General features: G+C 44.7%; 1 protein-coding gene across 1 annotated transcript; it reads right to left on the reverse strand.

Moving 5' to 3' along the window:
• Positions 1 to 28,878: 28,878 nt before the first annotated feature.
• Positions 28,879 to 98,570, reverse strand: LIPI (lipase I). Its single transcript, XM_068270523.1, has 10 exons — positions 98,291 to 98,570; positions 72,909 to 73,285; positions 67,408 to 67,516; positions 59,970 to 60,071; positions 49,585 to 49,674; positions 47,166 to 47,333; positions 44,432 to 44,527; positions 40,975 to 41,086; positions 32,077 to 32,250; positions 28,879 to 29,729 (listed from the first exon to the last, which is right to left on the reverse strand). The coding sequence occupies exons 1-10, from the start codon at positions 98,352 to 98,354 to the stop codon at positions 29,576 to 29,578; spliced, it is 1,446 nt and encodes a 481-aa protein (XP_068126624.1). The 5' UTR covers positions 98,355 to 98,570; the 3' UTR covers positions 28,879 to 29,575.
• Between the last annotated feature and the right edge of the window lie 14,691 nt (positions 98,571 to 113,261).

Raw genomic sequence — 113,261 nt, forward strand, 5'->3', positions numbered from 1 at the left:
ATATTTACCTCGCCGTGGATCGGGGGCTGCAGTGCTGGATTTCAAAGACCCCGGAGGACAGAGGAAGCCTGGGTAGGATCCAGAGGCTTCCTCCTCCCGAGGTAAGTATCCCCCAGAGGTTTTTTTTAATTACAGATCCTCTTTAAGGATCACCATAGCAGTCATAGCGGCTATGGGGCCATAGCCATGGGAGGGCCTGGCGGCAGCGATTTTGGGGTCAGTGGCAGGCCTTGATCTATCCTGTCCAGGCATCCCCATCTCCATGACTACAGCTCCTTCCAGAGGACACTCCATCATAGAGAAAGGGACACTGGACAGGATAGATTGTCTGTGGAGCCGAGAGGTGAGTTACTTATCTACTGTATGCATGCCCACTACTCTACACTTCCGTGGGAGGGGGTCCTTCTTCCCACCTGCACTGGAGGCCCTCTGGCTACCTATACTGAGGGGCTACCTATGGGGGATCTTTTTTGCTACATATCTTGGAGGTCCTCTGTCTACCTGTAGAATATACAAGTATAAAAGCGCTTTACAAAAAATAAATATTAATAGGACCAAACAGTACACCAAATGATTAAGGTGGAGCGCTATCAGTAAATAATTGAAACAGGAAAAAAACACAGATAAGCGCTCAAACAGTCCAGTCCTATGGTGTACAATGGAAACACCCCTAGTGTAGTCTCAGCTGATCAGGCAGATGTATTTTGAAAGACATCCAGGGTTAGGCACAACATATCTCCCCCCACCGTGTAACGACTCACCAAATGGTGCGGCCTACAGGGCCCGTCTGCGCAGCAGGGGTATTGGCCACCCCTCAGCCTCTCTGGCAAATCTCCGCAGCTGATTCCGTAGTTGGATGGACCTCCAAGGAAAAATATGAGAGACGCTTCACATAGCGTAAAAGGGATTAATCCCGTATTTATTAAAAAATAAAATTGTAGTTAAAAATGAGCAATACTCATAGTACACTGGTACAGCTGCGGTGTGGGGCTTGGGCTAAACATGCAGCCAATGCTCAGAGGCAACCGCCGGAAAAACTCTGCAGAGCAAAAACCCAGATGGCGCCCGTCAGCCAATCACCGCGCGTGTTTTTGACCTGGCGGCGGGGGTTTTTGCTCTGCGGAGTTTTTCCGGCGGTTGCCTCTGAGCATTGGCTGCATGTTTAGCCCAAGCCCCACACCGCAGCTGTACCAGTGTACTATGAGTATTGCTCATTTTTAACTACAATTTTATTTTTTAATAAATACGGGATTAATCCCTTTTACGCTATGTGAAGCGTCTCTCATATTTTTCCTTGGAGGTCCATCCAACTACGGAATCAGCTGCAGAGATTTGCCAGAGAGGCTGAGGGGTGGCCAATACCCCTGCTGCGCAGACGGGCCCTGTAGGCCGCACCATCTGGTGAGTCGTTACACGGTGGGGGGAGATATGTTGTGCCTAACCCTGGATGTCTTTCAAAATACATCTGCCTGATCAGCTGAGACTACACTAGGGGTGTCTCCATTGTACACCATAGGACTGGACTGTTTGAGCGCTTATCTGTGTTTTTTTCTGTCTACCTGTACTGAGAGGGCTACCTATATGGGGTTCCTTCAGCACGACTGCACTGTGTGCCCTCTAGGTACCTATACTGAGAGGGCTACTGTTAGCTGCCTATACGGGCGACCCAGTGGTTACCTTAACTGAAGGGGCAACTTCTGGCAGGGAGCACAAATTGGGGAAATCTGGGGGAGCACAAATGTGTCTCATAACATTTTTTTTTGGGGGGACAGGGGGTAACCAAAACTTTGCTATGGAACCCCAAAATTTCTACCTATGCCCTTACACTGTTTATTTTACAACTATACACAAAAAGTCGAATTTGTCCCAGAAAAAAAACCAGATCTACTATAAATCAGAGCTCACCAACCATGTCCTTAAGGCCCACCAACAGTACATGTTAGATAATTAGTGTGTCAGCAGAGCTGAATAACTACCTCCCTGGACTTCCACAAAACATTCACTGTTGGTGGACCTTGAGGACAGGGTTGGGGAACCCTGTGGTATAGCTCATTTAGGTGTAATAAGTAGATAAAGTTATTGGCAAATTAATAGGGGGAGCGCTGAAAGGTGAAAACAAGCCGCAAGCTGAAGTGGTTAAATTGGCAAAGCTAAGGAGCCAAGAGCCCCAGTGTGGGTTTTACATTGGGGCCCCCTCAAGCAATCTATACATAACACTTGATGTCGAGCATCAAAACCTGCCAAGTGTCATAAGGGTGTAAATGTGTTGATAATTACCACTATTCAAAACACATATAGAGATCATCATTACCAGCATAGCATTAATGGAGCACTCATACAGTGGTTGAAGAAGAGACCCTCTGATTCATGGGAGCCGATGTGCTGCAACCTCAGTATCCCATTGATCCCACATCCCAAAAACATACAGATAAGTTCTTTGGCTCCCCCTTAAATTGGCCTTAGACTACACAATACATACATAGACATACAGTACCTCTGGGTAAGATTGGAAATGTAGGTTGGGCAGGTTTTGTGGACAGATTTGTAGGCCAGATGCAGTATCTTGAATTGGATTCTGGACTGGATAGGGAGCCAGTGAAGGGATTCACAGAGGGGAGCCGCTGTTGTGGAGTGATAGGAGAACTGGATAATTCTGGCTGACGCATTCATGACAGACTGCAGCAGGGCATTTCGGGTCATAGGGAGACCAGACAGTAGGGCGTTACAGTGGGCGGGAAATGATGAGGGCATGGATGAAGGGTTTGGTAGTGACAGAGGTCAGGAAAGGGTGGATCTTGCAGATGTCACGGAGGTGGAAGGTGCAGGACTTTGTGAGGTTTTGGATGTTGGGGTGAAGGAGAGTGTGAAGTAGAGATGGCCCGAACGGTTCGCCCGGCGGGTAGTCCACGCAGATATCAGCTATCCGTGCTCGGGGAGGGTAGTGAATACATAGTGCGTTCGACCTGCCTCCTATACCTCGTCATTGGGCTACACTTTGATCCTCTACATCACAGTCAACAGACACATGGCAGCCAATCAGACTGCACTCACCCATGGACCCCTGCCCCCCCTATAAAAACGCTGCAGCGTCGGCCATGTTCTCAGTCTGCTGATGCTGTAGTGAGAGGAAGGGAGAGACATTTGGAGCTAGGGAAAGAGTTAGTTAGGCTGTTGTTAGCTTGCTCCTCGCTGAATTCTGTTGCTGAAAGCCCCCCACAAAAGCTGTTTTAAGAGCTAATATTCTTCTGATGTGCTTTTTTTCATGTGTGTTATACAGACAGGCATAGATACAGCCCGGTCTGTCGCAGCTGGGTCTAGTTGCTGTACTGTGCCAGGCCCCGCACACTCTGTATTACCATTGCATATCTTTCCACTGTATTTGTGATTTAACTTACTAAAGCATAGCTGTCTTTGTGGGTGACACTGCATATAGATACAGCCCACAGTTGCCAACCAGGCCAGCTGGGATTTGTAGTCACACAACTGGCAGCACACTGTATTACCATACCATTGCATATCTTTCCACTGTATTTGTGATTCTGTCATTGTGTATTCTGTCATTGAGCTACCTCAGCCCGACCATATGGGCTGGAAAAACCGCCATCGCCTGCACTCTCGCCATCGTGTGCACCAGCACGGCCGTTACTACCCAAACAGCTGTTTGCGGTGCATTGCACAGTGAGTTTGGTCTGTCAGTGTGAAGCAATACACTACTTACACTACCTGATCCATGTATACACACGCAAGATGTTTTCAAGCACTTTATGCCTCCAATTTAGGAATGCAATGTGATTTCTGCCTTTTAGGGATTATAACCCTGCTCTGCGTCAAATCCGTAATTTTCTAAGGTACTTTTGGCGTGTCCCACTCTGCCATGCCCCCCTCCAGGTCTTAGACCCCTTGAAACATCTTTCCCATCACTTTTGAGGCCAGAAACAGTGTTTGTAGTTTTTTAAAGTTCGCTTGCCCATTGAAGTCTATTGCGGTTCACCGAGTTCACCGGTTCGCGGACTTTTGCGGAAGTTCACATCCGTGGTCTGAGAACCCAAAATCTGAGGTTCGAGCCATCTCTAGTGTGGAGTCCAGGGTGACACCCAGACAGCGGGCTTGAGAGGTAGGGAGAATGGTAGTGTGGCTGACAAATTCACATCTGGGAGGATCAGGGATGGCCGGGGTGGGAAGATCATAAATTCCGTTTTGTCCAGGTTTAGTTTCAGGAACCTAGCGGACATCCAGGAGGAGATGGCTGATAGGCAGGAGGAGACCTTGTCCATGGTAGAGGTGAATAGGTCAGGGGTGTGGAGGTAGATCTGGGTGTCATCTGCATACAGATGATAGTTAAAACCCATGGAGGAGATAACCTTGCCAATGGAGGAAGTGTATAGGGAGAACAGTAGGGGGACAAGGACCGAGCCTTGAAACACATGATGTTAACCCTATGTCTGCTTCCATTTTTGTTGCATGATTTCTATCTGTTTCTTCCCTTTTCGAGCAGAGAGGAAATTCTGAGTTCAGGTTCCCTTCAAGTAGGAAAGTGGCTCGTTTTGAAAGTTTTGGATCAATTTTTCATCAGCGGTTTTCTCTGAATGTATATTTAATGATGTGAGCAGAGGGCCTTACCGAATATATGTTGTTATTTTATACCTTTTTTTAAAATAAATGTGTTTAATTTTTTATTTTTTTTTATTTCTTTAGAAATTCACACTTCTGTAGATTCCAGCGCTGCAATTTATGTGCCACTTAGCTTAGATGTGAATCCACCGATATGAAAGATTAAGATTATCGTATGACTTATTCATGTTGCAGCGAGGAGAGATGGTTCATTAGAAGTCAGGTTATTTTATTCCGAGTTTCCTGTATATCTCATCCATTTCCAGTGACAGCCCCACGTAAGCCTGGATAGCCCGCCGCATGTGATATATCTTGTGTACAGTTTCTCTGAGGTTCGGTAATCTATTGTCTTGAAAGCCACATAAAACACGGGTCAGCGCTGGGACGTTTTGCTTTAGATCACAGGGAAACATGTCACTGAAAATACCAGCTTCTGCTCGTCGCTGACAGGCAATGGAGATATTGTACCAGGGTGACAATAAAATTACTTTCATCAACAAAAAGTGCTGAGCTGAAAAAAAACTTGCACAAGATACAGTACCTTCTGGGTCTAAAACACCGTACACAGGTAGTTTGTTTGTTAATTTGTTAGAGTTTAGGGTCCCTTCCAAAACAATAGTCTCATCGCCGTGGAAGGGTGTAGTACGGAATATTTTGCATGCAAATAGTTTTGGAAGCTAAGATGCGCAATTAATGTTACTTTGGTGCATCTGTTTTGAATGTTTGGTAATTAGTTAGAGGTTAGGGTCCCTTCCAAAACAATAGCTTCATCACGGTGGAAGGGTCCAGTATGGAATATTTTGCATGCAAACTGTTTTGGAAGCTAACATGCTCAATTAAAGTGAATTTGGTGCATTTATTTTGAATGTTTGTTAATTAGTTAGAGACTTAGGTCCCTTCCAAAAGGATGGCCTCATCACGGTGGAAGAGTCCAGCATGGAATACTTTGCATGCAAACTGTTTTGAAAGCTAACATCCTCCATTAATGTTAATTTTTGGTGCATCTGTTTTAAATGCAAGATGTGTATCCTTCATATAATTATATACAGCCTGCTTTGGGAAGCGCTGCCACCTCTCCCTGCTGTCTAAAAAGTTTTACCTTATGGCTAGCTGCTCCCATTTGATATTTGTTGGCATTCCGTTTCTATCAGAGGTTATGGCTTTAGTGCATAATTGTAGCATCTATTTTGAATACAAGGTGTGTTGCCTCTAGGGGGCTCTGCACGCTTCTGTTGGTAGTCATTCAGATATGGCCTGGCCTTAGGATGCGCTGCCGTTTCTCCCTTACCATACACACGTTAGACTGCAATCCCCCACAGATAGCAACGAGAAAACGATGTCGGCACACACTTGAATTCAGCAATGGCACAACGATGGCCTCCCGATTAAATCATTATCCGGAGCACAAAACGAAGAAGCCGCTAGTGCAAGATCAATCGTGTGCCATGTTGTGGTAAAATGAACACTGATTATTAGCAGCACAGTGTCATAGTGCATAGTGCACGTTGGTGTCAGGTACCTGGGGTGCGTGAATCCCCTGTGTGGCCAGATGGCCGCAGCCCTGAAGTCCAGGTGGGTGCTCCTGAAGGTGACTGCTGAGTGCAACTGGATAATCCAATGCAAGGTACAGATACAACAGACAGTAGATGCAGTCAGGGATAAGGCTGGAGTCCGTTAACAGGAAATCAGTCTGACACAGGTACAGGAAAGTAAGTCAAACGGGTAGTCAAAGGATTGCCAAGGATCAAAGCCAGGATATCAGTTCATGAGGGAAAGTCTCTTAGGACACAGGAACACCGGGAACAGGGACTCAGGAAACCTGATGCTCAGGCAACCCGGCCTGAGACCATGAAGTGGTTATAAAACATAATGCAGGAAGTGAGCTCACATGCAAACAGGGATGCATAGCAGATTCCAGCCACTAGATGTCGCAGGAACGTCTAAAGGTCCTGGAAGGGAAACATTTCTGTAGTCAAAGTCCTGAGCTGATGGTTTGCCCTGGGCAACCACTTGCTAAGGCGTGACAGTTGGGTCCCCAATTCAAATCCCAGCCAGGGCACTATCTGAGTTTGTATGTTCTCTAAGGCCAAGATTCATCATTGTCTTTGCGATAACTTTTTCGAGTTCGTTTAAATTACCGAATTCGAAGTTTATCGATTTCTAGTTGTATTCATCAAGGTTTTTCCGCATTCGGTGGGACTTCGAAAATATCGATATCAATTCGGTAACGTGTCGATATTAACATTTTACAGCGGTAATTTAACACAAGGCCATAAGATTCCCGTGGAATTGTGGGTAAAAAGGCAGTCCTTTGAACACCACGTAGCAACTTTCTGAATAGGGCTTAAAGAGAAACTCCGACCAAGAATTGAACTTTATCCTAATCAGTAGCTGATACCCCTTTTTACATGAGAAATCTATTCCTTTTCACAAACAGACCATCAGGGGGCGCTGTATGGCTGATATTGTGGTGAAACCCCTCCCACAAAGAAATTCTGAGTACATTCTCTTGGCAGTTTCCTGTCTGTGAACTTTGCTGCATTGTGGGAAATAGCTGTTTAACCACTTGAGGACCAGAGCAATTTTCTCTGCCCATTCATTTCTCATTTACGTGGTCAAAGCTGTTTCCAACTGCCAAAAAAGCATGCAGCAGCTACATCACCTGCCAACAGTAAAAATGTCACCATGTAATAAACGTCAGAATGTAAATCAGGGATTTAAAACATTTTATAATAGGCAAACACTGACTAAATCATTTATACATAACTAGCTGATTGCCCGGCGTTGCCCGGGTATGTATTTGGCTGGTGTTGGCTCTGCCTACGTTTTCTAACCCTAACACACAAACACTCAATGACCAAGTTTGTGAGCTTTGCGGTCTTTGGTATCAATAATCAGCATTGAAATGAAACAAATCTGATTGGCTGTGTGTGGCTCCACCCCCTTTTCTGAATTTGAACCCCAGTCACCCAATAACCAACTGTACCAGGTTTGAGGCCTGTGCCATTAACAGTTCAAGAATGGTAGCAATTAAATATTCCCCTTGAAAAGCAACAGGTGAAGTTTGATTCACTTTTGTAGGCTCCACCCACTTTTCTGAATATTAATCCCAGTCACCCAATGACCAACTGTGCAAAGTTTAAAAACCCTGCGCTTAACAGTGTAAGAATGGCTGCAGTTTACATTTTCCCAGTGAAATTTGTATTTGTCTCCACCCACTGATGACCCGGCGTTGCCCGGGTATGTATTTGACTGGTGTTTGCTCCGCCCACTTTCTAACCCTAACACACAAACACTCAATGACCAAGTTTGTGAGCTTTGGTGTCCTTGGCATCAATAATTTGTATATTCCCATAGAAATTAAACAAATCAGATAGGCTGTTTGTGGCTCCGCCCCTCTCCAGCATTTGAACCCCAGTCACCCAATGACCAACTGTAGCAGGTTCGAGGCATCTGCTATTAACAGTGTAAAAATGGCAGCAATTTAAATATTACACTTGAAAATCAACAGGTGAATTTTGATTGGCTATTATAGGCTCCACCCACTTCCCTGAATATTAATCTCAGTCACTCAGTGACCATCTGGGCAAAGTTTGGGAACCCTGAAATAAACAGTGTAAGAAAGGCTGCAGTTTACACTTTCCCAGTGAAAATTGTTTTTGGCTCCGCCCACTTTTTGTAACCTGGACACAAAGTCACTACTCAATGCCCAAGTTTGTGAGTTTTGGGGTCCTTGGCATCAATAATTGGTATTTTCCCATGAAATGAAACAAATCTGATTCACTGTTTGTGGCTCTGTCCCCTTTTCTGAATTTGAACCCCAGTGACCCAATGACCAACTGTACCAGGTTTGAGGCTTGTGCCATTAACAGTGCAAGAATGGCAGCAATTTTAATATTCTCCTTGAAAAGTGACATGTGATTTTTGATTGGCATGTTTAGGCTCCACCCACTTTTCTGAATATTAATCCCAGTCACCCAGTAACCAGCTATGGTAAGTTTAAGAACCCTGCCATTAACAGTGAAGAAGGGCTGCAGTTTACAATTTCCCAGAAAAATCTGTTTTTAACTCCACCCACTTTTTGTAACCTTGACACACAGTCACTACTCAATGACCAAGTTTGTGAGCTTTTGGGTTCCTGGCATCAAAATTGTGCTAATGGAAGCAGTTTATCCAGCAAAGAAATCTGGCTGTTTTTGGCTCCGCCCCTTTACTGAATTTGAACCCCAAACACTTAACGACCGACTGTAGCAGGTTTGAGGCCTCTGCTATTAACAGTGTGAGAATGGCCGCAGTTTCAATATTCCCCTTGAAAATCGATAGGTGAATTTTGATTGGCTGTTGTAGGCTCCACCTACATTTCCAAATATTAATCCTAGTCACCCAGTGACCAACTGTGTGAAGTTTGAGAACCCTGCCATTAACAGTGTAAGAAAAGCTGCAGTTTACATTTCCCCATGTAAAAAGTTAGTTGTTTTTGGCTCCGCCCACTATTTCTAACCTTGACATACAGTCACTTAATGACCAAGTTTATGAGCTTTGGGGTCTTTGGCATCAATAAGTTGCATTTTACCATTGAAATTAAACAAATCTGATTGGCTGTTTTTGGCCAGCTCCCTTCAGAATTTAAACCCCAGTCTCCCAGTGACTGACTGTAGCAGATGTTAGGCCTCTGCCATTAAGAGTGCATGAATGGCAGCAATGTAAATATTTCCCTTGAAAATCAAAAGGTGAATTTTGATTGGCTGCTGTAGGCTCCACCCACTTTTCTGAATATTAGTCCCAGTCACCCAGTGGCCAACTGTGTCACGTTTGAGAACCCTGCCAATAGCAGAATGGCTGAAATCAATCTAACAAATCTGATTGGCTGTTTGTGGCTCCACCCCTTTAATGAATTTGGACCCCAGTCACCCAATGACTGACTGTATCAGGTTTGAGGCCTCTGCCACTAACAGTGTAAGAATGGTAGCAATGTGAATATTCCCCTTTAAAATCAATAGGTACATTTTGATTAGCTGTTGTAGGCTCCACCCACATTTCTGAATATTCATCCCAGTCACCCAGTGGCCAATTGTGTAAAGTTTGGGAACCCTGCAATGTAAAAAATAAAGTTGTTGGCACTGCCCACTTTTTCTAACCTTGACATACAGTCACTCAATTATCAAGTTTATCAGCTTTGGGGTCCTTGGTATCAATACTTTCTATATACCCATTGAAAAATAAACAAATCTGGCTGTTTGTGGCTCTGCCCCCTTCCTGAATTTGGACCCTAGTCACCCAGTGACCAACTGTACCAGGTTTGAGGCATCTGCTATTACCAGTATAAAAGAATGGTAGCAGATGAAATATTCCCTTTGAAAATCAAAAGGTGAATTTTTATTGGCTGTTGTAGGCTCCACCCACCTTCCAAAATCTTAATCTGTCACCCAATGACCAACTGTGCAAAGTTTGAGAACCCTGCCATTAACGGTGTAAGAATGGCTGCAGTTTATATTTTCCCTGTAAAAGCTGTTTTGGCTCCGCCCACTTTTTTGTAACCTTGACACACAGTCACTCAATGACCATGTTTGTGAGCTGTCAGGTTCCTGACATCAAATTTGTGTAAATGGAAGCAATTTATCCACCAAGGAAATCTGATTGGCTGTATGTGGCCCCGCCCCTTTAGTGAATTTGGACCCCAGTCACCCAATGACCGACTGTAGCAAGTTTGAAGTCTCTGCCATTAAAAAGTGTAAGAATAGCAGCAGTTTAAATATTCCCCTTGAAAATCAATAGGTGAATTTTGATTGGCTGTTGTAGGCTCCACCCACTTTCCTGAATATTAATCCCAGTCACCCAGTGACCAAGTGTGCCAAGTTTGAAAACCCTGCGAGTGTAAGAATGGCTGCAGTTGAGATTTTCCCATTTAAAATGAATGGCTGAAATTTGATTGGCTGTTTTATGCTCCGCCCACTTTTCCTGGAATTGTAACCTCGGTCACCAAGTGACCAACTGTGCCAAGTGTGGGGACTCTGGCTTGATTACTGTGAGAATGGCAGCCTTTTACATTTTTTCCATTGACATGAATGGGTGGAATCTGATTTGCTGTTTGTAGCTCCGCCCAGGTGTGCAGGGGGGACGCGAGACCCCCAGAACGTATCATCCCAGGTAGTAAGGGATCTGCATACCAAGTTTCGTTCAAATCGGTCAAGCCGTTTTTGCGTGATCGCGGCACATACACACACACACACACACACACACACACACACATACACACACACACACACACACACATACATCCGATTTTATATATATAGATTATTGTAAAAATGAAGCACTTTTTTATTACATTATTTTCACTGGAGTTCCTCTTTTTACACCTAGACCAGGATTCTGGAAGTGGCTTGGGACAATCTCACAATTTCGCCAGCTACGGCTTGATAGGAGCCTTTTCTGAAAAAATGTAGTGCAGCTACCAATTTAGTTAACCCTGGCACTGCCTGTGCTCTCTTACAAGATGATTCAAGAGATGTCCTGGTATAGCAAATAAATCCATTCTCTTGCAAATTGATATAGTTCTAGACCTTATTCTTGCCCTTCTGTGCCTTTGAATCACTTTCAGCTGATACATAACCAATTAAAATGGCTCCATCTTCTCTGTCAGCAATGATCTGACAGGAATACCGACAGAGCAGTGAAGGAGATAACTAATCCTAAATATATCGCTAAACCACGCCCACTTTCATTTTCATGAATTGCACTTTCTTCCATTTTATCGCATCATTACCGAATGATTACCGAATGCTCGCTAAAAGCTGTATGAATCCTGAAATCAACTTATCGAGTTTGGTATTTTACCGAGCTGTCGGTAATTGATTCGATAAGTCTTGATGAATCGAGGCCTAAGTGTCTGCATGTAGGTTTTTTCCGGGCACTCCAGTTTCTTCTCGAATCCCAAAAATATGCAGATAAGCAGATATACAATACATACTCTACATGATAAATACATAGATATATGACTATGGTAGGGATTTAGATTGTGAGCCCCTCTGAGGGACAGTTAGGTCACAAGACAATAAACTCTGTACAGCGCTGCGGAAGATGTCAGCGGCTATATAAATGCTAAATAATAATAATGATTATCAACCGATCCGCCAGGATGGGTCGGTCAGTCTACATGGACGATAATCACTGTCTTTTTTTCCTTCATTTGGAGACTTTTTAGATGGTTCTCTGCGGACCCATCCTTTATCGTATGTTCCCGGCGATTGCGGTCTAACGTGTTATGGAGCTTAATGCAGGCTTCACACTTCTTGAAATTTAATAGCAATTAGAAATTTTCCAAAAAAACCTGATGGCCGCACATGCAGTGTACTTCAATGTCGATGCACTTTATTTGCGTTTGTATGCAAATCTGCTTTGGTGCTTTTTCTGAGTTTAAAGTTTGGAAAGGCCTGCTTTTTTTTTCTCATGCGATTTGTGTTGCAATGTAAGTTAATCAGAACGCAGAAAAATTGTGTTGCACAAAAAATAAAAGTTGCATGGAGTGTCTGTGGAATACACATGGATAGTCAAAAAAGAATACTGTACAAATCGCGCAAATCATTAAAGAGAATCTGTATTGTTAAAATCGCACAAAAGTAAACATACCAGTGCGTTAGGGGACATCTCCTATTACCCTCTGTCACAATTTCGCCGCTCCCCGCCGCATTAAAAGTGGTTAAAAACAGTTTTAAAAAGTTTGTTTATAAACAAACAAAATGGCCACCAAAACAGGAAGTAGGTTGATGTACAGTATGTCCACACATAGAAAATACATTCATACACAAGCAGGCTGTATACACCCTTCCTTTTGAATCTCAAGAGATCATCTGTGTGTTTCTTTCCCCCTGCAGTTCTCATGCACTGAAGTTTAAGGCTGCTCTTTTCTTCCTGCAAACAGCTTTGCCCTTGTCTGAATTTCCTCAGTATATGAAAGCCCAGCCAGCTCAGAGGACGATTTATCCAGCTTGTAAAAGATAAGAAAGAAGAGAGAAGCTTCTCTAATCTAAATAATACACAGGCAGTGTGCACAGAGGGGCCTGGAAGGGGGAGTTTATAGCAGAACCACAACACTGAAGAACTTGGCAGCCTTCCAGACACAGGCTGACAAGTCTGACAGGGGAAAGATACATTGATTTATTACAGAGACTGTGATAGCAGAAAGTGCTGCAGTAAGCAAGAACACATTAGAATAGCTTTTGGAACTTGTAGGATGATAAAAAACAGGATGTAATTTTGGTTACGGAGTCTCTTTAAGCGCAATGATAAGCGTGAACAGCCCCTTACTGTTGAACTTTCCCGTTTTTGTGGAATGTAATGGAACTCACTTTTGAAAAAGTCTTGTAGAATTAGGGCTGTGTCACATGCACAGAGATTTGCAGCAGCAACATATCTCTCGTAAAATCTCTACCGCTGTTTAGCTCAGCTATAAATGTTACCGGTATAAGAAGCCAGAGGATTTACTGGCCACAAACGTCAATTTAGGCATATGGGACCACTCTGAGATCAAGCCTTCACCTATTGAAGCACTAGCTTTGAAGATATTGGCTATACGGTGCTTGGATTTCGTGCCAGGAGGTCAGTTAAGCTATGTACCCTTAGCCAGATGGATCTGGGATCTCCGTCGACGACAATCGTACTGCGATCCATCTAGCCAAATCTGCAAACGTGGTTGGCAACCCCAAAAATAAACAATCATATAAACGATAATTTACACAATCGTGGCAATTTACAGCAAAAGTTAATGGCGATCGGAATGATCCTACACACTATGAACCAACATGGGGGTCGTAAAAAACAAATGATCGCCGTGGGTGGCCTGCGTCGTGAAACATTGTTTAATGAATTTTGTTACGTGATGACGCAAAAAATATCGTTTTCAGTGGAAAAAAATGTAAGAAAAATCACAGCATGGGTATGGACCACAGGGTTAGATGTTGTATAGGAGGATTAATGTTAGAGGATAGGCTCAGAACGCTCCTGGGCATGTGAGTGCAAGAGGTGTGCATGCGCTGAAGATCACGACTGGTGGCGACTGGACCGATTTACCAGGAGGAATTCTGCCAGTACGGAGCGGCCAGGGAGGACATCGAGGGACTCCACCTCATGGGGTTGGAGGAAGCCCCGGATAAGTATAGATTGGAGCATGCTAGAATCCCAATGTTCTTGTTGTTGTAGTCAGGGCAACCTCTGGGCCTTCACTTTGTAAAGATAAGAGATGTGGAACAGACCACCTCAGATTCTCTTGCCCCGTGACCAATCACAATCAGATTGGGGCCTCGCTGCTCTAACCACGAGTCCTAAGCTTGTCACAGAAGAGATTAATAGAGGTGTGACATTGCTTTTTCTGACCTTGACATACCAGGAAATCTATTGAAATACATATTCACCTTCAGCCAGCCTCAGGCAAACCTGACTAAACTTGTCTGTGCCACCACTCTGTGAATGAGTCCAGTCAGTAACCTGTACTACTATTATTTAAAGGGAACTTGAAGCGAGAGGTATATGGAGGATATTTTTACACAATACCATCCCAGTTGCTTGGCAGTCCTGTTGATCATTCTGGTATTCATAGAGTCTGAATCACACACCTGAAACAATAATGCAGCTAATCCAGTCAGATTACAGTCCGATGTTCCAGGAACATCTGATGTGCATGCATGTTCAGGGTCTATGACTAAAAGTATTACAGGCTGAGGATCAGCAGGGAAGCCAGGTAACTGGAATTGTTTAAAATAAAATAAAAATACCAGCCTCCATATCCCTCTGACTTGAGGTTCCCTTTAAGATAGATGACTTCCATCTTCATACAAACATGCATGTATGCATGAGGTCAAAGTTCAAAGTATACCATGGCTGTCCAAATTTTTTGCATTAGGGTCTTTAAATCAATACACAGTGAGCAGTTAAGAAAATAGAAGAGAGGTTAAGAAATGATTGATATTGGCCAAGGTATTTTTATAATATTGTTTGATCCACAATCAGCCTGCACACTATCATCTTTACTACTGGCAGACATGAAAAAAGTAGACAGCACCAACTGCCATTATCAATAAACACACCCCCTAACAATGCGATAGGTTAAGATTGTTGTTTTTTTTTATAGATATACATATGCACACAGGGAGATACTGGTAGATTGGTGTAATGATCGCTGCTGCAGCAGCTATTACTGGAAGTAGTAGTGCTGCAGCTCAGGCAGTTCTGATCTATTTCCATGCAAGTTGCATAGCTTTGTCTGTCTTTCCCTGCTGTCAGCTTGTGACTGATTATCATTCACCTGTGTGGGAATCTGCATGTCTGCTCCCATTGGATGACCTCAGTATAAAGATCTGCTTCCTGCAGGGTTTCCTTGGGTTTTCATAGCTTCAGTGTAAGCCAGTCTTGCTGTCGCTTTAGCCCCCGATCGTGTTTCTTGTTATAAAGATACTTTGCTGGTCTTTGCATCATATATTGGTTCATTGCCAATATATATGCATACCAGCACGTTTATTATTTTCCTTGTATTTGTGTTACGTTAATACATCAGTGTCGCTGATGTATACGTACACGAACTGTTTATATCCTGTGTGCAGTTAGTCAGCTTCCAGCACGTTTTGGTAGGTTGCGCGTACCGTGACCACCCGTGCTGAGGTAGTTACCCTGCTCCTGGTTCTGCTTGTGGATTGCGTTCATCTCTGCGAAGAGATAACGAATCCTTCTGAATCCTGTTCTGTTACTGTTTGTGGATTGCGTTCATCTCTGCGAAGAGATAACGAATCCTTCTGAATCCTGTTCTGTTACCGTTTGTGGATTGCGTTCATCTCTGCGAAGAGATAGCGAATCCTTCTGAGTCCTGTTCCCTGTATTGCTCCAGTCTAAGTTAGTGTTCCAGCTTATGTCATATATCGGTTCATTGCCGATATATACATATGTTAGTCAGACGTTACAAATAGTTTCATTGATAGCTGTAATTGTAATGCGCTAGGAAAACATACTTATTGTATATTTATCTGTGTTACGTTCATCTATCTTAATCCTGCTATTTTCTGACTATCCTGTCCTGTCTTTGTGAGGCACGCCATCGCCGCATCGCATTGGCTGCCTCATTCCAGTCTGTCTGGTTTTGGACGCTTGCTGTCGCTAAGTAGCCGCTAGCTAGCAAGCGTTCATTCTGTCTACCTGTCCTGATCTCCTCAGTTCTGATTTGTGCGCTCAGCGCTACTTTGCGCTGAGACGTTATATCGAAAGCATTGTTTGTGGCTGTCAGATCTGCACCAGCTCTGTGCGCCACAATCTCCTATTGGAGTCAGTCCTCCCCTCCACTATACTAGGGATAGCCTGTTTCCTGGTGCTAGTGTGTGTACCTCCTCCACGCCAGCTCATGCGTTGCATGCTGACTGTGGAGAATACACCACCAAGCCTTACATTATGAAAACCCCATTACCAATCCCCATTGTGGGGGGGATTCCCAGAAAGTATGAGACTGTTAATTATGGTTCCTGTTCCTTTAAGAAATTTGAAGAACTTAGCTCTGAAACAGAAAATGAGTTTTTCTCTGAATGTGCCAGGTTCCTGACCAATCCTGATCTCCAAGCGACTCCTGTTTCAACCTGGGCACTCCAACTAAGTTATATTTTGTTTAAAGGGGAATTATTCCAGTGGGCATTTGATGTTCTCAATCATTCCGATTTGAAAGAGAGACCACTGGAATTTCTAGCGTTTGTGATCCATAACTGGTTGCGCATAGATCCATTGCCTTTTCCTCTTAATGAACTCCTGGCAGCAGGCCAATCAGCTGCTCCTTCAATTGCTTGCAAGAATGAGCAGCAAGCAGAAAGTGTTACTGATAATTTTCCTGCAGCTTTGAATAAATCACCAAAAACCGCAAGGTCAAAGGCAAAACGCAAACGTTCTAAGAAACGTGTCCAATCTGCAGAATCGTTATCCTTAGCGACTGAGACCTATAATGAGATTCTGCCATTAACAGATAATGAAATGCAATTGTCTTTCAGGGGAGTTAAATGGACTTATGAAACTACTAATGAACTTTCCTCCCTGGCTAGGGAAAATAAAGATTTTTGTTTAAAAGAATTATCTGAGTATGATTATGATGAGATATTACAGAGTATTGAACAAATCAACTTATTTGTGAACCAAGGGAAGTTTGCATACACTACAGTTCAACACTTGCTACAGGTATTGGAGATTCTTAAGAATAAGGAATCTGCCAATCACCTGCTAATTAACCCTATACATGTGCCTGCCACAATCATATCTGCAAACCATGATCTGCCTGTTAAGTATGCTTGGAATCCTCCATTTGAGAAAGGAGAGATGGAAGCTCTGGTCAATGAATGGAAGAATGATTCAAGTTCATTTTGTCAATTTTACAGTGCAAAAAGTGAATTGGTATTGAATGCATGCATTAAGTCTGCCTATAACCTAATTAAAACTGGTGTGTGTGAGTATGACTTTGTGGCTCCATTGATTGATGTGTGGGAACTGATTTTGGATGATTTTTTTGTGACTCCGAATTCGCAAATTTGGCGTTCTGACCCGCCTGCTTCAGCACCTTTGGCTGATTCAGCAGGTGATTCGGAGCTCTTTTTGTGTGAAATTGAAGTTCCTGCAATTCCACCCTGTACCATGGATAACTCAGTGTTACTTCCCAGTAAAACAGAAGCCACTGATACATTCTTAACCTTGCCCTGCGCAAATTTCTCAGCAGAGAATCCAGAGGTCCTGCTGACTTCCGAGTCCAGCCTAGCCAGTACTCATGACTCTTTGTTTAGTGAAACAGACACCAGAAAAATCTTGCCTGTCTCTGCAAACACTTCTGCAGAAATTACCTGTGTTAATAAAGTTCAACTCCTGTCTGATCCAGCAGATGCGCAAACATTGTGTCTTGATCTTCCTGTTTCTACACCTCGCTCTAGTTTCGTGAATAGCTCAGAGCATCTGCTATGTGAACCTGAAATCGCAGAAGTATTACCTTGTTCAGAAAATGTTCCAATAAATTTGCCCTGTACCATGAATTGTGCAGTAGATCTCTCCAATGAAACTCAGGTCACAGAATCATTATGCTGTCCAGCAGGTGCTTCCATGGTTTTGCCCTGCAATATGGACTGTTCAGTGATCCTGTCCAGTGAAGCTGTGGTCGCAGAGTCTTATGCTTCACCCAGTACTTTGGATATTTCAAACCCTCTAGCAGAAGGGTCTGAGGCACTGCTTACCTCAGTTGGTGTTGCAGTAATATTCACTTGTCTAGCAGCTGTTTTGGAATTACAGTCTGCTCTAATAAAACTTGGTGAATTTCTGCCCAGCAAAGCAGAAGCCATTGAAATATTGTCCTCGTCAGCAATTGTGTTAGATACCTTGCCCTGTACACAGTCTGATTTAACCAATGTTGAGTTCCTCTCCAGTGTTGTAACAGCCGAGGAACTCCAGCCCTGTCCTCTGAATGTTTCAGAAGTCTTGCCCTGTAACATGGATAATTCTGATTCTCTGGTCAAAATAATAGAAATCTCAGAATTTCAGTCCGGTCTGATGAGTGTTCCTGAAACCCAGCCCTGTATCCTGAAAGATTCTAGTTCTCTGGCCGCTGTGGCAGAGGTTCCAGAGTCCCCTTCCTGTCCAGGGAATTCCTCAGTTTTGCCTAGTCCAGTGGGGGCTGCTGCAATACTGACTTGTTCTGCAGCGCCTCATGAGCTCCAATCCAGTGTATTAAATGAGTCTCTGTCCAGTCCAGAGGTAGTTGTGGAGTCCCTATCTGGTTCAGTGCATACATCAGAAGATTTGTCCTGTTTTGTTGGTGCCCCTGAATCTGATTTGTTACTGACTTTGCTGGAATCAGCGACATCTAAGTCTGATCCAGCATTCTCGTGTAAGTCCAGTGGTTGCGAAGTTTAGTCATGATGATTTTTTTTTGGCCAGTCCTGGTTTTGGTCCTGTCTTGGCTGACCCTGAGGCTCACAGTTCCTTGACATGCCCAGAGGTTTCTCTTGTGCCGGTGTGCCCAGATGTTCTTTGTGTGCCAGAATGCCCAAGTGTGTCTAAGGTGTTAGCGTGCTCTGATGCTTCCTTAGTGGGAACACGTTCTGATGTTGCCAGTCTGCCTGCATGCCCAGAGATGGTTCTGGTCCCTGAAAGCCCTGATATTGAGGTTTGTCCTTGTGGCCCTGACTCGGGAATTGCCCTAGGTTCCATAGGGGTTCTTGATAGTTCTCCATGTGAGCCTAAGGGGCGTTCTGACCTATGGGGATCTCTTTGGAGCTTCAAGGTGTTCTGGGAGGTCTCTGAGAAAACCTGTCCTGGTACCTTGGACTGGTTCAACAGTGGGTTTTGTGTTGGTAAAGACAGTACCGGTGGGCATTGCAAAGGCTTTGGCGTTTCTGAACGGTTCCTGGAAGGCGGTGGGTATCGCTCAGGGAATTTCGGAGGGCTTTCTTCTGGAAATCATGGTTCTGATGGGTGTCACACTGGGGCTTGTGGTACTGATGGGCGTGGTTCTGTAGGTTCTGGTTCTGATGGGTCCAGTCTTGTGGGGACTGATTCTGGAATTCGGTCTTGCCGGGCTGTCCCGGTCATCATGAATTATCAGTCAGACTGTTTTGTTGGGAATTTCGGTTTTGAAAAGCGTCTGGAATCCGCTTTTAAAGGCGGGGGTACTGTAATGATCGCTGCTGCAGCAGCTATTACTGGAAGTAGTAGTGCTGCAGCTCAGGCAGTTCTAATCTATTTCCATGCAAGTTGCATAGCTTCGTCTGTCTTTCCCTGCTGTCAGCTTGTGACTGATTATCATTCACCTGTGTGGGAATCTGCATGTCTGCTCCCATTGGATGACCTCAGTATAAAGATCTGCTTCCTGCAGGGTTTCCTTGGGTTTTCATAGCTTCAGCTTAAGCCTGCCTTGCTGTCGCTTTAGCCCCCGATCGTGTTTCTTGTTATAAAGATAATTTGCTGGTCTTTGCATCATATATTGGTTCATTGCCAATATATATGCATACCAGCACGTTTATTATTTTCCTTGTATTTGTGTTACGTTAATACATCAGTGTCGCTGATGTATACGTACACAAACTGTTTATATCCTGTGTGCAGTTAGTCAGCTTCCAGCACGTTTTGGTAGGTTGCGCGTACCGTGACCACCCGTGCTGAGGTAGTTACCCTGCTCCTGGTTCTGCTTGTGGATTGCGTTCATCTCTGCGAAGAGATAACGAATCCTTCTGAATCCTGTTCTGTTACCGTTTGTGGATTGCGTTCATCTCTGCGAAGAGATAGCGAATCCTTCTGAGTCCTGTTCCCTGTATTGCTCCAGTCTAAGTCAGTGTTCCAGCTTATGTCATATATCGGTTCATTGCCGATATATACATATGTTAGTCAGACGTTACAAATAGTTTCATTGATAGCTGTAATTGTAATGCGCTAGGAAAACATACTTATTGTATATTTATCTGTGTTACGTTCATCTATCTTAATCCTGCTATTTTCTGACTATCCTGTCCTGTCTTTGTGAGGCACGCCATCGCCGCATCGCATTGGCTGCCTCATTCCAGTCTGTCTGGTTTTGGACGCTTGCTGTCGCTAAGTAGCCGCTAGCTAGCAAGCGTTCATTCTGTCTACCTGTCCTGATCTCCTCAGTTCTGATTTGTGCGCTCAGCGCTACTTTGCGCTGAGACGTTATATCGAAAGCATTGTTTGTGGCTGTCAGATCTGCACCAGCTCTGTGCGCCACAATCTCCTATTGGAGTCAGTCCTCCCCTCCACTATACTAGGGATAGCCTGTTTCCTGGTGCTAGTGTGTGTACCTCCTCCACGCCAGCTCATGCGTTGCATGCTGACTGTGGAGAATACACCACCAAGCCTTACAATTGGCAGTTGGAAACAGCTGTTATTTCTCACAATGCAACAACGCTCACAGACAGGAAACTGTCAGGACCAAGGTCATGACATCACACTGTGGGAGGAGTTTCACCATAATATCAACCATACAGAGCCCCCTGATGGTCTATTCGAGAAAAGGTGAAGATTTTGTCATGGGAAAAGGGGTATCAGGTACTGATTGGGATGGAGTTCAATCCTTGGTTACAGTTCCTCTTTAACTTATTCCATGCATACCTTACCTTAATTATTTTTCACCTCAGCTGTAAAGAGAGGTATTTCATTAGACAGACAAGATCCAGACGAAGCAGGCACCACCTTCAGTAAATAATTAGCTCTTTATTGAAAAAGTCATAAAAAATGACAAGTCATCGATAAAAAATGGCTTTAGCGGCTGACAGCCTGCTGTTTCAAGCTCAGTAGCTCTTTTTCAAAGCCAGAAGCCATGCTTCTGGCTTTGAAAAAGAGCTACTGAGCTTGAAACAGCGGGCTGTCAGCCGCTAAAGCCATTTTTTATCGATGACTTGTCATTTTTTATGACTTTTTCAATAAAGAGCTAATTATTTACTGAAGGTGGTGCCTGCTTCGTCTGGATCTGCATCTTTGGATCATTGGTACAGTGGTCTTAAAGCTACGGCACACCCCATATCCTTTTGCATGGGTGCTCCTCCACTTCTGTCGTTTTTGATTAGACAGACAAGGAGAGGTAAATTATGAGCTTAGACAGATAGGCCCATATTCATATCAGATCCACAACCCTTTTCTATACCCACCTGAGCAGACAGACCAGGTGACATGGAGCTGTTGCCTGAACTGTCATCCTACCTAATAAAACCTAAGTGTCTCTGCGTCCCATGTCCCCGTGTGTGTGTTTTCTCTCTGCGCATGTGCAGGGATGCAGAGACACTGAGGGGGAGTGACGCACGGCTTGCAGGGGAGGACAGGGCCAAGGGCGCGCGCGCTGACATGCGGCAGTGACAGACCTAGAGCTCATTTTTAAAGGGGCTTAGGTCACCTAGTACTGTTATGATGTAACAGCTGCCATATTGGTTGCCTGCAAGCCTCTGATTTCTACTGCCAGCTAAGAGAAGCAGGTCAGAGTGAAACACACCCCAGGAAGTCCAGAAACTTCCTGGATCCTTCCACTGTTCCAGAGCTGGGTCCTTCTAAACTTATCCAACAAGAGCTGGTTTAATACGTTTTTCTAGGCCGAGCTGCTTCCATGTTTGAGTGCATGCATACTGGGCATACACAGGCAAGGTTCATGCATGCACCATAGAAAGAAGTCATGCATGCACAGCTTTCTTGCTCTGTGCAGGGTGCTTTGCTTTACTGGCTATGCGTGGTTCTTACTTGCACATGCACAGTACAAATGTGCTCTCATACATGTACAGAAGGACAGGAGAAGAGGGACCTGTGAAGGAACTGTGGGCCTGAAGAGGATCTAAGAAGACTGTGGACCATCCAGAGGCTTCCCACTATTGAGGTAACTATCCTTATCACCCCCCCCCCCCCATGTTTGCATGTGCTTAAAGCAAACCTGAAGCGTAAACTTAGAATATAATTATTTGTATGTGTAGTACAGCTGAGAAATAGAACATTAGTAGCAAAGAACAGTCTCATATTGTTTTCCAGCACAGGAAGAGTTAAAAAAAACTCCAGGTGCTATCTATACAAAAGAGCTAGGAATACAGTCCTGTTTTCTAAAGCACTTACACAGCCGAGAAACAGCTAGAGACAGCTTGATATAAGGTTTTACTGCAAGAAAATTCAAAGGGTCCTTAGCTCTGCTCTGTTTATAGCTTAAAATACAGAGTGTGCTTTTAAAACTGCAACTGTGAAAAATTGATGCAATGTTATTTAACAACAAAAAAAAGCTATATAACTGAAAATGAAAATATGAGACTATTTTCTTTGCTACTAATATAAAATATTTTACATTTATTGGAGGAACCCCTCCCTTCCTTTCAACTTGCTGGGACAGAATCCGGCAGACTGGTGGAGTAGGTGGTGTCCGGCAAAGGAGGAATTGCTAATGGCTGCCACCTGTATAACCCTAGTTATGAAAAGAGAAGGGTGAAAAGCATGCACTGAAATGCTCATAGGCTTGAAAGAGTGTTTATTTATCTTTGTATGTGTCAGAGTGGTGCAACTAAATATTTTGAATAAAAAAAAAAAAATATGTTTGGTTTGGGTCCGCTTTAAGGCACTGGGGGCCTGATTCACAAAGCTTTTCTGTTAAATTATCTCACCTTATTTATTAACTCACAATTTAATCTCTCCTTAACCACTTCAGCCTTCAGTGTTTCACCTCATGCATCCGAGCAACTTTCACCTCCCATTCATTCCCCAATAACTTTATCACTACTTATCACACTGAAATGATCTATATCTTGTTTTTCCGCCACCAATTAGGCTTTGTTTGGGTGGTACATTTTAAGAATTATTTTTTTCTAAATGCATTTTAACAGGAATATTAAGAAAAAAAAAAAGGAAAAAAAATTATTATTTCTCCGTTTTCAGCCATTATAGCATTAAAATAATACAGGCTACCATAATTAAAACCCATGTACCATTTAAATTATGTCCCTATAATAATGTATGGCATCAATATTTTATTTGGAAATAAAGGTGTATTTTTTCAATTTGCGTCCATCACTATTTAGAAGCTTATAATTTAAGAAATTATAGTAATATACTCTCTTGACATGCATATTAAAAAAAAAGTTCAGACCCTTAGGTAACTATTTATGTTTTTGTTTTTTTTATTGTAATTTTTTTTTCTTATTAAAAAATGTATTTGGGTTTTTTTTGGAGTGGGGAGGTAAACAGATAATTTTAAATGTAATTGATTGTGTATATTTAAAAAAATAATGTATGCAGATGTAGTTTTACTATTTGGCCACAAGATGGCCACAGTCATTTTTTTTTCATCCTGTAAGCGAGAGCTCTCGCTTACAGTAAATGAAGGGATGACGTGAAACTTAGGAAAATTGCGGCTTTTCAGAGAAGCCGCTGGGTTTTCATACGGAGACATAAATCAATGAATGGGAACTGTGTTCCCATTCATTGATCTCCGGGGCAGCGGAAGGCATCGGGAGCGCACAGGGCCAGCAGCAGTTAGTGCAGCCTATCTGGACGAATATATCTGTCCAGATAGGCTGAAGTGGTTAAATGACTTAACTCATCATTTACCTCTCCTTCTCTAACTTAACTCATGGTTTAGCTCTTCTTATCTATTTATCTCATTAATTATCTCTCCTTATTTGTGTATCTCATGCATTAGCACTCCTTACAGTTAAGGTGAAAAATAAGTAACCTTTGTGAATCAACCCCTATATTAGATAATAACAAAATAAGAAAATCTCAAATTTATATAATAATTTACTCTTGTGTACAACAAAAATATAATACAGAACCTAAAAAAATAGGTACAGTCAGATACATTATAAAAATACATATAAATATTTTTGGGAAGTAGTATAATTTTCATTTGGTCATTTACAAATCACAAGTTATAAACATATAAACAGTTATTTACAAGCTACAGGAACTATATTTTTTCGTTTGCATTATCCTTTAGCTGTTTTCAGCTGGCCCAACAAAAATACAGCGTAATACAGCAGAACTAAAGCCTTGTAAAGAAATTAGCCCAGCATACGGCACAGTTTCTGTAACACAGTTTCTGTTCATACAGCTCCAGGTTGAAACTACAATTGGAGCAGCGTATTGAGAGAAAACTATAGCGAAAAGACTCTTATAAACATGTAAGTAGGCATATTCCCAAATGTAAAATTCAGACAGAAATATGAAATCATTTTGCAGTTTCTATTTTTAAGCCCTTCCGTTGGAAGCAGAGACATGCATCAAATTGTTACCAATTATTAGAATATCCCTTAGGAAATCTCCTCCCATGATGCATTGCACACACTGATAGATTCAAATGTTTTCTGAGGAGTGGAGCTCCTCTGTCTCTTTGTCTCCTTCCACTCACTTTCCTCTGGCAATCAGTCAGAGAAGAAGGGAATGGGCGTGGTGCAGGAGAAGCTGGTGGGTGGTGTTTAGCTCACCATGGATTGCATCATCATTTCTGATAATGCAGTATGCTGGTTTGGAACAGGGGCAGTACAGATGCAGCTAAAATTCAAAAGTGTGTTACTATTATTATTTTTGAAACCCAGGATACAGCAGTTACTGCTCAAATGTGCTGACAGAACCCACTGATTACCTGAAGACAGGTACAGTTTCCAGGCATGACAAATCGGTATGTGATTATACTTCAAGAGTACCAAAGTTAAAGAGGAACTCCAGTGAAAATAAATGTAATAAAAAAGTGCTTCATTTTTACAATAATTATATATAAATGATTTAGATAGTGTTTGTCCATTGTAAAATCTTTCATCTCCCTGATTTACATTCTGGCATTTATCACATGGTGATATTTTTACTGCTGGCAGGTGATGTCAGTGGAAGGAGATGCTGCTTGCTTTTTTTTGGCAGTTGGAAAAAGCTGTTATTTCCCACAATGCAACAAGGCTCCCACAGTGTGATGTCAGAACTATGGTCCTGACATAACACTGTGAGAGGGTGTTTATACCACAATATCATCCATACAGACCCCCTTGATGATCCGTTTGAGAAAAGGAAAAGATTTCTCATGGGAAAGGGGGTATCAGCCATTGACTGGGATGAAGTTCAATTCTTGGTCAAGGTTTCTCTTTTTTTAAAATGACACAGCCTGTAATGACAGACTGGGGGGGGGGGTCGTGGGGTAAATCCTCACCTGTCCTAACATCTTTGGGTCACAGGTTACACTCGCTCCCCCCCGGCCTTCCCACAACGTTGCAGTTGCGGCCATGTTCCTAAATTCTGCCAAAGCACTTTGGTAACCTCCTCCTGCATTGTTGCGGATCGCCGCCAGCTTGGCAGTCACCAATTGAGCGGTGACTGAAAAAAAAAATAGCTAGGGCCCATTCTCAGGGGGATGTGAAGCAATCACCTGCCTGGAGGGAAGATGTCAGGACAGGTAGGTATTTAACCCTGCGGCCCCTCTCAATCCTTGTTCATTAAAGGACAATCGAGGTGACATGTGACATGATGAGAGAGACATGTGTATATACAATGCCAAGCACACAAATAACTAGGCTGTGTTCCTTTTTTTCTTTCTCTACCTGAAAGAGTTAAATATCAGGTATGTCAGTGGCTATAGCATAACCCTCACTGATAAGTAATTACAGCCATAAATACTTTCCTGGCAGTAAATGTCTTCCTGGAGCAGGTGAATAATTCATAGATTTTAGCTCAGGCATACTTCAATAAAGGTGCCATTGAGCAGAGACAATGAAACAGTAAAAACTTAGAAACTAGATTTAAATATAATATAAAACTGTGGGATGTCTAAAAAATGAGAAGAAGGAGGATAGATACTATTGTTTTTCTCATCAGTTTATTTTCACCTCGGATGTCCTTTAAGACAGGTCCTGCCATTACAGACGCTGTAATTTTTAGCTTAGGCATTATTTTACAGTCTAATATTAACTACTGTAATAAACAAACAGTCTAATATTAACTATTGTAATAAAATGTTTTCCCTGAGGATATCTATAAAAAGGAATTTTTAAAATGCAATATTATATTGTTACTGGAGCTGCACTTTAAACATTCTTATTACTGAAACTTTGCTTTATGCGGAGTTACTTTCTGACTTCAGTTCTGATTTACTGTAAACAGTTTCTGCTAAAACAGCAATCATACATTCTCATGGGGCTTAAAGCATGCTTCACAGACTTACAGCAGGCTCAAGCACCATCACAGTTATTTAAAAAAAAAAAAATAGAAAAACAAAAAAGATGAGTACATTTACTCCCTAACTCCACCCCCCACCAATCATCCCTCCCCCACCCCGCCCCTTTACGCATACTGCCTGAAAACCATTGGCTGTTGGCCAACAACCAATGTTTCCCATTAAGTGCCTAAGTGCCAAAGGACCACATAACACATGCAACTGTCATGGCAACCAGTTGCTAACAATAGACATGTATTACAGGTAACTGTCACCAGCAGTTTTGCTACTGAAGACACTGACACCCTTCAGTCAGTAGATGAATATATCCCTCCTTATTCAAGTCTGTTGCCATCAACTAAACTAAAAACAGAAACTAAAGCCTGGTACACACCATGCAATTTCCCGTCAGATAGATGGGTGGAATAGATGATTTCCGACAGGTCCGATCTGATTTCCGATCGTTTTTCTGATCGATTTGCATAGAAGTAATCAGAAAAATAATCGGAAATCTGATCGGATCTGTCGGTAATTATCTATCGACCCATCTATCTGATGGGTTAGACTAACTGTAATAAAAATAATGTAATGAATAACACTGCCTATTTTTTATAATATTAATTTGTAAATTATTAAAGAGAACCTGAGGCAGTTCCTTGGGAGGCAGATGGCACACAGAGCCATGTTCTCTGCCTCATGACATGCCACTGTGTCCCCACACCGCTGCTCTCTGCCCCCCACAATTAGCGACAATCTTTGTCACTATCTCAGAGGGTAAATAGAGGAGAGGGATTCCCTGTTCAAAACGCCCGCTAATGGCATTCCTACAGGCTTTCCAGAGCTGCCATTGGGCAGCTCGCTCTCCCTGGCCGCGCCCCCTGCCGCTCCCCCGCCTTCCTGCTCGCTGGGAGAGATCTCTCTCCTTCCAGTGTTGTGAAAGTGGGCCAGTGCGGCCCATAGGAGTGGCGGTTATGGCAGCTACCTGATCCGCTCAGCTCCCCCAGATCAGGCAGCTTTTTTTTAAATTTATTTATTTATTTATTTTATGAGCCCCCCTCAGGCTCTCTTTAAAGAGACTCTGTAACAAATTTTTCAGCCTTAGTTCTTCTATCCTATAAGTTCCTATGCCTGTTCTAATCTGCTCTGGCTTACTGCAGTCTTTCCTAACTGCACTGTCTCTGTAATAAATCAATGTATCTTTCCTCTGTCCTGTTTGTCGGGCTAAAGCTTGATTGTGTGGAATGTGCAGGGCTGCTTGTGATTGGTAGAAGCGATACACACCCTCTGCAGGCCCCCTGCATACTCTGAATGACTCATACACTATGCTTAGCTGAGCCTATTAGAAGCTGGTTAGTTTGTTTGTAAACACTGCCTAAAACTGTTAATTACAAGCCAGGATTGCAGCAGAGAGTGGCAGAAACAGCACAGAGGGGCACAGGAGAAAATAAGGAATAGAATGGTATGCTTTTTAGTGTAAGAATATTAGAGTACAGATTCTCTTTAAGTCAGTGTTTATCGCAGGTGGCAACATCTTTAGTCCTGTCAGGTGATCTCTGAGGAATATTTGTTTAGGGCTCAGACACACTATAAGTGCTTTTCTGAGCGTTTTCGATTGCTGGGCGCTGTTAAAAAGAAAATCGCTCCCATTCACTTCCATTAAAATTGCAGGAAAATCACGTAAAAAAAAAATCGCCTTGTTCATGTAAAATTGCAGACACGTAAAAATGTATGTGATTGCAGCGATTTTTACGCAATTTTACAGTGATTTTAATGCAAGTGAATAGAAGCGATTTTTGATGTGCGCTCAGAAAGCGCTCAGCAATCGAAACCGCTCAGAAAAGCGCTTAGTGTGTCTGAGCCCTCACTGAGTGTCCAGAAGCAAATGCAAATAGTACCTGGTCTCCCAGAATGCTTTGGGTAGAGAATTCTGCATTTCTAAACAGCCTGGGCTAAACATCACTGGGAAGGCAGGGCTACATCCAATATACAGCAATATATAGATATAGGAATTGTTTCTGATGTTGAAACCAGGAAAATCACTGAAGATGTGGATATCCTGAATACTTTACTGCATTTTGCTATATGTCACTACAGTGCCTCTTTACGGTAAGCATCCTGCAGCAACTAGTTGCTGTGACAGTCACCCATGTGACACGGCTGGACACCACTGGGTGGCACACTGCTGAAATGTCAAAATTCTAGTGTTTTTTCCAGACCTTGCTGTGCATTAGCAGCATGTGTCAGTTGGTCATTTAAACAATGAGAATGTTTGTAATAAGTGTATCGCAATGAGAACAGTGAGTACATACTGAGAACGGATTTCTATACAGACATAAAATTCCTATATTACAGAAAAACACAGTCTGTTCCCATTTTGTACAGTGATAAAGAGCGCAACAGAAGGTAGATCTCCTGTCACCTCCATTACTATTTACATGTATGCGACTTGATCAGGTGACTGACGTGAGTCTCTGAATGGCTGCATGCAATCATGTGACTGTGTCTCATGCATTTTTAAGTGAAGCATATGTGAGACATTATAACATGAGCGTTACTAGCCCACTGTACCTCTACTCTAAACCCCCCCCCCCCCCCCCCCTTGGCAATGTCTCTGTATGAATAAAGCTATCTTTGCTTTGATTTTGAAAAAAAAAGTCACCTGATCAAACCAATCACATGCTTCTCCATAACAACCAAACTAACGCTGCACTACTCCTCTCCTGGTGGTTGCTTGGTAATGTAAGTCAGTTGTAAAGTTGGTATTTTACCCTGATGCAAAAGTGCTGCTCACAGACTCCATCAATAAATCTAGGGATGGGCAATCAGATGCTAATCATTCAGATTGATGCAAGTTTATGCAACTTAGACATGGACCAGCAGCATAGATGGTGTAAGATGTGATGGAACTCTAGGCACGGTAGTAGATTTGGGCCCCCTTGAGGGCTTTTTGATAAGCTTTTTGATAAGTGGAGAGAGGTCTGAGTAGGTGGCTGGTGGGCCCCTTTGACACCCACTAGGCCCCAAGCAACTGCCTAGGTTGCCTGGTGAACGATCCTGCTCTGACCAGCACCAGCTACTGCATTTGGCTGGTTGTATTCCAGACTGCTAAATCTGCATCATCCTAAAATAATTAGAATTTCATTGATCATCTCTAGAGAAGACAGAGTGCCCAAAACTACCAACCAATCAAAATTCAGCTTCTAGTGACAAGCCAAATATGACTGGTTATTTTTCTTCTTCGACTACCCTTTGCACTTCAGCTGAATTATTTGCCTTGGTTTATAAAAATTGGGCAGATATCTAACCACCCAGAACGCTGTATGCCCCTGCTGGGCACTGTGGTGCATCCTCGGTGCAGCACGCAGAAAAGAAGTTTGCGTTTTGACACGGGACTGGCAGGAATTCTACTTCAACGTTTTCTTCCAAGACAAAGTCGTAGCGGCAGAGCGCTGCCCTGAAAACATAAAAACACAACAATTTATTCATTTTTACATAGAAATTCAACAAAACGGTTTTGTTTTAACTTTTTTTTTTTACAGCTGAAAGTGAACTTGAGGCTGCCTGGCCTGTGTGTTTGCAGTGCGATGCCCCGCCCCCGTCGTATCGCACTGCAACAAATGGTAATCATATAATCCTACGGCAGAATGCGCCGGCAGAATCATATGCGTAACTCCGCCCCCAGGATGCCCCTTACCACTCCCTGATAAACTGGAGGTACGTCACTGGCCAAGTGTGAAAGGGCCTCAACGAGCCTTCCATCATAAAATCGATATCTGACAAAATTAACAAATCAGCTATGATTTTTTTTATTGTTAACTGTATTGAACGGTATTGTCAATGGGGAAAAAATAACAATCCAGATACTTACCTAAAGAGAGGGAAGGCTCTGGGTCCTATAGAGACTTCCCTCTACTCTCCTCTCCTGGTCCCCTCCGTTTAGCACTAGCTCCCCCCTTTGAATTCCCTGCTGCGGGGGACTTTAGAAGCCTTTGGGAGATGAGTCCTCTCGAGGACAGGCGGTCCAATACTGCGCACATGCGAGTACAAGAGAGAGGGCGCTCGTGAGTAGGCAGTATGGAGCGGCCGTCTTCGGGAGCACTCTGAAGTGACAGGTAGAGCAGCATTTGACCAAACTGGTCGAATGCTGCTACCGGCGGTGACAGCGCTGGAACGCAGGGACCTTGAGAAGAGCGAGAAAGCTCTATAGGACCCAGAGCCTTCCCTCTCCTTAGAGAAGTATCTGGCTGATGTTTTTGCATAATCGATTCCCATTGAATTTAGCCAGATGTGTCTAATACTAAACTGTTAGTATACCGGTACTTATATTTAAGTAAGTGACATGAAATTGTCCTAAAATGAGGCTCTCATCATCAGTAATGCAACTTAAGCTAGGTACCCGGGCTAGGTCTGTTCCGAAATTCTCTAAGCCAAGAATCTTGGGTGTGCACAGAACCCAAAATACCAGATATTTACCGGCAGTAATATTCGACCAACCCCCAAGCCCATTGTCCCCCCTCATCATCTCAACCGCCTGAAGCCACTCCATTGTCCGCCGTGCTGTAATACCTCCTCCCCACTCTGTAGCAAAACAATGCATCCCTAGCCTGTAGATTAGCAATTCATCTTTACAGCAATCAGCCCAAAATTGAGGCCAGACAAAAAAAAGTCTTGCTCCCCAAGGCTGTGGAGTCGGTAGGGAAATCATCTGACTCCAACTCAGACTCCTCAGTTTATGAAACCACGGATTCCAACTCTAGGTACCCAAAATTGCCCAGACTCCTCAACTCCCAATACACAGCCCTTGCAAGGCTATGGAGTGGGGACAAAAATCATCCAACTCCGACTCTACAGTTTATGAAACCACAGACTCCAACTCCAGGTACCCAAATATTGTCCCGACTACTCGACTCCAACTCCACAGCCCTGCTGCTCCCTGCAACTAACAGTTAGAGCTGGTCCACACTAGGTCCGGAAACGTATCCGTGGCTGCGTTTTTCAAACCTGATGAAAAACGGAGTCCCGGATACTAATGTTGAAAATAGCACCCAGCCTCACCCAAGTAAAAAATGGATCCGTCTGCGTTTGCGGGGATCCGTTTTCAAAACCTGAACAGAAGGTCCGGATCTGCTGCATTTTCACGCAACGGATCAGGACCACGGATACACGCAGGGGGTAGTGAAAGCAATGAGAAAACGCATCTCCAGCTCCACAGGCAAAAAACGGATGTTAAAACGGATAGCCTGAGCTTTATGATTGGCCCAAAAAAATCCTCCCACTCCTTCCTAATGATGGAGACGTTTTCTGTCAGGGAAAAACCTGAACGGAAACTGATGCAAAACTGATGCACTTTCATCAGTTTGCAGTACGGTGGGTACTTCCCCTGATCCGGACTGCAGTGTCCGTCCTGCAACTGTCTAGTGTGGACCAGCTCTAACTGCGCGTGTGTACGCATCTTTACTTGCATTACTAATACTGGCATGTCACTCCCACTGTTTACATTATGAAGTGAGCCATTACTAGCCTGTACTCTATATGCAATGGCCCATATGCAATTAACTTTTTCTCTTGAGTTTTCTCCTAGGTGATATTCTAACACCTTGTCATAACTACCAGCAAGCAAGAAAATACTCAAAATAATTTTGATAGTACTTTTTCAATTGTAAAATTCTTAAAAGTAATTTGAAAGAGAATATTAAAATTATCTCCTAGGAGATAACTCAGGAGAAAAAGTGAATTGCATATGGGCAAATGTGTGCTGAAGAGCTGATAAAATCTTCACATGAAAGATAAGGAGTCTTTACCTGTCTGGATTGGTCATGGATCTGAGCCTCATTCTCTGAACTCGCAGTTTGTATTTTGGCCCAATCACAGATCCAGTTGTAAATTTCACAAACATTCTGGAAACCTGGTCAATATCTTGGTCGAATCTGGCCAGAAGGCTGACTTCTTGGTTTTGTTCAAAAGTTGCAGCATCCCTGAAAACAGCAATAAAAGTAGATATCAGATCCAAGTGCATAAGGAATATGCGGTTTGAAGAGGGATTATCAGCCACAAAATCAAATTCTATTTACCCACTGCTTTGCGTTCATTGTGCAGGCTGGAACCTCACCCTGCAGTGCAAGCACTCGAATTTATTCAGAAATGTTTCTGCTGTAATAAATCTTATCTCGGTCAGCCTGGCTCTATGTTTGCCATTGCCAACTAGAAGGAAGCTTGTCATCACCATTCCCACATTCCTGCTCCTCACTGATTGGCTGAGGGCAGTTCCGTGATGTGTTTACAAAGCAAGCTAGCTATGACAGTGCAGTTTCTAGGAGAAAAAAAGTAAGGGAGGGAATTACATCAGCATTGGCTTCAGTCAGGGGGAAGCAAGATGGAAAATGCCAGGAACAGAATTCTCTTTATTTACTTTGGGTTTTTTTTCCTGGGATAGTATGGCTGTCTTTGCTGCTTTAAAGAAAAAAACGCCAGTAAAAAGCTTACAAACAATGGAGGCTGTCATATAATGACTCCTGGGCAGTATCCCGTTTTCAAAGCATGGAAAAATTACCAAATTTGGCATCTTTCCCCTAAAACTGCAGAACAATGCCATACATCAGACATGTCCAATGTTCGGCCCATGGGTTAAATGGAGCCTGTGGAGCCATTTCTGGTGGCCTCCAAAGCTCTCTACAGTTGTTAATTTCATGTGATTTTGAAAAGCTCTAGCTAATGCAATGCTATAGGGATTTTTACAAAATCACATTGTTCCAGTGAGAACACACACATAGGATAACATTGGCAAGAGCTTTTAAAATCACAAAGCGCTTAGAAAAGCTCTTGTAGTGTGAACAAGACCCAACAGCTAATTATTAGCAGCCACCATTGTGCCAGCAGCAGTAACAGCCACTGATTAGCAGCTGCCATTATGCCAGAAGCAGTAAAAACCACTGATTAGCAGCCGCCACTGTGCCAGTAGCAGTAAAAGCCACTGATTAGTAGCCACCACTGTGCCAGCCGCAGTAACAATCACGGATTAGGAGCTGCCACTGATTAGCAGCTGCCACTGTGCCAGAAGCAGTAACAGCCACTGATTAGCTGCCACCACTGGGCCAGCAGGAGTAACAGCCACTGATTAGCAGCTGCCACTATGCAGCAGCAGTAACAGCCACTGATTAGCAGCTGCCGCTGCTGCTGTTGATGCTCAGTATAAATGATCAGAATCACTATCTCATGCGCAATCACTGCAGATCGGAATGACCTTCCTTGATCTGCAGATTCCAAAGAAAAGTTATCAGCTGACACGCTAAAGGATGGTGATGCATTGTGGTAGTTTTTAGTATTGAGGTGGTCACTTTGGATTCACATTTTTCACCAACAATGATGTCCTGATGGGGAGTATCATGAAGGCAGCGGGGACACCAATAAATGAATTTTACAGAGCTGGCAAATGGAAATACACCACAGTGACTGCAAAAATATTTGGTCTCTCTGACTGCAGTTGGTTGTTTATAGATCCCCCAACTCTGATGTTAGATGTTTGGGGTTTTTTTGTATTGGTCCTTTTCTGGAAGTGCTTTTGTAAAGAATAAAGGAGATACTGAGAATCCCCCATGAGGAGATGGAGTAGTTTAAAATCGAACAGATCTTTTAGCTTTTTAACTACTTACTGGAAGTGACAGCAACATAGAACAAAGTTAATGTATTGTGCATTTTACTCTGGGAGAAGTGTACATTTTGTATGTGTGTATTTTAGGGTTACAATTTTTCAGGATACAGGTCCTTTACGTTACCATATTTTTCAGAATATAAGACGCACTGTTTCTCCCCCCAAAAAAGGGGGTGAAAAAGTCACTGCGCCTTATATTACAAGTACAGGGAGTCTCCGACTTACAATCGCCTACTGATACGAATCGCTGACAGCTCCTCTTTAAGCCTAGGTGCGTCTTATAGTCCGGAGAGTCTTATATTCCCAAAAATACGGTATTTAAACCTACATTCTTGCACTGTCTCCACTGACTTGATAAGAGATGAATTTTATTTCCACTTTCAGCAATGCTATTCCAGAGCTGTCACCGCTGTGTTGGTGTAATGGTGCCTGTTAAGATACATGACTTGTGTAAAGATAGTTTGGTGAAATGATTCCTTTCTTAGGGCTCGTTTCCACTGTTGCGGTGCGGAATCGCCTGGATTCCACCGCAGAAGAAATCGCATGCGGCTGCGTTTCCACATGCGGATTTAGCCGCGATTTCGCATGCGATTTCGCATGGCAAGGAGCCAGGCGAATTTAACCATGTCACTGCCTGAGTACAGCTCCATAGCAAACAATGCGAAATCGCATGCGAAATCGCGGGGAAATCCGCATGACAAAGCCGCATGCGATTTCCCTATTAAATACATTGCATGCGAATCGCATGCATTCCATTCCCAGGCGAAATCGTTGGCTCTTTTGTGCGTTTTTTCACCGCTGAAAAAACCGCACATCACCAACGCAACAGTGGAAACAGGCCCATCCACTTACATACCATGTGCGAATCCGCATGCATTGGACGCATGCGGATTCGCGATAGTGGAAACGAGCCCTTAGGAAAAGTGGCGCGGAACTTTAATACCTCCTGAAATCTTCCTGAGAGATTGCTGGTAGGTTGTAAAAGGGCACACACAACACCCAGCCAGAGATACTGAGGTAAATGCACAGCACTGTCTACTCTCCTGCATTGTAGGTGGAGGAATTTATCAAAATGACAGTTATTAGATTTTGTCCAACAGGATTATTGCTCAGGAAGCCAACTTTATGTTTTTGCAGTTATTGTTCTCCACTATACTCCTTTCAGATACTATTGTTGTGTTTTGAGGTTATTATTTAACTGGTTCCTTTTTTTATTTTTATTGTATTTTTTTTTTTCATTTTTCACATTTATCAATAAAACATACATTACAGACTTTGCTGAAGGACACTTGAAACATATTTCTGGAAAGCAGAGAACCTATCCAATTAAAACACAGAGGTCCATGTGCAATTAACCTTTTCTCCTGAGTTTTGTCCTTGGAGATAATTTTTCAACTTCTTTTTAAAATAACTTTTCAGCACTTTGCAATTGAAAAAGTACTACTACAGCAAAGTCCCCCGTTATCCGGAACACAGGCAACTGGAAGTCTCAACTAACCAGCATACCTGAGGGCAGGTCTGGATTTACATCACAGGAAACTATAGGCACAGATGTCCTGGCATCTTTGACTTCGCCATCCATGAACCTACAAATCCCACCGAACTGCACCGCAAGCGTGCTGGCTGTCCCAGCTGTCACTTCTCCCTTACTCCCCTTGCCTGACAAAGGTAGCTACAGGTGCCCCTTAGTATTAGGTAGCCAAAAGTACCATCAGTATTAAGTCACTACAGGTGCCCCCAAGTATTAGCTAGCCAGAGTTACCCTCGATATTAAAGGGAACCTTAACTGAACGGGGGGTAAAGAGTTTCACTTACCTGGGGCTATTACCAGCCCCCTGCAGCAGTCCTGTGCCCTCGGTGCCGCTCTGGAATCCTCTGGTCCCCCGCTGTCACTTAGTTTCATTTTTGACGACTCACCAGTCGCCGGCCGCCATTACGTATTATTGGACACATTCACCAATGCAATTAGCGCTATTGCGGACCGCAACGCGCACAAAAATACGCATTGCCACATATCTACGCGTGCGGAATGCGGCAACGCGTATTTTTGCACGCGTTGCGGTCCGCAATAGCGCTAATGGTGTTGTGTGGCGCGCTAAGCGCACCAAAAAATGGAGCTACGTCATCAAATGGGTGTGGTCATGAACCAGAATGTGGGTGTGGTCGTGGGTGGAGACAAGTTTACATGAACTAAGCAATGGTGGGACATTAGATTAGGACAGTGGTGGCGAACCTTTTGGAGGTCGAGTGTCCAAACTGCAAACAGCAACTTAAACTAAATTCAAACGTTTTAACTCATACATGAACATTATGGAAAATTAAGTTGAAAATAAACTGTGAAGATAAACAATTTCATCCATCGTACTCCTGAAAAAATTATTCATTTTTTTTAGAACCTCCCAGTTTCATTTTCTGTTTTAAAAAGCGGAAAAAGTAGGTTTAATGCTATTGTCTCATATGATGATGATTCAGCTCTTTCCATAGTCTCGCAGTTAGCAATCATGTGACCCCCAACAAGACAAATTCAGCAATCATGAGACCCCCCCCCCCCCCCCCCCATCAAGACAAATTCAGCAATCATGAGGCCCCCAACAAGACAAATTCAGCAATCTTGAGGCCCCCAACAAATCATGAGGCCCCCAACAAGACAAAGTCAGTAACCATGAGGCCCGCAACAAGACAAATTCAGTAGTCATGAGGCACATAAATAGACAGCTTTTCACATAAATAGGCAGAATGCCCCCTTAATATGTAGACACCTCTCACCTGGCAGCAGTTCCCCAAAATACACTCAGACAGCAGTGGTTCCCCAAAAATAGGTAGCCCCAGGTCTATAGGTGTCCCCAGAATAGGTGGCCAGTGGTATAGATGTCCCCAGAACTGGTAGCCAGGGGTAGAGATGTCCCCAGAACAGGTAGCCAGGGGTATATGTGCCCAGTATATGTAGTCAGGGGTATATGTGCCCAGTATATGTAGGCAGGGGTATATGTGCCCAGTATATGTAGGCAGGGGTATATGTGCCCAGTATATGTAGGCAGGGGTATATGTCCCCAGTATATGTAGGCAGGGGGATATGTCCCAGTATATGTAGGCAGGGGGATATGTCCCAGTATATGTAGGCAGGGGGTATATGTCCCAGTATATGTAGGCAGGGGGTATATGTCCCAGTATATGTAGGCAGGGGTATATGTCCCAGTATATGTAGGCAGGGGTATATGTCCCAGTATATGTAGCCAGGGGGATATGTCCCAGTATATGTAGGCAGGTGGTATATGTCCCAGTATATGTAGGCAGGGGGATATGTCCCAGTATATGTAGCCAGGGGGATATGTCCCAGTATATGTAGGCAGGGGTATATGTGCCCAGTATATGTAGGCAGGGGTATATGTCCCCAGTATATGTAGGCAGGGGTATATGTCCCCAGTATATGTAGGCAGGGGGTATATGTCCCCAGTATATGTAGGCAGGGGGTATATGTCCCAGTATATGTAGTCAGGGGGATATGTCCCAGTATATGTAGCCAGGGGGATATGTCCCAGTATATGTAGCCAGGGGGATATGTCCCAGTATATGTAGGCAGGGGTATATGTCCCAGTATATGTAGGCAGGGGGTATATGTCCCAGTATATGTAGCCAGGGGGATATGTCCCAGTATATGTAGCCAGGGGGATATGTCCCAGTATATGTAGCCAGGGGGATATGTCCCAGTATATGTAGCCAGGGGGATATGTCCCAGTATATGTAGGCAGGGGGTATATGTCCCAGTATATGTAGGCAGGGGGTATATGTCCCAGTATATGTAGGCAGGGGGTATATGTCCCCAGTATATGTAGGCAGGGGGTATATGTCCCAGTATATGTAGGCAGGGGGTATATGTCAGGGATCGGTTGAAAAGGGCGCCCGAGGTGCCTGTATGAAAAGGGCGCCGCCATAGACATCAATGTTATTTCTGGAAATATGGGCTACAAGGTGTAGAAAAGGGCGCCCGAGTTTTGATATAGGCTACAAGCGGGCTCCCCTTTGTAGCCCATATTTTTTCGGCTACAAGGTTTTCGGCTACAAGCGGGCTCCCCTTTGTAGCCCATATTTTTTTCGGCTAGAGTAAGGTGCCCCTCTGTAGCCCATATTATTGACTTTTTTTGTAGCCGAAGTTTTTATATGGGCTACAAGCACTGTAAGCCGAATTATTTCATTCCCCCACTATCCATGGCGCCCTGGAGGGGGAATAGTAATTAACACATCCCGGAGTTTTTTTCTAGCCGAAGTTTTTATATGGGCTACACCAGGCGCCTTGTTTTTTTTGTAGCCTAAGTTTTTATATGGGCTACACCAAGCGTCTTTTTTGTAGCTGAAGTTTTTATATGGGCTACACCAAGCGTCTTTTTTGTAGCCGAAGTTTATATGGGCTACACCAGGCGCCTTTTTTGTAGCCGAAGTTGGTATATATATGGGCTCCACCAGGCGCCCTTTTTTACCGGCGCCCTTTTCATGTGTCCCAGTATATGTAGGCAGGGGGATATGTCCCAGTATATGTAGGCAGGGGTATATGTCCCAGTATATGTAGGCAGGGGTATATGTCCCAGTATATGTAGGCAGGGGGTATATGTCCCAGTATATGTAGGTAGGGGGTATATGTCCCCAGAAAAAGTTGCCATGTGTGCCCCAGCAGGAGGGGAGCAGTGCAGAGAAGAGGGAGAGCTATGGGCACTCACCTTAGGGGGCTCTCCCTCCCTCTCTCGCTCTCCCCTCCGGAGTCCGGAATGAAGTGTGCAGCGGCTGGCAGCGGGCGGAACTTACCTCCTCTCGTCGCACGCGCCAGATGGATTAGCCGCTACTCTGGTCTGATCCAGACCAGAGTGCGGCACCAGAACTTCCGGCGCAGGAGCGAGACGAGGTAAGTTTCGCCCGCTGCCCAGCCACTGCACACTTCATTCCGGAGGGGACAGCGAGGAAGAGAGAGCCCCCTAAGGTGAGGGAAGGGGGGGGGGAAGACGTCCGCCCTTCCCCACTGTGCCCATAGCTCTCTCTCTTCTCTGCGCTGGACCCCTCCTTCTGGCTGCACGTGCACGCGGCCAGGGGGGGGCAGCGGGCGGCCAGGCTCGGGCAGATGCCCGGTTTGCCGTATGTGCGGACGCCCATGGTGCGCATATTGATCAAAGTGATGTTTGTTGAATAGGCTTCATAAATCCCACTATAAAGAAGGGAAAAATAGGAATAAAGTGAGTTAATAAATATAAAATATGCCTAGATGCAAGATTTAGTTTAGTGACAAAAAGAAAAAAAACATTACAAATGCCTAAAACCGTGATTAAGGTGTGTAAACTCAGACTTTCACTCTTTCCACCCCTTGGTGTTAAAACCAAAATAAACCCAAATTGAAAAATCTAAACAAAAACAAGACAACAGTAGTGCGGGTAATTTAGCACCACCCTGCTTTAAAGGAATCATCAGGCAAATTGGAAGAAATCTGCTTTACTCACCTATGGCTTTCTCCAGCCCCTTGCAGCCGACTGTCCCACACTGACAGCTCCGCTCTCTGCCGCCGTCCCGATGTCAATGCACGGTGCAGAGGACGACCTCAAGGTCACCCTTACTGCGTTTGCATCAAGCTCCGCTGTTAAACACGGGCCACGTTGTCCGCAGCTCACTGCGCAGGCGCAGAACTAATGTGCCAACGCAGTAAGCCGCGGACACGTGGCCATGATTGACAGCGGCTCTTGATGCAGGCGCAGTAAGGGCCCTTTTCCACTAGCAATCGCAATCACAAATCAGAAACGCCAGCGAATGCGATTTTTCATTAATTCTGTTATGCGATTGCGATTTTCATTTGCATTGCATTATCATTGTAAACATCGCTCCAGGAAGCGATTGCGATTTGCGATTTCCAAATCGAATCACTGTAGTGGAAAATACTTCTCGTGATTTCTATGATAAAGTAACAACCCTAGTGATTTAAAAATCACTAGCGATTTGCGATTTAGCAATCGCAATCGCTCTAGTGGAAAAGGGCCCAAGGGCGACCTCGAGGTCGTCCTCTGCACCATGCGTTGACAGCGGGACAGCGGTGGAGAGCGAAGGTGACAGCCTGGGACAGTCGGCTACAAGGGGCTGGAGAAAGCCCCAGGGGAATAAAGCAGATTTTGTCCAATTTGCCTGATGATTCCTTTAAGTAAGTGTTGGGCATCTGAGGGGGAGGTTAGCGTTAGGCATGGAGGAGGGAGGCTAATGTTGAGCATCGGAGTGGGGAGGTTAGTGTTAGGTAGAGGACATGTTAGTAGTGTTAGGCATACGAGACAAGAGGTTAGTGTTGGGCACGGGAGAGGGGAGATTAGTGTTAGGCAGAGGAGAAAAGAGGTTAGTGTTGGGCACGGGAGAGGGGAGGTTAGTGTTAGGCAGAGGAGAAAAGAGGTTAGTGTTGGGCACGAGAGAGGGGAGATTAGTGTTAGGCAGAGGAGAAAAGAGGTTAGCGTTGGGCACGGGAGAGGGGAGGTTAGTGTTAGGCAGAGGAGAAAAGAGGTTGGTGTTGGGCACGAGAGAGGGGAGATTAGTGTTAGGCAGAGGAGAAAAGAGGTTAGTGTTGGGCACGGGAGAGGGGAGATTAGTGTTAGGCAGAGGAGAAAAGAGGTTAGTGTTGGGCACGGGAGAGGGGAGATTAGTGTTAGGCAGAGGAGAAAAGAGGTTAGTGTTGGGCATGGGAGAGGGGAGGTTAGTGTTAGGCAGAGGAGAAAAGAGGTTAGTGTTGGGCATGGGAGAGGGGAGGTTAGTGTTAGGCAGAGGAGAAAAGAGGTTAGTGTTGGGCATGGGAGAGGGGAGGTTAGTGTTAGGCAGAGGAGAAAAGAGGTTAGTGTTGGGCATGGGAGAGGGGAGGTTAGTGTTAGGCAGAGGAGAAAAGAGGTTAGTGTTGGGCATGGGAGAGGGGAGGTTAGTGTTAGGCAGAGGAGAAAAGAGGTTAGTGTTGTCGTCTGTGTTAGGCAGATGTCTTTAGCAAGTAAAGCAAGCACCTGTTATCATTTATACTATACACAGTCACAAAATCATCTGAAATACTTACTGATCCATCTTTGATTCTGTTACATTTCCAGCTGGAGTCTCGAGTCTGATGGTGACGTAACCCCTCCTCGTCTTACTATTTAATGTCAGAAAATCCAGATGGTAATGGAACACTAACACAGGAATTAAACAAAAATAAAACCGTTGAAACCAAACCAAAATCATAATATACAAACACTTGGGGGCCAGGAGTATAACTACACATAATGGAGCCCCCCAGAAAAACTATGATGGGATCTCCTAATGATTCCCCCTGGTGACCCTCTCTGTCTGGGGGCCCATCTTACAAGGGTCAAAACACAATCACAGTCATCATGATCTTCACAACCCATAACAAATCACAAAAACCCCTGTATCAGAGGAAGGAAGGCAAGTACGGTAGTTGTGCCCCCCCTCCCTCCCCATCCCCCAGATCTGGGCTTCCCTGTAGTGGCAGGAGCTGCTACCCTATTGTTATGCCCCTACTCTGGGCAATCTCTGCCAAAAATCTAGCACAGTGTAGGGTGGCCCCAGTGTATCACTGAGAGGTCCAGAGCGCTGGGTTGTCTCGGGCCAAGCACAGACTGAGCTCATTGTTTCTCTACTCCCCCGCCTGCTTAAAACCACTTAACAACTCCGATCGCGGCTCACAGGCTAAATGTAAACACATGGGGAGGAAATTTCAGCTGTTTACATCATACAGCGCTGCTGCGCAGCAGCACCGTAAAGGAGATCGGCGATCCCCGGCCTCTGATTGGCCGGGGATTGCCGCAGTCTGATAGGCTGAAGCCTATTGATCTCCGTCCTGCGCCGCCCAGGGAAAGGAGGGGAGAGAGGGAAGGACAGGGAGGCTGAGAATCGCTGCGGAGGGGGGCTTTGAGGAGCCCCCTCGCAAGGCGAAAATAGCCCGCGGCGATCAGCCCCCCTAGCAGGACATCCCCCTAGTGGGGAAAAAAAGGGGGGAAATACGGCACAGATCTGGGAGAAATGGCCTGGTCCTTAAGTGGTTAAAATATACTTGAGATGGGCTTAATACCTGTATTTATACTTACCTGGGGCTTCATCCAGCCACATGAGGTCTGTGGGCACCCTCGCCGCCCTCTCCAGCTGCTCCGTTCAGTAGATATAACTCCCGGTATTCTGGCCAGTCGTGGGCTTCTGCGCATGCGCGGCCACGCTCCCATGCTCGAGCATTCTGCATCTGCACAGAACCACTGTGCAGACAGCTCCCGGATACAGAAGCGTGACAGGTGTGCGCGTGCGCAGAAGAGCGCGGCCGGACAGTATGCCGGGAGGGATATCTACTGAATGGAGCGGACAGAGAGGACGGTGAGGGAGTCTATGGAACTCAAGGGGATGGAGGAAGCACCAGGTAAATATAAATAAATATAAATACAGGTATTAAGCACGTCTCTGGTTCCCTTTAAAGCGATTTCTTTGTGCACCAGGTTGTTGGAAAGGAAGCGAGCTGGAGTGGAGTGGCAAACATATCTGGCCAATGACAGGTAATCTGTCTGTCACTGTCCTTCTATACAAAATTTCTATTTACTTGTCAATCTAATTGCTATTAGATTTGCCTTGTTTAATTTGGGGTTTGGTTGACTTTAAAAAATAGACATGCGGAGCATATGAGCATGCTAGATTAGAGGCTGACTAGTTAGTTTGACAGAATCTGCCTACTCATAATATATTCTTTATAAAGCATATTTATGCAAATATATCAACCTACTCCTTTGCACACTAGTTTGGCAGTTGGATTAAGCAACTACCATTCAGTAAGTAAGTGCTTTTGTAAGTAAATAAATGAGAGTCCTCCATGAGGCAGTGGACTAGTCCAAAACCTGACAGATCTGTCAGATTTTCACTACCTACCATAAGTGACAGCAAGACAGGAAAAATATAAATTTATAATTTATAGTGCATTTTACTCAGTGTGAAAATTAAATTTATATGTATGTATTTTAAAGCAAACCTGATGCAGAAAAAAACCCCTGTATGATATAATGAATTGTATATGTAGTACGGAGAACATAAGTAGCAAATCAAAAGAGTCTCATATTTTTTATTTTCTGTTATATAGCTTTTTTTTTTTATAACATTGCATCATTCTGTCATATTTGCAGTTTAGGAACCACACTAGTGGATTCACTAAGACAAATAGCATGCCTTATTTGAGTTAACACGCCTTATCAAAGTTAACATGCCTTATCAGAGTAGCATAGCGAGCGCTACGAACCCGCAGGGCCTCAGGACAGGACGAGTGGAGCTCCAATTAGCAGGCATAAGGTTTGTAGCACTCGCTATGCTACTCTGATAAGGCGTCTTAACTTTGATAAGGCGGTGTTAACTTGGATAAGGCATGCTATTTGTCGTAGTGAATCAGGCCCGTCTTTTAAACTATAAAGCAAAGCAGAAATAATGTCCCTTTGAACTTTACTGCAGTAAGGCCGGATCCACATTATAAGCACTTTTGTGAGCGCTTGTGTTTGATTAGCGCTTGTTAAAAAAAATTGCTCCCATTCATTTTCATTAAAATCACGGTAAAACACGCATAAAAATCACCGCAATCGTGCGTGTTTTTCGTGTACGCGATCACGGCAATCGCATCGATTTTTCTGTGATTTTTTTCCTGCGATTTTAATGAAAGTGAACGGGAAAGATTTTTTAACAAGTGCTCAGCAAGCGCTAATCAAACGCAAGCGCTCACAAAAGTACTTATAGTGTGGATCCAGCCTTAAACCTTATCTCAAGCTGTCCCTCACGGTTTCTTGGCTGTTTAATTGCTTCGGAATACAGGACTGTATTGGTTCCAGTGGGTCGGAGACGCTTTTCTTTGCTACTTATGTTATATTTCTTAGCTGTAGTACACATACAATTCATTATCTCAAAAGTTTATTTTCGCTTCAGATTTGCTTTAAATGTTACAATTTTTGGCGATCGTTATCCTTTAAATCCCTTACCAGGAGGCCGTCTTCCTGCTCCTGTGCTGCTGTAATTATATTTGTATGTTTACCACATATTTACTGCGGTTCCACAAAATCAAGGTCAAGTTGTTCGCTTGTTCTCTTTGTTTGTAAGAAAGACGAAGGTTTAGATGGTCCCTGGAGTGGCCGGGATAATTCTGTTTTGTACACCCCTGCAGCACAGAAAAGATTAAAGATCGCTGCGCAGTCGGGAGAACAAAGCAGCTCTGGGTCCGCGACCACACAACAATATTTAAATAGGTCCCTGTGCGCAAAAGGAATCCGCGTCTGAAGTGCCCAGATCGGCCCTAACTCCGCCACAACAAAGAGCCAGGCCAGAAAGGGAGACAAACCCCCCTCAGCCTGTTCAGCCCTCTCTTCATCATTGCGCTTCACAGTTCACATTATTCCATCTGAAGCAATTAGCGTTCCAAGCAAGTGTCGCCCAGCCTCCCCGAACCGCCATTATCTCCCCGCGGCAGCTTTGTACGTTATGCAAATTTCAATTTCACTCACTGCAAAACGGTTTCGCCGACGCCGTATCAAAATAAGCCTTCGTCACCGGAGGATTCTTCGCCACCAGATAATCTTTCCACTCATCAGCGTAAAAACCTGTAAGAGACACATGCGCCACGCGGCGCTGTTAGCGGGCGGACGGGGCACAGAGGATCATGGTTTAATAATAAGCGCATTTTGGGTCAAGCAATTATAGAAGGTAATTAGGAGGGACCTGGAGTCAGTTACAGAACGACGCTGCGTTTTAGTGATCACCTGCACTAAATATGAAAGGCAGTCTAGCGTGAAATTATATTTATTGCGTTGTAGATCTTTAATGGCATGGGTGCGTTCATTCATTCGGTGGGGTAGGCGCAGGTGGTTGTGGCGATGAGGATGTTTCATACTTTCACTGTAAGCAGAGACATCTATAGAGTTCAAAGTACAGCAAATGTGAGGCAAATCATTGATCTTCGATTCTTCGTAACCAATGAAGTGGAATGTTTTCTTGGTCGCACTGCAGAGTTCTCTGAATTGCCACTGAAAACGCAATGCTAGGCAACCTGTGCGAATCAATCAGGGGAGTTGCTGTGTCTTTGGGAAATGCTGCAGCGGTACGAAGGGTCAAAAGTTTCACTCAGGGCTGGAACCCACAGGAGCGCTTTTGGCAGCGTTTTGGCAGCACTGCGATACGCTAGCAGTTTGCCAAAACGCTGGGCTAATGTTAATGGATGGGGCAACTTCCACAGGAGCGTTTGCGTTTCTCAGAAACGCAAACGCAGGACATGCAGCATTTTGGGAGCGTTAGCAGTTCAATGTAAAGTATTGAAATGCTAGCAGAAACGCTCAGCAAAACCTAAACTGAGCGGTTTTGCTAGCGTTTTGCGGTTCAGCACACTGTAACAAAATGAAAAATAATTCACAGGACCAATCAGGATAAAAACGCAAAACGCTAGGCACCCGCTGGGGAAAAAAATACAATGTTGCAAAACACGACCAAAAACGCACATGAATCCGCTTGCAAACCGCTCAGACAAAACGCTAGCGGTTGCGTTTTGCGTTTGCGGTTTTCAGTGGGTTCCAGGCCTCACATCTGATTTCATCAAATGTATGACAATCATTGCAGCCTTGCCGCTACTGGATTTTCACGTGTTTTTCTGGGTGGGTCTGCTACCTGAGGTCATATGATTCTACCTGTTTCTCTAACATATCCGATCAATTTCAGTCTCAAATCAATCAAAATATCAATCGGTCTGAAATGTTGGGGCCAGACTTCGAGCAGATTTGACCAGAATGATCGAATCTGCCAGGAATCGATGAGAAAAAAAAATGTATGGACACCTTAAAGGAAACTCAATGTGAGAGTGATATGGAGGCTGCCATATTTATTTCCTTTTAAACAATACCAGTTGCCTGGCAGTCCTGCTGATCCTGTGTCTCTAATACTTTTAGCCATAGACCTTGAACAAGCATATGCAGATCAGGTGCTCTGACTCAGCTGACTTAGGTTTTACTGGATTAGCCATATGCTTGTTCCAAGGAAAAAAATATGGCAGCCTCCACATACCAAAGGAAAAAAACATAGTTACCTAATGCTGCATACACACTTGAGATAAAAGTCTCTGGAAAAGGCAAGATCACAGACCAATTATACCCCATTCCATGTAGTATGAGAGCCATACTCTACACAGTCTATTCTATGGAGCTGCACTCCCCATCAGATAGAAATCTTTGCAAGATGCTGAACACACAGATGCTGTACACATTCAAAAGATCATTATCTGCAAAAGATCTCTTCCTGCAATAGATCCATTCCTTCAAAATGCATTCATAGTCTATGAGATCTGCAGATCATCATACACACCTTGTTTAGCAGGCAATCATCTGCAGATCAGATCCACCAGGATGGATTTTCAGATCTGCAGATGATTGCCAGATATGCAGATGAAGTCTGTTAAACAAGGTGTGTATGAGGATCTGCAGATCTCATAGACTATGAATGCATTTTGAAGGAATGGATCTATTGCAGGAAGAGATCTTTTACAGATAATGATCTTTTGAATGTGTACAGGCATCTGTGTGTGCAGCATCCTGCAAAGATTTTATCTGATGTGGAGTTCAGCTCCATAGAATAGACTGTGTAGAGTATGGCTCTCATACTACATGGAATGGGGTAAAATTGATCTGTGATCTTGCCTTTTCCAGAGACTTTTATCTCAAGTGTGTATGCAGCATAAGGGTCTGAACTTTTTTAATATGCATGTAAAGAGGATATATTACTATTATTTTTTAAATTATAAACTTGTAAATAGTGATGGACGCAAAACTGAAAAAATGCACCTTTATTTCCACATAAAATATTGGCGCCATACATTGTGCTAGGGACATAATTTAAATGGTGTAACAACCGGGACTAATGGGCAAATAAAATGCATGAGTTTTAATTATGGTAGCGTGTATTATTTTAAAGTTATACTGGCCAAAATCTGAGAAATAATGATTTTTTTTCCATTTTTTTCTCAATAGTCCCGTTAAAATGCATTTAGAAAAAAATAATTCTTAGCAAAATGTATCACCCAAAGAAAACCTAATTGGTGGCAGAAAAAACAAGATATAGATCAATTCTTTGTAATAAGTAGTGATAAAGTTATTGGCGAATGAATGGGAGGTGAAAATTGCTCAGATGCATAAGGTGAAAAACGACTGAAGGCTGAAGTGAATGCCTATTTTCAAACTTACAACAGCATTACCCTACCTAATATGGGACAGCCAAGCGACCCAAACTGCGAGCAGTCCACGCATTTCCCTGCGCGATAGTCTTTGTAGCTCTCACAGGGAAAGGTGGTAACGCTGCACGTCTCATTCAAGGATGCGATGTACAAAAACACTGAGCGCTGATGGTCGCACTTAAAATATTCAGAGCCTGTGGAAAAGAGAAAATAAAAGACACAATGCATTACTGCAGGTAACGTAGCTCCCAAGTCACATATCAAAAGCGTTCCCGGAGAGAGTGATTAGAAGGGGGCAACAAGACAGCCTGCATGTGGCGCCCCCTCTGTAGGATAAAGGGATAGCTTAGTCGGTTTTAGCTCCTGCTATATCTGGTACTGCAGAGAATTGCATGGTATGTGGCTTCAAATTTGCAAGGGAGGCTCTTGCTGTAGCCTTTAAAGGGAATGTAAAGTGAGAGGAATATAATAGCAGCCATGTTTATTTCCTATTAAACCATACCAGTTTCCTGGCAGCCCTACAGATTCATTTGGCTACAGTGGTGTCTGAATCGCACACCTGAAACAAGCATCCAGCTAATCCAGGCAGACTTCAGTCAGGGCACCTAATCTGCATGCTTGTTCAGGGTCTATGGATAAAAGTATTAGAGGCAGTGGATCAGCAGGACAGCCAGGCAATGCGCATTGTTAAAGGAAATAAATGTCAGCCTCTGTAGGTCTCTAACCTCAGGTTTCCTTTAAGGGCTCGTTTCCACTATCGCGAATCTGCATGCGTCCAACGCATGCAGATCCGCACATGTAATACAAGTGGATGGGCCTGTTTCCACTGTAGCGTTGTTGAGGTGCGTTTTTTTCAGCGTGAAAAAAACGCACAAAAGAGCCAAAGATTTCGCCTGCGTCGGGAATCCGTGCGAATCGGCGCTAATGTATTTAATAGTAAAAACGCATGCGTTTGTTACATGCGTTTTTACCCGCGATTTCGCGTGCGATTTCGCACCTTTTTCAATTTTATTTAGCCCTGGCAGTGTCATGGTTAATTTCGCATGGCACCCTGCCATGCGAAATCGCAGGCGAAATCGCGGGTAAAAACGCATGTGGAAACGCATCCGCATGCGTTTTTACAAGCGTCGGAATGCGGCCGAAATCGCGTCGCAACAGTGGGAACGAGCCCTAAGAAGCTAGAGTTATTACTTATGCAAATAAGCTTGTCAAACAGCTTGTACAATGTATCCAGATATCCAGCAACACAAGCCCTCTGTATCTAGCATGAAGGGTCACCATGTGTGTGCGCACAGGGTGATGCCCTGGACATCGAGGGGACACAGATATGGCGAATCGATATTCAGAATCAGATGGGATCTCAGTAAAGCCATGTCTGACGAGTTTAGTCCAGCATGTGTACAAGGCTTAAACTCTAGCGTCACGCCGATGGGTGTGGCCGCTGCGGCAGCCACAGGACCGCCTAACGCCGATCGGCATAAGGTCCTGTGGGCCTGTTTTGCAGGAGATCGCACTCGCTGATGCACGCACATCCCTGCTGGGCGATTGCCGGTAGGAGACTGTTAGATGGCGAAACTACCGTCTAATTACTCTGTACAGCGCTGCAAACCATGGCAGCACTGTACTGGAGACAGCCGTGTGACACAGAAGAGGGAGACAGAAGTGATCCCCTGTCATAGCCGATCGCACTGATTGGCTGGCTGTGGGAGGGAGGAGGGGGGATTAGGAAAATAATAAACAAAATAGGCTATTTATTATAAAAAAAACAATAAATATTTATAAAAAAACAAACAAACATCCCAGGAGGGATCAGAGCCCACCAACAGAGCAGAAAAAGGGGGGGGGGGGGGGGAGGTTTCACTTGTGTGCCGAGTTGTGTGGCTCTGCAGCGAGGCCTTAAAGCTGCAATGACCTATTTTGCAAAAAATAGCCTGGTCTTTAGGGGGGTTTAAGCCCGTGGTCCTCAAGTGGTTAAAGATGCACAGTAGTGACACATAGCAGAATGCAGATGCCCACTTTTATAGTCATTTTACTGGTTTCAGCCTCAGAAACACTTCCTGTTTCTTTATATTGCTGTACCTGTATATTGGCATTTAGCCCCGCCCTCCCAGTGATGCTTAGCCTAGGCTGTTTAGCTATGCTGAATTCTCCTCCTCTGCAGATTATCCCATTTGAAAGCACAGGATGTTAACAATATGTCTGCTTCCATGAAAGCAGGAAGTAGAAACAGTGCAGATTTATTTCAGGATGTGTATCAGCTGTAACAAAAATATTATTCTTTAAAGGTTATTATGCTGTTGCTTATCTTTTAGAGCAGGGAGGAGTTCTGTGTTCAGGTCCGTTTTATCTGAAGGAAAATCTCAGCCACTGAGACAGACAGAGGCTCTAGCCTGCCCTTACTCTGCACAATAAAGAAATGAATAAGCTTGCAGTACATTGGCTTACCTGATAATATCGTTTTTGGGCAGCCTGGCTGGTCAGTTCCGCCATTTGGGTAGAAATCGATGTTTCCTAAAGTCTCCCTGTAGCCAAGAGCTTAAAGTGACATTTACAAAATAAATGAGTTAGACAGTAACTGGGGACAATAGAAAGACATTCAGCATGCTTTTATACAGGTCACATTTTCATAGGCAATAACCTTTATAATGAAACAGTGGACTGGCTATAGAGCATGGGGGACACATAACCATATACTAAGGCTGGATTCACAGCAGCGTGTTCTATGTTCTATAACGTATGCGTTATAATGAGTGTGAACTACAATGGAGACCCGGGCTGTGGAGTCGTAGTCGAGGAGTCAGAGCAATTTTGGGTACCTGGAGTCGGAGTCAGAGGTTTCAATAAACTAAGGAGTCGGAGTTGGATGATTTTTGAACCAAATCCATAGCCTTTGTAAAAATTAGACTAAGGAGTCGGAATCGAGGAGTCAGAGCAATTTTGGGTACCTGGAGTTGGAGTTGGTGGAATCAAAGTGAAGAGTTGGAGTCGGCTGATTTTTGTACCAACTCCACAATCCTGGTGGAGACTGGACATAGACAGTAATGCAAAGCCTGCATGCAGCGAGTTAGAATAACAGGATCCGTCACAACACAGTGATGTGAACAGGTTGAATTGTATGGGCAGTGAGCTGGCATGTAGACCTTTTCTGCAACGCAAGTCTGCACAGTGAACATGCAGGATGGGCAGGGCTGGTTCAAGCCAAAATGGGGCCCGGAGAAAAACTAACCTGGGGGCCACACCTGATCCCCCCACCTCCCCTACCCACAGTATCCCCCCCCATAACCAGCTGCTTCCCAACCACCCCCTCCACTCCACTGGCTGCCTCTTCTCAGTGACCCGATGCATGTTATTGCGTAATGACATGTGATGGGTTATGGAGAAGAAGCAGCCAGTGAGGATGAAGATGGACGGGGAGCACGGATTGTTAGAGCAGTGCACCAGGACACATGAGTTGCTATCAGGGCTGTGGAGTTGGAGCAATTTTTGGTACCTAGAGTCGGAGGATTCAATAAACTGAGGAGTCGGAGTCAGATTAAGGAGTAGGAGACAGGGAGCAATTTTGTGTATCTGTAGACGGATTTTTCGTATACTGTGGAGTCGGAGTCAAGGAGTCGGAGCAACTTTGGGTACCTGGAGTCGGAGGTTTCATAAACTGAGAAGTTGGAGTCGGTTTTTAATTTTTGTATGGACCCCTCAGCTCTAGTTGTAGTATGCTGAAAGGACTTTGCAGGAGCTCCAGAGAGCAGGAGCTGGGGGAGACTTGGAGGGAGGGGGGGGGGGGGCCTGGGGAAACTGCCCCTTTTTCCTCTATGGTAGCGCCGACCCTGAGGATGGGACTTTTTTGTCCTGTAAATGGACATCATACAGAACGAACATGTGTGAACGGATCCTATCTGTGCACATATCCGTTCATTGATTGTGGTTGGTTCTGTAAATCCGACCATTTGGAGTTTAGTGTGAACTCAGCCTAAGAACTAAGAATAAAAAAAGTGACAATTGTGGTGGAACTATTGATACTCCAGAATATTTACTAATGACCCTAGATTCTACCAAGGGTCCCACCTACTCTCCTTAAAAGATGATGAATGCCTTATATATTGGATTTAAGGGTGTAAGATAAAGAATATACTATTTGGCCAGGTGCACACCAGAGGAGTTTTTCTGAGCGTTTTTAGTTTTTGAAACCTCCTGCTAATGTTATCCTATGTGTCTGTGCACACTGGAGCGATGAGGTTTTGTAAAAAAAAAAAAAACCCATAGCATTACATTGGGAAGAGCTTTTGAAACTTCTAGCGTTTGGGGAGCTTTTCTGGTGTGTCTCAGCCCTTTAAAGGTGCGTACACACATGCGACTATAGTCGTTTGTAACGATCGTTCCCCGATCTTTACCAACGACGATCGTTACAAAAAACGAACCACCGACTATTAAGGCAAACGACGAACGAGCCAAATCGCTACAAAAGAAAGTTCTGTCTCGGCGGATTTTAACCAACGACGATCGTTTGCAAAAGTAGTACATCGTTGGAAACGATCGTTCGTACTAGGCTTGACATGCGCATTTCACTATTTCTCCATGGAACTTCTCATTTTTATGCGCAGGCGCAATAGTTGCTTTCTGTGATGTAACGTTCGTTCTAACGATCAGATCGTTACACACATTTTAAAACTATCTTTACTTAGGTCGTTCTTTCATCAATTAAAAGTTCGTTCGTCGTTCTTAACGAACGATCGTTGTCGCATGTGTGTACGTAGCATCAGAAAGGCATTGGATACACATAAAGCTCTTTATCTGCCTTTAGGAACCAATAATTCCTTTCATGGTTTTAAACATTTAAAAAAGTCTAAAATAAACCTGGAAGCAATGTACACTATAAAATATTTAAAGCACATGATCAAGGACACGGACGTGCAAGGCGAGAGCTGATACCACACAAGACAACATTTCATATGAACATCATCAATAAATTAAATTACAGCTGTCTCGCCAACTTCCATTCTCTGAAATTGTTAAAAGACTTCTCCTTCTTATCTTTCCTTTAGGAAATCACGGCTAATATATCTCTGCCTTCAGATAATCGCGGCGGAGAACAGAAAATAAAATGCTGATATACTGCCTGCAAAGCCATAACTAATTTTTCAATTACGGAGTTTGAAGCGTTAGAAACAGTCCAAAGATGCAAACTGACTTCCAAGCGCCATTCAATATGGCCGCCCTGTCGTCTCCCTTCTGCGCTAACGAACAGGGGACATAAATTGTTCTGTTCTGGAACATAATTCACCCAGCAGAACAATTATAGCTAAAATACATATTGCCTGTGCCAGATTTCTCCAGGAAAAAAATGAGATGACAAAACAAAACAAGTCTTTTGTCTACCCGAAGGGCTAGTAAATTACAAGATGGTTTATTGAAAATAGGCTTTTAAACTGCATTCACAGATGAATATGTAAAAGTTTTAGGGGAAAAAAAAAAAACTTCAAAAGCACAAAATAGATTACAATATACAAACAGGGAAATTTACATTTCAAAAGACTTTTAGTGGTAGATGCGCAAAACTTCAGCAAAATTGCTATGCGCAGAAAGGGCACGGCAATGTTACCTTTATATGGCTGACAAGATAACATGTGTTATGCAATTTGCACAGCCCGCTGCGCAATCCTAGTAACGTAAGCGAGTAACACGGCTATGCTTCTAGCAGAACGCCTGTTATCCCAGCATTGCTCCGGATAACTAAATAATGGGGGTCACGCTAATTGCGCAACATCCAACACCTTGTCAGCCAATGTACTGGTGAAATTGCCATGCACTCCGTGCCCATGACAACGTTTTGGCTATAAAGGTATGAATGAAGCCCACGATGGGTTAGATTACCTTTTCAGAAGTGTCCGGGCACTGCTCGTTGCCTTCTGAGTCCCACCCTCCCCTGCCCCCAGTCCTCTTCATATTCAATGGGATCCTCCAGATGATTACTAAAACCAGGCAGGTGTCTCTAGTGGAACTGGGCAGGTGCAAATTCCAAACTATAAGGTCAGAGGGCTGAAGGAGGTAGGACCCGCCCAAGCTGCTGGAGACCCGGAAGTCCAGGACCCTGCCGCTGCTGTAATTGTGTCTTTTTGTATTATCAATAAATTCTCTACTATTTGAATTACAGATCCTGAACCCTAGCCAAAAATTTCTTATAGTACTGTATACCTTAAGGGTGATGTGTAGGCATATTTTGCTTTATCAAGAGTAACATGGTAGGCTTTCTACGTATATCTGGTAGCCACCATCTATTGGAGATAGCTTTTCTTTCTTAACTTATTTATATTTGGGATTCAGTATCCACTGGCGTTCATTCTTGCTATTCTCCACTCCTAAAGCACTTTTATATAGATGCATCAAAGATTGTACCTTCATTTTTAATATTTTATAGTGCTCTTTCCTTCCATGTACCATCACAATCCCTGTTTCTCAAATGCCCCCTAGCTGTCCTCACGGCATTTCAGTACATTTTCATTGCTAATTTTTTCTCCCCCCCCCCCCCCCCCCCACGACAGTCCAGTTCGGTGTTTGGCGTGATATCTGTGATTCGAAGCACCATGGCATATATGATCTCTAGGGAAGTGGATGAGGAGATCGAGGCAACTTTTGCCCGTAGTCCTCAGAACACTGTAAATGGTGATCTATCTGATCTTAAAAATCTCTTTAAAAAACATGGTGCTCTGCTCCACAGACAGCTGAAACGAAAGTGGAATGTGTCGTTATTAGAATCTTATCACAAGGCTGGCGTGATTCCAGATGGTCTGTTAGACCGGATCATGCCAGCAGAAAACGTATTAACAGACCGTTTTGTGACTAAGTGGAAGGAGAGATCATTGGCCAGAGGCTTGGAAGTACTGAAAATGATAGCCGAGGAGGAGAAATTGCAACTGGAAGAAGTAATGGAGGAGATAGAGGAAAGTGCGGCCACACTTGATGAGTTTAGTAATCATGAAGTCTTTAATAGCCTTAATGACTCTTTAAAAGTATCAATTGAGAAAAAACAAATAATGATAAAACGACAAAAGAGTAATAAATTTCAGAAAGATCTTCAGGCTTGGGATTCAGATGAAGCACTAGATCCAAGACATCGTATTAAGATTAAGCAGAGAAATAAGAGGAGAAGGAGGCACACTGGGGAAAGTGGACATGACCTCTCAGAAGGTGAAACTGACACCTCAGTTGAATCAGCATCCAGTAAAAGATCAGTTACTTTTTCAGGGCGGGATGTCATCATTGAAGATAAAAATCGGGGGACAAATCAGAATAGGAATAGAAAGACAAAAAAACAACAGCACAAGAAACCAGGTAAACCTAAGCACTCAAAAAACGAGGAAAGAATAGACAGTACAGATGGGGAGGAGGAGGATGTGGAGGAGGAGGAAGCGGGGGTAAAGACTCGGAGGAGTCAAGCACAGAAACAAAAACAAAAGCACCGATAGGTGGGACAGGTGTAGTGATTAACTTGTCCAGCTTCACCCTGAGTGACACTCATGTGCAATTATTGGAAAAGGGCCTTTCTTTCTCCCCAGTGTCCAGAGGCGATATGTTTGAAGTATATAAAGATATCTACATGTTTGTGAGGAAGATCATGTTGAGACTCACATATGGAGATAGGGGAAACAGCACTCAAGCTGCCTCGGTCTATACTGGTCTCACACTGGGCGAGAGAGAGGCCCTAGCAGCACTGGAGTCCCTATGGGATGGAGCTGGCAATAATCCTGACGACCTACTGCCCTTCACCCCCGACGGTATTGAAGAAAATCCACCCCCAAATACTAACTTAAAAGTAAAATCCACCTTCCTACCGCCAATACATAATAATAAATATCTGTCAATTTTCCTGGAATCCGTAGAAAGGGACCTGCGTGATGAAAACTGGTCCTCCTTAAAGTTGGAAGGTAATCTAACTCCCAATGAATTCAGAGCCCTTGAGGAACTAAAGAATGCCCATGGGATTATCATTAAGCCTAGTGACAAGGGAGGGAATATAGTACTACTTGACGAGAGGGACTATGTTAAAGAAGCCCACAGACAGTTGGACGACACTGAGACATACCAGAGAATTGAAGGGGACCCTTTCCCACAAATAAAACAAAAAGTCAATGACTTACTTGATGAAGCTTTGAATACTGGGGTCATTGATCATAAAGAATGGGAATATTCAAGGGTGGTGGAATATAATGAGCCGACGATTTATTTTATACCTAAGGTGCACAAACAAAGCCAAAATCCCCCAGGCCGCCCAATAGTATCTGGGAACGGTGGACCAACTGAAAGGTTAGGACAATACATAGATCTCCGTTTGAAACCTATTGTCATGACACTACCCTCCTTTGTCTTGGACACTGGAGATGTCCTTCGGACACTGTCGGGGTTTAGGATGCCAGTTGGGTCCCTCCTGGTGAGCATCGATGTTGAGTCATTGTACACGTCGATTCCTCACCAGGAGGGACTCAGGGCACTAGAATTTTACACATACCAGCATTACCCCCAGGCATATGCCCATAATGCTTTCTTGGTTGAGGCAATGCATCTCATTTTAGGTAATAATTGTTTCTCCTTCTCGGGACGATACTATCGACAGATGCGGGGGACCTCGATGGGGGCGGCATGCGCTCCAATGTATGCTTGCCTCCATCTGGGCCTCTGGGAACGGCAGGTGGTCTATTCTGACCCAGCATTCCTGGAGGGAGTGGCCCTGTGGATCAGGTATATTGATGATGTGCTGGTGGTGTGGAGGGCGGGGACTGAAGAACTTGATCAATTTGTGAGACGTATCAGTAGTGTTGAGCGGAACATAAAGCTTACCTACAGTTTTAGTCAGGAAAAACTATCTTTCTTGGACCTGCTGTTAACCATAGAGGGTGATCGGATATGTACATCATCATACCGTAAACCAACAGCAGGCAATAGTCTCCTCCACGCCACCAGCCACCATCCAAACCATTTAATTAGAGGAATCCCGTATGGTCAGTTCTTGCGTTTACGCAGGAACTGTTCCACTGATATCCACTTCAGGAAAGAATCCAGAGAAATGTACCAGAGGTTCCGGGAGCGAGGTTACCCCCATAAGATCCTTAAGAGGGCACTGAAAAAGGCCTGGGATAAAAATCGAGAAGATCTTTTAGAGGGACGAGCCGAGCGAGATGCGTCAGGCCATGATATATCGGGTGGGAAGGATAGTGGCCCGCCAGAGGATAAGATCAAAGTTATCACCACATTTGGGGCGCACTGGGACAAACTATACCAATTGATGGAACGACACTGGTATCTGCTGACAGGCTCAGCAGAGATTGCAAAAATAATTGACCCTACCCCTAAGATAGTGGCCAGAAGGGCTAACAATTTGAAGGATATGCTGGTTAGCAGTGAATACAGGAGTAGCCCACCCCCGAAAACCTGGCTTAATAGGACCCCAATCTTGGGGATGCATAGGTGTGGAAAATGCAAGGCATGTCCCTATGTACATAAGGCCAAAACATTTTGGGACAGTGGAGGCACTAATGAATTCCAAATAAGATCTTTCATAAATTGTGATACTGAAAATGTTGTCTATATGATATCCTGCCCATGTGGCCTTATGTACATAGGGATGACTGAAAGGCCCTTAAAAGCCCGCATCCTTGAACATATGTGCAATATTGTGAATGGGGATATGGATACGACCCTGGGCAGACATTATGCCATTAAACATGGGAGTAGACTACAGGGCACACTATTCAAGGGTATTTACAAACTAAACATGTCGAGGCGGAGAGGTGATACCACCAATGAATTATTGTGCAAAGAGGGGATGTGGATCTTTCGACTCCAGACACTTAGTCCCTACGGTTTGAACAATGACTTTAATTTAAGGTCATATTTGAAAAAGCAGATATATACTGGAAGGAGACAAAAATGCAACTGAAATCTCCCACCTGTAGTTAGTAGTAGGTGAGTGATTGTTCAAACCTATGAGTGAATGGAGGTATGACAGATGAGAGTGACATGCCATTGTGTACATGTATACATGCTGAGAATTCAACCCACCGTGATGATTTTTTCTCTCCCTGTCCCTCCCTGCCTTCCCCCTTGCTGTGTTTAAATGAAATGCCACTATAGATACTGTAAGTGAACTATTGGACAATTCGATTAAGAAGAATCATGATACTATATAGTCACTATCACAGGGTAGAGTGGAATACTCTGTGTCTGTAAAGGATAAAGTGTGAGAGTGTAGCGATCACTTAGAATTCTCACTACTTCCATGGAGCTACGGAGCTGCCTGTTGACTAGCAACAGTTGCTGGATGGGAGGCGGAGCAAAGGACTGTGTATGACATAAAGGAAGGAAAGAGTACGCCTACCAGTACATCCTGACGAATCGCCTGTAAGGGGCGGGAAACGCGTCGATGGGCGGAGCCTAGTGCATCACATGTACGTCATATCCACACCAGCGGATGCTATTCACTCTGGAGCCGTCACTTACTCCTCCATGCGTGCCGCCATTGCTGATTGCGGCTTGTAGCAGCGGTATAGCCGACAGTTAACAGCTGATGCTGACGCTGAGCACAGTATCAGGACGCTGCTTTGACGGAGCAGATTCCATCACGGCCAACCGCTCCAAGAAGCACTGCTCAAGCGCACACTTTATACAGATGGAAGGGCTGACTTGTCCGTTACCATATGGGACTTTGTGAAGCACCACCAAGTGGGTACCCACACAGCCAGTTATCACGGAGGTGGTAAGAGTGACTCTCAAGTTGCCAATTATCTTATATCCCTGTGGAGAATATTGTTTATCTCATTGAATATCGCTGCTGTGCAGGTGGACTCTTATAGCCCCTATGGGAGCAGCCCTCCAAGCAGTACGCACAGTAATGGAGTTTAGCAACGCTTAGGAGTGAGTGGGCGCCATTTGCTTGGTTGTATGAATGGACGTATGATGCCGGCTTAGATTAGTCTAGTTGCTGTCAAGGCAGAGCATCTCTCAGTGGTTGCCTAGTTGCTCCGCAAGTTTTTATTGGGTATTTTTATGAAGCTGATTTTTGCATGCAATCAAGCTATGTAATTGTGTCTTTTTGTATTATCAATAAATTCTCTACTATTTGAATTACATATCCTGAACCCTAGCCAAAAATTTCTTATAGCCCTGCCGCTGCTGGCCACAGGGCAGTCTGAGAGGGATCACCGCACCGCTGGCATATGAGAGTCCGACCCCATAGAACCTGTCACATTCGAGTTTTAATAATCTTTTCTTTAAGTGCATTACTTTTATACCCTAATAAACGTTGGATTTCATGCACCATAGAGCGCTCCTATTCCCTAGTAGATCTTCCATAGCACCCTTCCCAAGGAGCTGCTGAAGGAGCATTTGAAGCAAATCCCCAGCACCCCGTGTGAGCGCTCATCGTTTCTGCAAATACCAAACTGCACAAACACTGCGAAAGCAAGTGCTCGTCCACAAGTGCTTTCTTTTACTGCAAAGGCATAGTTCGAAACCAGCGCCTGCGCAGTCCAGATTAGTTCTCGGCCACTTGGTGGAACGTTCATAAGGCTGATGATGACCGGGGACAAGGAAGAGGGGGCACCCCAAGGACAATGAGCAGCGACAGGACACTTCAGAAAAGATAATCTAGCTATCCGTGGTCTTCTTTTAATAGGTTTTCCCCCAGCTCAGGGGTACTTTAAATACCTTCCTCAAATGCGCACCTAAAGTCACACCCCTCAAAAGTCTTGTACAAATACATCAATAGCACTCGTCTTGGTCCCAGCCGGGAGAGGGAAGGCTAATGAGGAGAAAAAATCTCAATTCTCTAGAGATAATTCCGACCGCTCAGTGATGCATTTGGGCCACAGTATACAAGTTTGATTGTCCTTAGAGATGTCCTTTCCTGGCCATTTTGGCCTGGAGCCACGTAGTGTGTGCACGGGGCTTCAGTGATATGATCATATACTTTGTGGGGAAGCAGGGAAGTTAAATACTATTCCCCTTCAGAACCGTGAGATGTAAATCGGGGCACTGCTGCTATGATGGCGGCCAGCTTCAGCGTGCGGCACTGAGTGACCTGCTTCAAAAATGTGGACGCCACCATAGGATAGCATTAAATTTATTCTCAAGGAAGGGAAATTTGAGCGTCCAAAATTCCCTTCTGATAACTTTAATGCAACCCTATGGTGGCTCCTAAAATTCTTTGCTAGCGGGGCATGGGGTTTAGGCACCAGGATGAGATTTTGTGCTGTGGAGCTGTTAGGCACCAGGAAGGGTCTGTGTGCAAGGGGGAGGGGGACACAGTGGGTTAGGCGTCAGGATGGGTGGTTGTGCGGGGGGGCAGTTAGGGTTAGGTGTCAGGAAGGGTGTTTGTGCGGGGGGGGGGGGGGGGGGAGCACAGTTAGGGTTAGGCGTCAGGAATGGTGTTTGTGCGCAGGGGTGGGGGGACAGTTAGGGTTAAACGTCTGGAAGGGTGTTTGTGGGGACGGTTAGTGTATTTTATATTATTCACTACTGTACAGCTTTTCTGTAGGCTCTGCATCTAAGTCTCAAATCTTCACATTTCCCTTCCTGAGCTCCACCAATGAATTGAAGTACAACGTGATAACAAAATGGAGGATGAACAAAAATGTATAGGAGGGTCGGGATGATTGATCAAGGCAAAGACAAACTGTCTCCACTTGCTCTTGTACCCTACCACCGTAACTATGACTACTGTGACAAACCTAATAACAATGACTAATGGTTTGTTTTTTTTAAGGTGTGTGGACTTGTGTGGTCTGTGAGATATGACAATACTATAGAAAGAGCCACATGGCAGAGAAATGACTAATACTTACCATCAATATCTGAGTGGACAACGTCTACAAACTGTGCATCTGTATGATGCAATCTGTCCTCCGGAGGCTTTCCATTGAACAATGGGCCGGCAGGATCCAGACCTAGGAAATGACATATAAAACATATTGAAATGATTAATATTTTCCACTTCCAAACCCACATGAATCCTCATGAAGATCAACTCTTAGCCAATATTAACTTCACTTAAAGAGAACCCGAGGCGGTGCGGCGAAGGGGGCAGATGGGACAGAGGCATGTTCCCTGCCTCATGACATGCCTCTGTCTACCCCACACGCAACTCTCTGCCTCCCCACTGCCACGCTATAATTCCCCGAAATTGGCTAAACTTGAGGGGAAAGGGGGAGAGGGATTCCCTACTCAAAACGCTCACTGGGGGTGTTCTTGCAGGCTTTCCACAGCTGCCATCAGGCAGCTGTCTCTCCCTGGCCACGCCCTCTGCTTCTCCCTCACCTCCCTGCAGGCTGAGAGAGCATCTCGCTCTCCTTCCAGCATCGTGAACCCAGAGGTAAAAAAAAAAGAAAGTACGGCGATGCGGGCCACAGGAGCGGCGGAGATGGCGGCTACATGATCCGCCCAGCCCCCTGGATCAGGTCGCATCATTGTTTGGGTTTTTTTATGTCCCCACCTCGGGCTCTCCTTAAAGAGGAACTGCAGTGACAATAACTTAAAGTGACCCTCCGGACTAAAAATCTACTCAGCAGAACTGAAAAGGCTTGGTGTTTCTTTAACAGTTTCACAGCATCAGAACTTTGTTTTTCTTACCAAAGCATCATTTTTAGCTGCATTTTTAGCTAAGCTCCACCCATCAAAGAAAAAAAGCCCGGGTTTTTTTTCCCTAATGCTGTGCAGAGCATGATGGGATTTCCTATGTTGTTATTCACGTTGCCTAGCAACTGGGAGAGGTGCTCAGGACACAGGACAGTTGGAACCGTGTCTCATGCTCCCTGTCACCTCCTTTCAAACAGAAAGATGGCTGCCCTCATGAAATCAAACATTTGCCTGTTCTTTTAAAACAGTGTGGGTAAGAGATTATATTACCTATCTATTTTAATTAACATAACTAATGTAACTTAATGACAGTATGTTAGTTTAGGCTGGAGTTCCTCTTTAATGAATACATTTCCTTTTTTTTACTCTAATCATTTATAAATTATTTAGTGTTTGCCCTTTGCAAAATCTTGTCTCACGGTTTCTTCACCCGGACTTACATTCTGAAATTTAGCACATGTGGCAACATCATTAAGGTAGCCATACACTGGTCGATTTGCCATCAGATTCGACCAACAGACAGATCCCTATCTTATCGAATCTGATCAGGTATGGCTACCTTTACTGCAAACAGATTGTGAACCGATTTTAGCCTGAAACCGATCACAATCTGTTGTGGTGGTGCTGCCGCCGCTCCCCCCGCCCGCATACATTACCTGCTCCACTGGTGCGACTGCCCCCGGTCACCACTCTTCTTCTCCGTCTCCGCTCTGGTCTGCTCTGGTCTCCGGCATGCTTCCCTTCTTCCTGTCTGGGGGAAGTTTAAACAGTAGAGCGCCCTCTACTGTTTAAACTTCCTGCCGGGACAGGAAGAAGGGAAGCATGCCGGAGACCAGACCAGAGCGGAGACTGAGAAGAGCGGAGACCCGGGAGTCGCGCCGGCGGAGCAGGTAATGTATGCGGCTCTATTGCGTCGGTCGTCGGGCACTCGAACGCCGCTAGCGATGCGCTCTTTACCCGCGGGCGATCGACGGTTATTTTCCGCACGGCGCGATCGGACGTAATGGATCAAAATTCGGCGTGTAGCGTGAACGATTGGCAGCAGATTCGATCCCAGTGATCGAATCTGCTGTCGAAACGGGCGCAAATCGGGCCAGTGTATGGCCACCTTAAGTCCTGTCAGGCGCAGCTCAGCAGAACGTTTGTATACTCAGTGTTCCGAAGCCAGTACAAATAATACCTGGTCTCGGGAGGGCAGGGGTGATTCTGCATAGCTAAAAAGCTTAGACTAAGCATTCCTGGGAGGGCGGGGCTGCATACCAGTATACAGCAATATATAGATAGAGGGAGTGTCTCAGATGGAAATAACCTAAAAAGAGGGTTCCTGAATAAGCCACCACATTCTACTAAAAGTCACTACAGTGGCTCTTCTACAATATCTACAGTATTATTAGGGTTCACAACAATGGCCTTAAAGTTCTAAAGAAACTTCAAAGAAAAATATATATTGTGGCTGCTGAGCAGGACAGGTGCCAAAAGAATTGGAGCAGCTAGTCAGAACAAACCAGGACTGTTTTTTGGTAAAGGCAGCTGCTTAGCACACCATGCTAAGGAGGAGGAGGTGCCTAAGAACCCTGTCAATGTTATCTGTGGATTTTTGTACACAACAGTTACATCATACCTCCCAACTTTTTTAAATAAGGGGGACTCTTAGGACACGCCCCTGCCACACCTCTAACCACATCCCCAGTCACGTTTACCATAAAGATTTCATAAGAAAAATATGTTGTTTTATCATTCAAACCACACTGGTTCGTTCTATCCTGGTTCATTTCCCTTTATATTAACATATGCAAATAAGAAATATATCAATTTAAAGGATGGGAAGAATGATTAGAGTCAAGCAAACATGTTTTTAAGTAGAAAAATACTTATATTTACATAGATCTGTAAATCAGTCCTGAAAGAGGGACAAATGAGGAAGAAAGAGGGACAGAGATTTAGTTCCCAAAGAGGGACAGTTGGGAGCTAAGGTTACATGACTGAATTAAGGCTCCGTCCTTTCCCACCTGGACGTTGCGTTTTAGGGGACGTTATGGTCACATAACGTGCCCCTAACGCAACGCCTGGTGGTGTTGGATGTGGACGCCAGAGTGAGCCACGTTTGCAGCTCACTCTGGCGTCCGTGATGCCGTGATGCGTACTTTGTGACGCATGCGGCATCATGTGGTCCCGCCAGCCAATCGCCGCACAGAGCGGCTGCTCCAGTAAGTAAACACTGCACGTCACAAAATGTAGTGAATATTAATTAGCCATGTGCCTGGCCGCTCACCCCTCCTCCCCAACATTACTGAGCATGTGCAAGCAGCCTAACGCGGCAGCTTAGCCGCCTATAACCAGGGGCGTAGCAATAGGGGTTGCAGCGGTAGCGACCGCATCGGGGCCCTTGGGCCAGAGGGGCCCCAAAGGGCCCTCCCTCAAATGCAGTATTAGCTCTCTATTGGTCCTGTGCTGTAATAATCACTTCTATAGACACTTTGAATAGTGGTAATCATTAACAAGCTGTTCTCCATCCCCTTCTTGCACCTCTGACACTGTAGTTGTCCTTGGCAGGTTTTGGTGCGCCGTATCAATTGTTATGTATAGAGTGCTTGGGGGGCCCCAATGTAAACTTGCATCAGGGCCCACAGCTCCAAAGCTACGCCACTGCCTATAACGTACAGCATGCAGTACTTTCTCTTGACGTCTAGCGTTACAATGTAATGCAATGTGGGCACTGTGAACAGCCCATTGATTTTTCATTACTGTGAGTTGGGCTGCGTTACAGGCTGCTCTAACGTGCGCCTGTAACGTCCCACTGAGAAAGCAGCCTAAAGGGATGAAAACAGAGTGTAAATAGGGTGCAAGCGATTCAGAAGTAATGCTAATACCCGCTACACACCATGCAATTACCTGAAACGATTAATTCCGATAGGTCTGATCTGATTTCCAATTATTTTTCTGATCGATTCTGTATAGAAGTGATCGGAAAATCGATCAGAAAAACAATCGGAAATCAGATTTGGACCTGTTGGAAATAATCAGTTCGACCTGTCTACCTGCATGGTGTGTACCAGGCATAACATGTTATAGCCTTAATTGGCACCCAGAATGAGCAGAATGCTGGTGGCCTGATTAGCATAGTGAAGCAAGTGCTGTTGATGTGCTAATTAACTTTTGGAATGTCGATTCGAATACTATTCAGCAAAGAAAAAGCAGGTGATGAACTTTCAGATACTGTAATTCTGTGTTCTACATGCAACAGTAACATCTAATGGACTCGTGCCAATAACCGCACTACGACAACAAAAGCAGGAAAAACGAGTTCCCTCCTGAGAAAACAGGCCTTTAAATTGGGTATCCCAACACATTAGTGAAACGTGAAATCACACAGACTGTAAATTCCTCAATATAAATAACATTTACAATTATAAAACATAACCTTTAATTATAATAAAACACAACTCTGAGGACAACACCACAAAAAAAAAAAATAAAGAATGCGGTCTAATTATACATTAGAATTGAACAAAATACTCAGCACACACGGCAGCATCTCCAGAAGACTATTAAGAATACATTATTAGTGACATGGGCGACTTGAGTTCAAATCTCGGCTCTTCGAATTCAGTAAGTTAGCACCTATTCAGTAAGGAGTTCTTGTGCGAGACTCCCTGAGTCCACTCCACTGAGTAAGCGCTAGTGGCTATATGTGAATGAATGAAATCAGGAGGACACAAGCAGGAAGAAGCATGCCAGTCGGATAGGTGAGTGGGTTCTGCTTCTGCTATTCTGCAGGGGCCATGGAGGCTCACTGTAAGCTTAAGGGGGCAGCTTGGGGGGAGAGACCTGGTGTCAGCCCTACTGTAGCGGACTATTCAACCGATAGTACAATTACCTAGTTTGTGAGCTTTGCGGTCAATAATTTGCACTGAAATGAAACAAATCTGATTGGTTGTTTGAGGCTCCACCCCCTTTTCTGAATTTGAACCCCAGTGACCCAATGACCAACTGTATCAGGTTGAGGCATGTGCCATAAACAGTGCAAGAGTGGCAGCAATTAAATATTCCCCTTGAAAATCAAAAGGTGAATTTTGATTGGCTTTTCTAGGCTCCACCCACTTTTCTGAATATTAATCCCAGTCACCAAGTGACGAACTGTGCAAAGTTTAATTGTATTTGTCTCCGCCCACTTTTTGGTTATTGGGAGATATATATATATATATATATATACACACACACATACATATACATACATATACACACACACACATACATGCATATACAATACACATACACTGTGAAATATATGACAGATACAGAATATAATGTGTTATGATTATGCCAAATACAATTGTACCCTCATAAAAAATTTTTATATTTAGATGCATGTGGACAAAAAGCTGCTCCCGTCATAAGTCAAGCGAATATGCATATCTCTAGCCTTTTAAATTTACAGAGCCCTATAATTCAATGTATATAACATCGTGACTGCAATCATGAATTTACAGCTACAAGCTTACATACCGCATTTCACTCCAGAATAACATGTAACTGTATTTTACCCAATTTAAAGCGCCATTTTCTCAAGAAGGCAATAAGTGCATGCAGAACATTACATGGTTCTACAAAAAGGAAGAAACTTTTTGTAGAATCATGAAATGTTCTGCATGCCCTCTCAATGCATCAAGTATAAAGAGGAACTCCAGCCTAAACAAACATACTGTCATTAAGTTACATTAGTTATGTTAATTAAAATAGATAGGTAATATAATCTCTTACCCACCCTGTTTTAAAAGAACAGGCAAATGTTTGATTTCATGAGGGCAGCCATCTTTTTGGTTGAAAGGAGGTGACAAGGAGCATGAGACACAGTTCCCAACTGTCCTGTGTGCTGATCACCCCTCCCAGTTGCTAGGCAACGTGAATAACAACATAGGAAATCTCATCATGCTTTGCACAGCATCAGGGAAAAACCGCCCGGCAAGTTTTCTTTGATTGGTGGAACTTAGCTAAAGATGCAGCTAAAAATGATGCTTTGGTAAGAAAAACAAAGTTCTGATGCTGTGAAACTGTTAAAGAAACACCAAGCCTTTTCAGTTCTGCTGAGTAGATTTTTAGTCCGGAGGTTCACTTTAAGATAAGAGTCTGGAAAAATAGCTTATAAACTTCTTTATAACCATCTATATTATTTAGGAGGATGAAACAGAGTAGTGGATAAAGTACGGTACCCCTGAAGCATTGTGAAAAAAAAGAGGAAAACCTCTGGATGGTCCCAAGGATTCCCGGATCCTCCTACAGCCCCCCATTCCAGGCATGGCCTTGGGCGCTGAGAAATCAGAAGGGCGGCAGGACTTGGGAGAGATAAGAGGCTGCATGTCAGAATAAATCATCTCTCCTGCTCCGAAGAACTTTTGTTTGTTTCAAAATCAGCACCCTAAACAACTCCTAAAGCTTGGTACACACCATGCAATGTTCTGTTCATATTTCAGTGAGTGATCAGATCGATATTCAGATCCGGCATTGTTTGAAAATGGGAGAAAGCCAGCATACACGAGTCTGCGATCCTCCCGAATTCCAAACAGATTTCAGATCATTTTTTTTTATTGGATTTCAGTCAAAAATGAATCAAAAGGAGATACAGATGAAATAAATGATAGCCAGTAGGCTGTATATTGTTTGTCCAACCCAGTCATTTTGTCAATCGGAAGTAAGATGTGTAGTGAAAATTGCATGGTGTGCCTCAGGTTTAAGACAAGACACAGAACATTTATATTTCACCAGAATTGCAGCCACTACTGGTGCACGCTCTATAGGGAGCAGCAGGGAGTCTTGTCCAAGGACTCCTTACTGAATAGGTGCTGGCTTACTGAACAGGAGGAGCCAAGATTCAAACCCTGGTTTCCTGTACCAGAGGCAGAGCCCTTAAAGGGACGAGTAAATACAAAAATGTTATACATACCTGGGACTTCCTCCAGCCTGATCGCTCCCTCGCCGCCGTCCTCACACTTCTACATCTTCGGTAATGGGTCCTGTCATTTCGGCCAGTTTCGGCTAGTCGGTACATACGCAGTGCGCTCCTCCGTCTCGCTCCAATAGCTGGGTGCGTTCTACGCCTAAACAGAACTACTGCAAAGGGGCAGAACGCTCACAGCCATGGAAACGAGACGGAGGAGGACACTATACATGCGACGACTGGCCACAGCTGGACTGAATGACAGGACCCATTACCGAAGATGCAGAAGGCTGAGGACGGCGGCGAGAGAGCGATAAGGCCGGAGGGGGCTGGAGGAAGCCCCAGGTATGAATAAAAAATGTTTAGATTTACTCATTTCTTGTACACTTTAAGTACACTATCCAGCCACTGTAGGGGCCCATCCAAAAACCGCACAGGTGATTTTACAGCGATTATTGCAGTAAAATCACTGTACACTCTCGCAATTTTTGAGCACTTTTTAAGCACTATTGCTCTACAATTGCGGCAAAATGCTACAGGCACCGCTTTTTGCAATTGCTGCTAATAGCGAATCGCCCGTGATTGGCGGCAATCGCGGCAGTGAGATCACTGCCATTAAATTAGTATTGCGCTAGCGCTAATCGCCCACTAATTGCCGTAGTGTGAATGAGCCCTAAGAAACACTAAATAAAACATAAACAAATAATAATTACCCGTTATACGGCCGATGGTTCCATTGTACATTTTTCCCACAAAGCCAGAAATGTGTGCGCCGAGGCTGACACCTATCATATAAATCGACTGTAGCGATCCTCCTTGTTCCTGCAATACATAAATATTCAGTGTCAGTTCTGGCGACATTTTATAGAGACTTCCCTGTTATTATTATTATGGATTTATAAAGCACCAGCATATTCCACGGCGCTGTACAAAGAAACAAACATGGTGTACAAAGTAATACAGACAATGGTATACAGTACACCAATATACAAGATACAGACTTAGTACAAAATACAGAATTGGTACAAAATGCTGAACTGGAAATTACAGTGACAAAAGTAACACGATGAATGAAATGTATAACAAATTTCAAGACACAAAGGGTGAGAGAGCCCTGCCCTTGCGAGCTTATCTAAATCTAAAGTAACAAGTGCTGCCACAAAACCTCTCCGTGACTATGGCCACCATTGTCCACCCCCCATGGTGACTGTGACCACCTATTCCTTTTCTCTCTGTAATCCTGCCACTTGCCACAATGCACACGTTGAGAACCCAATGTAATGAGGGGGATGCGATTGAAACAACAAGTCAAACCATTCAAAAGGGGTGAGGGGTGTAGCAATAGCCATAGCAGCTGTTATGGGGCCCCGGAGCATAGGGGGCCCAGGTGGTACTTAAAGCGGATCTGAGATGAAAAATTAACTATAACAAGTAACTTGTCTATATATCTTATCTAAAGTTTAGATAGTTTACACAGCAAATCTAGCTGCAAGCAGCTTCAACAGTTTATTATTAATTATTCCTGTGATACAATGAGAGCAGCCATGTTATGTTTGTCACATTACACACAGGCAAGCTGATTTGCATCTCCAGCCTTCAGCCTGTGAAAACTTCACTCCCCTCTCCTCCTCCCCTCTGCCTCCGAAACCTCTAGCTAGTAACCGCCTCCATCTCCTACCCAGAATGAGCTTCCATAAGCCTTTGCTACTAAGGCTGAGAGTGCCAAGGCACTCTGGAGAAGCTGTGGGGGTGGCTTGTTTAGTTTAAAGGAAATTAGAGTATTAAAAAAAAAAAAAATAGTATTGGGCTTGAGGAATGCCCTATAAACTATATGAAAGGAACACAATTATGCAATGAGTAAAAGTTTATCTCGGATCCACTTTAACCACTTGACGACCGCAGTTAACCCCCCCCCCCCCCAACGACCAGGCTCTTTTTGTTAAGCTGGGCTGTACAGGCCTTGTTAAGCTGGCCTGCACAGGCTTCTCAGCCTACTGCACAGCCCAGCTATGGAGCCCAGCGATCGGACTCACCACCTTTTTTTGGCCCTAAGGGGACAAGCTGCTAAAGGTGTCCGATCGCTGTGGCCGCTCAAGAGCTGCAGCCACTGGGACGCGCTCAAGGGACCGCTCTGCAGTGTTAGGGAGTCATGCCCAAGGACTTCTTACTGAACAGGAACCCTAGCCAGGATTCAAACCTTGGTTGCCTATATTGGTGGTAGAGCCCTTAACCAGTACACTTTGCAGCCACTGCTATGAAGAGCTCCTACAGCAGTTGAAGTAGGGTCCTTGATGGGCTCCTCTGGCCGAAGGACACCGGTGCAGTCACTACCCCTGTATCCCCTACGTGTATGCGTTAATAAGGGGCGGCATTATAGCTGTTTTATGTCTATGGCTGAAGGCTTATATAGAGGAAGTGGGATAAGTCAGAGCTCCCCAACCCTGTCCTCAAGGCCCACCAACAGTGCATGTTTTGCAGAAAACCACAATCATGCACAGGTGAGGTAATTAGTGTCTTGGCAGAGCTGATTACCTACCCGTGTGGATTTCCACTGTTGGTGGGGCTTGAGGACAGGGTTTGGGAACACTGGGATAAGTGATCTGGACATTTTTATTTCGATTTGACAGATCACATTGAAAACTTAATTCCATTGTTCTCTGGCTGTTGCGAAAGTAAATTTAGCCCCGAGGATCAGTAAGCTGCAGATGTTGCCTTTTGAAGTATAAGGGCTCATTCACACTATGCGATGCTCTGTCAGTTTTGATAAAACGCACATTGTGCAGGATGCATATGGCAACATGAAAGTCCATAGACTATCTCGTTACCATTCACTCTACAGGTGTGCGTTCCCATGCGTTACGATGTAACGCATCTGGGGACATTTTATCGCACGTCGCACACGTTACCAGATGAGTACAGCTGCCGACGTCTGTGCTTAGCGCACACCGACGTGCATTCCGTGCGTTGATCGCGCAATGGCAATGCATGAAATCGTGTTTGTGCATGCGTTGTGTAGTGTGAATGAGTCCTTAGCTGACACATGCCATTTCTATACGCTGTGCTATACGTTGTGATGTATTGCTGAAAGAACATGTAGGTGACTCACAATACATGGTTTCCCAACCGGTACTAAGAGAATGACTCATGCATATCATATCGAAAGCACAGACCTTTCCAAGGTTATAAAATAAACTACTGATACTCACATAAATATGTATATATTGACCTAACCACACCTGTTCTATTTGCAGACAGGGCCTGGTGACAAAAGACTCAACTGACTAAGTTTGGAATACACTAGAGAGCAGAGGAAAAACCCCAACCCAGGCCTTTGCTTTTATGGGGGGGGCAAAAGGTTTCATCCCTCACTTAGGTCAAGTTAGATCATAGTGATGACTGATAAACTAATTAAACAGCAGTCAAGTGAAAGCGTGGCATGTGCACAGCTGCAATGCCAAAATACTGTGGCTGGATGGTGTACTGGTTAAGGGCTCTGCCTCTGACACGGGAGACCAGGGTTCGAATCTCGGCTCTGCCTGTTCAGTAAGCCAGTAATTCAGTAAGGAGTTCATTGGGCAAGACTCCCTAACACTGCTACTGCCTACTGAGTGCGCTCTAGTGGCTGCCTCGCAAGCGCTTTGAGTCCGACAGGAGAAAGGCGCTATACAAATACTGCCATTATTATTATTATTATTAAATGCAGATAGTCTTGGACTTCTTACAAAAATGTCTTACTCCAAGCACATGCAAATGCACAAGTGCAGTTTCACCTATCTTTTAGCAGTCTTTAGTAAGATTTTACAGTATATGCCAACAGAAACATACAATTGATTAAATAAAGCTTATGTTTGCTGAATCACAAGTGTTCTCCAGGGACAAGGATCTGAAGAACTGTTCTGGATGCCCACAGCAATGCAAGTGTCTGAAGAACTGTTCTGGATGCCCACAGCAATGCAAGTGTCTGAAGAACTGTTCTGGATGCCCACAGCAATGCAAGTGTCTGAAGAACTGTTCTGGATGCCCACAGCAGTGCAAGTGTCTGAAGAACTGTTCTGGATGCCCACAGCAATGCAAGTGTCTGAAGAACTGTTCTGGATGCCCACAGCAATGCAAGTGTCTGAAGAACTGTTCTAGTTGCCCATAGCAATGCAAGGGTTTGAAGAACTGTCCTAATTGCCCACAGAAATGCAAGTGTATGAATAACTGTCCTGGTTGACCATAGTAATGCAAGGGTCTGAAGAATTGTCCTGGTTGCCCATAGCAATGCAAGGATATGAAGATCTGCCCTGGTTGACCATAGCAACCCAAGGGTTTGAAAAAATATTTAGGGTTGACCAGATCAATGCAAGTATCTGAAGAACTGTTCTGGTTGCCCATAGCAATGCAAGGGTCTGAAGAACTGTTCTGGTTGCCCATAGCAATGCAAGGGTCTGAAGGTCTGTCCTAGTTGCCCATAGCAATGCAAGGGTTTGAAGGTCTGTCCTAGTTGCCCATAGCAATGCAAGGGTCTGAATGACTGCTCTGCTTGGCCATAGCAATGCAAGGGACTGAAAATCTGTCCTGGTTGACCATAACATCCGAGGGTTTGAAAAACTATTTAGGTTAACCATAGCAATGCAAGTGTCTAAAGAACTTTCCTGGTTGCCCATAGCAATGCAAGTGTCTGAAGAATGTTTGGTTGCCAATAGCAGTGCAAAAGCCTGAAGATCTGCCATGGTTGCCCATAGCAATGCAAGGGTCTGAACAACAGTTCTGGTTGCTGATAGCAATGCAATTGTCTGAAAAACTTTTCTGGTTGCTGATAGCAATGCAACTGTCTGTAGAACTGTTCTGGCTGCCCATAGCAATGTAAGGGTCTGAAAATCTGTCCTGGCTGCCCACAGCAACCCATGAGTATCTGACTGTTTACAGTGTGATCTTAACATAGCATAGTATACCTTTTCTTAGGGCAAGTCTTTCAGGTGCAGTTTTTCCTCTGTACAATTCTGTGTATTTCCCATTATTTATATTCAACTGTTTCGGTAGCTGAATAGACTTTAGCCGAATATGGCTTCTGTCTATGTGATCCCCTCCCATTCCCCTGCCAATTTTGTTCCATGCACAAGCTCATTTGCACTAGCACATGCCAAAGCAGTCGTCCGAACACAGAGCCATTTTCAAAGGGCTTTTTCGGCATATAATCAACCAAGCAAGTGCCTGGAGGACCACCAAGTGGTAAGGGAGCATACTGCACTACCACTATGCAGTCTGTCTTGCCTATGGCTGAAAACTGCCCTGTATGTTAATGTGCACAAGCACAGGAATGTATGTACATAGGATGTGGACTTGAAAGCTATTTTTAAAATTGAGGCCAGAAGAATTAAAATAAAAACTCCAGGCAATAGGACAGAAAGTGTAGAAAAAAAACCTAAACATAGTCAAAAAAAGGTTTTAAAAATAAAGGAATTCTCATTATTATTACTACTATTATTATAACAATAATACAAAGTAAACTGCAATCCCGCTTTAGACTACAAATGAAATAAAATTTTGATTTCCAGATGAAAATTTCTCAGTAAAGCTTTTGTAAGATGCAGCCGTGAAACACTTCCTTCCTAGGCTAGATACAAAGGGAGGTACTTCCCGTCAAACACATTTTGAAGCAAAATTAAAGGACCACTATTTTAAAATGTTTTACAATGTTAAATACATGTTAACACATAAAAATAAAAAGTAGGTTTCTTACAGAGTAAAATAAGCTATAAAGTACATTCCTCCTAAGTTGCTGTCACTTACAGTAGTTAGTAGAAATGCGACGATACTTACAGGTTTCGGACTAGTCCATCTGTTCATAGGGGTATTCCATATATACAAAAGCACTTTACATAGATCCCTGGAAAGGATCTATGTAAAGATGCAGGCCGCCCCCAACCTGTTTTCACACAATTCTGGCAGTTGGACTGAGCAACTGCCATTCACTAAGTGCTTTTTAACATGAAAGTTCCTCATGAGGAGATGGGTAGGGCTAGTCCAAAACCTGTCAGTTCTGTCAGATTTCTACTTCCTACTGTGACAGCAACATAGGAGAAAAGTAATTTTTGGCTCATTTGGGTGACAAGTTCTTTTTATCTATGTGTTTTCATGTATTTTAAATATTACAATTTTTTGCAATAGTGGTCCTTTCAAGAAATGAAAAGCGAAGGTGAACTTAGGTCTTAGAAGCCCTCATTCTTACCAGCATTTGGTCGATTAGTTCCTTCAGTATATCGGCTACTTTCCTCGTTCTTGCCGCAGCGTGGTGATAGAGCAGAGTGGTGGCACCGCGGTTCCAGTCCACCAAGATGATGTTGAAGTCATCGATAGCCAGCAGTTTCTGGACAATTGCATCCAGCCACACTGGGGGAGATCCTGTGGGCCGGTACCCATGGGTGATGAAAATAGTTTTCCTGGTTACGTTCAGGCGGTTGAAAGCCGTTGTGTTCTCCTTATTCAGATCCCCGGCACAGTTGGCATTCTCTCTTGTATACAGCAGCAGCTGGACCTTCAGCTCTGTGCCAACAATGGAGTGGTGGAGATCGAGGTCTGTAAATTCATGGCATGTTTCTTCATCACCTGAAAGACAAGGCAATTTGAGGAACTTTATGACCGTCAAAATATCTATTTTACTGATGTGAACTAAAAATGTATTTCAGCTCTGGACAAAATGGGGGGTGTTCTGAACCTCTTCTAGATATGAAATTCTATCAGTGTTTCAACTAGTGAGATTTAAGCCTTATACATACATCCAATTTTGAGTGGCCAATCACTGACCAATTTTAAGTCCCCGCCCACTGCCAGCCGTCCGCAAATTTTAGTTCTGGAGGGGAGAGTGAGGAAGGGGGAGCCCCAAGGTTAGGGAAGGTGGGGGGGGGGGGGACACGTCCCCCCTTCTCCACCGCTGTGCCCAACGCTCCCCCCTTTCCCCTCCCCGCACTGCCTCCCCTCCACCTGGGGGACACAAACTCCTGGATACCTATTCTGAGGACACCAACAGATCTGCCTACCTATTCTGGGGACATCTATAGACCTGGCTACCTATTCTGGGGACATCTATACACCTGGCCACCTATTCTGGGGACATCTATACACCTGGCCACCTATTCTGGGGACATCTATACACCTGGCCACCTATTCTGGGGACATCTATACACTTGGCCACCTATTCTGGGGACATCTATACACTTGGCCACCTATTCTGGGGACATCTATACACCTGGCCATCTATTCTGGGGACATCTACACACCCGGCTACCAATTCTGGGGACATTATACACCTGGCTACCTATTCTGGGGACAACTATACTCATGCCTACTTATACTGGAGACGCCTATAGACCTGGCTACCTATACTGGGAAAACGTATTTTGGGGGAACTGCTGTCAGATTATCTGTATTTTTGGGGAACCGCTGTTGAAAAATTAAGTGTATTTTGGGGAACAGCTGCCAGATTATGTGTATGTTAGGGGAACGGCTGCTGCCAGATTACGTGTATTTTGGGGAACGGCTGCTGCCAGATTACGTGTATTTTGGGGAACTGCTGCCAGATTGTGTATGTTTGGGGGACCACTACTGCCAGATTACATGTATTTTGTGATACATGTATTTTGGGTGATCCGCTGCCAGGTTTCGCATATTTTGGGGAACTGCTTCCAGATTATGTGTATGTTGGGGGAACTGCTGCTGCCAGATATCTGGGGGATACACTACAGCAGAGCTCAAACTTCCCCAGCACACCTTTTACACCACTGCTGTGTATATTTGCCCCCCCCCGGTCAACTCACCTCTTTTCTCAGGACTAGATCCCTGGTGAAAGAGAATATATGTTCCCTGAGCCAATAAGATTGATTTTTACCATTAAAAATACTTTTAGCCTAACAAAATGTATGTGTTTTATCTACAGTAGAGATTTTTATTTTTAAACTTGAATAGGTAAAACAGAGATAATGTGTTTTCCTATTTTTTCCTCTTTATCCCTTTAAAATACAGAGAAAACAAAATTGTTCAAGGGAAAAAAATGCCATGCAATAAAAGCCTAGTTTGTTTTGAAAAAAAAAATTAAGATACATATATATTTCATTTAGGTGTCACAAGTAGGGATAAAGTTATTGCTGACTAAATAGGGACTAAAATGTTAAAATGGCTCTGGTCCAAAAGGGGGAAACAAGGTCTGGATGCGAAGTGGTTAAATAAAACTTTTTTTTTTTTTTTTTTTTTTTTACGAGCACAAAAATGTTTAATAAGTGACGTCACTGTGTCCACTGTCTTTGTGTTCTATTTCAGCAGATTCTGTGGTCATCAGGGCTTGAAATAACACCCAGCTTGGTGTTCATTGGAATTAATTAAATTCTGTAATACAATGAAGGGTTTTTCCGTCCGGTGTAATCTTCATGCCTTTCCCACACACTGGGGAGGGTGTGATCAGAGACAATGTTTGCTCAGCATTTCACCCCGCAGGGCGGCATACCACAGATATCGCACTGCACTTCTGAAAGAGCACTGCTACAGTCTAGCCACAGAACAGGTTTGGCCAAGTGACTTCGTAGGCTAAAAGGTATGCAAGGATGAGGTAACTTCAGTAAAAACTGTTTCTCTTCTACGAAAGCGGACTTCCACATTACAGGAAACCAAACGTGAAAGAAGCCACTCCAGACAATTAGGCCTCTTTCACATTGCGTTCCGCTCGTGTAGCCGTTCACGTTGACCATTTTTTGATGTGTTTTTTTATGATTTCTGTGCGTTGGACGTTTTTGTTAAGCGCTTTTCTAAGCGCTTTTGCAGAGCGATTGCGTTTTTTCACTTCCTGACGTCAGTCAAGAAGTGAACTGTTTGATCTGGAAAAGAAGAAATACAATGTATTTATTCATAAGCACTCACGCAATCGCTGCACAAAGCGACTTTGTGAGCGTTTTGCGTTTTCCTATACCTTCTATTGGGGCAAAAATCACCTCAAAAATAGCCCATGCACCGCTTTTCTGAGCGGATAGGAAACAAACCGCTCAGATGTGAACTTTCTCACAGAGAATCATGGCACAAGTGCTTCTAGGAGCGATTTTGAAAATCGCCAGCGCTTAATTATAAAAATGCCCCTAGTGTGAACAAGCCCTCAAAGAGTGCTACGTTACAACACCAGCGTTTTGGGTATAAGAAAAGATACCCAAGGTACAGCACTTTCACCCCAATTGGGTGTAGACAAACAAAACACAATATAAAAAGTCCCACAATGGATAATAAAATGTGCTGAACAAAAGTCCAGAAAAACTTCAGACCTCAAGGGTGGCGGCGAAGGTACCAGAAGAAAACTGTAAAACAAAACACAAACAATATGTACCTCCTCTACTGTGAAAAAAAAAAAACGGGAGTGCTCTTATCACAAGGCGGTTTGGGGCCTTCCCCTTCATCAAGTGACTCCCTTACACCTGGTGTGTAGATTGATATCAAGTTGACACCTTCGTAAGCCCGGCTAAGAGTTAATGCCATCTAGTGGCTAAATTATAAACTCTAAGGCTTTGTACACATCTAAAATCAGTGGTTTTGTACTATGTCAAGAACCGGCCCGCGGCACGCCTGCGTATACGGTTCCTGACCAGATCGAGTGGGGAGCAGCCTTATTCAAGCTAAAAACAAGGCTGGGACCCCTCAAAACACTTCTCACTGCCACCACTAGCTGTTGCTAGACATGTCCACTCTGCTGTCGAGTGCTCAGCACGCAATCCGCGTTTTCGTACTCGGGTCAGCTTTGCGCTTTAGACTGAATACGAGAACGCCGCGCACACACACACAGTTGCAATCTTACACTGTAGTGAAGCAAAACCACTAACAGTCGTTCCGAACGATACTTTTAGCCACTCCGAGACTTCCCACTCTGCTGTCGAGCGCAGAAGTGCCCCATACACACAATGTAATCTTATACGGTAGTGTTGCTCAATCAGGCATGGACTTATACACCGTTACACTTCAGTCTCCTCTACTAGGCTATGAGTGTTTGTTTAGTACAGCAGAAGTCAAACTTATTAAATAACGATTTAATATTCCAGGAAAAAAGTGGAACAATGCAGAAAATAATATATACAAAAGATTTAAAAAAAACAAAGTAACAGTTACAAAATAAAAAAGTTACAAGGATACACACAAAACAAGTTGCAAAAATAAAAGGGAAATAAACATAATGTGAACTTTTACCAGCGCAAATGTCCAACCGTGGAGGGACACGGATTTACCAATTCGATCGGGATCATCTCTGACGATGTACTACCCTCAAGAGAAGATAATCTGTGACTGTCCCAGTCTGGTTCTTATAGTCCCAAGTGTTGCCCCGGGCCACCCCAATGTCCCAGGTCCAGGAATAATCCAATTTCCTGTTTAACGCGTGCAACTTCAAAGCGTTCCTGTGTTAGTGTTTGATCTTTTCAGAGATTTCGGAACACTTCCATAAACCCAATTTCCACAGGTAAAAATTGTATCAAAAGGACTTCAACCCTTCACCCACTTCCAGTAGGCTGCCATGTAAATTTCAAACATTCCTGTCCACTTTGAACTTGGCAGACCCAATTAGTCTGATAGTGTTTCGACCAACAGGCAGCTGTTTACATTAATACAAAGATCAAAGCAATGCACCACCTTTGCAGGATGCCAGACAAAAGGGAATTGTTACCTAATTACCTGTTCCTGGCTGTCCAGAGGAACTGTATGCTAATGTCCAAGCTCCCTGCTTCCAGAGGAATTCAATGCAAATGAAGGTCTATTGACACACACACAATCACATTAACAGTTTCCTCTGGCCAGGTGACCAATTACCCTGAAGCCCGCTGGCTTCGATCGGACGTACACAGGACATAATTTTTGGTAAGAAGGAAAAACGGATTCCAGAACTCCAGTTGCATAGATATTTTATTTAAGCACGATCAGGCTTACAACAGATTACAAACGTGCCAGTGCCGACAGCTGTTTCGTGTGATCTCACGCCTCCTCAGGACACCAAGGCTCTGTACACATGACATAGGCAGAAAAATGAAAGAATATGTTACTGTATTATCCTTAACATCATCAGCACCCCAATATATCACCACAGACTAGTCCATCTCTTCATAGGGGATTCTCAGCAAGGCTTTTATTCTTTACTAGCAAACCTAAGCCAATTTAAAAACGTGTTATAGTTCTGTGTTTCTCTCCGCCACCAAGCGTGCCCGCCGCGCGCACACCCGCCGCACGCCCGGCCGCCCACTCAACCCCCGCAAACCCAGCCGCCCTCTCACACGCCGCCCGCTCAGCTCTCTGTCTCCGTCCCCCTGTCTCTGTGTAGCTGGGTCCGTGCTTTTTGCTACTGCGCATGTGCGCAGCACGGACCCAGCTACACAGAGACAGCACATGCAGGGACACAGGGGTTTTATTATACAGGATAAAGATATTCCCTAAAAAGGATGATACTGGCCAGCTTCCCTGCTCGTTATATAGTTTTTTGGCAGTTGGACAGAGCAACTGCCATTCACTTAGGCCTAGTGCACACCGGAGCGTTTCCGCTGCGGTTTGCGATCTGCTTGCCGGTGCGGATCCGCTAGGGTAATGTATTTCAATGGGCTGGTGCACACCAGAGCGGGAGGCGTTTTGCAGAAACGCATACTCCCGGGCTGCTGCAGATTTTGGATTGCGGATGCGTTTCTGCCTCAATGTTAAGTATAGGAAAAACGCAAACCGCTCTGAAAAACGGCACTTCAGAGCGGTTTGCCAGGCGTTTTTTGTTACAGTAGCTGTTCAGTAACAGCTTTACTGTAACAATACATGAAATCTACTATACCAAAACCGCTACACAAAACCGCAAAACGCTAGCTAAAACGCTGCAGAAAAATAAGAAAAAGCGTTTCAAAATCTGCTAGCATTTTGCGGATCTGCTAGCGGTTTTTGGTGTGCACTAGGCCTAAGTGCTTTTAAATATAAATAAATTCCTGAGAATCCCCTATAAAGAGATGAATTTATCCAAAACCTGTTGCTTGTGTCAGACTTCTACTTCCTACTGTAAGTGACAGCAACATAGGAAAAAAAGTAATTTATGGCTCATTTTACTGTGGAAAAAAAAAATGTATTTCGTATTTGAATGTGTTTGCACATATTTCCAATTTTACAATTTTTCGCCACAGTACCCCTTCAAGGACCACAGCTGAACCCCACCCACCCAGTGACCAGGCTATTTTTCTTTTTTTTTTCTTACAAATTAGGTCATTGCACCTACAACCCCCTACCCCCCCCCCCCCCCACAACTCCCCCAGGCCAGTGCCAGGAAGTAATGTTACTTAGCTCTCCACATTCCATAGACAGCTCTTCCCATCACACATGTCACTGAGCTGTACAGTAACTAGCATGAATGAAAGAGCTTGTTGTATCTGCACCCAGGTGCAAGCCATCTGTACAAATATACTACTGCTGGTGTGTCGTCCAGCATGGCGTCACAGACAGAGGTCAGCTCCACTGTTACACATCTCTAATCATAACAGGACTTGTTCAGTGATTGGCCAATCAAGGTTTAAGGTGTCTACAGTACCAGGCTTTAGGGTGCATACACATATGAGATTGGGAATATTATCAACAGATTGTGTAGGTAACCTCGCATACTCCATGGAAGGAGTAAAACTGGCCAATCAAATTCACTTCTCTGTTTTGTCTTATTTCCCAAAAAATTCTTGTTATTTTATACCATAATAAAAAAAATCCATAAAGACAATACTACGTAATAAAACCCTACCTGTCCCTGTGTCATCCTCCTGTCCCTGTGTCCCGTGTGTTTTGGCTACTGTGCATAAGTAGTCATTGGGACAGGAGGAGGACGGGACCAGGGGTGCGGGAGGAGGGCAGCGGGCGGGAGCGCGTGTGCTGACATGTGGTGGCAGTGAGAGAGACCTAGAGCCCGTTTTTAAACGGGCTTAGGTCTACTAGTCCTATATAATAAAACCCCTGTGTCTCTGCATCCTCCCTGTGTCCCTGCTTTCAGACCTGACAGTTTGCTGTCTGTAAACCCCATTGCATTGTGGCAAACAGCTTTTTTCAACTGCCAAGCAAGCAACATCTCCCTGTGTGCATATTCTTTGGACAGCGGTGGGAGACGGGCGAGCGGGACGTGTCTGTAGGGAGGATAGAGGCGGTGGCCTAGCACCCGTTTCTTAATGGGCGGGCCTTTATACTAGTACATCAATAAGGCCCCGTTCACATCACAAACGCGGATGGCCATGCGTGCGAAACGCAACGCGTACGAACGCACGCCATCCGCGTTTGTGTGTGTTGCGTGGCTGATCCCATCACTGAAAAGTGAATGGGACAGCCACGCGTTTTTACAAAAAATGCATGCAGCATGTGTTCCCGGACCGCACAGGTCCGGAACGCATGCAGTGTGAACATCAGACAGTGCACTCTATGCAATGTCTGATGTCGTGCGTGTCGGCCACCTGCACGCGTTTCCAAAACACGGCTGGAAACGCGGGCCTAATTCATTCAATTCAGGAGATTAACAATTTGCTTGCTTTTATGAAGCCGGCATCTAGGCCTTTTCTTCTGCCTATAGTTCCCATCATATGGTAATTACTTACTAGATTCATTATACATCTATCGATTGTGCAGTCTAATCGACAATCCAATTTGAAAATTTTACCAAATCTGGTGAAAATCAGTGCTGCAGAATGCATGTCTGATTGACAAATCGACCAATTTGATGCCCAAGTTGGTCTCATGTATCGATTGAGCATGCTGGAAACTATCAGGCCAATGTGGTCTATCGAGTGCAAGGCGGTAATGGCGTGTGATATCATGACCAACGAACACGATAGACCCCCGGCGGCTGTCCCTCCAAAATGTAAATATGCCCCCGATTCCCCTTATGGTGTGTAGTACCTATGCATTACAATCTTGCCTGCTCCAGCTGCTGAGACTGTCCAGTTGCTCCTGGTCTTGTTTGCTGCTTCTCCACCACCAGGGCAGAGCCTGTGTGATGTCACACACGTGCCACGTGCGATAAGCACCCGCCACGTGGTGGCTGCGTATGACAGCGGCGCTCATGGGTCTGTCTCCAGGTCGATCTAGCGATGTATGGGCAGCTTTACAATGTATCCTCCCCCCACCCCCCTTCCTCTCTGTGCAGATTCATCCCACCATTTCCTTCTATTTTTTGTTATTTGCTTGCGCTAACAAAAACACATAACACACAGTATAAATCTTTGACCTCGATATTATAAGGCCCCGTTCACACTACACAGGTTATGGTCCGGTTTTTAACAACGCATCACTGATTTTCTATGAACCTCGTTCACACAGAAACACATGCCAATGCAATTCAACTCAATCATTCAAACGCATGTGAAAAACACATAAAAACGCATGTGTTTTTCCCTGCACGTTTTTTAATACATTACTGTGCATTTTTCAAACAAAGACAATGTGAACGAGGCCTAAATGTGTAGGGCTAATTGTGTATTAGTTAAAGAGGAACTCTGACCAAGAATTGAACTTCATCCCAATCAGTAGCCGATACCCCCTTTTACATGATAAATCTTTTCCTTTTCACAAACAGACCATCAGGGGGCGCTGTATGGCTGATATTGTGGTGAAACCCCTCCCACAAGAAAAGTACGTACTCTTGGCAGTTTCCTGTCTGTGAACCTTGCTGCATTGTGGGAAATAGCTGTTTACAGCTGTTTCCAACTGCCAAAAACCATGCAGCAGCTACATCACCGGCCAACAGTAAAATGTTCACTGGAGTTCCTCTTTAAAGTCCTAAAAAAAACTCAGATCCTTTGTCATATTTTAACTGTCATCTGTGTCACAGTTGGGTAGGATTCACCTTCATTTCTGTTGACAGCCTGAGCTGTGGAGTCAATCCTGAGTCTCGCCAGGACAGGAGTGAGGGCCATTCACACTTAGAAACGCAAAACGCCGGCGATTTTTGCCGGCGTTTTTCAGGAGGGATTTTTCTGCAATTTCATGCGGAAAAAACACTGAATACTGCGGCTATTTTTCCATGATCGTGTTTAGTGCTTCTATAGCACTGAAACGCGATCGCCAGGAAATCGCCTGAAAATGGTGCAGGCTACGTGTTTGTGCTTAGCGTTTTTGGGCGATTTGCGGCGATTAGCGCAAATCGCCCAAGTAAGAACGGGTCATAGGGTTTCATTACACTAGCGCTTTTAAGAAGCGCTAGCGTTTGAGCGTTTTGCCAAAATCGTGGCAAAACGCTCTAGTGTGAATGGGCCCTCACAGAAAATAGCTAGAGTTAAAGTGGACCTGAACTCTTGCACAGGACAGAAGAAAAACACAGAGAAATGCACCCTGTATGTATTTAGAGAGTTTATCTTATTCCTCATCCCCATCAATTCCCCTCATCTGTGACAAATTACAAGTGTAATGCGATTCCTCAGCTGTGTCAGCTGGCTGCCTCGGCAGACCAGCTAAATTGTAAACACAGTATGTTAACCCTATGTCTGCTTCCATGAAAGTAGGAAGTAGACACACTGCAGATCTATTGCAGGATTTCTGTAAGCTGTAACAAAGAAATGTTTTTTCTTTAAAGCTTAATATGCTGTTGCTTATCTTTTAGAGCAAAGAGGAAGTTCTTAGTTCAGGTCCGCATTAACGTCAAAAAAGGCCAATGGAAAGTTTCTAAAATAAGACTGGCCTTTATCAGTATTTGTGCTTTGACCTGACACGCCTCTGTGTAAGGAAAATAGAAATCCACCGTGGCTTATATATATTACTGTATCTATACAGCTCTGTACAGCTCTATACAGCTCTGACACAAGGATCAAGCCATTCCAGAGGGTTCCTAATCTAACGTCCCTATCATGCTCTATGGCCAGTTTGAAGTTGACCTGAACTCTTGCACAGGACAGAAGGAAACATAGAGAAATCCACCCTGTATGTATTTAGAGAATTTAGCCTGTCTAATTCCCCCTCATCTGTGACTAATCACAAGTTGTAATTTGATCTCACAGCTGTGTCAGCTGGCTGCCTCGGCAGAGCAGTTAATTGGTAAAGATGGGATGTTAACAATATGACTGCTTCCATGAAAGCAGGAAGTAGACACACTGCAGATGTATTGCAGGACTTGTATGAGCTGTTACAAAGAAACATTTTTCTTTAAAGGTTATTATGCTGTTGCGTAATTTTAAGAGCAGAAAGGAAGTTCTGAGTTGAGGTCCGCTTTATCTTCCTATATGATTTTGTTTTTGTGGGACAAAACTAGATCACTGGAAGCAAACATAGGCAGAACATACAGACTCACACCAGAGCGAGTAATGCTGCAAAGCAAGGCTTCTAACCACTTGGCTGATATTACCTTGAAGCTGTGGAGAGGATAAGGTTGTTATATAGCTTTACATGGGGGACAAAGGTCTGTTTTCTACAAGTGCAGAACTGCTGGCCATACAATACTGCTGTATTCCTGGCCATATACTGCATAGTGTACTAGATCAACTAAACAACTAATGTCTTCCACATATTAGGCTGCATTTCCACTTGTGCGGTGCGAATCGCTGCGGTAAAAATTCGCATGCGGATGCGTCTATAGACGCCGTGCCAGTTCATTGCCCGCAGCCCCGCTCCAGCCTCCTTATTGCCTTCCGGTGTTCCGACAACGGCAGGCGAGCATGGCTACGGCAAGATGGCTGCCGAAGCCCTGTACTGGAGACTATTTGTGTCTCCAGTACAGGGCTTCGGGCGCCATCTTGCCTTAGCCCTGTCAGCGCAGGAGAGAAGATCAGCAGCAAGATGGTCCTGGGAGCAGCGCGCCAGAGGCTGGAGACTTCTGCCAGTGGAGTAAATGCTTTCTTTTCCAGGTGAAATGTTTGCACGCATTGCGTTTCTTTTCTGGTGAAATGTTTGCCCGCATTGCATTTCTTTTCTGGTGAAATGTTTGCCCGCATTGCGTTTCTTTTCTGGTGAAATGTTTGCCCGCATTGCATTTCTTTTCCAGGTGAAATGTTTGTCTGCATTGCGTTTCTTTTCCAGGTGAAATGTTTGCCCGCATTGCATTTCTTTTCCAGGTGAAATGTTTGCCCGCATTGCGTTTCTTTTCCAGGTGAAATGTTTGCCCGCATTGCGTTTCTTTTCTGGTGAAATGTTTGCCCGCATTGCGTTAATTTTCTGCTGAAATGTTTGCCCGCATTGCGTTTATCTTGTACTGACATGTTGCCCGCATTGCATTTATTTTATACTGACATGTTGCCCGCATTGCATTTATTTTGTGCTGACATGTTGCCCATTGCGTTTATTTTCTGGTGTCCGGGGTAACTGTTACTGCATTTATTATTTAATGGTCATAGATGGCTATGTTTGCTGCTTTGTGGTTACGGTATACTATTAGCATCACACAGTTTCTGCACACCCATGATGCAAAGTCTCGTTTGTCTTAAGCCCCGCTGTTACATCATTACGTTAGCTCCGCCCATACAATGTCATGGCCACGCCCATTTTTCGCCGCGGCGCAGCCCCCCCAATCTTCGTTGCTGTGCGCTCCTCAGTCCTCCCCACTTTTCGGCGCGGTACCCCCCCCCCTCCCCGTCCCAGGTTGGACCCACAAAAATCTGGTCACTCTACTTTCACAGTATGTGAACGTTACTTTTGCTTTCCTTTTATGTGTATTTTTGTATTGCGATCGTAGAATTTAAACCACACGATTAGTACATCACAGGTTAACATTTGAAACAATTTGCTCATCAATTATTAACCTGCATAATAAAAAAACAGTTAATAATGAACATGGTATCCGTTCAACCACTGCTCACTTAATCATTTATCCAACACACAAATAATCTCCAGACATTGTACGGCAAGCATTGTGCCGAACTTGGTTATGTGTGCAGACGTCTATAGAAGCCATATTAGTAAACGTGGGATATTATAAGCAGGCAGTGGAGGCGCCAGCCTAAAATTTTGGAGGACACAAAGGGGGCACGATAGCTGGCTGGTGGGGCCCATTTGGGTGATCAAAATCAATGTTTGTATGGTGATCTTTAGATATTTTTTTGTCTAACTCAGCTGATAAAATTAAGGCTAACTAGTTCAGCAAGGATAGGAACCAAATGTAAACATCACAAACAGAAAATGTTACCTACAGATGTACTTGGCTAGTTGGCTGGCATGCTTTAATCTTTACAAGCTGCTCCTGTGTGGACAGATTTCAGAATAATCATTCCAGCCCCAGCCTGTGTCTAAGGACAAGCAAAGGAATGGGGAAGAGGCAGGGGGGAGAGAAACACTGTGTGTGTGATTCCTTATCTTAGTAGCTAAGCATTGCTGGAGACTATAGCTTGTATTTTACAGACAGGAAGTTTTGAATCAGGAATATTATCCTGTCTGTAAAATACAAGCTTTGGTTTATTGTCTAATTTAAGGCTTCTTGCACACAGGGATGTTACAGGTGCACGTTAGTGCAGCCTGTAACGCTCCCCCAACGCACAGCAATGTAACACAAGTGGGCTGTTCACACTGCCCACATTGCATTACATTGTAACGCAGCAAAGTGCTGCATGCTGTGCGTTCTCCGCGGCTAAGCCGCGTTAGACTGTTTGCACATGCGCAGTAATGTTGGGGAGAGCGGCCGGGCACATGGCTAATTAATATTCACTGCACTCAGTGACGTGCAGTGTTTACTTCCTGGAGCAGCCGCTCTGTGCGGCGATTGGCCAGGCGGGACCACGTGATGCCGCATGCGTCACGGCATCACGGACGCCAGAGTGAGCTGCACAACGCGGCTCACTCTGACGTCCACATCAGAGAGCACCAGGCGTTGTGTTATGGGCACGTTATGTGCCCTATAATGTCCCCTAAACGCAACGTCCTGGTGTATAACTAGCCTTAAAGAAAAACAGTAAGCTTTCAGCTAGCAAGCCTTCTTCAGACTCTGTATATTTTAACAGTGTCAGTGATCAGACATAATCAGAAGGAGATAAGAGGGTTTTTTTTTTTTTCAAATTATATAAGTGTTATCCAGATACATTAATTACAAGGGACCTTGCAGGGATTGCGCGGTATCCATGGCAAAGAAATAAGACCCTTGACACCTATATACACTCAGGCTGACATGGAGAGCTTTTTACAGACTCCATCCTGCTCACTGTATGCTGCTCAAGCCTGGAAACTGTTTGTTACTGAGCAGGGGAAGCACAGTGATTCCTGGGAGGGGGGGGGGGGGCAGTGCTCCAGCGTGCCCTGGTGTAGCACCGTCCATGTAAGCAGAGCAGTTTCTAGACTAATTAGCTCTCAGGGCGAGTGTATGAAAATCCCCTCTCTCACCTACAGCCCACAGACACCAGACGAGCACATTAATGCAGTGCAGTAGCCATAGTTGCCCCCCAGAACAGGTAGCAAGAGGTACCCACCCAGTATTAGCAACTCCCAAGTATTAAGTAGCTTAAGATAACCCCCCCCCCCCACCCCCCCTGTAGTTGGTAGCCAGAGGGGTCCATGGTATGGGTAGCCAGAGCTACTGCCCAGTATTAGGTAGCCAGATGTGGCCCCCAGCATAGGTAGCCAGAGGTACCCCCTAGTGTTAGGTAGCCACCAGCAAAGCTGGATTTACAAGGCAATTGTAGGAAGTTGCCTAGGGCCTAAAGAGAGTCTAGGGGCCTGGTGGATGCTAGTCCCAACCATACCTTACTAAAAAAAAAAAAAAAAAAAAAAAAAAAGCCAGGTGATCATCAGCGGGGGGTAAAAAGTACTATCTTGCCTAGGACGGTAGGACCCCATTTCATCTTAATCCATTTCTGGCCACCAGTATAGGTAGCCAGGGGTAGCCCCCTGCATCTGCATAGTATATTAATCAATTGGTTTACTATACCTATCCATTATCAACACATGTATGTCTAGATCGTTCCTCTACAGTCAATTCTCAATCATATTTCACCAGAGATCAAGTGAAACAAGTTTATACATTCATTACCATTGTCTGATCAATTTCTGTCTGATCAATTTCTGTCTGATTGGGGAGCGTTTGGTTGCTTCCCGACTTGAGCTATAATCTGCCCACACTTGCTTAGCTGTACCTAGTTTTGTTTACTGGCCTTCCAATCCCAGGAGAATAATCTTTCAGAGGTAAGTCAAAATATAGAGGAATTTACCATTCTTTCCCTTTACACCATTATCCCAGTTCAATGAACTTGTCGGAGGAGATTAGATGCAATCTGTAAAATGAATAACTTGTGGTATGCGGTTACCTTGGTGACGGATTATAAAAACAGGCAGTGAAAGTGTCCTAGTAGTCAGTCACCAGAACTGGTAACTGCAGCTTTCATGAGTAGGCAAAGCAAAATGCACTCAGACTGCCGGATACCCTTTTTCCTTCATGTTATAGACCATTTGTGCAAAGAAATGCAAGTCCCTATGCCTGCGCCGTTAAACATTCTTCTGTTCCCCCGCCGCAGCTCACTTTCGGTTATGGCAGTCACTATCCACTGCGCCTGCGCGGCCCTGACCGCACGCATCCTTGTTCGCACTCCCGTTGCCAAGAGCGTACTGCGCAGGCACAGTAGAGATTTTCTTGCACTTCGCCTGCACAGGACGCTCCTGGCTGTGGGATCTTTAGGTTTGCTTAAAGCGAATCCAGGATGAAAAACTAACTATAACAAGTAACTTGTCTATATATATATCTTATCTAAAGTTTAGATGGTTTACACAGCAAATCTAGCTGCAAACAGCTTTAATAGAATATGATTATGTCTTCCTGTGATACAATGACAGCAGCCATGTTTGTAAACATTACACAGAGGCAGGCTTACCTGTATCTTGAGCACTCAGCCTGTGAAAAAAACCTAATCCCCCTCCTCCTCCCTCCTCCCCTCTGCCTCTGAAAATCAATGGCTAGTAATACCTCCCCCTCCTCTTGCCCAGACTGAGCTCCCATGAGCCCTTGCTACTGCCAAAGCTCTCTGAAAACCTGTGGGCGTGGCTTATTTAGTTTATTGCGAATTAGAGTATTAAAACAAAAACAGTATTTTACTTGAGGAATGCCCTATAAACAATAGGAAAGGACACAATTAGGCAATGAGTAAAAGTTCACCTCGGATCCACTTTAAAGGGACACTTAAGACAAAAACAAAATGAGTTTTACTCACCTGGGGCTTCTACCAGTACCCTGCAGCTGCCCCGTGCCCACGCAGTCTCGCTTGGATCCTCCTGTCCCCACCGGCAGCTAGTTCTGGATTCGGCGACAGCCCGACAGGCCTGGGAGCGCAAATGATTCTTTGCGTTCCTGGCCGCAATAGCAGTATAGAGGGTGCCATTGCGGCCAGGAACGTGAAGAATCACTCGCGTTCCCAGGCCTGTCACCGGAAACGGAAGTAGCTGCCGGCGGGGGACAGGAGCATCGGAGAGAGTCTGCGTGGGCACCGGAAGCCCCAGGTGAGTAAAACTCATATTTTTTTTTAGCCTTAAAAAGAGGAACTCCAGTGAAAATAATGTAATAAAAAAAAATTGCTTCATTTTTACAATAATTATGTATAAATGATTTAGTCAGTGTTTGCCCATTGTAAAAGCTTTCCTCACCCTGATTTACATTCTGACATTTATCACATGGCGACATTTTTACTGCTGTCAGGTGATGTCACTGGAAGTAGCTGCTGCTTGCTTTTTTGGCAGTTGGAAACAGCTGTAAATAGCTATTTCCCACAATGCAACGAGGTTCACAGACCGGAAACTGCCAGGACTATGGTCCTCAAAGTTTCCTGTGGGAGGGGTTTCACCACAATATCAGCCACACAGAGCCCCCTGATGATCCGTTTGTGAAAAGGAATAGATTTCTCATGGGAAAGGGGGTATCGGCTACTGACAGGGATGAAGTTCAATTCTTGGTCACTGTTTCTCTTTAAGTGACCATTTAAAGACGAGAAAAGCACCAGTTGGTTTCAAAATTTTGCTTATGAATTCTCACTGACTAAAGGTGTGGTGGGCGTGACTGGAGGTGTGGCAGAGGCGTGTCTTAAAGGTGTCCCTCTTTCTTACTTCAGAGAGTTGGGAGGTATGAATAAAATTTAGTGCTCATTCCTGGCATTGGAAGACAGCAAACACATAAAAAGCTCAAAAGTACTAAAGCGAAGTACCCACTGCAAGACTGAATCACTGGAAGCTGCCAACGAACAAAATTTCCACAAACTTTCTATTGAAGATCTTTAGCGATGGGATGTGGACAACAGCAATAGACTGCAAGAAGATTACCAACGACAGAAGGATGCGGGGGGAGATCCCATAGACTTTAGTGGAAAGATTGTTTAAAGATCTGTGCGCTCAGGGGACGCTGGACACAGTGATCCAATTTGACCCGTCACGGCAGTCTTTCAAAATGCATGAGCATCGTCGTACATCGGCCCTCTGTAACTGTTTGCCGCTTTTTCTATAAAGATTTTTGAAGCCAATGTAAACTGAAAAAACAAACAGATACTTACCTAAGGAGAGGAAAGGCTCTGGTCCTATAAAGCCTCCCTGCTCCTCTCACGGTCTCTGCGTTCCAGCGCTGTCACTGCCGTTCCAATCTTCAGGAGGTTTGGAAGTCTTCAGGAGCCTGAGAACTCCCGAAGACGGGCGGCTCCATACTGCACATGTGTGAGTGCACGAGAGAGCCCGCTCGCGCAGGCGCAGTATGGAGCTGCTCGTCATCAGGAGCACTCAGTCTCCCAAAGACTTCTGAAGCCTCCTGTGGTGGCACAGAGCAGTATTCGACCAAACAACCGAAGACTGTTGATGGCTGCTAGCGGGGATGACAGCGCTTGAAAGAGGGGACCAGCAGAGGAACTGGAAGGCTCTATAGGACCCAAAGCCACCCCCTTCCATAGGTAAGTATCTGGTTTTGGTTTTTTTTTTTTTTTTTGTTTGTTTTATTCGGTTTACATTTACTTTAAAAGATAGTTACACAATGCTGGTTGGACTGATCGTTCATCTGTTATTTTGACAGATGAAATCTTGCCTTGGGTATGGATATAAACACTTTTCATTGCTATATGTCATCAATCACAGCTGCCACCACAGTCACAGGTCATTTACTCTCAGTCACCTGCATATCTCTGGACTGGAATGCTGAAACCTACGTGACTCGATGGTTGTGTGACAACCATCATTGTTTTATTGTTATTATTATACAGTACATTCAGGAAACACTGTACTTATTTATAAATAATAAACTTCTCACTGTAGGTGCCGCATGAGACTGCATACTGTGTATGGCTCATGGTTCCCTATCAAGTTCACCCCCATAGAGTCTGGTCGGTCCCTGATTGGTCGGCGCAGCACTGCTCTTGTAAAATGATTGGTTTGTTTTGTGTCTTTTATCGTCAGTAATTCAAGTTTGGTTGGTAATCAGTTTTGCTTTGAGCATAATACGGTTAATGGCTGAATATGCTTGAAAAAGAGAAGATGTAGATCTCAAAACATTGCTTTGATTTAGCGTCACCCACTTGTGCAGAAAACGTGCCCGTGCATGCGTGGTTACTACTGTATCCGGGCCACACATGCCTAGGATGCTCTCGCAGAGTGGACATGTTTTTTGTATAAAAGGGTGCCAAATGTATCAGATAAACGTGTTTTCATTTATAAAAGTGCGCCTGTTTGTAGCCAATGAGGGTGATTCTGTTAACATAGGGCACTGGATGCAGCCGCTATTAGCATATAACCCTAAGGGCCTGTTTCCACTACAGGCAGATTGGGCGCAGATTGGAGGCAGAAAAACTGACTCCAATGAATTCCTATGGAAAAATCTGCATCAGAAAAATCGCGTTTAGTGGAAACCGGCCCATAGGCATTCATTGGAGTCAGTTTTTCTGCATCCAATCTGTGTGTAGTGGAAACAGGCCCTAATTCTAACCCTAGCCTGAGCACCCCCCCCCCCCCCCCCCCCCCCCCGGCGCCTATCCTTAAAGGAGAACTGTAGAGAGAGGTGTATGGACGCTGCCATATTTATTTCCATTAACCCCCATAGTGGTGCCTAACTTTAAACCTCTAATGATCAGGACTGTGGAGTCGGTACAAAAATCATCCGACTCCAACTCTGACTCTTCAGATTATGAAACCACCAACAAAATGGCTCAGACTCCTCAACTCCGACTCGTTGGTCTCATGCTGGGAACACACGGCTCGATTCTGAGCCATTTAGATGGCTCGATAGATCATTTCCGACATGTCCGATCTCCCGCCCGATCGTTTCGCTGCTCGATTCTGCATTGAGGACAATGAAAAAAGATAAGAAAAAAAGAGTGGAAGATAAGAGAATCACCTGCAGAATCGGGCGGGGAATCAATCGAGCATAAGAATTGAGCGGCAAAAATCGAGCCGTGTATGCTCAGCATAATACTTACCAGGGCTGTGGATTTGATACAAAAATCATCCAACTCCTGACTCTGACTTCTCAGTTTATGAAACCACCAACTCCAACTCCAGGTACCCAAAATTGCTCAGACTCCAACTCTGACTGACACCACAGCCCTGCCCACAATGGTGCCGGACCTTAACTCCCCTTGGTGCCGAACTTTATGTCCCCCCCCCATGGTGGTGCCTAACCTTGACCATGGTATTCAGTGAGATTGTTGTAGATGCAATTTTTGAAAGATATAACCAGTATTTGGCGTGGTTGTTGTAGCCGCATTTTTTTTAAAAGATATAAACGGTGTTTAGTGAGATCAATGTAGCTGCAATGTTGTAAAGATACAACCGGTATTTTCCACAATCGATCCGTTGTAGCCGCATTTAATGACAAAGATATAAAATGTTCTTTATAGGTGCAATATTGAAAAGATATAACCGATAAAGATAATATAACCGGTATTTGGCTTGATCAGAATAACCGCTATTTTGTGTGGATTGTAGAAGCTGCAAATAAAATGAAACAAAATGTAGTTGTAACAATACAGCTGTTATAATATTGTGGGCATATAATGTAAGCGTAATTGATATCAGGTCCTTTTTTAGGACCACAAACATGTCTATGATATAGCCAATATCAACATGATATAAAATAACCAGAGCCCTTTTCAACGCGTATAGCCACTAATCACGGCAAATAACTTTGAAGTGTATGGCAGAGCCCTTTTTACACAGACGGCTCTGGGGCCTTTTTCAATTGATACCAGTTTCCAGTCCAATTTCCCCCATAGCACCAAAAAATAATAATAATAAATGAGAGGAGGCTTGGCGATGGGAAAAAGAAATGGAAAGGATTAATACACACAGTTCCTGGTAACTAAACCCCTTTTCACACATCTCAATCTGCTTCTTAATCCAATTGTACATTCACTGTGTTTACTTTTTAGTTAAAAGCACTAACTTCATCAAGGCACTGTGGATATTTTCTTTAAATTTCAAAGGAAGTAAGATAAAGGGACTGAATGTCATCAGTATCAGATCACTACAGACATCAGAAAGTAATCCCTGCAATCTCTCTGATGTCTCATTTGTAAGCTTGTGCATGTAAAATTCTGTTCCAGATGGTTCTGATCCAGTTCTGTATCTTGCCTGATGAAGAAACTTAGCAATACAAAAGCTTGCAAGGGAGCTAAGCACAGTCATTCAAGGTATTGCCTGAAGTATGAATTTTTGTGCTACAGCCCCCCCCCCCCCCCCCCCCCATAGAGTCAGGTGACATGCTGGGAGCCGAGCAGGAACGTCGGAAAGCTGCAGGGTGTTTAGCAGATGCCCCCCGGACGATTTCGCCTTGCAGCACTGGGACCCGGGTTCAAATCCCAGCCAGGGCACTATCTGCATGGAGTTTGTATGTTCTCTGTGTGTCTGTGTGGGTTTCCTCTGGGCACTCTGGATTCCTCCCACATGTCAAAAACATACAGATAAGGTAACTGGAGTATGATGCTAAGTACACACTTGCAACTATGGTCGTTCCTAACAGCGGCTTAACGGTCGCTCTGCTGACAATCGAGTAAAGAAGTTTACCGAACGATCATTAAATGCAACGACGAACGAACGATATTGGCAGGAGGAAACAATCTGCCAGGAAGGATCATATTGAACGACAATTGTTACAAAACAAAAGTGTGTATAGTTCTCTGCCGATAACGATCGTTACAAGGGAATGTACACATGCGTCAGAAAGTAACACTGGCCGATAACGATTGCTACAAGGTAATATACGCATGCGTCAGAAAGTAACATTTCTACTACTTCCTGTTCAGCAAAACTTATTATAATGAGCCTTCTATTGCTAATTTTTTACTATTTGAACTATAGTTTGTATTAAACTTAATTATGATCTATATTGTAATCTATTGTAAACCCATGTGACATCCAATTGCGTGCGCATACTACTCATTTCTAATGTTCCTGTTTTTTTGAGAACTATTATTGATATGTGTATAACAGTTGTCTTTTTCCATCGTTGAATTGCAATCGTTCCTCCCTCGTTCGTCAGCTAATTATCGGTTCTTTAGAACGATCGTTATCGCAAGTGTGTACTTAGCATAAGGATACACACACAAAGTTTCAGGCAGAGCCCTTCCTCAGATGGGAAAGGGCTCCGCCCCAAAACGTTGTGTGTGTATCCTTATACTCCAATACAGCTTGTTGCTGTTCACAGCCCTCTGAGCGCCGTATCCTTTATTCACTTTGGTCTATCGATTTAACAGGATTGGTGTACCTGTTGGACGCAGAGCACTGGCTGGCCGGTTTTCATGGGTTTACCTGAGGTTGGGAAACCTTTGCTTTTGATGTAGCGAGATGTTGGGCCGACTTGCAATTTTGCGATGATTGACGAACGCGACGAAAGCCTCGGTGCTGTCTCCCCTAATGGAAAGCGCCCCCCTGGTGCCCCGTGCATGTAATACATTACTGCCTCTGCTAGTCTTCGCAGGCTGCGGGCCCATTCCACTTGCCATGCATGCACGTGGTTTCCTCGAAAGGGGCGCGTGTATGACGTCAGATGTTATACTTGCGGCCACATTACTAGGCAACCACGTGGCGCACATGTATGGCGAGTGGAATGCGCTCACAGCCTGCGGAGACTAGCGGAGGTGGTGAAAATGTAATGTATACCTTGTACTAAGCACGGGGAACATTTTTCAATAGAGGGCACAGCGTCGAGGCGGACGTATGCGGCGCACAAGGCCGATTCCCAAGAGATATCATGCTGAAATTGAATGGGAATCGGCCTGTGGTGTATGGGCAGCTGACAGATCTCTCTCATCAGATTCGATTAGAGAGAGATATGTCTTTTTGGTCGATTGTGCCCATCATTGCTAGAAGTATGGCTACCTTTAGATTGTTATCTTGGTCACAAACATTGCATTTGTGTAGCCCCAGTTATTATACAGTGTACAATTCATTCATGCCTTCAGGGTAGGTTCTTCATTCCTCCTGTTTATTCCATTTGTGATAATTATACTGTAGCTATATTTTGTATACTTTAATTTAATTACCTTGGTTCATCCTGCCTGATTTTCTGTTGTGAGGGCTCGTTCCTGCAGACGCTTGCCGAGCAACTAAGCCGGATCCTACACAAGGCAACCCTAGCTGCCTAGGGCCTGGAGAGAGTCTAGGGGCCTGGTAGATGCTAGCCCCCACCAAATCTTACTAAAAAAAAAGCCAGGTGATCAGCTGTGGGCAAAAACTGCTACCTTGCCTAGGGCCTCTTTTCATCTTAATCATTTTCTGCCAGGCAGTAAAATAAGAATACTGTAGGGGGGGGGGGGGGGGGGTCAGGGGAAAATGAGTTGAAGTTACCCGGGGCGTCTAATGGTCCCCTGCAGACATCCTGTGCCCATGCAGCCACCCACTGATGCTCCAGCAAGGCATCCCGCCCCTCCCCCCCCCCCCCCCCGCAGACATCCTGTGCACGCGCAGCCACTCACTGATGCTCTAGCCCCGCCTCCCTCCCCCCCCTCCGCAGACATCCTGTGCCCGCGCAGCCACTCACCGATGCTCCGGCCCTGCCACCGGTTCACTTCTGGAATTTCAGACTTTAAAGTCTGAAAACCACTGTGCCTGCGTTGCCGTGTCCTCGCTCCTGCTGATGGCACCAGGAGCGTACTGTGCAGACACAGACCATACTGGTAACAAAAGAGACGGCACACCACTGGCTGCAACAGATATTGTTGAATTCACAAACAAGTGCACATTACATGTTACGGAATATTACATCCTTCATCAGGTGATAAAGCACATGTCTGCACTTTATCTGATGAAGAGGACCCTTCGTGGCCCCGAAACAATTGTCATGTTGTGCATACAATAAAACTGCTTGGAACTTTGAATTGGTGTGCCAGCCGACCTTGAATTGCTCAAATCTCAGCCAGGGCATGGAGTTTGTATGTTCTCCCCCTTGTCTCCGTGGGTTTTCTCTAGGCACTCCGGTTTCCTCCCACACCCCAAAAACATACAGATAAGTTAATTGGCTTCCTCCTAAATTGGTCCTAGACTATGAGCGTACAAGAGAAGTCGCCGCCAGGAGATTTGGGCACAGGAGACAGCCGATATATGGCTTATCCTGCTGCTGCACAAGTCCCGACTGAGTTAATTACTATTCCCCCTCCAGGCCGCCATGGATGGTGGGGAATGATTTAACTTGGCTTCTAACTTTTGCTGGCGGCAGAATTACAGTGTTTTAAATGTAACTTCAGCTCCGTCTTCTGATGGCCCCAAAGTTACTCACTGTGCGCCTCTATAGCTGTAATTCCTATTACAGTCTACGGTGGCGCTGGATGCGCCAAAATCTCCTGTGCTGGATTCCGAGTGTTCGGACTACGATACATACACTACACAATACATACAATTATGACTGTGGTAGGGATTAGATTGTGAGCCCCTCTGAGGGACAGGTAGTGACAAGACAATATACCCTGTACAGCGCTGCGGCAGATGCAGGCACTATATAAATACTAAATAATAATACACACAGTTGCCCGAGGCATTGCATCCTGATCACTACAGGCGACAGTTCTTGTGTGAGTGCACAAGGCTTTCATACTGGTTTAGATGGACAGCCCCGTCATTTACCACTTGGGATCCGAGGCGTCGCGATTGCGTCATCTTTGAAAAGAATGGGAGTGTTCATCTCACGTCGTTTGCTGTCATTTAGGCTGCTTACACACCAAGACGTTACAGGCGCACGTTAGTGCGCCTGTAACGCTGCCCCAACGCACAGCAATGTAACACAAGTGGGCTGTTCACACAGCCCACGTTGCGTTACATGTAATGCTGCACGTTCGGTGCAAAGTGCAGCATGCTACGGCGTTGGAGCGGCTATAGCCGCGTTAGACTGTTTGCACATGCGCAGTGGGGGGCGGAGAGGAGGCGGGGAGAGCCAGCTACAGTAGCCGCGCACATGGCTACTTAATATTCACTGCACTGGCGGCAGCTGATTGGCCGGCGGGACCACGTGATGCGGAGTGTCTCGCTCCGCATCACGTGGTCCCGCTGGCCAATCAGCGCCACTCTGGGAGACATTATAGGAATCGAGCCGCCGAACGCGGCTCACTCTACCGTCGGCTTTTGCAGCACCATACGTTGTGTTAGGTGCACGTTATGCGACCTTAACGTGACACCTAACACAACGTCTTGGTGTGCAAGAAGCCTTAATGAAGCCCAGCAGTCCATCAAGATATCCCAAATGCCCCATGTAGCGTCTGGTGTCTATTAGGGCTCGTTCACACTAGGGGCGTTTTTGACATTTTTAAGCGCTGGCGATTTTCAAAATCGCCCCTGGAAGCGCTTGTGCAATGATTCTCTATGAGAAGGTTCACATCTGAGCGGTTTGCTTCCAATTTGCTCAGAGAAGTGCTGCATGGGCTATTTATGAGGCGATTCCACCTCAATGGAAGGTATAGGAAAAACACAAAACGCTCACAAAATCGCTTTGTGCAGCGATTGCATGAACGTTTTTAAGAATATATACATTGTATTTATTCTTTTCCAGATCAAAGAGTTCACTTCCTGACTGATGTCAGGAAGTGAAAAAACGCAATCGCTCTGCAAAAGCGCTTAGAAAAGCGATTAACAAAAACGTACAACGCACAGAAATCGAAAAACAAAAACGTGTCAAAAAAACAGCCATGCAAACGTAAATCAGAGCGCAATGTGAATGTGGCCTTAAGGTCTATCCCCCAAGGACTCAAACTAGACACAATGAGGAATTAACAGCCAACAGTGGAACAGCATGGTGTGCAGCTTTGTACACTGGAGAAAAGGTGGCAGATACCCCTACACGTTCTACATAGTGCTGGGTACACACGATGCAATTTTCCCTCAGATTGCCGGTCGAACTGATTATTTGACAGGTCTCATCCGATTTCCTATCGTTTTTCTGATCGATTATGTATAGAAGTGATCAGAAAAATTTACAGAAATCTGATCGGACCTGTCAGAAATAATCGATTCGATTGTCAATCTGACAGAAAATGCATTGTGTGTAGCCAGCATAAAGCTAAGTAATTATTGTCTGAAGAGTGAGATACTACTGTGTGGGCAGCACAGTGGTGTAGTGGATAGCACTCTCGCCTTGCAGCGCTGGGTCCCTGATTTGAATCCCAGCCAGGGCGCTATCTGCTCAGTTTGTATGTTCTCCCTGTGTCTGTGTGGGTCTTCTCTGGACACTCCGGTTTCCTCCCACATCCCAAAAACATACAGATAAGTTAATTGGCTTCCTCCTAAATTGGCCCTAGACTGCAACACATACACTACACCGTACATACATACACATATGACTATGGTAGGGAATAGATTGTGAGCTCCTCTGTGGCACAGACAAGTGACAAGTCTATATACTCTGTACACCGATGCGGAAGATGTCGGCACTATATGAATACTAAATACGGTAATAATACACACTGTCGCAGAGGGATTGTGTCCTGATCACTACGGGTGACAGTTCTTGCGTGCGTGTACAAAGCTTTTATGCTGGTTCAGACATACAGTCCATGTCATTTACCACTCGGGATCCAGCGTGTTGCAATTGTGTCATCTTTTGAAATGAATGGGAGCGTTCCTTTTGCATCATTTTTCCATCAGATTCACGGTCGAATTGATTATTTCCGACAGGTCTGATCTGACTTTCTATTGTTTATGATCGATTTTGTATAGAAGTGATCCGAAAATCGATCAGAAAAATGATCAGAAATCAGATCAGACCTATCAGAAATAATCAATTCGATCGTCAATCTGACAGAAAATGCATTGTGTGTAGTCAGCATAAAGGGGCCCATACACTGGTCGGTTTCAGCCTTCGATCGATCGATTTGCGGCTGATTTCGATCGATTTCATATATCTGACCGGATGGAAGATCTAGGTCGATCTGCTGCTGGCAGCAAACCAATGGCCCATAGAGTTGCATTGGTTCTAATGGTCCAATAATGCATTCAGATCGATTTTCAATAGATTTCATACTGAAATCGATTGTAAGTCTGTTCCTAATGTGTGGCACACATCAGATAGATTCCTGTCAGATTAGACTTGACAGGCATCTGACAGAAATCTATCAAACACAGAGATCATCCCCATCCTCATCTGAATCAACAGGCGTGTCAGATGATCATCTCACTGCTGGCAGCAGACACAAGGAGACAGGAAAAACTCTCCAAAGTCTCAGCAGAAGTTGCCTAGAAGTTGTGAACAGCGGCAGCACTTACCAGCAATGTGAGAGAAGGCCAGGCAGAAGGGGAGGAGGTATCCCAGGTAGAGCTTTAGCTGCATAGGGTCAGACAGCACTTCTCCCGGAGCTCATGGAAGATCTGGTACCCACCAGGAGGCTGTCAGTCTGCTGTATGGAGAGAGTGCTGCTGCCTGGGCTCAGTCAGTGACAACAAGCAGGAAGTAATGTAGCAAGTGACACCTTCAGCAGCCAGGATACCTGGGCTCCTCCCTGCTAGGGATAGGCACTCTCTGCACAGCAGGTTTCACTTCTGCTGCAATTATCCACAATCAGGCTGTGTCATCATCAGTATCAGCATTCCCAGCCTCCTGCACACTCTCTCTGCAGAGTCCTCATGCTAATATGACTGTGGGCAGGGAGAGGGCTGGCCAGATAGAGAAGTCAGAAGTTGGAAATTCACTTTTATGAGGAAAAGTTCTGGATAAGGATTTGGGCTCGTTCCCACTATCGCGAATCCGCATGCGTCCAATGCATGCGGATTCGCACATGTAATGCAAGTGGATAGGCCTGTTTCCACTGTAGCGTTGTTGAGGTGCGTTTTTTTCAGCGGTAAAAAAACGCACAAAAGAGCCAACGAATTCGCCTGCGAGTGGAATGCATGCGAATCGCCGCTAATGTATTTAATAGTAAAAACGCATGCGTTTGTTACATGCGTTTTTACCCGCGATTTCGCGTGCGATTTCGCACCTTTTTCAATTTTATTTTGCCCTGGCAGTGTCATGGTTAATTTCGCATGGCACCCTGCCATGCGAAATCGCACGCGAAATCGCGGGTAAAAACGCATGCGGAAACGCATCCGCATGCGTTTTTACAAGCGTCGGAATGCCGGCGAAATCGCGTCGCAACAGTGGAAACAAGCCCTCAACCTCCTTAATTTCTTTATCATGTGTTATTATATTTTTTTTTAAAGTTCCAAAATATTACACAGCACAACCTGCAGCCTACAATGAATCAGTTATGTCCCAACATTTTAGCATAGCCATCAGAATACTATACAAATATTCACTTAGGCTTTGTTCGCATCTAAAATCGCAATCGCTGAAGTCAGCGTTTTGCGATTTTGTGAGTGATTTTTTTTTTTGCGCTTCCCAGCGCGCTACGATTTTTTGTAAAGCACTTTTCTAAGCGCTTTTGCAGAGCGATTTGTTTTTTCACTTCCTGACGCAAGTTACAAAGTACAAAGTATTTATTCTTCAAAGCGCTGGGGAAATCACTATGCAAAGCCCTATTTCAAGCGCTTTGCGATTTCCCTATACCTTCCATTGAGGCAAATCACCCCAAAAATGGTACAGGCAGCGCTTTGGCGAGCGATCGGAATCGAACCGCTCAGATGTGAACACCCTCACAGGGAATCATTGCACAAGCGCTTTTAGGGCGATTTTGCAAATCGACTGCGTTTAAAAAAAGGCAAAAAACGCCCTAGTGTGAACAAGTCCTGAAAGTGGAACTGAACTCAGAACTTCCTCTCTGCTCTAAAAGATGAGCAACAGCATAATAACCTTTAAAGAAAAACGTTTCTTTGTTACAGCTGATATGCTGCAGATTCATTGCAGGATTTGTATCTACTTCCTGCTTTCATGGAAGCAGACCTATTGTTAACAACCTGTGCTTTCAAATTAGTCTCTCTGCCGTGTCACTCAGATCAAATTACAACTTGTAATTAGTCACTGATGAGGGGGGAATTAGACAGGCTTTACTCTCTATATACATACAGGGTGCATTTCTCTATGATTTCCTTCTGGCTGATATTGTGGTGAAACCCCTCCCACACTGTGATGTCAGGACCATGGCTTTGACAGTACCTCTCTGAGAACCTCGTTGCATTGTGGGAAATAACGGTTGTTTCCAACTGCCAAGCATACAGTAACTCCCTTTGCAGAATGTACATACTGAGAATTCTAGGCACAGACATCACCTGACAGGACTAAAGATGTCGCCACCTGTGATACATTTCAGAATGTAAATCAGGGAGAGGAAAGATTTTACAATGGGCAAACGCACATGAGTCCTGGAACCCACTACAAAACGCTATCGCTAATCGCAATCGCTAGCGATTTGTATGAGCATTTTGTAAGCGATTTCATGAGAGTTTTTAAAAAGTGTAATTAACCTGTACACACTGCTGCGCTTGCGCTGCGTGTTTAAAAACGCATGCGTTTTTAAAATCGCAAGGTCTTTTGAAAAAGAATGAAAATCGTGATGACTTGTACACACTGGTGCGATGCGTTTTTAGAAAAACGCAATCGCAGTGCCTGCTGCGCTTTTTTAAGCGCAGCGCATGAAAAACGCATGTGCTTGCGTTTTTGCCTGCGTTTTTCAGAAGTCAGTATCCCAGAAGACTCTGCAATCTCCTGATTCCTGTTGAAATGTAAACTAGAAAAAAAAACAAAGGATTCTTTAGCCAATCAGCAATTATAAGAAAAACGCAAACGCACAAAAATCGCAGGCAAAAGCGCATGCGTTTTTAAAACTACATGCACTTTAAAAACGCATGCGCTTGCGATTTTGCTTGCGTTTTTCAGTGTGTACAGGCCCTAATTTGCCAGCGGTCGTGTAGCGATTAGCGTTTTTAATTCTGATTGGTCCCTTCAATCAATTTTCATTTTGTTACAGTGTGCAGTAATGTAAAAACGCCTGCAAAATCGCTCTGTGTAGGTCTTGACAAACGATTATGCCAGCGTTTATATATTTTACATTGCAGAAACTCTGCAGAAACTCGCTAACGCTCAAGCATGCTGCATGTCCTGCGTTTTGTGATTTGGTAATTGCAATCGCTCCGGTGGAATTTGGCCCATCCATTAACAGCTGAGCGTTTAGGGAAATCCCTAGCGGTTTGAATCGCTCCCTAAATGCTCAGAAAATCGCTCTAGTGGGTTCCAGCCCTCAACTGTATTAATTACTTTATTTTCTCTATTGTTTTTCTTTAAGACTTTATACACACCCTCAACTTCTGAACTCTTGCACAGGACAGAAGGAAAGCAAAAAGAAATGCACCCTGTATGTACTTAGAGAGTTTAGCTGTGTCAGCTCAGAAACCTTATCTGCCACGGCAGAGCAGCTAGTTTGTAAACACAGGATGTTAACCCTATGTCTGCTTCCATGAAAGCGGGAAGTAGACACACTGCACATGTATTGCCGGATTTCTATCAGCTGTAACAAAGATATGTTTTTTTTATTTAAAGGTTATTATATGCTTATATTTCAGAGAAGAGAGGAAATTCTGAGTTCAGGTCCGTTTTAAGAAAACGTTTTTTATATACTGTTTCACTGTTCCTCCCTCCAAATATATTTTTAGTGGCAAACGCAGTAAAAGTTACCATGACACTAGTATGATGTGATCAGGGGCGTAACTAGGTCCCCCTGGGCCCCCCTGCAGAAATTCTGAGCGCCCCCCCCCCCCCACCCCCAGGGCCCGCTCGGGGCCGTTTTGGGAGGCTGGAGGGGTCGCAGCATGAGGGGAAAGCCATGCTGCACTTTGGCGGGGAGGGGGGACGGTCTCCCTCACCTCGGGCTCTTCCCTCTGCGCTCCCCTCCAGCATCAATACCTTTATCTGTGCAGCGGCGGGCAGCGACAGCTTCTGTGCGCTCCAGCGTGGACGCTTCTCCCTCTAGTGTCTGCCGCGACTTCCTGTTTATACACGTCAGAGGCGTCAGAGGCTAGAGAGAGAAGCGTCCTTGAGGGCAGGGGCTGCAGGGCCTATTGTTACGCCCGTGGATGTGATTAATTGCACTTTGTGCGTTGCAAACTTCCCATGTAGTTTGTCACTCATTCATTGTTTATTAGAGCAACAGTTTTGCTATCCTACAGTTTTCGCTGTCGCAAATATTTCGCATGAATGCAGGGTTATGTAAATTAATATGCAAATTTATGCAGGTTGAAAATTGAGTTTTGTCCCTTAGTTGTTGCAAACAATCATTTCCGAACGTTCATATAAAGAATCATTCGTAAACAATTGTTCAACAAATTGGTACATTAGTGGCCACCTTTCAGGGCCGTCCCTTGGGCAGTGTGGGCAGGGAGACCAGACTGGGCGCAGACTGGTAAGTAGAAGAAGGGGGGGGTGCAAGCAGAAGGGCATAACTCAATGATAGAGGAATGAAAGGAAGATCGGCACCAAATGTAACAACAGGCAGCCTTCTGGGGGGTCCTCAACACTTGCTCCCTGTGCCTCCGGTTGAAAGACACCAATTATGATGTGATAAAAGGATAAAGGATACCGGGCACCAGCTGCTTTGCAAGGCTAATTTATTTCATCCCACCAAGACGGGTCTCTGAGGAAGCAAGCATTGTCAGCTTGCGAAACGGCTGTTAGACCTACTGCCTGAATTTTGGTGTCTGTCTTGGTGGGATGAAATAAATTAGCCTTGCAAAGCAGCTGGTGCCCGGTATCCTTTATCCTTTTATCACATCAGAAGGGCATAACCGCTAGGGAGCTGGTGATACGCAGTGCAGCCAAATGGAAGAAGAAAGAAGATTACCAGCGCGATCACCTTCCTTGACTCCTCCTGGACTGTCTGCGTCAGACGTCATGATCATCACGTCACCACCGCGTGATGACACCTGATGTCCTGTAGCGGTACTGCAGGCTGTCAGTGCTCGGTGTCCATGGAGGAGTCAGCTTCCGGGCTCTTTTCGCCTGTGAGTTTTCCTGCTCCCTGCTTCCTCCTGGATGAGCAGCTGGTCACTAGTAAGTAGGCAGATCTACTTGTGACTTGTGACTGTGTGACTGTCCCTAAAGACTAAAGCTAGCTATACACTGGCCCGATTTGCCGCCGTTTAGACAGCAGATTCGATCACTGGGATCGAATCTGCTGCCAATCGTTCGCGCTACACGCCGAATTTCGATCCATTTCGTCCGATCTCGTCGATCGCTCCGTGCAGAATATTACCGCCGATCGCCCGCGGGTAGGGAGCGCGTCACTAGCGGCGTTCGAGTGCCCGACGACCGACGCAATAGAGCCCGCATACATTACCTGCTCCACCGGCGCGACTACCCCCGGTCACCGCTGCTCCGTGTCCGTGCTGGTCTCCGGCATGCTTCAGTTCCTCCTGCCCAGCAGGAAGTTTAAACAGTAGAGGACGCTCTACTGTTTAAACTTCCTGCCGGGCAGGAAGAAGTAAAGCATGCTGGACCTGGAGACCAGAGCGGAGACTGAGCAGCCAAACAGCCAAGCGTGTGGAATGCAGGCGAATCGCACGCAATGTATTTAATAGGGAAATCGCATGCGTTTTCCCCATGCTTTTTTTGCCGCGATTTAGCATGCGATTTCGCATAGGTACCCATGTTAATTCACACAGGCAGTGACATGGTTAAAATCGCATTTAGCCTTACCTATGCGAAATCGCATGCGAAATCGCGGCAAAAAACGCATGCGGAATCGCACCCGCATGCGATTTGCCTGCGGTGATTCGCCGGCGATTTCGTAACGCTATAGTGGAAACGGGCCCTAAACGGTTTGTCGTGTTGTTGGTCATGTCATGGTGTTGGTGGTGCACTTTGTTGGACGTGGGTACGTACCTTAAATTCGTAATTCTATCAAGCTCTAAATGACATAACCAGGATAACTACACTCTATTGGCTGTTGTCACTTTTGTTTTGTTTTCTCAGTTCTGTGTTGTTCCCCACACACGTGTAAATAGAGACATTTAAATTGGGAAGCAGAACATCTGGTTTATTTATCTGGAATTAAATCCACAAAAGAGGATTTGCATCCAAGTTCATGTTGTCTTTGACAATTCCTGTCAGCATGAGTAATTCTTTTTCTGCCAGGTAATTAATCATTAGTTTCCAAAACTGATTAACTCCAGGCAATGATCTGGTTCAGTCTAGCATAAATCCACTTCCTGTGTCAGATTCCATAATTCCCCCCCCCCCAACTTTTTGAGATAAGAAAGAGGGACATTTAAGCCACACCCCTAATCACACCACTACCACACCCCTAGTCACGCAAAAAGATTTTATAAGAAAAATATGTTGTTTTTTTATTCAAGCCACACTGGTTCTTTCTATCCTGGGTAATATTCCTACATTGTAACATTTGACAATAAGAAACTAATCAATTTAAAGAATGGGAATAAAGTTTAGAGTCAATCAAACACATTTTTCATTAGATAAAATACACGTTATCATCTAGTGCGTACTTCACCTGCGCACAACTACTACAGTACGCGGGTAAGAATGCCCACACATGCCCAAAAGAGCTGACCCCGCAATCTCTTTACTGGCAGCCACCAGAACAACATGGAGAACCGGGACTGCGGCGAGAGGGGGGGGGGGGGGGGGCGGGAAGTAGCCCCAGGTAAGTAAAATCTGTTTAATGCTGAGTACACACAATGCGTTTTTTCAGTCGATTTTCTGTCTGATCGATTTCCGATTCAATTTTCCGATCGATTTCCAATTCGATTCTGTTATCTTTTCTTATCTATTTCCATTCACGTCTATGAGAAATCAATCAGAAAAACAATCGAAAATAAGACATGTCAGACATTATCTATCGAACCATCTATCTAACACAAAATTGTATGGTGTGTACCTAGCATCATAATTGTCGCATTGGAAGTCCTTTAAGCACTGTGTTCATCAGGAGTCAAGCCCTCCTCACACACACAGTTTTAATATTTTTATTTTATCTTCCTTTATATAGTCAACCTCCTAAATGTGGACTTTTTCAGCAGCATTCCTACATCCTTTTCTGGCGTTCCATAGCCACCCTAGCAGAGCTGGATCATCTACCAGGCAACCTAGGTAGGTGCCTGGGGCTTAGTGGGTCTTAAGGGGTCCATCAGCCACCTTCTCTCTCCACTTCAGCTTACCAAAAATGCCACACGGGGTCCCCTAATCTACTGGCTTGCCTAGTGCCCCATTACATCTTAATCCATCTCTGCGCACTAGCACTTGTTGTGAGCCCTTGAGTTACCTGCTGAAGGCAAGTGCACAAAAAGAAGTAACGGTACATACACACGTCCAACTTTTTTCAACAAGTTGTTGTCCAACTTGAACGACATGTTGGAGGTGTGTACGCGCTTTCGAGTGACTGATAACAGCCGGTTTGCCCGATTCGCTCAGCGGATTCGTTGGACCAACTGTCGTTCAAACGCTTAGGTCCGTACATGTAAACAAACGACTCTTTAGGTACCCATACACTCGTCAGATTGGCAGCAGATAGATAAGAAATGCATCTGATGATCTATCTGATGCGTTTTTAGAACATTTTTTACCAGGATAGAATTCCAATAGATTTCAGTTTGAAATCTATTGAAATTCGATCTGATGGTATTTTTTTGCCATCAGATTTCCATTAAGGCCAATGCAAACTGATAAGCAATCTCATCAGATCGACCTACATTTTCCACCCTGCCAGTTCGATGGAAATCCATCGAAATCGATCGAAATCGGCCATCGATCGGTCGATTGGCCAACCGATTTGCAAACGATCGATCGATCGGGATCGATCAGTCGGCCAGAAAATCGGCTGAGTGTATGGGCCCCTTTAGTCGTTAGTCCAAATAGTAGATCTTTGATCAGTCATTTAATCTATTGGTAGGTGAACAGAGGCGCCAGAAGGATAAAAGTACATAACATTTTTAAAAAATTGCTGGGAGGAAGTGGTGGACTCGCCTCCGTTAAAGCAGACACCAAGGACTGTAAATGTATAGATATACACATTTATTGAAAATACCCCAAAGATGCAACGCGTTTCGCGGGCACGGCCCACTTCTTCAGGCAATAAGCAGGGGATAAACAACAGCAATTCAGTTATAGCAAGCAGAGCACCTCTGTCGCGTTGCATCTTTGGGGTATTTTCAATAAATGTGTATATCTATACATTTACAGTCCTTGGTGTCTGCTTTAACGGAGGCGAGTCCACCACTTCCTCCCAGCAATTTTTTTAAAAATTTTATGTACTTTTATCCTTCTGGCACCTCTGTTCACCTACCAATATATTTGAGTCCACCCCAGGTGGAGGGGTGATCTACCCCCTTTCTTCCTATCTACAGAGAGCGACTTCTTAATCCTGAGTGAGGACAGGTCTAATCTCCTCACCTGCCTAATGAGTGGTTACCTAGGTGGTAACCCGTGTTTGTGAGTATTACCATCTCACTGTTTCATTTATCCAATCAATTTTGACATACTACACCATATTGGGCTCTCGATTTTTCTTCAACTTTAGTCATTTAATCTAGTCCATTGTTCTATCCAGTTCATTGTCCATTATCAAGTTAGTTAAACAACATATAAATTAGGCAAATTAGCATATCAGCCGCTTTGTTGGTCAGTGTGTCCAGGACGTCTGAGCGACTTGTTTGCATTTCAAGTTGTTCAAACTACTATTTTAAATGACAATCAGGCGTAAAGTTGGACGTGTGTACGCACCTTAACCAGGGCCGGCCCTAGACTTTTTGCCGCCTGAGGCAAAAAAAAAAATTTCTGTTGCAGGAAGTGACGTCAGTGGAGCGCACGCTGGATCGAGGAAGAGGTGAGTCCTCCCCGCCCGTGCCTCTTACAAATAGCGGCTGCTTCTATGTAAGGCTGGAGGGGAGCGGAGGACGGGGGACACAGGCGAGGGAGGGGGGGGGGGTCCGACCCCCCCTCCCCGCCGCTAGGCCCAATACCCCCGTCCTGCCAGCTACCCCTCCAGCTCGGCGGCCGGCTCCCCGCACGGACGGGCGGATGCCGCCCCTGGAAATTTGCCGCCTGAGGCAAAAGTTTCACCCCGCCTCATGAGCGGGCCGGCCCTGACCTTAACCATTTCAGCCCACAGGGATTTTTCACCTTATGCATCAGAGCAATTTTCACCTCCCATTCATTCGCTATAACTTTGTCATTACTTATCACAATTTATTGATCTATATCTGTTTTTTTCCGCCACTAATTAGGCTTTCTTTGGGTGGTACATTTTGCTAAGAATTATTTTTTTATAAATGCATTTTAACAGGATTAATAAGAAAAAAATGGAAAAAATTCATTATTTCTCAGTTTTCGTCCATTATAGCTTTAAAATAATCCACGCTACCATAATTAAAACCTATGTATTTTATTTGCCCGTAAATTTGGAAATAAAGGTGCATTGTTTCCGTTTTGCGTCCATCACTATTTACAAGCTTATAATTTTAAAAATGTTCGTAGTATACCCCCTTCAAATGCACATTTAAAAAGTTCAGACCCTTAGGTAACTATTTATGTCTTTTTTTTCCATTAAAAATTTTATTTGGGTAATATTTCGGCGTGGGAAATAAACAGTTAATTTTTTAATGTTATTATATGTGTAAATTGTAATGTAAAAAATATGTAGCTGTAGTTTTACTATTTGGCCACAAGATGGCCACCTTCATTTTTTTCCCCTCCTTGTGCTTCTCGCTAAGCAGAAGTACAAGGGAGATGCGGAAATTTTTCCGGGCAAAAAAACTGAAGCCTCTTGTAAGAGCGCTTCGGCTTTTCTGCGGGGGACACGGATCGGTGATCGGGAACCATGTTCCAGTTCACTGATCCCAGGGCTACCGGGGGACACCACGGGGGCACGCCCGCGGGAGCGTGCCGCATTGCAGCAGAGCAGCTTCACGTCCGGGCGGCAGGAATAGTTAAAGAGAGTCTGAAGCGATTTAAAATACCTGTTTTTATTCAGCAGGCCGCTTCAGCATTATAATCCAAACTGATTCACTGCAACAGCGCGGCAGAACGAGGTCTTAATTGCCCCGAAATTCATCTGTTCTTCCGTGTAGAGGCAGAGCTTTGTGCAGTAGCTCTGCCTCTGCTTCAGTCAATCTCCGCTGATCTCGGCCTCTTCCTTCCCCTCTGTCTTCTTTCACTGAGAGGGGTGGGGAGGGGCGGAGATCTGCGGAGGTTGATTGGACTGGAGGCAGAGCTACAGCACAAAGCTCTGCCTCCTCTGGGCAGCAAAATCCATGACCTGGAAAGTCATGGAATTTTGCCCCGGGATTTCATGTGGATAAAGACCTTGTTCTGCCGTGGGGAGGAGGCTAATCAGATTGGATTACAAAGCCGAAGCAGTCTGCTGAATAAAATCAGGTATTTTAAAAGGCTTCAGTCTCTCTTTAAGCCACTAACAGCAGTGGTAACTAGTGGCAGTAATCATCATATGATTGGTGTATAATTGGGCAGATTGCTTAGCTTCTAGCCCCAATACAATAATACACCAATATGGAGTTCCTGGAATTAGCTACAGTTCAGGTTTTCTGTTACTTTGCAAGGTGTACAAAGCTTTTAACCACTTGCCGACCGCACACTCATAACGTGCGTCGGCAAAGTGGCAGCTGCAGGACCAGCGACGCAGTACTGCGTCGCCAGCTGCAGCCTAATTAATCAGGAAGCAGCCGCTCGTACGAGCGGCTGCTTCCTGTCAATTCACGGCGGGGGGCTCCGTGAATAGCCTGCGGGCCGCCGATGGCGGCTCGCAGGCTAGATGTAAACACAAGCGGAAATAATCCGCTTTGTTTACATTTGTACGGCGCTGCTGCGCAGCAGCGCCGTAAGGCAGATCGGCGATCCCCGGCCAATCAGCGGCCGGGGATCGCCTCCATGTGACAGGGGACGTCCTGTCACTGGCTGCACAGGACGGATAGCGTCCTGTGCAGCCCAGATCTCCCGGGGGAGCAGGTAGGAGAGGGAGGGGGAGGATTTCGCCGCGGAGGGGGGCTTTGAGGTGCCCCCCCCGCAAAATGCCAGTCAGGAGGAGCGATCAGACCCCCCCTGCACATCATCCCCCTAGTGGGGAAAAAAGGGGGGCGATCTGATCGCTCTGAGTGCCCTTTGATCTGTGCTGGGGGCTGCACAGCCCACCCAGCACAGATCACCTAAAACAGCGCTGGTCCTTAAGGGGGGGTAAAGGGTGGGTCCTCAAGTGGTTAATAAAGATAATAGGATAACAGAGGCGCCAATAGGATAAAAAACACTAAAAGAACTTAAAAACCCATCTTGGTAATAGAGGAGGCAGTGGTGGACTCACCCCCTCCAAGCAGAACACATGACTGTGGATTTTCAGTCAAAACAATTTTATTGGATACTCCAAATAAAGTGCAACGCGTTTCACGGGACACAAACCCGCTTTATCAGGCAATAACAGATAGGAGTAAACAGCATCTGCCAGTATCATCAACACTGAGCGCCTCTGCCTGAGAGCCACAGAGGCGCTCAGTGTTGATGATACTGGCAGATGCTATTTACTCCTATCTGTTATTGCCTGATGAAGCGGGTTTGTATCCTGTGAAACGCGTTGCACTTTATTTGGAGTATCCAATAAAATTGTTTTGACTGAAAATCCACAGTCGTGTGTTCTGCTTGGAGGGGGTGAGTCCACCACTGCCTCCTCTATTACCAAGATGGGTTTTTAAGTTCTTTTCGTGTTTTTTATCCTATTGGCGCCTCTGTTATCCTATTATCTACATCAAGTCCACCCTGGGTGGAGGGTTGTACCCTTCCTTCTTCAACTACAGAGAGCGACTTTTTAATCCTGAGTGGGGTCAGGACAATCTCCCCACCTGCTTTGACAGTGGTTGCCTACTTGGTAACCCTGGTTTGTGAGTATTAAATTAATATTATTACTCTATCAATTATACCTTACCAGTACATACTACACTATATTGGGCTCTTGGTGTTCTCTCTTTTTCTCAAAGCTTTTAATAAGTTCCTAAGGGCACTTTCTTCATGAAAGTTAAGAGCATGACCTGTGCTGCAGAGATTATCTCTGCCACACATCTGTGTTCAGGCACGCCATTCACTGTTCCCTGTGTAACCTGTGCGGTATCTGTGCATCTACAGTAGATACTTATGGAATGTCATCCCACTACTGCTGGGGGAGCCAGTGCTACTGATCTCTGGCATGTCCTACATGCTTCTCTGATTTGCCCTGTAACCAACAAAACCCTCTGGCATAGCTCTCAACAGTCCCTCTGTTGGAGGGACAGTCCCTCTTTGGAAACCCTGTCCCTTTTTCTTCCTCATTTGTTCCTCTTTCAGGACTCATGTATAGATCTTTGTCAATTTGTGCATTTTTCTACTGAAAAATGTGTTTAATTGACTCTAAACTTTACTCCCATCCATTAAATGTATTTATTTTCAAATGTTAATATGAAGGAAAGTGAACCAGTGTGGTTTGAATTATAAAACAAGATTTTTTTTCCTATGAAATTTTTATAGTATGCGTGATTAGGGGTGTGTCGGGGTGTGGTTAGAGGTGTGGCAGGGGTGTGGCTTAAGTGTCCCTCTTTCTGATCTCAAAATGTCGGGAGGTATGCTCTGGGGTATACTTACTCTGGAGGGGGAAGCCTCAGAGTCCCAATGAGGCTTCCCTGTCCTCTGCAGCTTGGGGGAATCCAGCGTTGGCTCCCCCGAAAGTCCCTCGACAAACCCTGACAAGACAGCGCCGGCGCGAGTAATATTTACCTCTCCGCATGCACACTAGTGGCTCTTCGTACGGGTAAGGCAGAAATAGCTGAACCCGATCGTATCACTCTACTGCACAGGAGCAAAGGATTCGCGTCTGCACAGTATAGTGGATACGATCAGGTTCGGCTACTTCGCCTTAAAGGGGAACTTCAGCCTAAACAAACATACTGTTATTAAGTTACATTAGTTATGTTAATTAGAATAGATAGGTAATATAATGTTTTACCCACCCTGTTTTAAAAGAACAGGCAAATGTTTGTGATTCATGGGGGCTGCCATCTTTTTGGTTGAAAGGAGGTGACAGGGAGCATGAGACACAGTTCCAACTGTCCTGTGTCCTGATAACCCCTCCCAGCTGCACACACTAGGCTTCAAATGTCAAATTCAAAATGTAAAAAAAAAATTGCACCAAAACAGCAGAATGAAAACAACAACATCCAATCTTGCTTTGCACAGCATCAGGGAAAAAATGCCCGGGCAGTTTTCTTCTGTGCAGCTAAAAATGAGGCTTGTATAAGAGAAACAAAGTTCTGATGCTGTGAAACTGTTAAAGAAATACCAGACCTTTTCAGTGCTGCTGGGTTGATTTTTAGTCTGGAGGTTCACTTTAACCTGAACGAGAGCCGCTAGTGCACCTGCGCAGGATCGCGGTAGGTAAATATTTACCTTGCTGGTGTTCGGGGGGCTGCCACACTTGGTTCCTGGAGGGTGAGGAGGACAGAGAAAGCCTCATTAGGATCCAGAGGCTTCCCCCTCCTGAGGTAAGTATCCCCCAGAGGATTTTTTTTTCATTATAGATTTTCTTTTAAGAAAATCTATAAGAACCCTCCCCCCCTCAGGGGGATACTTACCTTGGGAGGCGCAATCCTCTGGATCCTAATGAGGCTTTCTCTGTCCTCCTCACCCTCCAGGAACCAAGTGTGGCAGCCCCCCGAACACCAGCAAGGTAAATATTTACCTACCACCATCCTGCGCAGGCACAGTAGTGGCTTTCCGAGCCGAGCCCAATTGGGTCCGCTCTACTGCGCAGGCGACTTGCGTCTGCGCAGTAGACCGGACCTTATTGGGCTTGGCTATTTTCCCCTGAGCCCAACCAGAAAGCGCTACTGCGCCTGCGCAGTATCGCGGTAGGTAAATATTGCCACCACACCTGCTCTACAGCCGACATCCGGTCAGCTGTAGTTTCAGGGGAGACAGTGCCAGATCTCTGAGGCTAAGGAGGATGTAAGTATCCACTGAAGGGTGGTTCACACAGTCTCATTAAAGGACAGGTGCAGGGTTAAAAAAAACAACCTGGCATCTGCAACGGAGGGGACCACGGGACACCGGTTAGGAGCGGAGCTGTGGCAAGGGACACATAGATTGCCAGGGGCTGGAGGAAGCCCCAGGTAAGTAGATTTGGGTTTTTTTTAAAGGGACTCCGAGCTCACGTAAAAAAGAAAAGTTGTACTCACCAGGGGCTTTCTCCAGCCCAGTGCTGGTCGGGAGGTCCCACGCCGGCGTCCTGGCTCCTCTCCTTCTCCCTGCTCCGGTATAGCTGACAGGCCGCAGCCCGGGCGACACTCGGTGGAGTGTCGGGCTGCAGCTTCCGCGTATGACGCGGATTACGTCACACGGCGGCCGGCGTGAAAGTACTGCGCATGCGCGCTTTAATCGCGCATGCGCAGTACTTTCACGCCGGCCGCCGTGATGACGCGAGGTTCACACAGAGTTTCTTTAAGGTATATCAGGGGAGAGGAAAAATCGGGCTCCCCTCCATGCGGCTGAGTCTCAGTGTGGCTCCGCCCCCCCCCCCTCCATCACCTGGGGGGGGACCTATACATGTTAATTAGAACGCCTTAGAGGAGATCTAATTAACATGTATAAATACATCAGAGGACAATATAATAGCTTGGCGGGTGAGCTTTTTGTCCCTAGGCCTTCTCAAAGGACTAGAGGACATGATCTGCGCATGGAGGAAAAACGTTTTAGCCATTTATTTAGAAAAGGGTTCTTTACAGTAAGAGTGATTAAGATGTGGAATGCATTGCCACAGGAAGTCGTTATGGCAAATTCTATACCTGCATTTAAAGGGGGCTTAGATGCTTTCCTTGCGTTGAAAGACATCCATGGCTACAATTACTAGGTGATGCCTAATGATGTTGATCCAGGGATTTTATCTGATTGCCATCTGGAGTCGGGAAAGAATTTTTCCGTTTTGGGGCTAATTGGACCATGCCTTGTAAGGGTTTTTTCGCCTTCCTCTGGAACAACAGGGATATGTGAGGGAGCAGGCTGGAGCTGTACTTTGTACTGGTTGAACTCGATGGCCGTATGTCTTTTTTCAACCAAAATAACAATGTAACTATACCTAGCTAATCTATACTGGCTGCATCTATACCTAGCTAGCTATACTGAAGGCATCTATACCTAGCTTCCTATACTGAAGGTATCTATACCTAGCTCCCTATACTGAAGGCACCTATACCAAGCTAACCTATACTGGCTGCAACTGTACCTAGCGACCTATACTGACGGCACCTATACCTAGCTACCTATACTGAA

The sequence above is a fragment of the Hyperolius riggenbachi genome, chromosome 2 (genome assembly GCF_040937935.1).
Source record: "Hyperolius riggenbachi isolate aHypRig1 chromosome 2, aHypRig1.pri, whole genome shotgun sequence".
NCBI classification, from domain to species: domain Eukaryota; kingdom Metazoa; phylum Chordata; class Amphibia; order Anura; family Hyperoliidae; genus Hyperolius; species Hyperolius riggenbachi.

What these genes read in the sequence shown, in the direction of transcription:
- LIPI (XM_068270523.1), bottom strand. Translation starts at nt 98,354, where the DNA reads ATGCAGCTAAAGCTCTACCTGGGATACCTCCTCCCCTTCTGCCTGGCC. An exon ending in CCCAAAAACGATATTATCAG is followed by an intron (nt 47,334 to 49,584) that starts GTAAGCCAATGT and finishes TCTTTTCCACAG; the next exon opens with GCTCTGAATATTTTAAGTGC. An exon ending in TCCATGACCAATCCAGACAG is followed by an intron (nt 29,730 to 32,076) that starts GTAAAGACTCCT and finishes TTATGTTTTCAG; the next exon opens with GGCAGCGCTCTGCCGCTACG.